At 34.8% G+C, this 144,179-nt stretch overlaps 5 protein-coding genes and 2 long non-coding RNA genes across 9 annotated transcripts in view; 3 read left to right on the forward strand and 4 right to left on the reverse strand.

Annotated features, from left to right (window-relative positions):
• The window catches only part of LOC128547395 (uncharacterized), a 6,198-nt gene extending 4,061 nt beyond the window's left edge, over window positions 1-2,137 (reverse strand). The window contains exon 1 of the long non-coding RNA XR_008366498.1: window positions 1,586-2,137. This is a non-coding gene — a long non-coding RNA (uncharacterized LOC128547395). The remainder of the gene's footprint in view (window positions 1-1,585) is intronic.
• LOC123533869 (sulfotransferase 1B1-like) overlaps window positions 1-4,941 on the forward strand; it is a 35,846-nt gene extending 30,905 nt beyond the window's left edge. For all 3 annotated transcript variants that reach the window (XM_045315811.2, XM_053520119.1, XM_045315812.2), the window contains one exon: window positions 3,365-4,941. In XM_045315811.2, coding sequence (XP_045171746.1) covers window positions 3,365-3,495 — 131 coding nt within the window. In that variant the 3' untranslated portion in view covers window positions 3,496-4,941. The remainder of the gene's footprint in view (window positions 1-3,364) is intronic.
• An 8,481-nt stretch (window positions 4,942-13,422) lies between these two features.
• Window positions 13,423-25,395, reverse strand: LOC128546070 (uncharacterized). Its single transcript, XR_008366499.1, has 4 exons — window positions 25,371-25,395; window positions 23,166-23,324; window positions 17,959-18,123; window positions 13,423-17,141 (listed from the first exon to the last, which is right to left on the reverse strand). It is a non-coding gene; the product is annotated as an uncharacterized LOC128546070 (long non-coding RNA).
• A 78-nt stretch (window positions 25,396-25,473) lies between these two features.
• Window positions 25,474-60,636, reverse strand: LOC123533855 (WD repeat-containing protein wdr-5.1-like; the record flags this gene model as incomplete). The annotated part of the gene is made up of 8 exons (XM_053520122.1): window positions 60,331-60,636; window positions 57,595-57,679; window positions 39,260-39,410; window positions 38,127-38,322; window positions 37,338-37,352; window positions 30,696-30,804; window positions 29,688-29,719; window positions 25,474-25,486 (listed from the first exon to the last, which is right to left on the reverse strand). Coding segments are annotated over exons 1-8 (780 nt in total), but the record flags the coding sequence as incomplete, so codon positions are not given.
• A 324-nt stretch (window positions 60,637-60,960) lies between these two features.
• On the forward strand, window positions 60,961-90,107 carry LOC123533854 (3-oxoacyl-[acyl-carrier-protein] synthase, mitochondrial-like). Its single transcript, XM_045315791.2, has 4 exons — window positions 60,961-64,354; window positions 69,402-69,602; window positions 84,999-85,156; window positions 87,494-90,107. Exons 1-4 carry the CDS (start codon window positions 64,132-64,134, stop codon window positions 88,289-88,291), a joined length of 1,380 nt encoding a protein of 459 aa, XP_045171726.2. The 5' UTR covers window positions 60,961-64,131; the 3' UTR covers window positions 88,292-90,107.
• Window positions 90,108-103,786: 13,679 nt separating this feature from the next.
• On the reverse strand, window positions 103,787-110,049 carry LOC123534800 (uncharacterized). Its single transcript, XM_053520123.1, has 6 exons — window positions 109,778-110,049; window positions 108,863-108,994; window positions 107,986-108,293; window positions 107,479-107,623; window positions 105,574-105,748; window positions 103,787-104,794 (listed from the first exon to the last, which is right to left on the reverse strand). The coding sequence occupies exons 3-6, from the start codon at window positions 108,257-108,259 to the stop codon at window positions 104,333-104,335; spliced, it is 1,056 nt and encodes a 351-aa protein (XP_053376098.1). The 5' UTR covers window positions 108,260-108,293; window positions 108,863-108,994; window positions 109,778-110,049; the 3' UTR covers window positions 103,787-104,332.
• Window positions 110,050-116,352: 6,303 nt separating this feature from the next.
• Window positions 116,353-133,959, forward strand: LOC123534663 (sulfotransferase 1B1-like). Its single transcript, XM_053520124.1, has 7 exons — window positions 116,353-116,371; window positions 122,532-122,756; window positions 124,949-125,118; window positions 126,155-126,305; window positions 127,835-127,938; window positions 132,167-132,359; window positions 133,284-133,959. The coding sequence occupies exons 2-7, from the start codon at window positions 122,564-122,566 to the stop codon at window positions 133,394-133,396; spliced, it is 924 nt and encodes a 307-aa protein (XP_053376099.1). The 5' UTR covers window positions 116,353-116,371; window positions 122,532-122,563; the 3' UTR covers window positions 133,397-133,959.
• Window positions 133,960-144,179: the final 10,220 nt, after the last annotated feature.

Here is a 144,179-nt window from a genome sequence, read left to right on the forward strand (position 1 = left end):
ACTCCACCCACAAAAGTATTATTTCATTACCCCACCCACCTAAAAATTATGAACATTTTTTTCTTACAAAACAAATTTCACAATGTTATTATCAGTTTTTTAACCAATTTTCTTATTCACATGCAGAATAATGCTCCTTTAAGGTTGCATGCCTCTATGTCAAATACTTTTTGAGATACGTGCTACACAAACTTTCACGTGCCATTTACGTACATATTTGACCACGTCAAGGGACAAAAATCTGTTTTTACTGAGTGAAACCTCAAATAAAAGCACTGGTGCACAACTTCGCATGCTGAATTTAATTCTTGTATGGTTTCATGACTTTTGGCGCATATACTTTTGAGGTAGATGCGACACAAATGTTTAGACCCTTTATGTACAATTTGACTGTCAAGCGCCATAACTCTGGTCTTACTACGTGACATGCGGGATGGGGCACAAAAAGTATAACCACATTTTTAGGAAGTCACATTTGAACATTTGAGATAGATCTACGTTCAGATTTTCTGGAATTTTATTTGACTTGGAGTCGGCTGCATAATTACTGGACGAAATAGTTTACTTTCAAATTGACTGTCCACAATGTATTCGATTCGAGCACTTCTTGCGACTACTCCTCCAATAAAACACCATCACTTTTAAAGGTAAAATATGGATGCACGACCTATATTGTTAGTACATACGATATTTTTGCGCGAGTGCGCTGCATATCCGACAATTATGCACTTTCGGCGGCGAATCCTGAACTTTATAGTGGTTATCGCTTGCTGCGCAATTGAGATGCGCACAAAATATTGTGATTAACTTCTTTAAATTGTTCACATCTGTGACAGTTTAAACTGTTCACATCTGTGACAGTTTAAACAATGTACAATATATTGTAATATTGGGCTATTCCAGAAAATATCCACCCCCCTCCCTGTGGAAGCAGTTCTTTTGGTACAACCTGAGAGGAGGGGAGGTGGGGCGGGGGTATTTGGAGGGATCCTATTGGGAGGAAGGGGAGGGGGTATTTGAGGTAACTGGGGTGTGGAAGGGGGAGGGGGGATATTTTCTGAAATAACCCGAGAGGAGGGGAGTGGGGGTGGGGGTATTTGGAGGGATCCTATTGGGAGGAAGGGGAGGGGGGTATTTTCAGGTAACCTGGGTGTGGAAGGGGGAGAGGGGGGTAAAATGTCTCCAGGAGGGGAGGGGGGGGGGGGTAATTTTCTCCGAAAAAACTGCTACCACAGTGGGGTTGGATATTTTCTGGAATAGCCCATTCCTGTTCATCAGTTCATTTACCTCTTTACAAATTCTAGATAGAAAGTTTCATACAGAATGTAGGCCTACTTAACATAGTAGATGCCCGACTGTCTTGGCTACAAGTATATTCTGCCATCATGAAAACATACAAATACACAGGAATGATATTAAAAGTAGATCTATTTGACAGCAGACAGTCGAATCGAAATGTCAACACTGCTATTTTTCGCTGCAAAGTTGTATCTTCGATAAGTCAACAGGTCAACAAACGAAGCGGTCTGTCCATTTTGTTTTGCCTCCAATTACGAATAAATTTATAATGAAAATTAACACTTACCATAACAATTATTAATCCGCCACGCACTTTAAATATCCGCGTATATTCAGAGCAATAACTGCATGTATTCTCTGACCCAGTTTTAGACATGTATCCACCGATAATGGCGTGTTGATTTCAAAGGGAAACAATTCGCTAATTCACTCATTAGGTTTGTGATATTTGACTAAATGTTGAAACGTTTAAACTTAAAAATCTTCGTCCGATATTATTGATTTTAACACTAGCTCTAATGGCTGTTGCTTGAAAAACAAATTAATGAAAACAAATATCTAATTAAGTGACGTCAACTTCAACGTCATTTTACCGAAATCGAGGCTTGTGTAATTTCGGATAAAAATGTGTCTCTGAGACGGACGTTTTTTTCGTTTTTGGATATGGCTGCATTGCTCACCAGCGATGATTTTTGCACTTTTTGTTGGTTTTTCATGTACGAAGTAGTGGTTAAAATATTAAGACTGGTAAAGGATGCCGCCAAGGCGAAAATCATAAATAAAGTCTCAAATTTCATGGAAAATTCACATTTTTTTGGAAAGTGGGGCATGTTTGGAGTAATATATAAACACAACAACACATTATTTTTCAAAGTTTATTACTTATATAGGAAGCATTGTGTTTACTTGTTACGAACAGCATATGTATCAATGTAGAATAAGTAATGTATAATATGGCTAAATTCGGTGCCATTTACGTACATTAGTGAACCAAGCCCTTTGTATATTGTATTTTACTCAAATATTTCATTAAGTATAATAATAACTTAAGGTAGCTGCAAATTTTCGATGAAATTTAAGAACAGAACAAAACAGAACAGAACAAGAGTTTGTAGAGTATGTATCTTTTGTCACAATGGCGTGTAAGCGTATGTATAACTGGAATGGTCTTTCAAAACTCTAAACAAATAAATCAAAACTAAACACATTGCTTGCGACTACATAAAGACTTACTAGGTAAATAATAAAATAATAAAATGTCTTGCTCATCATAAAATCAAAATTTATGACCTTCTTAAAAAGTATTGACTTAAACAAAAGTAATTTGTTGCAGTTTTATGACATTTTTATATTTGATATCAATTAGTTAGACTGTTCTGGAATAGGGTGATACCTTTGGACTTTGCTGGATAAGACAGATCAGCTACATTTCTTGTATATCTTTATTATTGTTTGTTGGAGCTACGATGTGTTTTATTTGAGACATTAAAGATCAAAATATGTACATACCAACTCGATTTCATTGAACGTCAATTATAAAAACTGCTCAATGTACTATAATATATTCTTTGATACGATTTTTCCAAATATTTTCGGAGATTTATGTAAATGTTTATATACACTAATGTGCATGAAAGTGTCCAAACATTATCTTTGTAAAAGAAAAGTTCCAACGTCGTATTTTATCTTTTTATCTAAAGGAAGATCATTCAATATAAATGTATACAAGTAAATATTACATCCAAGCAAAATAAAAGCAAACACCCTCAACTACAAGCGTATTTTGAATGAGCGAAATTCTTTCACACAATAAAATGATCCAAATGAACGAGAAATTGAAGAAATACAGGACCACCTTTAACGCTCATAAACAATATTATTTAAATCTTTGAAATAAAGAAAATAAAATAAAAAAGAATAAAGCGTGAAATAGTTAATACCAAAACAAATATATTTGTGAAGCATATAACAACTGTTTACATTGATGTCATCAGTTGTTTTCGCAGCATGAGTTTAAACCATGAATAAATACTAACCAGAAACAATAATGTAATTATAATTACAGGCCAAGTTGGAGACTGGAAGAATTGGTTTAGCGACGAACAGAATGCAATGTTTGATGAAATGTGGGAAAAGGAAATGAAGGATTCGACTATGTTTGATTTCATATATACTGACCCACGGCCAAGCCAATGACGTTCATTCTGTTCATTAATTTGACTTGCATATCGGTGGTTTAAAGTGGATGGTGACAATGACAAAAGAGAATATTGACGGATTTGTGTGTGTTTGCGTTTATTTACCCTCGCCACCGGGTATTCCCATATAGGCGAGCATAACTCACATAATTATATACTAATATATTTTATTTTTCTCTCTATTTGTTTCCATCATACTGTCATGTGCCTAAGATGTGTGCCATAATTCTCAATCTAAATGCCAGTCAGTAGGCTGGAAGTAGATTGAGAATAAGGTGGGAAAATGTCCCACACGAAAATTAAAACTAAGAATTTTGTGTGCTCATGTTTTGATACGCTATATTATTATATACTTAAGCTTTATACGGCAAAAATCTGTGAATTCCCCATTTCACTTCATATTTGTTAAAAAACTTCATATTTAAAACTAGAATATTATAATCGTGAACTTCTTAAACTAGTATCTGAATAAATAATTTGTACTACAGATCAAGTGAACATATAAGATAGTGGCTGTACTCAGATAACTACAGAGCACTTTCTATTTTCTCACATTTGGAGAAACTATACAAAATATTTTTAACCCATTAGTCCTCAGAAATATCTGGGTTTCCTACTATGTGGCAAGACAAACTTTGAGAATAAATATCAGTATGTCTGAAGTATGTCTGACACTTGTAGGGACACGACTTAACGTATGCTCCATATTTTATGTCAGGTCCCTAAATCGGCAGTAAACTGTTAAAACCTTAAATATCTAGGTAATTTCTTATTTGTATTGTATGTACAGGAATAGTAATATGTACAAATATGGAGACTTATTAACACAGTAGAAAACCAGTGACTTTAACCCCTTTCCCCAAAAATAAATTTTGTTCACAGGATTTATAAAACAAAACCTCACATGTGGTCTATAAATATTAAAATTTACATTTAAAATATAAACACTTCCGTTTCACGGCTACCTAATAAGGCCGCTATTAAAATATCAAAACTTTAAAATATATCTTTATACAGTATTTACAGTAAAATTTAGACCACATGATATTGGCTATATTAAAACAATACTTGGCTTTCGCTTTTGCGTCAGACAGAATCAGTGTATCGTTGCTGACTAAATAATTTTCTCAAAGATAGTAATTATTTGTATTCTAACGTATAATATATGTTTTACTTATTTTTATTATCAAATCTAACTTTCACAACGATTCTATTGTATAATTATTAACTATAGATATAATATCCTACGTAACATGAGTTACATGTATATACTAAGAAAAAAATTGACGTAAATTTGAGTCATTACATTAAAACAAATTACGGTAATATACTTTTTGAGGTGTATGTGTGTGTATTCATATATTGTCGTCTTTAATATTTCATCTTGATGTAATAATCCTCATATTAAATTGAATATACATATTCAGACGGTATACAAAATGTACTTACTCTTTCTCGTTTATTTGGGATTCGTTTTTAAGTTTGCCCGTATCTACTGTTTGGATAATGTCAGTTTTAGCTGTGGCAAAATCACTGACGGAATATTGTTTTATTTAAGTTTATGTTATCGTTGTCCGTAAATTTGTTTTGTCTTTGGTTTTGAAACATTTGGCTATAAATATACATGTTGTAGTTATGTGGCAAGGCTTGTTCATAGAATGAATGTCAAGATAAAGCTACCAACTGTAGCGTTATACGTACATCAAGAGGCAGATTTTCAAGAACAATCTCTGCAATCCTTGAAATGCACATGTAACCTTTAACCTGCTAGCCGCAAGTGGTTTTGCCTTTGCGACGTGCAGGCTGATCATGGTCTACACTGTTCGCTATTCAGTGAAATTTCAACGAATTTTCAGTGAACACCCCTTCGAATAATAACTGGTATTGTCCAAATTGAATGTTAGACCAGTCCGTTTTAGAAATTTAGCAGGGTAATGATTAATTAACATCTAGACGCAACTATTACTGAAACAGTGTTTCGTGCGTACATTTACTGGAAAAAGGAGCAAAGTAATATGCTTGTTTTATTATACAAATAAGTTGAATAATTTATTTCAATATTGTAAATTAACCTTTCAACAGATCGAGGAGCTCACGACAAATTTACCTTCGCATAGTCTATTAATTCTATAAAATGCGACAACTGTGAATTTTACATTGACAAATAACTTTGGAGAATTTCGTTTGAAAGGCAATGCCATATTTACAGTGGCACTTTATAATTGTCGAACTGTGGTTCCAAAATAGATATACCCATATTTTACTTTAGTATTTCACTCAGTTTCACGTTACAGACCCTTCACTATGGCATGTTTTGGAATAGAAAATGTTATTCCATCGTTGAATTGTTAACTTAGTATATTCAGTTGATTACACGCAACGCATTCTTTGTTCATATGTATACAGTTTCTGATGGTGAAACATCTGTAATCATAGAATTTCCTACCTGTGAAAGGTGGCTTGTTACTTTGAGAGTCTAAGATTAAACTCTCCGCCTTCCTTTGCTGTATTTGAAATCGATCACATGCATATTTGTCTATTTTGTGTTTATTTCGAACTGGAATGTCAATGCACGGAATCTTTTTTTTTCTTCAAATCCATAATTATCAAGCTGATCAAGTAATTCAAAACGATGTCTACAATTCCCATCATAGGTACACGACGAACAGGCTGAATAAAAGGAAACATAAAGGCAAATATTAAGTTAACGTTACATGTGCACTAGGTGTGGCAATACTATTCATCGTCACTTTCAACTTCCTTAAATTCATTTTGTGAAAGCACTATCTATTCACCCTTAGAATCTCTAACTAGAGATGACACCCCAGCTATGAACGTGAACAGTCATATACCTGATCAGATAAGATTCACGCCCAGTCCCAAATCTAAACCATACTAAGCAAAAGGTCAAGTCTCCCAGACCAATTTAATTTTCAAATATTTAGAGATGATAGGACAGAGGGCTAAGTTGGTGGTACCCTCTTAGCAATCTCTTGTCTCTTGCTAGCTCAGAACAGCCTCAGCTCATGTCAAACTGCAATTCTGTCTAGCCCAAACTGTCCCTCAAAGGTACTAGAGATGTATACATCTCTTCCTATTATAAACATAAGGAAGATGGTGAAACATATTTAAGTGCACTTTGGTCAGCCATCCAGAATATCCATAAAAACAGTTCAATACGGGTCCTTGGTGATTTTAATATGCCTGGTGTTGACTGGACATCAGAATCCATCTCTGAAAACTGTAGGTACCGTAACTTGTACACTTCCTGTCTTGAAAATATAGAAAATCTCAATCTTCAGCAAATGGTCACCCTCCTCACTGGAGGAAATAATATCTTGGACCTCTTTCTCACAAACATGCCCTCTCAAGTCCATAAAACCACAACTTTACCCCCATTAGGGTCTTCAGATCACGACATTATCTTTCATGAGATGGTCGAAGGTTAATAGAGGCGGCCCTATACAACAGGTCAGAGAAATGAAATATTACAAGAAAGCAAACTGTCCAGAATGGCCTCTAAAAAGACTTTGAAACGTTTTCAGAGCAGTTTCTTGCAGCAAATCATACAGATCCCAATACTGCCTGGTTATCATTTAAGGATGAGCTAAACCGTCTTAGCTCTATCCACGTTCCAACTAGATGCACTAAAGTCCGTCGTGATCTCCCATAGGTTACTCCTGCCATCATTAGGCAAATTAGGAAACGGGACCGTCTATTCTCCAAAATAAAATGGTCAAATTCCCACTCCCACTCCGAATACCTGGTCAAAGAATATAGACACTTAAAGGGGAAAATACAAAAATATATTAGGAATAGCTCCTGGCAGTATTTAGACACCATATTTTTTACTGCCAACCCCAAACCAGGCCAAAACAAAAAAGAATCACTCGTTTGTCAAATCAAATACGACAGAAAATTGTGGTGTTGCTCCTCTCAAAAGTGAAGGTCAAACATTTATAGATCCGATAGCAAAAGCCAATATACTCAATCGGCAATATGAGTCAGTTGTCTCTCGGCCTCAGCCCCTTAGCCTCGCCCAGTCATGCAAACAGCTGCTGACTCCTGCAAATCAGCCAGTCATGCCCAAGGGCAACATATCCCAAGACGGAGTGGAAAAACTCCTTAAAAGCCTAGGTCCAAGTAAAGCCTCTGGCCCAGATAAACCTAGGTAATTATAAAAAAGAATTGTACTTAGAAATAGCCTCTGTCCTTACCTACATATTCCAAATCTCCTTCAATACTGGTATTGTCCCCAATGACTGGAAGCATGCAGTCATTGCCCCTGCATATAAAAAGGTCCAAAGTGTAAACCCTCTAGTTATCGCCCCATACCCCTCACATGTATCGCCTCAAAGTTAATGGAACATATCCTGGTCTCCAACATCATGTCCTTCTATGATCAGTTTAACATTCTTAGCCCTTACCAACATGGTTTCAGGTCAAAGCACAGCTGTGAAACCCATCTAATAAGTTTCTCCCAAAAGGTCAGTGACAATTTAGAACTAGGTCAACAAACAGATATCATAGTCATGGATTTCAGCAAAGCTTTTGATAAGGTAGTCTAGATCATCACAAACTAGTCCATAAGTTACATGTCAACCCACAGGTCTCTTTTTGGGTCAACCCTTAGGAAAAACAACTGCTAAATTTAGCAGTGAAATAGTTTTTTTTCCAAATAAATGCCTTTTTTGCAAGTTTTTTTTTTCAAGAGTGAACATTTCATTAGCAGTTTTTTTAAAAAATGGTAAAAACTTGTTACAAAAAACTTTTGTCCACGCGGCAGTTTTTTTTTGTAGCAGTTTTTCTCCATTTAAAATAAATGGTCAACTTCAAAGCATTTTTGAGCAGTTCATAGCAGTTAATTTCTTGGACCAGTTTTTCTGGCTGTAGTTGTGATGAATAAAAAGCAGTTTTTTTTTACCAGTTTTTAGTTAAATGCTTACATAATAAAAGAACACACTTGAATTTCATGATTTGTGAATAAAATAGCTGCACCAGTTTTGGCGGCAAAATGATTGTATAGTTTGAAATTCTGGACCATGTGGAGCACAGATCTATGTGAATAGCATGGTATCAGCTGCAGTAAGTGCCTTTATATATTGCTTATAATGTATACACAAGGCATGTCAAAAGCAAAATGCGATATATATTTTTTTCAATTGATTTGATTCATGTAATTCTAAACAGATACTCTACTTATTTTTGTCATCAGTTTTCATGACTTTGAATTCTTGTACATGTAATTAGAGGTGCCCAGCTAATTCACTAGCTTGTTGAATCATCTGGCACTAAGTGCCAGGATGAGCTATTGTGATTGTTCATTGTCTGTCCACCTTTTCATCCATCAACTATATATTTTCTTAAAATAACATCTTCTGAAACTACAAGTTGATGAAAACTATCTGCAGACAGCTTGCAGCTCATTCACCGCAGACTGTTCGGCCTCGGGCCAATACGACTGCCCTCTGACACTATTAAATTAATTATTTATTAACATATATATTTGTGAATGATTGTAATAGTATTTTCAAAACAAGAGGGTCATTGACCCTAAAGCGCTCACCTGTGTACAAGGCTTCAAGTAGGTTTGTATAAGTTAGGTTTCTTCTATGTTAGCCTATATTATATACATGTCACACACACTTTTGAACGTAGGGTAATAATTTGAACAATTATGGTAGACATTACAAATCTGATATCACACGCCAAATATCAAGGCTCTAGCTATTACAGATTCAGAGAAGAAAAAAGACCACGCCCCCTAGCAGCCATGTTTTCTGACGAATCGGAATGATTTGAACAATCTTGGTAGAGGGTCACACAAGAACCATTTGTGTATAATTATTTTAAAATCGGGCTTGCAGTTTTAAACAAGAAGATTTCTAAAGTTTCCACTATATACATATAGTTAAAAGTGACCCATGCCTCTGGCGGCCATGTTTTTTGACAAATCCAAATAATTTGAATAATCTTGGAAGAGGGTCACACAAGGACCATTTGTGTAAAATTATTCTAAAATCGGGAAAGCGGTTTCACACAAGAAGATTTTTAAAGTTTCCACTATAAACATATAGGGAAAAGTGACCACACCCTCTGGTGGCCATGTTTTTTGATGAATCAAAATAATTTGAACTATCTTGGCAGACGGTCACACAAGAACCATTTGTGTAAAATTATTCTAAAATTGGGCTAGCAGTTTCATACAAGATTTTTAAAGTTCCCACTATTATACATACAGGGAAAAGTGACCATGCCCTCTGACGGCCATGTTTTTTGACGAATCAGTATAATGTATAATTTGAACAATCTTGGTAGAAGGTGACATAAGGACCATTTGTGTGAAATTATTTACAATAGCTAGTGTCTGTGTCAAAAATATTAAGTAATAAGAGAGGTAAAGATAAAGTGTATCAAAACACTAAAGAAGTATAATTCTAAGCAAAAAGGGGGCATAGTTCATTAAATATTAGTGCAAGAGTTATGCACCTTGTGTCATATGATGTGGGTCATGATGTGAAACTACTACTTAAAGTTTGAATCAATTGGTATCCCCCGCCAAAAGGGTCTGTGGTGAGGAACGGCAAATAAATATATCCAGCAAAAAGTTAAGAATGTTACAAAGAAGCAAATATTGAGGCTGATCACTACCAAATAGAATGTAAGCCTCCGCAGGTCTAGTCACAAGTAGTCCAAATATAAATAGTACTAATCTTTTTTCCTTTCCTAGTGCATTTTCTCGGCAGCAACGTGCTTACTTTTACCCTACCGCGTTTCAGTATGTATCACTTTGCATTCTAATGAAATTGGCATGTTCCTATCGCATGCTAGATAAAAATGGCGGCGTAAGAATTTAATGTCACGAAAAGAGAAATTGAAAGAAGCGAAAAGTAGTAAATTCAGCGGGTTGTATTTAACGAACTGTAGTTTTCTTATATAAAAGTTAACACCCCATTTTCTTTTTGTTTTTCTAAAGTAGCGATCTAGTTCTTTATGGGAATATAAGTCTCTGAAAATCTGATATGCTAGAAAATGTCGAAACACCGTTATGAAGTGAGTGAATTTTATACGAAATAAAGAACAGCTGGATTTAGTGGTGTTCAGCCTTGATGGAAAATTAAAAATGAAAAAAAAAGAAGGGGAGGGGGTGTGACCAAGGCAAGGTGGTGACCAGGTGTGGGTACACACTTCACATGTTTATAATAAATGTTCATGGAAAAGAATGAAAGAAGTTTAATGAAATTCTTCCAATTGGTTGGTTTGTTATGTACAAATCTGTGGATTTTTAAACAATTAAAGGGCAATAACTGTATGGAAAATTGACCAATAAAAAAAGAAAATGATGGGCATCATCAAAGTATGTTGGTTCATATTTATTTCAAGTTTCATGAAATTCTACAAACTTGTTACTGAGAAATGGCTGCAGACGTGTATTTTTCATTAAATCAAGTGCAATAACTCTAAGTGACATTGACCAATCAAAAAGATAATTTGACGGGCATCATTGCAGTATGTTGGCTCATGTTTATTTCAAGTTTGATGAAATTCTACATGCTAGTTACTGAAACATGGCTGCGGATGGACATTTTTGTGCATTTTTCATTAAATCAAGGGCAATAACTCTAAGGGAAATTGATCAATCGAAAAAAAAACAACTTGAAGGGCATCATCGCCGTATCTTGGTTCATATCTGTTTCAAGTTTGATGAAATTCTACCTACTAGTTACTGAGAAATGGCTGCAGACGGACATTTTTCATTAAATCAAGGGCAATAACTCTAAGGGAAATTGACCAATAAAAAAAAACCTGACGGGCATCATCGCAGTATGTTGGTTCATGTTTATTTCAAGTTTCATGAAATTCTACCAGCAGCCAATTGTATAAAAAATTTAACCACGCAGTAACCACTAAGTGCCAGTAACCAACATGGTAACATCGTGGTAAGCGATTGTATAAATGACGTCATTCGTGGTAACCACAATATAACCACGGTTAATTTTAACCCACCTACGGGAGCTTGGTAACCACAAAATAAACCACTCAAACATGGCCGCCGTACAATTCGACGTATTTACAGACAAAATTTGACGGAATTGACGGATGAAAAATTATTCAGGTGTTCAGCTGACAACATAGACAGACTGGCTGGACTTCTTGGACCGACGGACGCAACGGAACCAAGCTCTGACACTACGGCAACAGATTTTATCCGACGATGAATCATGACTGGATTTTATGCCGTTACAGGGCTCCCCGTCTGTAATTCACTAATCGGTTGTATTGACGAGACCCATGTTAAAATATTTTCGACCGTTTATCCGCATTGAGGCCGCATTTGTTAATAAAAAAACATCAACACAGTATCAATGTCCAGGTGAACTGTAACCACAAAGGCATGCAATTAACAACGGTATTGCACCAGTACACAACATATATATTGATTCAGTATGTGAAATAGAGTTCTAAGCAAACATCTTACTTGATAATCCACATTCAGCAATACAATTACAAAACACATTTGTAGACATTTCAAGAAGCATTTCATTTTACAGTCCTACTGTCACTACAAACACACATTACTCCGAATCCATATTTTAATTAAATGCACAGATTCTCTCTACTTAATGCAATTGTTTATACTGTTTCATAACCTTGAAATTGCTAAAACACAATATGTAAGTGTACACACGTGTATTGATGACATTATTATACTGATGACATCATAAAAGTACCTTGTTCAAGGAACTATATGGAAGGCCGGTTATGCGCGCAGTGCATTATTGGAAAATTTACCGCGATTAAATTGATATTTTACGTGGTTAGGTTACCGCGCTGTTAAACTGGTTTATACAAGAGAAAATAATCAGTGGTTACCTAACCACAATATATACCGTGGCTACAGTTTTACCGTGGTATATTTCAACCATTGTTTATACAACTGGCTGCAGGTAATTACTGAGAAATGTCTGCGGACAGACGGACTGACACCAAAACAATACCCCACTCTTGATTTCATCGGCGAGGGATAATAACTGAGATATAGTGAAAATTAACCTTAAATTCTTTGTAAAAGGGGGCATAATTAAAAAAGAATTGGTGCCAGAGTTATGCACCTTGCGTCATATGATGTGGGAGATAAGGTGGAACAACTATTTTAAGTTTGAATCAAATCCATTTAGTAATAACTGAGAGAGTGAAAGTGTATCAAACTTTAACCTGAAATTCTGAGTAAAAAGGGGGTTAATTCATGAAATATTGGCACAAGAGTTATGGCCCTTTTGTCATATAATGTGAGTGATGATGTTGAACAACTCTTTTAAGTCTGAATCAAATCCATTTAGTAATGACTGAGATACAGTGAAAGTGCATCAAAACTTTAACCTGAAATTCTAAGTCAAAAAAGGGTGGATAATTCATTAAATATTGGTGTGAGAGTTATGGCCCTTAAGCCATATGATTTGGGTAATGATGAGGAATAACTATTTTAAGTTTAAAGCAAATCCATCAAGTAATTACAGAGATAAGTACCAGAGATTCTAAAAGGTGTTTAATCATAAAAGTGACGTAAAGAAATGAAAATTTGAATGACATCTGTCCCAGTGTAGTAAAGGTTATGAAATTCTCGGTGTAGTATAGGGCAATGATAAAATTCTCAATGTGGTATAATGTAGCAGGGTAGATCATTCTTAACCCTTACCTTGCTAAATTTCTATAATGAACTTGTCCATCTTTCAATTTGGACAATACCACTAACTGTTTAAAGGGGTGCTTACCAAAAATATTCTGACTGAATAGCGAACAGTGCAGATCATGATCAGACTGCATGGGTGTGCAGGCTGATCATGATATACACTGGTCGCAAAGGCAGAATCAATCGTGTCCAGCATGATATGGGCTAGAGGGTAGATTTAAAACACATCAGATATTCAAACACAAGTTACATTTATTTCAATAGTAAGACAAACTTTAGTATTTAATGTTAAAAATCACTTGCATCAACAGTATGAAAATCTTGCAGCACTTTCTTCAAAGTATTAAAAAAAATAAAGCAATATTGGACGGAATGAATGAATGAGTTGGGTTTTACAATATTGGACAGATGTTCATAACTTATTCAATAACATACTAAACATACAGATATTTCCTAACTAGAACATTATAAGTAATTCAAGAAACAATTATGAACAAAAAATGTAAGTTTTCAATTTTCAAAGCTAGGACTTACTACCAAAGCATAAATTAAGGATTAAAAAAATTAAACAATGGTACTGAATAAAACAGAAGTAAAATAAATATCAAACATAAATGTACAGCTATAATTTTACAATATTTGCAAAACATAGTAAACGTTTGCTTAACAAGCTAAAAGCTCAAAGATTAAAGCTCGTTTTGTCTTTACAAAATATCCCTGCATTTAATATCTTTTTAATTACCTCTCAGTTTGAACAATATATCTTTGCTGCTTCACTTTGAGGCAGGAAATGAAATAACCTCAATAAGCTTATAAGTATTGACAAAAGTCTACAGGTGTTGTATTCTGTTTAACCCTTACCCTGCTGTATTTCTATAATGGACTGGTCCATCTTTCAGTTTGGACCATACCATTTATTATTCAAAGGGGTTTGCACTGAAAATTTACTGACTGAATAGCGAACAGTGCAGACCATGATCAGACTGCACGGATGTGCAGGCTGATCTTGGTCTGCACTGGTCGCAAAGGCAGAATCATCTGCCGCCAGCAGGCTAAGGGTTAAAGGAAAATGATAATTCTTATTTTTGACGTGCAATTCCTAGTTTTACCATAGTAATTCAGTTATTTAACAGCAGACATTTAATTCTAACAAGCACTTCCAGTACTGACCCGTTTTCTTCAAGAAACTATGAAACAAAAGTGGAGGACACTTCACTTTACTCATTGTAAAATTGTAATTGAAAACATTTACGTCACCCTACCCCGAGATCGTTACCACAAATCTAGGTTCATAGATTTCCGCTCTGCCTATTGGTCTAACTTTATTAAAAAAACTTATCTTCAACATGTGCCTACCAGTACTGCAAACTGTATGAAGCTGATATCATGTCACTTTTCACATCTTTTAAAAAATATGTTTAAACTCACACTGGTTTCTTATCAATACTTGGATGAAAGGAATAAGGACAAAAGAGAAAATCCACACATTCCATCCTCTCAGTAATTGTTACCTCTTTCACTTACAATCAGCACCAATACTTTTTTGATTTCTTTATAATACTGCATCCATTTTAAGAATCTAAGGGTGCTAATTCCATTCATAAACACAGTAATGTCATTCTTCTTATGCTTGTTTTAACAGACAATTTGTGCTCATGCCTGCATCAAAGGAAGTGTAGTATGTCTGATATGTACTGGATACCAGCTATTAAACAATTAAGGGATGTGAAAACTGAGTTAAAGAATGCAACTGAGGTGACCATTTCATGGCACTGTATTTATATTGCCAAACATGTTATGCAACCCTAACCCAAGTGACCTTGACTGTGACCTTGCAGGTACTAACCTGACTCTTGCAAGTAACACATCTCACTGGAATCTCTTTAACCGTTTCAAAATTGAAGCTGAGACATGAAATGTTTTGGACAAACAATACATCACAGGCAAACTAACTAACACACAGATGGACAATGCAGTTTCTTCAATTCTCCCTTCTGGGACATATAAATGGTATACAATCTAGAGTTATTTTCAGTTGTATGCTTTGAGCAATTAAAACACACATATTATATCACAACAAACATTTACAAGTCTGATAATAATGCTATGATATTAATACATCAGTGTATGTATAATTTCATTTTTCAAACAACAGTTTACAACAATTTAACAGCGAGTGACAAAATGCCCATAAAAATATAAAAATCTGTAATTGTTTTGCCAGATTCTACAAGAGTCTTTGCAATACAGTCTAACCCTTCCGTAAAGACCACCCTTGGGAAATGAAAAAGTGGTCTTTGTTGACAGGTGGTCTTTAAACACAGGTAAATTTACACTACTTATGGTTAAATAGGTAGAAAAAAATAAAGGCTTTTATAGCAGTGGTCTTTATACAGAGACGGTGTTTAGCAAAGGTTTGACTATATTTCAATCAGAGCAAAAAACAATACATGCAATATAATTATCATTAGTAATTACACTACATTCTGAATAACCATCACTGGTCTCCATGGTTATGAATGTATAAATAATTAACTTTTAGCAGAATTTTGAATTTTTTTTCAGATGATGGATTTGGCTTTTCTAATGGATCAGAGATTTATCATTTTCCAAAGACATACTATGAATTCCCATGTTTAATGATGTGAAAAAAAAACAAGAACAAACAAACAACATGGAAACTGTTGTAACTGAAGGTTCAGCATCTTGAATGAGACAGCCATCAATATACTTATCATTTGGTCTAACATCATAAAATCTGCCAATATTTCTATAACAACCTAACATTTACATCATATACTATTTACAGATTTCTTAACAATATCAACCAATATTACATATATATACATATTAATTTCTTGTACTGTAACAGTAATTCTTGAGACCTTAATATGCATCACCCGTCTGCTCTGATCCTAATTAATGCGCTTTGTAATTTGTTACTTTCAAATTGAAAATGTACAAATATATGTTTAAACTAATAATTCTTGAGCCATAAATTTATAGACCAAATAAACAGGAAACATGTCTTTATAATTCAAGTTGTACAAGTACATGTACTGTTAAACCTTTATTTCTGACACCTCTGTAAAACAGATATTTCTCAACAAAGGTACAAATGTATGTACAGTCAAACCTGTGTAAGCAGTCACCTCTATTAAGCAGCCATTTGCCTTGAGCAGTCACATTTGCCATTCCTATTTCTATACTTTCAAAGGAAATTAACCTGTATTGAGCAACAACATGTCTTAAAAGCCAACTTTTGTTCCTTCCCCTGACTGGCTGCTTAAGACAGGTCTGACTGTAGTTTTGGTCCAGTCAAATAAATTTTTCAGTAAATTAAACCTCTTTATCTTCATTGTGGTGTTTGCCCCAGAGCAACAACCTCTGTATATCAATCTTCCCTGCAGTGTTCGCTTTACAGAGGCTGCACTATATACTGCAGAAGCACATATGTTCGCTAGGTCAAAATTTTGTGAATTTAAAGTTTTGAGTATGTTCGCGAGGTTTGATATTCGCGAAATTGTAAAAATAGTATCCTACTTGAATCTGAATCATACTAATGGTGAACATTTATGTGAGGATTAATTTTCGCGAGATGTAGAGCCTCGCAAATATAGCAAAATTAAACCCTCCCGAAAATTTCTGCTTTTACAGTATTCAATCTTTAGAATCATTTACTATATGTATATAGTATTGTCTCGAGTCATTACTTGTTTTTGCGGCCTCTAATGTGCAGCCGTCTCAACCAATCAAATGAGCATGTTTCAGCCAGTAATTTAATATTAATGAAATAAACTTGTGTTTTAATGTCACAATATGCATAAATGAGCACACCTTAGTGTAAACATTACTACTTTAAATTAAACACTACAATGTAGAGTATATGAGTCAATGTCTGTTCTCTGGATGACAGTCCACATCGGGCTTCTGTTCAAGGTACCCTGAAAAGCCTTTAATTCAAAATATCATAATCAGTAAATGAAAAGAATCATAAAATTAACCCTTCTCTTGCTACAAAAACTGTCGTCTGCTGAAACTGTTGTATGCTTCATTTTTAAAATTTGATCAATTCACTTAATTTTTAGAGAAATTATTGACCGAGTGTCAAGCAGCTTGGATCCTGATCAGACACCGAGTTACTCGGTATCTGATCTGGATTCAATGTTGTTTACAAAATAGTGTTTTGCTGTGATTAACAAGGGAAGGGTTAATACATTCAATTCACTCTAAAAATAAAATGAATACAAACTGAAAAACAGAAATTTATTCACTTTTACAGTTTTAGGGACAAATGTAGATATATATGCACCAGTTTACTAAAGACATAGTTTGTAACAAGAGCGAGTTTGAATCAATATAAACACCATGAGGAGGTTATAAAATCATGTACAAGGGAACAATTTCATATAACCTGTTCAGTGTGTTAAAATCAATTAAAACATACTTCTGCTTTATATCATATCTATTACAATATGTTTTTTCATGTAAAATGTTAAATCAAATTAGACAGCAATATTTCTTTGTCAATATAAGGTTGTCATGACCTCATTTATAATGTGTATTACCAAAAATTAACATGATTTGTCACATCAGAGCTATTTAGAACTTCTAAAAATACTGTGTTATCATGGTTGTATGACCACTTTTAAAAGTCAATGCAAATGAAAAGGTTATTTATCATATTTGTTTAAAAAACATAATAAAATAGACTTAAGTTAAATCTTTTGAATAGAACAAGCTTTTAGACAAACTTTAACAGAAACTAACCCCTGAGTGAGATTTTTATCCAATATCCAATCAGCTGGCTTTCTTTTCCTCCTTGACTATATAGATGAAATTCTGACTACCTATGGCAACTTTAGGATGATTGCCTTTATGGTCATTGTCCAGGCAATATACACTTTGTTGAAGGTCCAGTAGCTGACTTGTAGTCTGAAAGAAAACAAGAGCTCTCCATAAGAAAGTATGCTCGTCTCTTCAACAGCTTCTGAGACAAAGAAGGGCTATAACTTAGCAAGACTTGCATATCTTAGTTATCTTATTACAATCTGTTACAAAATGGAAGTTATGACGACTTGCATGTAAAACTTCATTGGAAATAAGGACCATAATTTGAATTATTATATCTCACATAAATGTCCAGTGCAAATTTCCAATTAGTAGGGGTGACTATTGAGGACAATTTTGACTACTACAATACTATTGATATTGCTTAAAAACTATTGCGATACTATTCTATTGCAGGTTACTATTGCGATACTATTGCAATAGTTATCGGCCATCATATTTTATACAGTAAAGCTACCAACTGGCATTGTTACACAGTGTAAGAGACAGCACTGTTTATAATTGCTGTTAACTCACATTGAGATGTTTGTATAACTGAAACAGACAGAAATAATTCTAACATTAAATAATTCTTGCCTTCCTTGGCTTCGGAAAAATAAGTAAAACAATAAACCTATGCAAGGTATACTCAAACGAATCGGCCATTTTGTTGCGAATGTCAACATGTTTAGTAACCCAAAGCATCAAAAAAGACGAAAATTAACGGATCGGATTAAGGTGTACCAGCACTAAATGAAGGGCCCTACCGAACAGTTTGCTGTATAATACAAGTATATAGCCTTCTTTCTCCATGTCCATAGTATATTTTCTCATCTAAAATTAACAGGTTATTTAAATATATTTAATCAAAGTTTCTAAGAAACTAAATTTATTAATTATCTCCCAGACTGACTTCTCAGTCCTTTATGGTAGTTTAATTCCGTGAGGGTAATTATTGTAAGGGAGACGTAAACATTTTCCGAGGCGCAAATGAAAGCTGGCTCTGTTTCTTGGTTTATAAATTATAAATTATTTCTGTATTTACAAAAATTTCAAAACTATCGAAACTATCGATTGTTGAAGGAACTATCAGCGATTGTTATTGGATCGTGACTTTTCTATCGATGCATGCTATCGGGACACTTAGTATCGCAATGCATCGATAGTTCAATGTATCGTTACACCCCTACCCATTAGTTTAACATGAATAATATATCATATTCCCCAGTGATTTTATATCACATGCGCAAAATCGTTATTTTCAATTTCTGCGCAGGTGATATGATCCAAAATTTTATATCACATGCACAACAGCGTTATTTTGTTTTTCTGCACATGTGATATTATTTTTTCATATCATCCATTGAGAGATTGATACTTTTACATTGATTAAAAGAGTGAGTCGATAAATTTTCAGACGAGGTGCTTATATAATTATACTTTAGGATTAAATTACCCTTTTCTGCTGCTCTTGCATGTGCGAACACGGCCGAATTTTGTTTCTTATGCTACGTGCAACATATTTCAAAAACAATTTTTCATCAGATATTGAATCGAAACTACCATAAGTTTGGAAATGATCTAACTAAGAAAATGAGCGCTCACACTTATATGTTTCGTTTAGAAAAAAGAAAGTTATCGCCGTTTTTTTAATGCTACTGACTGACACAATGTTAAAATATTAGAATAAATGTAGTAGGTAAACGTCTCGATTAAATCTATCAAAAAAGTCTTACTACATGGCAAAGTCGCCACAAATTATAAGTGCTAACAAGTAAAGACTTTTTAATTCTGTCTTCTTTATTTGGTTAGTAATTACTCTTTAATATTAAATAAATTACTATGTTGATTTTCCAGTAAATGCTTTGACCCTTATAATCTTTCGGTATAATAAAATAAATATTGCTTTCCTGAGAGGGTGATATGAAAAATGTTCACCCCTCGAAATATGAATACAGACCTCGGCTGGCGCCTCGGTCAATATTCATATATCTCGCGGTGAACATTTTTCATATCACCCTCTCAGGAATGCAATATTTATATAATATCAGTTTCAACCAAGATTTCTCTAACTTGGCTATGCAAGTACACTTGTTGAGAGAAGGATGTCTTGCATGAAGTTTCAATCCCATACATGTAGTTTTTAATGAGATACAGCTCGATAGTTAGTTGAACACAAAATCTAAGCTGACAAATGGCCGTAATTTGTGTTATATTCAACCAAGATTTACCAAACTTGGTAACATCAGTAGGTATGATAACTAGCGAATCTTGTGTGAAGTTTCATTTCAATACATGCAATGGTTATTGATATATGAACTTGCAAAATTTTATCGAAGGTCTGATAATGCTGAATGCCTTGGTGAATAGTTCAGCTCTCACTGTTCTTTGAATACTCATTTTCTGATCCTGAATTTATTTTTTCTCTCTGAAGTTCGCAATAAAAACCATCTTTGCATTGTTAATAGAAGAAACAATCACTGCAGAAAGTTTCATTAAGGGTGGTCAGTCTAATTTTAGCAACATTTTATGTTATTTTCACTTTTCTTCTATTCCACTAGAGATCTTTTTAACAAACAAAAGACCCAGTACAAAAAGTTGGTTATCTATTTGAAATGTATATTTTATTCCATAAATAAATTCTGTAATTAAACATTTTAAATTTAATATTAAAGTATTTAAAAAGACTGACTGTTTCTTTTGATAAATTTCAATTAAGTGTTTAATTTCAATTTAATTTTTTGTTTTACATTTGCATTCAATACATAATTGGCTATTTCAACAATCTGAACCGAAAGGAACATAAAGAACAGTCTGTATCTTTGGAATGCAGATGTTTTCAATCTATCTTAAAGTTTGTTCTCCAATCGTTCACTAGCCCTTACCCTGCTAAATTTCTATAATGAACATGTCCATCTTACAATCTGGACAGTACCATTAATTGTTAAAAGGGGTGCTTGTCAAAAAGATACTGACTGAATGGTGAACAGTGAAGATCTTGATCAGACTGCACAGATGTGCAGGCTGATCATGATCTACACTGGTCGCAAAAGCAGAATCAATCATGTTCAGCATGACAAGGGCTAGGCTACAAATATTTATATGCTAAAATTTATGCTCTCTTAGTTGTGCAACTAGGATAGGACAATGTAATTTTAAACTAGTTCTGCACCTCTGATAAACCAAAAGTAATGCCAAAAAGTTGTTTATCTGGGTAATATACAATAAAGTCTCCACTCCGTATATGGAAACGATAATCATTGTATGAATTAATGGAAATCTGAGACTAAATTTATTGAAATGGCAAAGTTACTGTTCATATTATCATAAAATGAGATATACAAAATTTTGACAAAATCAGCTTGAAAAGTGCAGATTTTTCATTCATTGGAAAAAATTTCAAAAACTGGAAAATGGTCATACATATTTTATTTCACCATAGTTATTATAAGCCATGTGTCTACTTAAGACTGTGAGAAGTTTCATTAAAATCTACACAGTCAGTAAAAAAAAATCTATTTGTGAAAATGTGATCAAAATTGTGATTTTCCCGTATGCTCAATTTATGAAAACTTGTGTGAGGTAGAAATTTTTTAAATCAGTCTTGCTAAAAATCAAGAACACAACCCTTATTTTTTTATCTTTTGGATTCTAAAGTTTGAAATACAACTTTCTAAATGAAATATGTGTTTACAAGTAAATCCTGACTTCAATAAACGTTGAGCCCTGTGCATCCTTGCGTGACAAGCATACCTAAGTTCCTAAAACTGGTCAAGTCAAGGTCAAACTTGAGGTCAGGTGTCGAAAGATAGAGGAATGAACAGATTTGTACATCTTCCCTTAGTAATCATAGTCATTTTCTATATAGGGTTCTGATTTTCACTTTAATGAAAACGGTTAACAATTTGGTTTAAACCTAATGGTGGCTCCTTGTAAAGCAACCTAAGTCCAAAAGGAAGTCAAGGTCAAACTGAGGTCAGGTGATGTCTGAAGATGAGAATGGTCAGAGGTTAATCTGATTAGTATCAAGTCATTCTAGTAAGGGGTATTGATGCTAGACGAAACGGTCCCATTTTGTTAACCAAGAGATGGCCCATAAAAAGCAACCTAAGTCCAAAATGAGGTCAAGATCAAGGTCAAACTGAGGTCAGGTGATGTCTGAAGATGAGGAATGGTCACAGGTTATATCTGTATTAGTATCAAGTCATTCTAGTAAGGGGTATTGATGCTAGACGAAACGGTCCCATTTGGTTAACCAAGAGATGGCCCATAAAAAGCAACCTAAGTCCAAAATGAGGTCAAGATCAAGGTCAAACTGAGGTCAGGTGATGTCTGAAGATGAGGAATGGTCACAGGTTATATCTGCATTAGTATCAAGTCATTCTAGTAAACGGTCCCATTTGGTTAACCAAGAGATGGCCCATGTAAAGCAACCTAAGTCCAAAATGAGGTCAAGGTCAAGGTCAAACTGAGGTCAGGTGATGTCTGAAGATGAGGAATGGTCACAGGTTACATCTGCATTAGTATCAAGTCATTCTAGTAAGGCGTATTGATGCTAGATGAAACGGTCCCATTTGGTTAACCTCATATGAACAAACAAACGAATGGACAGATGGACGGACGGACAGACGAACGGACAGGACGATCACTATATGCCTCCCGCATCGGTAGATGCCGGGGGCATAAAAAATTGATCTAAATGTGCAGAACTACCTTAAAAATACCTCCAGTAAAAACCTAACATGTATTTAGCACTCAGTGAATGTAAGTGTAGATGATCATATTTCAATAGTGTTTTGAACAATTCCAAAACATGATCAAAATCTGAGTAAACATCTTTTAAATATACATTATGGAACTTTTTCTTTGGGCATAAATGTCATTAATAGTACAACTTTCCCATAGAAGCCTATTGTGAAAATTGACTGAAGGACCAATCTGTTTAAATCTGTCCTCCCTTCCTCCCAAAATCAAGAACACAAACTTATCATTTTTATTGGCTTAATGTTCTTCAGATACAATAATGCCTTGAAAAATATAGCTTAGTACAATTTACATTGTACAATGTAGAGCAATATTTGTGTTGATCATGCAGAAATACCTTAAATCTACATGTTTCATGAATCTATTTCTATATAGATACTTACATTTAAAGTTCCTCTATCTATAATTCTGGCCAGGTTGTGATTGTGTCCTCCACATATGATGCTTTCATTGCCTAGCCACTGGCAACAATAGACCATAGAGTTGTTTAATGGGTCTGGTGGCACATCTTTGATCTTCTGAGCCGAGTTAAAATCCCATATCTGAAAGATAAATAAACCTTTGAGGCATAAAACACCACCACAAATCTTGAGATGAAATATAATTATACAGCATTCCCACAGACTTTTTGAAAAGTTTAGTGTTACCTCCGTACCGAACAAGCAAATTCGATGAATTGGTATCCCCCGCCGAAAGGGTCTGTGGTGAGGAACGGCAAAAAATATATCCAGCAGAAAGTTAATAATGCTACAAAGAAGCAAATAATTTCGTTAGTCAAAATCAAATTAACAGAAAATGAATGTTTTTTTTGTGTGTGTTTGTGGGGTGGGGGGGAGGGGGGGGGGCAGAGGGGTGAGGGTACAAAACTTTACATGTTGATTATAAATATTGATGGAAAATTAAACAAGAGCTGTTGGAGGACAGCAACGCTCGACTATTCAACAACCTTGTCAATTGATTGAATACAAAAGTCGATAAAAGGGGCATAATTTTGTAAAAATGGGAAAAAGGGTTATGGAACCTTCACAGAGCTTATCAGCTCATAAAGTGAACAAGTACATGAAGTTTCAATCCTTTCCCATAAGTGGATACTGAAATACCAGTTTACATACAAAAACTTAACCAAAAACTGCTAAGTCGAAAAAGGGGCATAATTTTGAAAAAATTGCAAAGTAGAGTTATGGGACCTACACAGTGCATGTCAGATCATGACAGTGAACAAGTGTGTGAAGTTTCAATCCATTCCCATTAGTGGGTACTGAGATACCAGCTTACATACAAAACCTTACCAAGAATTTCTAAGTCGAAAAAGGGGCATAATTCTGACAAAAATGCAAAGTAGAGTAATGGGACCTACACAGGGCATGTCAAATCATGACAGTGAACAAGTGTGTGAAGTTTCAATCCATTCCCATTAGTGGGTACTGAGATACCAGCTTACATACAAAACCTTAACCAAGAATTTCTAAGTCGAAAAGGGGACATAATTTTGTAAAAACGCAAAATAGAGTTATGGAACCTGTCCAATGTAGGTCGGTTTATCACACAGTGAATAAGTGTGTGAAGTTTCAATCCATTCCCACAAGTGGTTACTGAGATACCAGTTTACATACAAAACCTTAACCAAGAATTTCTAAGTCGAAACGGGGTCATAATTTTGTAAAAATGCAAAATAGAGTTATGGAACCTGAGCAATGTAGGTCAGTTTATCACAGTGAATAAGTGTGTGAAGTTTCAATCCATTCCCACAAGTGGTTACTGAGATACCAGCTTACATACAAAACTTAACCAAATCAGCGAGGCAGCTGAGAGAACCTGTGCATGAGGCCAGTCCTTTAGTTCATCCTCCACAAGTTCTTGAATAACCATACAAGTTAACCAAACGGGGCGCGAGGCAGACGTACGTCGTTGCATGTGAGTCCTATTAGCATTACTATTCTTTGAATACCTATCCAAGTGTTACCCAAGGACTACATTAAGTATGTCTTTGATATAATTGTTCATAACAAGTACTACCTACCTGCAGTGTTACCTCCATGCACCACAAACCTGTAAGAATACAGTTATGTCTTGGATCTATGTTTATAACATGTACATCCTACCTGTAGTGTTACCTCTGTGCACCAAAAACCTGAGAGAATACAGTTGTTTTGAATCTATGTTTATAACATATAATATCTACCTGAAGTTTTACCTCCGTGCACCACAATCCTGTGAGAATACAGTTATTTTGGATCTATGTTTATAACATGTACTACCTACCAGTAGTGTTACCTCTGTGCACCACAAACCTGAGAGAATACAGTTGTTTTGGATCTATGTTTATAACATGTACTACCTACCAGTAGTGTTACCTCTGTGCACCACAAACCTGTGAGAATACAGTTATGTCTTGGATCTATGTTTATAACATGTACTACCTACCTGTAGTGTTACCTCTGTGCACCACAAACCTGTGAGAATACAGTTATGTCTTGGATCTATGTTAATAACATGTACTACCTACCTGTAGTGTTACCTCTGTGTGCCACAAACCTTTGGGAATACAGTTATGTCTTGGATCTATGTTTATAACATGTACTACCTACCTGTAGGGTTACCCCTGTGCACCAAACCTGTGAGAATACTGTTATGTCTTGGATCTATGTTTATATAGGATGGACGAATGTTCCGAATATATATTCGAATGGGGCCACTTATATGTCTGAAAAAAAAAACAACAACAAGTAATTAAGTATTGCATGCAATACAAATCCCTATATTCATTTTTATCAGGTACTAAGTTTCTCTATGCAGTTTAGCATAATGATCCGTCAATATGTACAAACAATATTGTACTATATATATATACAAATGTATGCACAACACTGGATTAAACTTCATTAAGAATCACAGCATGGCTGAGGCGCGAACATTGTACTGTATTATAAAAACAACAGTTTTTCGCTCAGCCTCGTTAACTGTTGTTGATGTTCAAACATCTCAATATAAAAAGATTAATTTCAATTTTGATAACATTCATTTGAATTGGGGAATATGTGGATAAAATCATATTAAGGGAAGTAATCTTGAAGATTTTTTTTTAATTTTTTAATTGGGTACATGATTAATGAGCTATATTAAAATTTTTTACTGATTGGACAGAAAAAATCAATGTTGATCTTGACCTCAGGTTGACCTTCACTGACTAGGTTGTGTAGCACTTGACACACTTCCACTATGGTGTAACCACTTGGTCAAGTAATTTAAATCCTAATTTTGAACAGAGTTATGGACAAAAGAAAAAAAATCTATTGACTTGACGATGACAGTGATCCATGCTTGAGGAGTTAGGACGGTGATAGCAAATATATGTCATAATGGAAAGATTTGTGCTAAGTAATATTAAATTTCTTCATGATGACAGAGGTAATACATACAGGAAAAAATCCTACGACTGTTGCCTCAATGTGACTTGACCTTTATTAAGGGTCTAGTGTGGCATGTAGATCCTCTGCCGATTAGGAATCGATATTTACTTGCCTCATTTAGTAGAAATGCATTTTGAGGACAAATACCTAAAGAAAACCTTCATTTCAAAAGTACAAAACATCGTGACCACAAAACTGAACTAGTTATTGTGTAGATATATGATAACACTCATTAACGCAACAACATGCTTGTTGGTTATAGCACTCATTAGCTATATTGCACTTGCTATTCCTTAACGAAAACATAGTATTTATTGCTTTAACATCTAATATATACATATTAAATTAGTCAAAAAGTGTAAACGCTGGGCACATGTTTGGAAAAAGCAAATAGAGTCTGGAACAATTGTGTGCACAGCAATCAAGTTGATATTCAATCCTTCCCATTAGTGTAACTGAATACAGCTTACATTAAACTAAACCCTATCGGGATCCGATGATGTGACAAGTGGCAATACTCACTCTTTTAATCCTAAATGTGTTAAAACAAACAAACTGATCTACTATGCTTAACAGACACAATGACGGCCATGAAGCCAATTGCAACATGTGGTATGCATTGGATCGTTCCATGCGTTCACTTCAAAGCCATCAATTAGAGGCGGTGCACAATGTCTGGATACAAGCAAGTCGCAAAACCCCTATGTTGTTTCTCATGCGCGGTTAAATTATACACCAAACATTAAGAGAATGCTGATTTTTACTGGACTGCATTTTGTATATTCAGTAAAAAAAATTGCATAAATTGCTGCAACAGAAACATTATGTTTACTATAATATCATACTAAGAGCTTTGAGGCAGACCTAGAAAACTTGTGAATTACTCCCCTAGATTTAACAAACTCAAAGTCTCAGCTATTTGATGATGAGGCGAATGATTGTAAATCGTTGTATTCTATTTTAGAATGATAAGACAAGAACCGGGTGGGCAGACGCAGCCCTCGTTTTTGTTAACATGTGTTTTTCTACGCTTAACTATTCTTAACACAATATATCAATAAGTTTTATTGTCATTGAAAGGATAACAAGCATTTATTGTAACTTAATTTGTTTGAAAATAGATCGATAATTATGAACCTTAACTATAGTGTTTTTCTAAAGTTGGAGCACGCTAGCGCATTAAAATCATATGTATTTAAAGTTTTTCGTTTTCAAAGTTATTCAATATAATATGAAAATTTTAAGCATTTCAAACTTTGAATTTTTAAATCCTAATGAATGAAAAAGTTATAAAATAAATTGATCCATACACAAACGTGTGAAAATATTTGTTGCCACCAGATAACAGGGTGGTTGATGCTGAGCAACGATCTCTCCTATAAAACTGATAAATTTATTGCTTACTAACAGAGTAAAATTTTTTGTCATCATGATTGTGATCCTGTAAACAATTGTTTGGTACATAAAAACCTATGAATTCGAAGTGAATGAAGACCGAGAAGGCAGTGAAAATGTAAAAGATACAGTCTAATGGAAAAAACATATTTGCAAAAGTCTGAAGGACCAATCCCTCCATAGCCAAGTTTCTAGCAAAACTAGCATTGATGCACAAATTCAAGCTAAGAAAACAACAAAGTTTGCACATTTCATGTAGTAACTCTTAGCATGTTAACCTAACTGGTGTCAGTGTGCTACTTGTAGCTAAATTTACATGTGCCTTACGAATTTTGCCAGCAATTCTGGAACGTAAGGATCATGTTTCTATATCCAACCATTTGGTTAGAATTATTTAAACCAATTCATAGCAAAAACGCTGCTTAGTCATTTTCAGGAGATATTTAAATGAGGCAAGTGCATATTAGAGAGATTTTATATGTGTGATGCAAACATGCTTTAACAAATGCGTTCCTTGGCAAAAATAATGTATTTTGATTCCATGACCCAAAGCAATGTATTATATGATCAACTGTGTGACATCCCATCATTCATATATATAATGACATTGAGGAATTATTATTTTTAGCCTTTAACATTATGCTTAATGCGTACACATTTTGTATAGCAAGAATATATAATTTTTAGTAAAACGTTATTAAACATATTGTTAGCAAATCAATGTGCTTTGATGTAAATTTGTAAAGTAATATGTGAGCTAAATATTGTAAACTGCAAAACAAAATTCTGTACATTAAGTCCCATATTGTGCCTTAAAATTGTAACATTTTCACCAACCAGCTGATGATTCTACCTGCCTATAAAACCAGACTTACATATGAGATGTCCTGCGATCATCCCAAACAAAACTATACAAACTCTGTTATGAAAACAGTACACAATTTAAATATGAAAAACAAAAATCTATCCATATCTGCTACAGTTAAGCCAATTTTGGTACAAGTTCATTTCGGGGAGGATATATAATAGTGACCTGCCACAGAGAAACTTTTACATTACAGTCGAAACTCGTATCTCGATTCAAGGACCAGCTTTTATTGCGACGATAACCGAAATTCGAGTTATGAGAAGGGAATATACGACGCAATGAGTACCATACGAACAGATTATGAAACAATGTTCCTAGCGTTATACGTGTCGGCAATTTACGCTACACGATTCCGTACGTTCGGTTTACAAAGTTTAGTTTTGAAGAATAAAAATGATACCAACCTCAAATGTTTTTGATCAAGTTTCTTTTGTAGTATTTCTTCCCAGGATGACAGCATCGATTGACATTTGAACAATGATGCTTGCCCCAAAAAAGTAATTTTATACAGTCTCTCGCGATTACCTCTTAACCTTATTAAATATCCCAACTAGTCAAACATAATCATTAGTTTAAATTAAAGCAATTTCACATGTCTCAAAAATATGTCTGCTGATTAAAGAACTCTAATGTACATCAGACAATTTCATTATGGCATGTCAACAAGGATGAGTCATCTCACTTTGATAATCGCCGCACCTTTGATATGTCGGCATCACGGCTTTCTGGTTAGGCAATAAACATAGACATGTGTTAAAAACCAACCACATTTACAATGACATGTGTGAAATTTTATCGCATATTTTTCTCACTTCGACTTACCGAGTTTACAATGCACTTGAATTTCATTGACGGGACTGAAAATCCCTTTCGACACATCCGGAGTCTCGGTAAGTCAAATTTTGACGTAACCAAAGTTGAATAACATATATAAAGAAGGAAATTTGACGGGACTTGAAAATTTCTTCGACTTAAGCGGAATTTCGAGGTAAGCGAGTTTGAGATACCGAGTTTCGACTATTGAAAAATAGTTAGGTTTCTTAAAAACTGATCTTGTACATTTTGGATATCAAAACTTCACTATTTGTTCATTTTATTTTTAACACAGTCTGTTTGGAAGTTATTCTCCCAAAGTCCAAAGGCAATATGCGAATTTTCACGCAGAAATTGTACCAGAAATGGATGACACTAACAGACAGGTAGGCTTTGACCAAAGAGCGGCCTGGACTTACCTTTGTGCATGTTTCATTCTGTCATCCCAGTACTGAAAATATATCTAACACATGATAATCATTCAATTCTACCAGAACATACAACTGTCCTATGTGAAGATCGGAGAGCCTGGATTGGTCAGTTTAGACAGTCTGTCTTTTATGCTGCATGCTGCTTTCTTAAATTATAGTCATACAGACTCTGATGACAATTTAACCAGTATAATGCAGATGGGGTATCTTTTTAGCCACTTTAAAACTTATCTCACAATTTCATAGATGGCAGCCATATTTGCATTTTTAAAAAATTCTTTATACCTGCATGATTATACTTTTGGCAATAATGCTGCTCCATATCCATGATTTTTTTTTGCTTTCGCAAGCTGCTTGGCTTGTGTATAAGTGGTTGTGAGAACAAAACTACTTGGAAAAATTACCAAGCTACAGTACGTTATTCACCTGCTTCATGAACTTTTATACACTGTGAAATCATTTATTGATTTAAGTTCATGAACATGAAGTTTTGTGCCGTTTTGCTTAAAACTGATATTTGGTAGGGATATGAATTCATGGATTTAAGCTCCTGAATTGACTATGTCAAATAGGAATTTTCTTGTTTGATGGGATTTAATTTCAATGTTTGATGTAACCACTAAATCCACAAAACTTTGTCCCACATGAATATTAATGATTTTAAAGTATTCACTCTCAAACTCATCTGTGCTGAAATTTAAACATAGTTTATCAGAGTCTCATTTTTGGATACACAAATTTACGTTATATATGTATACATTCTAAAATCAAAATTACAAGGGCCTTTTATATGTAAAACAGTACTGAATCCCCTAATCTGTTTTGTTGTGGAAATGCAAAACTGAGCCATCAAAAAACAGTGATCTTTTTTAGTTTATGGTCTATGTTTTGCTAATATTTGGGAGCACCAATGAAAAAAAGTTTCACAGAAAGTGAAATATGAACAAAAAATCAATGAATCTGGGACTCATAATTAAAGGTAGCTAAAGACTTCACCTGAACTGTGTCATCCCATCCACCAGATATAAATACATGTGGTATCGTAGGATGGTACATCAGGGCAAATACCCGACACTGGTGTCCGTCCATGATGTCTCGACCATCACTTTAAAATATAAATTTACTGCATATAAATACATGAATTTTAAAACAATGATAAACTAATAGTTAAGGTAAAAATTGTCTGAACGATATGAAAATTTGTTTGAAACTCTTTAAATTCATCTTAGTTGGCTTAAAAATGTCATCAAATTGTCAGTATTATTTGTTCATTTATTAATACGTATAACAGGATTTTTCTTCCTACTTTGATACAATTAACCTTTACCCTTCAAAATATCTAAAATGGACTGGTCCATCTTTCAATTTGGGCAGCAACACTTTTTACTTAAAAGGGTGTTCACTGAAAATTTACTGACTGAATAGCGAACGGACATACAAGTTGATCTTGGTCTGCACTGGTCGCAAGGGCAAAATCACTTGCCGCCAGCAGGCTAAAGGGTTAAGCAACAACCTAATTTCTAAAATAACAAATCAATCTAAATACATGGCAATGTTAATATTTTGTACTGCTGCTTATAGTGACCAAGAAACAGTGCTAAGGTATTTGAACTCTTTTGTACAAATATATGACATAATATTTGACATAAAGTAACATATAACAGAATGGTGTTCAAATCAAAATAAAACATTCCACATTTACAATGAAGCCCCTAAACATTAATATATTCCTTACTGACATTCTACTTTTTTATCAGGTTTTTGACATCATTTCAATTGATGGGGTCACATTAGAAAGAACATTCAATTTTACTCAGCCCAAAGAACAAAATGAAAAACAATGTGTCCCATTTATAAGTGTAAATGCATAAAAAGAAAATATGAATACTAACACAGAGGTAGTAATAAAACCCAATTTTGTTATGTCTATAAAAATGTATTATAATTTTATGCACCTATGTATAGAAACAGAATGCAAATATAAGAAATTACCAAGACAAAAACAGTGAAGAAGTGCTCAAAGACAATTAATAAAAGAGAAACATTTAACCATGTCAGCTGTGACAAAAAAAAGTTAGTATGACCAGTAAGACGCCTTATAACATGAAAAGTAATAAAAGAAAAATGTGCATTTCATACCACAATATTTGGTACAAACTATAAAAAATTGCCAATGTTAACACGAATCCAAAGACAGAGACAAAGCTGTAGCGAAGATAAGAAACTGTGCAGAAGACTGAAAATTAAGGCTGTCAATTGGTGATGTTCATTTCTAATCTGCATCGTATTAGTGTCCTAAATAATTATACTATTCCATAGATGTATCGTACTGATCGTCTAATTTTTTGTACCAGTTGTAACACACCCAGGAACATGTTTGTTTTGACAGCAGATATCAAAGGGACCTGCATCTATACCTGTCAATACCCATAATGCCACTAGTAATTCTTGACCGTGATCTCATAAATCCTGGAGCTTTATTGGCTATTCACTTATGCTTTACTAAGTCTGATCACCTATGCCTTTATGCTACATTTTTACTGAGGATACGGAAATACCCAATGATTCATAATTGGCGCTTTCCTGGGAAAACCCAAACCCTAAGCCAGAAACTTTTAATTTTCCATCAGAGAGTATGTGCACCCAAAATAGCATTTAAAATACCACTTAATTGGTTATGATTTGGTATTAGTCATGGCAACACTTTGAATAACAACACTATATTTTTTCTACAGTAAATATTACACATTATCATAAGACACTTTTGGTCACCAAGTTAGCGATATGAGGGGTAAATGGACCTTAGACATAGATGCGGCTATAATGTACTTTTAGAATCATGGAACTGGTTTGTTTCTTTAAAAATACAGTGGTGAAAGTATGGATACTGAGCTGATCAGTATGATGAGTAGCGAAATGAGTCAGGTTATCTTCAACATCAACTGCTGGCAACCTGACACTATAAGCGATAATTATATGATTCTACTTGATCATCGTTTCATGACTAGTGGGTGGGGGCAGGGAGTGGGTTTGGCATAGAGTTTGTTGATGTGCAAGCAGTGGGGAAAGATCTGACCCTAAAATAAACAGGGAACTTCCTCTAGTGGTACTAAGTCCATGTGTAAAGTTTAAAGCTGTAGCTTTACATTTTATGACTAAATAAAATACAGTCAAGAAACCATTTTCAGTTTTCCTTTTAATGTGACCTTGACCTTTGGCCTACTCACCCCAAAAACAATAGGGATCATCCTCAAGCGATGCTTAGTCAAGTCCCTGTGACCTCGGACAATAAAGCCACTGACCTCTTAAACAATAAAGGTACCTAGTCATTGTAATATGAAATAAGTCACTGCCTCAATCGGGAATCGGTCTGACTTCAACTTATCCCATAACATTTGAAGTGAACTGGGAAGGACATATTTTTTAATTTGATAGAAAATATCTCTTTCAGTATATTGCATGTTACCATAGAGGAATAGATCCCGATTTTTGTCGCATCGCGTAGGATCGATTCCCTATCAATTTGAAGGTAGATTTTGGAGGAAAAAAAAAAAACACGGCCCACATTTGTACTGATCGATGTGCAAGACGTTCCGGTTCAGACAAGTTATGTGGACGTTTATTAGGCACATGGAAAAAGCATATTCCAAAAAATCCTAAGTCAGACACTCTGTGCCGGAAGGTCACAATTTTTAATTCGATAGGATATATCTCATTCGGTATATCGCATGTTACTGTAGAGGAAAATCGGTAACATCAATTCCCTATTAAATTTGAAAGCCATTTTACACTTTATGACTTAGTATCCAGAAACCACTTTAGTCCTTGGGTCAATTTGACCATTACCTTTGATCTATTGGCCCCCAAAAATATACGGATCCTAAGTAACTCACTGTGTTGTTTAGTCATCCTATGAAGTTTGAACCTACTATACTTTCTGACTTAACAGTCCTGAGACGGAAAATGTTAACAGACCAACCAACGCCATTCCATAAACTTTTAGTTTAACCATTTTTTTCAAGACAGATGTATGAAAACATGATTGATATAGAGATGTCTAGGAATTTATCATCAAAAAAGACTTTGTATTACTCATAAAATTGACATTAATGATAGGCTGATCAAACTAAATGATGCAAACTATGAAAAAGCTTGTGCCAAGTTGATAGAAAATGGTGTATGGATCAAAACAATAAGCTGGCTACTATTTCAACTATTTTGATGCTGGATGTTGAAGGAAGACATATCGGAGGAAATAAAGATATCACTGGAGTGATTAATACCAAGATAATGCTGCTTTGCCATAACCAACAAAACAAGAGGGTCATGATGACCCTGAATCGCTCACCTGAGTAATATGAGCAACACGTTTCAAATGTCAAACTGATGTTAAGAAAGTCAGTAGGTCACATTCATAGTCAATGCAATTCAGTTTTATGATCAGTGTGCAAAACTGTACATGTCATCCAAATTTCAAGGCTTACCTTAAAAAACAAGAAAGTAGGTCAGCAGGTAAAGGCCACAGTCAAGTGACATCATAAGACTTAGGGTCATCAGGTAATTATTATTAAACAGTCTTGGAAATAGGATCAGATATTTTTTAAAGTATTTTTCCTATATAACTCATATGATAATTAAGTGACCCCGGGGCGGGGCCTCTTTTAACCCCAGGGGCATAATTTGAACAATTTTGGTAGAGTACTACTAGGTTATGCATCATACCAAATATCAAAAGCCTAGGTTGTGTGGTTTCAGACAAGAAGATTTTTAAAGTTTTTCCCTATATAAGTCTATATAAAACATGGGACCCCCAAGGTAGGGCCTCTTTTCACCCCAGGGGTACAATTTGAACAATTTTGGTTGAGGACCATAAGACAATGCTACAAACAAAATATCAAAGGCTTATGTCATGTGGTTTCAGACAAGAATATTTTTAAACTTTTTTTCCTATACAAGTCTATGTAAAACTTAGGACCCCCGGGCAGGGCCATATTTGACCCTAGGGGGATAATTTGAATAGTCTTGGTAGAGGACCGCTAGATGATGCTACATACCAAATATCAAAGCCCTAGGCCTTGTGGTTTTGTACAAGAAAATTTTCAAAGTTTTCCCTATATAAGTCTATATAAACTATGTGACCCCCGGGGTGGGGCCACATTTGACCCTAGGGGGATAATTTGAACAATTTTAGTAGTAGCACTAGATGATGCTATACACCAGATATCAAAGCCCTAACCCTGTGGTTTTGGACAAGAAGATTTTTAAAGTTTTTCCTTTCGGTTGCCATGGCAACCAGAGTTCTGCATGGAATTCAATTCTTTTAACAATTTTGAAGGGGGCCACCCAAGGATCATTCCTGTGAAGTTTGGTGTAATTCTGCCCAGTGGTTTTCAGGAAGAAGATTTTTTTAGAAATTGTTGATGAATGACGGACGACGCACTACGCACGACGGACATCAAGCGGTCACAATAGTTCACCTTGTCACTTCGTGACAGGTGAGCTAAAAACCAAAAAAAACCTGAACTTTTTGGGGACAGGGGTATAGGTAACCCATTCTCTGTCTGCCGCAGAAAGAAAATATATCACACACTCCTTCGCACTACTTCACTTTATGGTGATCATATGGAGAAAGTTTCATTGAAATCCCTTTTTGGACTACGGAAGAAGTTAAATTCAGAAAAACTGAAGAGTCCTCCACCCAACCCAGAAAAAATGTCATGTATATCTACATTTCATGGAGGAGGTGGAGCAAATGTTTTAAGTCAATGTTTTAAGACATAGAGAGAAAGTGTATCAAAACTTTAACCCGCAATTCTTAGAAAAAAGGGGGAATAATTAATAAGATATTGGTGTGACAATTATGTCACGTTTGTGTCATAAGATGTAGGTAATGAAGATGAACAAATATTTCAAGTCTGAAGTAAATCCATTGAGTAACAAGAGCTTGTCGAACATGAAATGCCCCCCTTGATGCATTCAGTAATTGCACAAGGAACAGAAATTATAAGCTCACTGTAAACAAAAGTTCTACTGTTCTGGTCTAATCTGACATTGAGGTCAAAGTTTGTTTCAGTACACAAAGCTAAGCATGTGGTCCAAATTTCAAGACTGTAGCTTGAGAAATGTGAAAGTAGGTCACTAGGTTAAAATCAAGGTCAAATTTTATTTCGGAACATGAAACTATGCATGTGGTCCAAATTTGAAGGCTGTGGCTACAGAAATGTGAAAGTAGGTCACTAGGTCAAGATCAAGGTCAACTCACATCAAGGTTCATCTTGCCACTTAAAACAATACATGTGATCCAAATTTAGGAGGTTGTAGACATGAAGATTCTAAGTTTTTCTCTATATAAGTCTATATGAACCATGTGACCCCCGAAGTGGGGCCATATTTGACCCTAGAGGGATAATTTGAACAAACTTGGTAGAGAACCACTAGATGATGCTACATTACAAATATCAAAGCCCTAGTCTTTGTGGTTTGGACAAGAAGATTTTCAAAGTTTTTCCCTATATAAGTCTATGTAAACCATGTGACCCCCAGGGCGGGGTCATATTTAACCCTAGGGGAATAATTTGGACAAACTTAGTAGAGGACCACTAGATAATATCATATACAAAATATCAAAGCCCTAGGATCTGTGGTTTTGGACAAGAAGTTTTTCAAAGTTTTTGCCTATATAAGTCTATATACACAATGTGACCCCCGGGGTGGGGCCATATTTGACCCCAGGGAAATAATCTGAACAATTTTGGTAGAGGACCACTAGATTTTGCTACATACCAAATATTAAAGCACTAGGCCGTGTTGTTTTGGACAAAAAGATCAGAAACCGTTTAACTGTTCCTGGCAAATGTGACCTTGACCTCAAAATCAATAGGGGTCATCTACTGGTCATGACCAACCTCACTATCAATTTTCTTGACAATACAACTAAGCGTTCTTGAGTTATTGCCTGGAAACCATTTTACTGTTCCTGGTCACTGTGACCTTGAACTTTGACACACTCTCAAAATAAATAGGGGTCATCTGCTGGTCATGATCAACCTCCCTATCAACAATCATGATCCTAGGCCCAAGCGTTCTTGAGTTATCATCCGGCAACCGTTTTACTGTTCAGGGTCAATGTGACCTTGACCTTTGACATACTGACCTCAAAATCAATAGGGGTCATCTGCTGGCCATGACCAACGTCCCTATCAACTTTCATGATTCTAGGCCCAAGCGTTCTTAAGTTATCCGGAAACCGTTTTACTAATCAGGGTCACTGTGACCTTGACCTTTGGCATACAGATCTCAAAATCAATAGGGGTCATCTGCTGGTGATGACCAACCTCCCTATCAACTTTCATGATTCTAGGCCCAAGCATTCTTGAGTTATAATCCGGAAACGGATTGGTCTACATACAGACCAACCGACTGACAGACAGACCGACCGACCGACATCTGCAAAACAATATACCCCTCCTTCTTCGAAGGGGGGCATAATAACAGAGACAGTATAAGTACATAAGAAATATTTAGCCAGGAATATGTATGCAGAGGTAGATGCAGGTTCAATACTGAGTAGGAAATCTCTCCATATATACTTTGCACAGGCAAGCTAGAAAAGAATGATGTAAACAAGACAATGCTAACCTTCTCTGACCTGGACTGTAGGACAGATAAATGGCAAAGCATAATATTATTATATAAATGATGTGATAAATAGATGAACCAAGTTTAGACAAAATTCAAAATGGGCAACATAGTAAATACTCTGATGTTTCCAGACAAGGACGGACATTTAAATTAAATGATAACAATAAGGCTTTCTATCAAACACAGGGCTCTAGTTTTCTTTGAAAAGGCTTTCTGTTGAACTGCACTTACATAACATAGTTGAATAATTACCCCAATCTATACTCCTGTATAAAACAGGTTTTCTAACTCTTTAGTCTACATTGTTCTTTGCCTTTCTTAATCAAATTCCCCAATTTACTCCACACAAAAATGTTTTCAAAGTCCCAGAGTTTCGCTACCGTCAGAAGCTCAATTTCTTTAAAGGTCCATTACTAAGGGAAAGTGAGTTGGCAATTTTTTTCATAGCCAGTGCATAGACTTCTGCAAGACACTAAATAATGAAGATTGGCAGGTCAAAATTTACAGAAGGTCTTTGGAACTCAAAGAAATGTATGTGTATTATGTTGAAATTTCAATGAATCGACAGGTCTTTTTAACTTTCTTCATACTTCATAGAAAAATAATTGTACATATACTGCGATTTATTTTGAATTTCTACATACCAACTTTCATTTTCCAATAAAATGAAATAGTTTCTGTGCTTTTTAAAAGCAATTAAAATGTTCACTTTCCTTAGTATTGGACCTTTAAATCCCCTACTTTCAAATACAGAAAACTAGCAGGGTTTATGTAACTACATTCTACCTAGGTTGTAGTGTTGATACTTTTTTCAGCGTCTCCATATCATAAAGGTGTATCCTTGGATCATCCCCTCCCATACAGAACAGCGAGTTCTCCGGGTTTATTGACAGTGTGAAGATCTGTGATTGCTCTGGCTCATTGATTGTATGTAAACATTTTCCTGTGGTATAATGCCAGACTTTGACCATTCCAGAGGCATCTGCAAAAGTTGAAAATATGAAACTATTTTTTTCTATAAATTATCATTATAGAAATAAAACTGAGAGAGAAATCTTCCTGCTCCATCAGACAGCAAAGTGTGTAAGCTAAAAATCTCTTTCAGAACATAGTATGTTTATGTTGTAATGTTTCACAATATACAGACTTAAAATAAAACATATCTTTTAAAATGAAGAATGGATAAAAAGTCTTCTCAATGTTTAGAAAGACTAGCTGTGCAACATCTGGTCCAGTCATGATAAATTTGTAATTTGGGTAAAGCAACTACTGTGGATATTATAAAACATATGCTTTGGTTAACTCCAAAACATTATACTGATATGGTCCAGAATTTGCAATGATTGATTTGCAGAGTAGAGACATTTTTTTTTTTTAATAATCGTTAATGTACTTAGTATGCAATTATACATATCAACTAATGTTAAGATTTGATCCACAGGCTTTAGGAAAGAGATTAAGACCAGTCTAAAAGTTTTTGGAACCTTGACTGGTTGATTTAGTGACCAAAGACAGAGCAGCATTCTCAAAACTCAAACTTTATAACCTTGGCCACAGGAAACATCCATAAGAGCTTTCACTGAAGGTGATTAATTGCACATTCTCTTGATGAGGTTAACAAATATGGTAGTTTTATGAAAACCCTTCCAGCACTTTAAAAGATATTAGAAGACATGAAAATAAAGCTATTTGAGTCTGATGCAAATTTTTATTTAATATGTAGATTAATGCCTATCTAAAGGAGACAGCTGGCCTGAATGAGGGACAGACGCCAGACTGCAATACTGTCAAGCTATATAACTTGTATCTGTCAGTGTAATAATTTAAAGCTACCTTAAATTAGAACCTTGCACTAAATAACTTTATCTCTATGAATCAGTCAGGAAAATGAACACCGCTTTATACTGTATATAACTTACATGAAGCAATAATAACCCTCTTATGTTCTGGCTTGTCCCCTGGCTCAAAGTGTTTAAATCTTATTTGTGTGGCTGGAAGTTTAGCATTTACTGTTTCATCATCTTGTAGACTGTGTATACAATGACAAGTCAGAGGTTCTGTTTCATAGACCTGAAAATATAAACCATGGCAAGTCAGTGATTATGTTATAGTCCTGAACTGAAAATGATGGCAAGGCAGGAGCTCTCACAGATCTGAAAAATTAATGTAAACAATAGCAAGTGTTTCATAGAGCTGAAAATGTAAACAATGACATTGGTCAGCAGTTCTGTTTCATAGCACTCATGAAAATGCAAACAATGGTAAGTTAGCTGGGAGCCCTGTTTCACAGACCTGAACAGGAGTGCCAAACTGTCACAATATCAGCCCATCACAGCAAATTACTTTAAATTTTAAAATACTCTACAAATTAAGCAGAACAGAATGATGACATTTTTTCAAACACCATTAAATTCCATAGCAACAGAAACTATCAACAATTATTCTTAAAAATGTTACAGTTTCAGTTCATGAACTACATTTTAGGAACAATTCTAGGACAATTGTTCCTAAAACAAAGTTCATGAACTGTTCTTGATATGTCCCCAAAAATGTTAAATTGGACAAATTTTCAAGAACAACAGTTCTAAAAAATGTTACAGTTTCCGTTCAAGAACAGTTTAAGAACTATATTTTAGGAACAAGTCTTGGACAATTGTTCCTATTAAAACAATGTTCTTGAACTGAAACTGTAACATTTTTAAGAACAGTTTGTTCTTGAAAATGTCTAATTTAACTTTTCTAAAAATGTACTTGAAATGTTCTTGCACACTTTAAGACTAGTTTTAGTACAGTTCTTGAACACCATTCAAGAAGAATGCTAGAAAATTTCGTAAAGTGTTCTTTTCCTTTTCACATAGGCACTGGTTTCCTATACAATACACATACCTCATATGATTACACGACATGCTATACACCAGGCACATTAAAGAACCAGACTGTCTATTCCCAAAGAGCTAGGCTATTTAGTTAGCTGGACAGGCCTGTATCTAAAAAATATTTCTCTCTATCTGTTCTGGGGGCTTTATCTCACTCAGTCCCTCTGGTCAGATTGCTCTGTGTCTGTACCAGTAGAGGATGAATTTCGCGCCCTGTGTGACTCCGTCTGCTATATGTAAAGCGCCTTTGAACGTGTTTATCATGAAAAGGGCGCTATATTAATCTGGTACAGTCGAACTTTATTAACTCAAACTCGACAGGACCAGCAAAATTTGTTCGAGTGATCGGTTATTTGAGCCACTGAACAAAATTCATTAAACAGGGATTTTTCCAGGACCTGATGACGAGTTCGAGAGAAGGATGGTGTATGAAATATCCAAGTTGGAGTTTGACTGTATAATTTAATAATAATAATGACATAAGTAAACAAGTGCATCAAATCAAGTGTAATGGGACATGAAGAATGCCACACCTTTAACATTGATACATAATTATTGTTCATAGAAACTGGACTGTAATTGCTGTAATACAAGGAGTTTCCTTAAAAGGAAAATTAATGCATTTTGGACTAAATATTTCATTTTAAGTGGGTAATTGTTGATCTCTTTAAACCTATCTCTAATATTAGCAATATTCAAACATTTGTTTACTAGCACCAAGTATACTAATTATATATCTAAACAATGAATTTAAACAATACTTGTCTTAAGTATATTATACTTAATCCTTTGTCTTCAGAGGGGGTATAATCTTATTTTGATAAGGATTAGATATAAGACCCAAATTTTCATATTAATGACAGAAATGATGCCAAATTTGAGAGCACTATTCGGACAGCTGTAATTGTAATAGTTTTAATTAACATGGCAAAGTATCAAAGTTGAATCAGTCTTAAAAAAATTTTGTAACAATATAATCTTTTGTTATTGTATTTTGCCAAGATTAAGATTGTACTTTTTTTATTTTTTATATTCTACGTAGGTAAATGAGTATATTTTGAAGTATTTTTATTATCATCATTATTATTATTATTGTCATTATTATTATAATACTGTTTTAAGAGAACTGGGTCAGTTGATCTTGTGATATCAATATTTCTGTCATCTGTATTATGATTTTTTCAATCTGTTTTTTTTCAAACTAATGTTTTATTTTATTGACATATCACACAGAAAAAAAAAATGTTCATAATTATAGTAACTGTAATATAGTTTGATAGTTTTTAAACCTTCAAAGTTTCATTATAAAAAAGAGCTCGACAATTCTTAACACAGTGTGTTAATTTTTCTACAATGACTTTCAGTTTTTCCTTTTGAAATAGTTTTCAGAAATGAATTTTCATTAATCCAATTGATTTTGTATAAAGAATAAAATGTGGGCAAGACACAGATTGTGGTTTTGGCCAAAATAGCTATTTTGTGAGTATTATGAATATTCATGGATTTTAGATTTTGAGATCTGACAATTTATTCATGAATTTGTAAGAATTTCATGAATTATCAAAAAAAATCATGAACTACAAGGAAAAGTTCACTAACTTAAATTCATGAACTCTCAAGTTCAAGAATATTACTTTCATTTCATGAACTTGTAAATGTAGTTCATGAACATTTCAGAAAATCCATTAAATAATTTAAGAAATTCATGAACTTGAAAATGAAATTCAGATAATGATTGAATTTGTGATTCAGGAACTACAGGATTATGCCCTGTAAAAATGTTCTAGAACTAGTATTAAGTTCTTGAACATTCAAGAACTTCTGAAGAACTTAAAGAACTGTTCTTGAACCAGCATAACAGTTCTTAGAATGTGGTTCTAAAACAACGATGGTTCTTGAACATTGGTTCAAAAACTGCAAAAGTTCAAGAGCTTATAGAACTTTATCAGTTCCTGAACAGTTACTGTTGGTCTAGACTAAGAACCAAAATTGTTCATGAACACAGGTTCATTAAAAGTACTAAAATTCAAAACCTTTTTCTAGTGAAGTACCAGTTCTTGAAGCCAACTGTGAGTTTCTGAACTGTTCATTCATTAAACATAAAACTTAGGTTTACCTTTTACAATATATGAATAAGTTCATGAACATTAAATTCATAATGTCACATGATCAGTTTCCATTATTTTGTTGCATGCTGGGAAATTTTTTGCACATGTGATTCAGCAAGTTTGTGCAGCAAATAAGAAGGAAATATTTATCATACTACAGTAATGGTTTAAAAGGAACATGAGTATACTGAATATCATATAATTATGTAATTATGGTGTTGTCATAAATCGTTCATTTTAAAAAATGTAAAATCCTTTTAAAATGTAAAGTTTTCACAACCCTGAAGCAAAGCTAGTATCTGAATTTCAATCTTGAGATTAAAGTAAATTATACATTGTTTAACTTAATGTTTTGTATTTTATACAGCAACTGTTTACTTCTTATTATGCTCCCAATCCCACTCTAGTTTACTGTTTTACTCAACATGTCATTTGCTGAGGATGGAAAATGTCAATGTCACGTACAGTGACTCAGCAGAGACTAAAAAAACAGTCTCTGCCGGCCACTAACTGAACAACACTTTGACCTACAGGAATTTTTCTTGTATCAAGCTCTACCGATATTGTTCAAAGAATTCCATTACATGCAGATCTCTCAGGTTTCATAGTGCTTCACACTCCTACCAGGTTACCTTGACTAGTTCATGAATTTGTTCATGAACCTTTTTCAAAGGGGAGTTCATCAATGTTCATGAACCCCAGTGGCCATTTGCTGTTCATGGGATTATTCATGAACCAAAGTTCATCATTTACAAACTTTGGTTCATGAAAAAATGATAAACTCGGTTCATGAACAGTTCATCAATTGTTCATGAACCAAAATTCATGGTGCGGCCATTTGCTGTTCATGGGATTGTTCATGAACTTTAGTTCTTGATTTATGAACTCCAGTTCAAGAATTATTCCATGAACTGGTCTCTATTTTTCGCAGGGGAGGGCTTGACAATTTCATTGAAAGCAACTCCTCCTACAGGACGAGCGCTGCCTTAGACTTTTCAGTTGTCCTTCTAAAATTTCTACTTCAACTTAGTACTTGTCCTGCAACTCACTAAAGAAAAAAGTTTTTAAAGACATTATCTACGGTACATACTGGAATCTTGTTCTGGAATATTGTTCATCCTGCAGGACCAGTACTGCAGCAAGTCCTAATTGCCCAGAGCCAAATTTCTATCGTATTTATGAGTGGATGAGTCTCAGAGTGGACTTGTCGAGCCACGAGTTAAACATACAGTAACTGTTGCTTATATAGTATCTGTAAATTTGGATATTTGTGTGGTACATATTACAACAACTAAAAAATTAAATCAACTGTGTTGAAAAAAGTATTTTCATCCACTTTCATAAAGTTTAAATTAAGGTAGTTCTGCACGTTTGATAAACCGGAAGTGATGGCGTAATGTCATTACCCGGAAAACGTAGAATAAAGCCTAGATTCGGCGTACGGAAATGAAAATAATTTTATGATTTAATCGAAACCTGTGAGTAAATTTATTACAATGACACTGTTGCTATATTTCTAAAGCCAAAATATGATCTTAAAACATATGACACGTTAAAAAAATCAAATGAATGGCTTAAAATTAGCAAGAAATGTCCTCTTCACTTTAATCATGGTCAAATATCTCAAAAACAGGCACACGGACCTATACATTTTATTTCACCAAATTATAAGCCATGTGTTCATTTACAACTGTGAGAAGTTTCATCAAAATCTACATTGTAGAAAAATTTCTATTCGCGAAAATGTTATGAAAGTTATGATTTTCCCATAGACTCCCATTATGAAATATTGCTCGAGGTCTAAATTTTTCAAATCTGTATAGCAAACAATCAAGCACACGACCCTATCTTTTTTATTTGTTAAATTTTCTAGGTATATTCTGAAATTTTGAAAAATCAGAGTTTAATCAAATTCTACATTGTAGAAAACTTTTCGACCCAAACGTGCAGAACTACCTTAACTAGAAATGTGTCACAGACACAGATACCCCCGCAACATGAGAAAGGTCACAGGCATGGTACTGCTCACAAACTAAAAGAAGGACCCTTGGCTCTATCTATTTACAAAAGAAAATATTGTAGGAAAACCAGAAAATTTAGTAATCTGTATATGTAGTGAAAACTGGCTAAGTTCAACCAAGGACTGTGACCTTGACCTTTGGGCTAGTGAAATGGTTTTGCGCATGACACATCGTCTATCCATGCTTATCATTTGTGTCCAATTATTTTGAAATCGGACCATGCATGTCAAAGTTATGGCCCGGACATGAACACCACCCTTTCCCGAACACACACACACACACAAACACATGGACAGGGTAACACTATGCACCCCCCCCCCCCCATTTTATGGCAGGGGCATAAAAATGATCAAAATTGACGAAGTTAAAAATCAATATAATCAACATGTAAATCTAATGTAATCTTTATTTAACATATCGGTTTGTATAATAATACAATATAATTATAACAATAAAAGTAAATTAATGTATCAAATTTCTGTAAACTGATTGAAAAATCAAATTCACATGTCAGTTTATGTTATAACTATATATTCCTAAAGAAATTCATGTCATCAGATTTTTTTTTTGTAAAAATGAAAACTGTCACAAACTGTTATGAGAAAAGCAATGAAAGTACATATAGCAGAAATAATATTAACTTATTTACATAAAAAAATGAACATTACACAATTATATGAGTAATCTGTTATTCTACACAAAATCAAAATAAAATAGGGTTAAATAATGCTGAAAAGCTCTTTTGAAATGAGGACCTTTTCTATGCATGGAACATCCCAACTGAAACAAGTATCCGACTAGTCCCACCATTGATTATTTTTCTGTATCCAATGTGAGCTGAATGCAGGGTTTTATACTTACTAATGAAACACTGCCGAAAACTAACAGGTATATAAGAACAAGAACAGTGCCATTTACTTGGTCACGCCCTGTACATTATGTATTATGGAATTTAAGTGTTACTTTGTGCTGAACTGTTTGACACCTTATGACAAAGAACTCATGTGTTCAAAAACTTTGTAAACTGGGTGATAATTTAGGTAAGAAAATTGCATATTTCTTGGAATTTTATTTATTAGAACCACCAAATTGACCTTTCTGGAAAATTAGCCCATATATATGTAACTCAGATCTTTTCAAAATAAAATGGGCAAGGCAATAACCAGTGTTTTGTAAGCAATTTAATTTTATAGTAAAACTGTGCTTTTTGTATATAATTTAGCCAGTCTTATATTGTGGTTATAATAGTTCTATCATGTGGCTAGTTCTATTATTTGGCTAGTCCTATATAATTTGGCCAGCCCTACAATGTGGCTAGTTCTTTAATATGGCTAGTTCTTTATTTTGGCTAGTCCTATAACAATTGTCTGGTTCTTCAGTTTGGCCAGTGCTAAATGTCCCAGGCTATAGTCCTATTGCTAGTTCTTTAATTTGGCTAGTTCTAATTAATTTGGCAATGTTATTCTCATGTCAATAATCTTAGGTCTCAAAACTGCAACAGGTTCAATAAAACAACCTTTTTACATCTAATGGGGTATGCCTGTAGAAAGAACATCAATTATATGTTCTGACATCAGCCCTTTAAATTCTAAATGAAAATAAAAATCTGGGGTATGATTAAAATAAATGTGGTTTAACGACTGATTATTAATTGAAAGTTACCAAATTATCTGTGCATCTTTACACAAAATTATAGTGCAACCTCTAGAATGAACACCACTTGGTTTACCGAGGATGCTGGTCTTAATTTATAATGATTCACCTCTAATAGGATAGAACAGTGAGGTAGTAATTCTTGAAGTCTATATATTGTCCAGACTGAAGTCATAATGTCCAGACTGAAGTCATAATGCCCAACCATTAAAACAATTGTTTGCCTTCCATGCCAGTACATGGGACTTATATACATTCAAAATTATATACAACATATCCAGAACCTGAATACATATACTTCCGAGATAAAGAAACACCTCATTGAAATTTGGCGTTATTTTTTTCCTAACGCTTTTAATTGTTGTGAAATGTAGTAAATCTACATGTACTCTGACCGACAAACACAGTGAACAAAAACTCGCGTGATTTCATTCAGCCATTTGTTCACTTCATGTACCTGGTCATGATTTCCTCGTGCAGTCCGTGCATGTAAACCATGTGGTTTGATTGAACGATTTTTGCACATGTACATGTGTAATACGACACACAACCATATTTTCAGCTATTCTCTGAAAACAACATTAGTTTTCGTAATGCCGAGGCTGAATTCTGAAGAGAGGGCTCAGGTTTTGGCTATGCTTGAATGTGGGCGAACGCAGGAACAAGTTGCTAGACGTTTTAACGTCTCTCGTTCGACAATTGTGCGTCTTATTCGACGTGTTAGAGACACGGGAACGTCTATCGATAGACCACATTCAGGTAGACCGCGTGTAACGTCAATACGACAGGATAATTATATACGTCAACGTCATTTACGTGACAGATTTGTGACGGCGCAATCTACGTCACGTATAGTTGTAGGTAACCGTGGACGTCCAATTAGTCGACATACAGTGAGAAATCGACTCAGAGAACGGGGAATTACTTGTCGTAGGCCCTACCGCGGTCTAATTCTAACGTCACGCCACCGTCACCAACGTCTTATTTGGGCCCGCAACCATCGCGGCCAGCGTTGGCAGAACGTAGTGTTCAGTGACGAATCGCGTTTCAACTTGTGGAACGCCGACGGACGTATCCCTGTCTATAGACGACGCCATGAACGCTACGCAAACAATTGCGTTTTGGAGCACAATCGTTACGGTGGAGGTGGAGTAATGGTGTGGGCAGCAATCAACCATAGGTTTAAGTCCCAACTCGTCGTTTGCCAAGGTAATCTCACAGCCAGGCGTTACATCGACCAGATATTACGTCATGTAGTTGTCCCTTTATTCCGTCAACGTCAAGGATTAGTCTATCAGCACGACAACGCGCGACCTCACGTTGCACGCGTCACCAGGAACTTTCTACAGGCTAGAAACATTAATGTTTTACCTTGGCCGGCGTGTTCACCGGACTGCAATCCGATTGAACACGCGTGGGATTATCTCAGACGGCGGTTACGCCAATGTCAACCCCAGCCAGCAAACGTCCAGGAACTGGAAGCAGCGCTGCACCAGGAGTGGGCTAGAATCCCACGGTATCTGTTACGCAACTGGTGCGGCTCTATGAGGCGTCGCCTTGCTGCTGTGGTTGCTAGCAGAGGTGGCCACACGCGCTACTGATTTTTCTAATGCAATTTCTCCGACCGGGCTATTAAAATTCAAGATTTAAGCTTAATGCGACAATGAAATGATTTCTTATTGACCATAAATTCTTGTAAAGCATCTAATTTGCGAATGGAATTGTTCTTTATCTCGTCAGTGTATAATACATGTACATTGATATGCCAATCCAACCTTTTTAATCATAGCCCAGTTCTAAGGCTTGATAAATTTGTTTTCAGAGATAATTTGTTTCAGTCAAAAGCATTAAGCCATGATTTTTTTTTGTCATTTTAACACTTGTTATTAAGAAGAACATTATATACTTAACGGTTAACCTATCAAAGTTATGAAACAGACAAAAAAAAAAACCCAACAAATTTAAAGAAATGACAAATGTAAAATTAATATGCAGAAAGATCTAAGTGATTGTGGTTAAACAAAATAGACAAGTTGAAAAAAAAGTTCAAAGAAGTGACAAATTCAAAATGAAAACAAAACAAAACAAAACAAAAAGAATGCTAACTAAAATGTACCAGGATTTTGATTATTTTCATTTCATTTAGGAAACTGGTAAATGACTGTCCTGGATGAATTTGTTTGCTAACATTATCCTACTTGGTACCAAGCATTATAAATTAGTATGTATAGCAGTTAAAAAGATAATCCTACTCTGAGATCAGTTGCACAGTTGTTTTTTTTTTTGCTCAGAACAATTATCTTATGGGGACATGAATTTGTAAGATAACAATTTTTAAGATAATTGGAATTGGATTCATATTTATTCCAATATTGGGATTTAATATTAAAAATTTATGCAGCTTTGACAGTAAAAAAAATAGTCTGGCCACATGAATGTTATGATTTCTCAAATATTTCTACTAACAAAATGCGGAATCATCATTCTACTAACAAAATGCAGAATCCTTATTCTACTAACAAAATGTGGAATCCAAATTCTACTAACAAAATGCGGAATTATTATTCTACTAACAAAATGCAGAATCCTTATTCTACTAACAAAATGTGGAATTATTATTCTACTAACAAAATGCGAAATCCTTATTCTACTAACAAAATGCAGAATCATTATTCTACTAACAAAATGCGGAATCATTATGTCATATATGTAAAACTAAACATATAAGTCATGGGCCTCAGTCTACCCCTGCAGGTTTTAAAGAAAAATTCCATTGATTACATCTACATTTAAGACTGTCATTGATGACTATAACCAAAGCCGTGGAATGGTTTCATACTAAGATCATAACATAAGCTAATGTTTATACAACTTTAAATATTTCAAGAATCTTAATTATCACATGAAAAGTGTTTTAACCCAAACTCTAAAATAAATTTAATTTGAAATCCCAAAACCAAAGACACATACTATCATTAATTTAAAATCAACAAGGTTAACAAAATGTGTAATCACTTCTGTGAGGTAGTTATGGTTCATGCCATAAGTTAATTTGCATACATTGTGCCAGGTCAATTATACACACAACAATATTATATAACATGCATAATTAATTCATAAAAGAAAGTAAGACAGGGTTTACTATGCTTACATGCCTTCAAAGTCTGCACTTAATTCAATTATTGAACATATTTTTAAAAACACTGTAAGATTAAACAGTACTGTAATGTTCACAGATACTGTTACGTTCCAAACTGAATAGCTTGTAATCTTGATGAGAAGTACCTGTATAAATTAAAGCTTAAACTGTTTTGAGGCACATATGAAACTAATCAGTTACTAATCATCACTATAATTATACATGATGACTTGTAATAAAATTAGTTCACAAAAATTGGAACCAAGTAGGCTACTGAATAAAAAACTTGCCCTCCAAGAAATGCAAGAAAGAGAAAAAGATCCAGGAGGGCAGCTAATTTTTTCCAAGTGATTTTTTCATATTCCTCAGTTCCTGTACTTCTGGTACTTTGTGATACAGTTTCTTGTTTATCTGAAGTGGAATCGTTGTCATCCCAAGTTGTAGACATTGTTACAGTACTAGGTGTGAGTTTATGAACGCGATCTGTAGCCTGGTTTAAGTGTTTACAAGGCCTGCAGGTAAAACATTTATATAATGCAGATACACAGCCTGGTATATGATCACTCTCCAATTTGTTGTGAATTCGGACTGTTATTACTGTCATCAAAGACACGCCAGCGCTAAAAAGCATCATTATGAATGTATAGTAGCTTAGGTATGATAACGGAGATGCTGAAGTTGGCAGGAATCCCATTATTGTGTTTAGAAGTACGACATAAGACAGAAAACAAGTTATTGAGAAGCCTACACGTTCACCAGATTCAACAGGTAACAAAAAGGCAAAAGAATTGACAGCGCCTAAGAGTATAACTGGAGATATCAAATTGATAACGTAGTAGAGTGGACGCCGCTTTAACTCAATTTTGAAATTAATGGTTGAACTGTTCCCAACAACGTTTGTTTCTGTTGAAGTCGATTCAATTTCCCACTCACCATTTTCCTCAAAGTAAAGAAATCCCCATTCGCTACTTTTTGCTGTTAACTTAACCTCTGAGTCATTATATCCCCAAACAGAAAATCTGAAAGTGCAGGACTGTCTATCAAACGGGTAGTACTGGACGTTGGGTGAGCATGCGACACGAGTTATAACCCAGGGTTGCCACTCACAATGTAACGTCATCAAATTCACTCGTACTTTCACGGAAGTGTCGTAACCAATTACTTCATAGCCTTTCAGCGAGTTTACCAAAATAACAGAAGGTGTCCATATTTTGTCATTTCTCAACATTTCAGTAATATCTGAACCGCTTGCTGTATAAGCATCTGGAACCCACTCCAAAGTTACGAATCCGCTAACCTCAATAAATCCATTTGTTTCATCAAAGTCATTGATTGAAACCACATTCCAGTCTACTGTGACATTTAATGACTGCGTTGAATCTGCAACTGGCCTTATAGTATCATGAGTATCGTACGAAAGAGAAAGAACAACATTTTCCACTTCAGTTTTCACAATGTCAAATGTTTCTGAATTAACAATCATTTTGTTAACAATGTTTGAGAAAAAAATCAACAACAAAATATATGCTAACTCCATTTTTCTTTTCATATAACACACTTAGCTTCTAAGCATCAATCTAAAACCATGAGTCTTTCATTTTTCATCCATTTGTTTTAACTGAAATAGTAACAACTAAGGTGAAGCGCTTGCGATGCACATTCCAACACAAATGCTCTAAAAAAAGTTTTTAAACTTCATCTTGAAATGGTCCATAGGGTTATTATTAATTCAACAATTTTAACCCATAATTAGTAAAGTCTACATGACAATGTCTTGATGTGAAAAAAAAAAATCAAACCATTAAAGTGTCAAGAGGTGTCAGTTAAACCTATTATAGACAGGTTAACTGATTAATTTTTTTAATAAGCAGCTTATTCATTATATTGTGATGAAATAAATGATGATATCATGTGATAGCAAGGGTTCTTCAAAGACCATCCTGATGATATTTGATCTGACTTATATGAAATAACGGTAATTTGATTCATCTTCGAATAGGGCATAGATTTTTTAAATGGAACTTTGACAAAAACATATCAAATTGATGGCTTTCTTTGTATAAGAATAAAAATGGTCACGGAATATATATACATTACGTACAGAAGTGTGTACATTGATATAATTTGTTTTGATCTATAGAACGTTAGCAAAGATTATAATTATGATGTTTATATAATGCAATTTTTTACTCCCATCCCCCATCAAGAGTGGCATACAATAACAGCAGTGTCCGTTTCAACATTTTGGATTTCATGTCAGGTTTGTAAGTTTGTCATTCATGGTTAGACTAAAAAAAGACTTCTGATGATCAGCATGGTATATTGTGATGTGTCACGTGCGAGAGCCATAACTCTACCCTCTTTAATGTTTGAGTAACCTTGATTTTTTTTGTACAAGACAGGACTCAATGACATATAAATAAAAACAAGGTATTTATTAGTGAAAATGCAGTGTACAAGGACTGGCATACTCTACCACACTCAGTTTTTCAGTTATCTGCCTTTATCATAAAGTCAGAGTCTCGACTTGAAATCAGTATCATTTTTCCAACAAATAAAGCTAAAAATATGGCAACACAGAAGTTTATCTTTGAAGTCCTCTATTACCAATCAGTAATGAAGTTATAAGATATTTTGATAACAAAACTTAAGATGTAATTTTGTACGCAGTGATCATGACTTTGACCAAATGACTAACATTGGTCATCAGATTGCAGGCAACCATCCTATGAAGACTGATAGCCTAAGTATTCAAATTTATTGAGTAGAATCCATTTTCAACCTAGAAGTTACTGTGACTTTGACTTTTGACCTATTAGATGATAGCAATAGGGGTCACCAACTGAGCACAGGCTATCATCCTATGTAGATAAAGTTTGATGACTCTAAGCCAGAAAGTCCTCAAGTTACAAAGTGAAAACCATTCTCAGACTTGAGCTCACTGTGTCCTATATCTTTGACTTACTAACCCTAAAGTCAACAGGGTCATCTTAGAATGTCTACAGACAATAATCCTATCAATTTTATTGACCATAGGCCAAAACGTTCTAAAGTTATTGAGCAGAAACTAGTCATTGGTATCATCTTTCAATTACTGACCCCCACAAACTATATATGATTTTGTTTACAGCACACTTACACAATACAGCCCAGACGAAATGATGACTATAGTTGACCATCATGTCAAGTTAGTAATTTTCATACTTATCAAGTTTTACAATGCACCAAAAACGCAGGACTGCATTTTGGCTCCAACTTAGGGTTTTTTCTAGTTATAGAATACTTTTCCTACATTTATAGACAGATTCAAAGGTAAACTTTCATAGTCTTACTATAATTTGTCGTCATCTTTGCAATTTTATGACAAATAAATGACACACTTGCAAAAATAGATATAGACTGCAATTGTCATGTATTTTCATGACCTTTTCAAATTCATATTATACAGTTTTTGATAGTCAATAATCATCATGGTCTACCATGGTCATGGAACTTGGTCAACCATGGTTAACTGTGGTCCACAACCATGGTTTTTACCATGGTCTGATACAATGTTTTATGACTGTCACAGTGGTGCCAATTACCACAGCCATGGTCAACCACTGTCCCATGACCTTGAACTACCATAGTAAACCATGAATTACCATGGTAATAAACCGTCAATTTTGACTGGATAGTTATATATACAACACCAAACAGGAATGAAAATTTTCTCATTTACATCGAAATGAAAACATGGGGTATAGAATCAAAACTGTTATACTTGCTGAGATCACAGAGATACAGCAAAACCAAGTGTTCAGACCCTAGGGTAAGGGAATGGTTCCAATTGTTTTCATACATAAGAAAAGTCATCCAAGAACCACATGAAACCTCCAAACTGTTGGGGTCAAACTAGTGGCCACTTAGCAATCATTCTATGAAATGTAACAATGGCAGGACATAAAGTTCTTTCATTATTTTTAAGTCTCAAGGTCTCTGTGTCATTGTCTTTTGATGTCAAAAGAGGGTCATCTACAGAATGTTTATATGGGCATAGAATCTTAGACAATAAATTCAATCAACTAGTTGGCAACATATTTCCCGGGGTGGTATTTCCCGCTGGTATTTCCCGCCCGAGAAATACCCCCCATTACAGCAAAAGTGGGAAATACTGGCTATTAAACTTGTAGAATAACACTATAATAAAATGATATTTATAGACAAATTGCTAATGGAAGCAATCTGGTCAGGATCCATGCTGTTCGCTTTCAAAGCCTATTGCAATTAGAGAAACCGTTAGTGAACAGCATCATGCATGGATCCTGACCAGACTGTGCGGATGCACAGGCTGGTCTGGATCCATGATGGTCGCAAATGCACTATGTTGGTTTTCTCATGGCACAGCTCAATTATTCCCTTTGCCTTTCTTTGGTGGAAGCCCGCCCGCTTAGCTCAGTAGGTAAGAGCGTTGGTCTACGGATCTCGGGGTCGCGAGTTCGATCCTCGGGCGGGGCGTATGTTCTCCGTGACTATTTGATAAACGACATTGTGTCTGAAATCATTAGTCCTCCACCTCTGATTAATCATGTGGGGAAGTTGGCAGTTACTTGCGGAGAACAGGTTTGTACTGGTTCAGAATCCAGGAATACTGGTTAGGTTAACTGCCCGCCGTTACATGACTGAAATACTGTTGAGAAACGGCGTTAAACCCAAAACAAACAAACAAATTTCTTTGGTGGATGGAGGATAAACTATGTCTTCAAGGTTAGCATCAAAATAGGGGTTATCAAGTAATTGGAGAAGAAATTTCTCGGACCTAATTACCAGACAGGATTACCAATTACTCTCATATTTATTATCTAAGCTGATATAAGGTCATTTAAGTTGAGAAATGTTTTTATTCCAAGCTTAATATTTGGCTTCTGGCCCACTTATGATAAACATAGCATAAATGGCTTTCTGTTACCAATGCACTTAACATTCCAATAACAATTTATCTTATTTGGGTTTATAAATTAAGCTATTAACGTAAACAATTCTTACATTATTTTTTTTAAGCAGTACACTGTTTCTTTAATTTGTTCTGATATTCAAGCAATGAAAACCTTTTAAAGTATTACAGAAAGACAGCACCTACACTATCATTACATAGTTTACTATCTAAAAATCTAAAAACCTACTTAATCCAGTCAGTGTCAGATCAATACAAAGGATTCAAAAAGTGTCCATTAATGGAAATTATTTTCATTAAAAAGTTACAACAATTACAAGCTGACAGTTTCAAAATGAAACTGGTGGCACTTTTGTATATTTTTACCAAATAAAGCATATAACCCACAAGACACAAGTTTATCTGTGAAGACATCTAACATCAATCAGCAATGAAATTTTTAGGAGATTTTGATAACGAAACTTAAGACGCCAATTATAATATTTCAATTGAGGCTATTTTTCACATTTCAAAGATTTAGAACATTTTATTGATTCGGATTCGACTTCTCTAAATCATTGATCTGTTCTACTAAAATGACATATTCTACTGTAAGAAATCAAGGAGATCTTTAAGAGAAATTGCTTGTTAAAGAGGTAATAAAATAGAAACTTCAGAAGTTCTGTATTTGTGAAAAGGTAATAAAGTAGAGAAATACTTAACGATTTCAATATAATTCAAATGTGAAAATATACAGCAAAAACTATATTATGAGCAGGTGCATACCCTATTATCAGAAGGGTCAAATTAAGAAGTGCTATTGTAACTTTAATGCAAAAAGTAATATTATTAATTTTAAATGCCATCTGCATTAAGATACTCACTTGTTCTGCATGTTTGGATCGAAAAATTTTCTACAATGTAGAATTTGATTGAACCCCGATTTTTCAAAACTTCAGAATATACTAAGAAAATTCAGCAAGTAAAAATGATAGGGTCGTGTGCTTGATTTTTTGCTAAACTGATTTGAAAAATTTGGACCTCACGCAGTTTTTCATAATGGGAGTCTATGGGAAAATCACAACTTCCATATCATTTTCGCGAATAGAATTTTTTCTACAATGTAGATTTTAATGAAACTTCCCACAGTCGTAAATAGATATATGGTCTATAATATGGTAAAATAAAATGTATAGGTCCGTGTGCTTACTTTTGAGCTATTTGACCAAACTTAAAGTGAACCGCACATTTCAAGATAAATCAAGACATTATTTTAAATTATTTCACTTCACAGATGTTTTAATATCTTATATTAACTTTAGAAAGATAGTAACAGTGCCACTGAAATAAATGTACTCATGGGTTGCCATTAATTCATAAAATGTTTTACGTTTCCGTACGCCGAATCCAGGCTTTATTCTGCGTTTTCCAGAGTAATGATGTTACGCCATCACTTCCGGTTGATCAAACGTGCATAACTACCTTAAAGTAAGGTCCAGAAACTTTTTTTAAAACAAATGCTAACAACCTTATCTTTTTTATCTTTGACATTAAATTTTGTTTTTTATTAGGTCTAAATGCGCAAAGATAAAAACTGACAAGATACCAAAAACATACAAGTATATAATTATATAGTTATTATATTGGAATCTAAACATCAGCTACCAAACTGAAATCTTGATCCAATCTAAAGTTCATCTAAATATGTCCATAAATCATCTCAAGTTAACCAACGGATTTGTTTACCAAACATTAAGAACTGCCACAACATGGATTTGTACTCAGCAGAATGTGTTAGAACCACACTTGACTATATTTTTGAAAGCTGTTGATAAAATTGTATGTCAAATCAAAGCACTTTTGGGTATGAAAAGATATTAAGATATTTACGACTGTCTCTGACCCTTTAATCCTTCTAAGACAAGAAGTAATTTGTTGAGGTCGTAAAATATGTATAAGTAGAAAAAAAACACCCAAAAAATGAACAATTATTTTTAAAGGTCTCATTCAGTTTAAGTAAAACAAGAGCTGTTGGAGGACAGCAACGCTCGACTATTCAACAGCCTTGTCAACTGAATGAATACAAAAGTCGAAAAAGGGGCATAAATTTGTAAAAATGCAAAACAGGGTTATGGAACCTGTACAGTGCTTATCAGCTCATGACAGCGGACAAGAGTGTGAAGTTTCAATCCATTCCCATTAGTGGGTACTGAGATACCAGCTTACAAATGTGTCTCCTTTTACCATAAATCACCATTCCTGTACTTGACAGACACTTTGTAAAATGGTATTTCTTTCAGCTTTTGTTGGGCTTTCACTGTTGGAGGAAGACCCAAGGTGCCTGGGTAGGCACTTGAGTAGAACCACTGACCTTCTGTAAATCAGCTGGACGGTTCTCTCACATGAAAAAGGTCTACATCACAAGCAAAGTTTCGAACCCAAAGTTAGTGATAATGAGGAACAACTAATTTGAAGCCAGTGACTATAACCACTCAGTCACGGAGGCCCTCAAAGTAATGGTAAACCACTGATTTTCAGCCTGTAACTGATATCAACTACACAAACAAGATTATACTATCTGTCAATAACCTTGTGAATAGCTTTTGCAATCTGTTTTTATTTGGCCAGTATAAAACATAATGTCCTTGGTACTCTGTGATACAATCATATCGTGGACAAATAAATGCTCTTGACTTTCAGACACTCAATTAACCTCAAGTCGTTTTCTGGTCATTTTAGATCTTATAAATACTTAAAATGAATCCCCTGTCCACAAAGACCTTGCTTGATTAAACAGTTTAAATTACTCTACTAATTTAACTATTGATTAAACCATTTGCCAACAACATGATAGGTATTTCCCCTAATAAAACACATCAATTTTTTCTAAAATTTAACATAAACTTAACTAAACTGGAGACAAGATGATAATGAAAATTATATGTATGCACGTATACCATAATGTGGAAACAAATGTTGAAAACAAGTCAATGCACTAGTATTCTTAATTCCATTTATAAATAGACATAATAAATTATTTCAAATCACTATCTACAACAAACTATACAGCGTTTTAAAACTTAAAATTTGATTTGGCAAAAAATTGATCTAGCAAAATTAAATGAAATGAATACAAGTAATGCATTTATGTGAAAGTCTTTACAAGACATACAGCTGGCATTTTCAGATTAATAGTGTAGACCTACAATCACATGTAGAGAGCGAGAATTTAATGTACTTGTAATTATACAGACAAAAATGTTTGAAACTACAGCCAACAAAGCATCACTGAATGTTTTCAGCTAGCCTTTCACTCTGAACCTTTACCCTGCTTAATTTCTAAAATGGACTTGTCTGTCATTTAATTTGGGCAGTACCATTCATTATTCAAAGGGGTGTTCACTGAACAGCAGCTATGTAGACCATGATCAGCCTGCATGGATGTGCAGACAGTGGTCCCAATGGCAGAATAACCTGCATTCAACAAAGCTTGATCATTACTAAATCTGTTGAGCTAGCTGTCTATTTATAATACTGGAACTTACCTTAATAGATCCATCTATCAGGCCAACAGCCAACAAAGACCCATCATCACTGAACCTGTTACACATCACAACTGTTGGACATTCCCTGTCAAAATATAACATTCATCATGACTATTTTGTAACCATCTACATTTAAGTTGTATATTTAAAAAAAAATGTAAAATTTAACTTTATAGGCCCAGCCCCTGCACATACTTTGTTTGTATGCTGGACAATGTTTATTTGAAGTTACAGTAAGATATATGCAAAGATATGACAGAAAAACAAAGGTTGCCGAAAAAGTTTAACCAAGAAAGGTCACGCTGACGCCGACGCGAGTAGAATAGCCCCCCATTCTCCGAATAGTGGAGCTAAAAAGCATCAAGTTGAACTGAAATTCTAAATAAATAGTGAATATAATTCATGAAATATTTGTGCAAGAGTTATTGATCTTGGGTCATATGATGAGGATGATTATCTAGATGAACTCATTTAAGTTTTAATCAAATTCACAAACTTGAACAAAAACATAGTGAAAGTGCACCACAATTATCTTGAAATTCTAAGTAAAAAGGGGGCATAATTCATGAAATATTGGTATCAGAGTTATGACCCTTTTATCATATGATTGGGAATGATGTGGATCAACTATTGTAAAACTGAATCAGATCCTTTTGGTAATAACAGAGATAGACAGAAAATGTATTAAAACTTTAACTGAAATTTTAAGTAAAAACGGGGAGAATTAAAAAGATATGGGTGCAAGAGTTATTGTCCTTGTGTCTTATGATGTGGGTGATGATTTGGTACAACTGTTTTAAGTTTGAATCAAATCTGTTTGGTAATAACAGAGATTGAGCGAAAGTGCATCAATTAAGTAAAAAGGGGTGTAACTCATAAAATACAGGTGTAAGGCGTAAACAAATTTTTGTTTGTTTCAGGTATCCCGACCTACCCTAAATTTTTGGCCCAACCCTAAATGTTTTTATGGCCTTGGAGAATTTTTTGTTTTCAACTTTAAAAAAAAAGTTGCACAACTCAATTTTTTATGCTTTAAACATGGTCAGTGATGTTAGAAATCAACTTACTGATGCTCTAAAGGCATATCCCTCTTACTTGTATTCATTTTTTGACACAAAAATAATTTCAGGAAGGTCTCACTTAAAAAAATCCCCCTCCGCAAAAAAAATTTTTCTACCTTAGTACCTACCCTTACATTTTTGAGCATGTTACAGGAAACAAAGATTTTCTTTAGTCCTAAGAGATATGACCATTGTGTCAAAAAATGTAGCTGATGGTGATGAACAATTATTTTAAGTTTGAATCAGATCCTTTCTGTAATAACAAAGATAAAATGAAAATGCATCAAAATTAACATAAAGTTCAAAGTAAAAAGGGGGCATAATACATGAAAAATTGGTGCTAGAGTTATGGACCTTGTGTCATATGATGTAGGTGATGATATATGGAACAACTATTTTAAGTCTGAATCAAATCCGTTTAGTAATAACTGAGACAAAGCGAATGTGCACCAAAACTTAAACCTGAGATTCCAAGTAAAATGAGGCCCAGGGATAATTCATGAAATATTATTGTGAGAGTTATGACCCTTGTGCCATATGATGTGGGTGATGATGAAAAATAACTATTTTAAGTTTGAAGCTAATCCATCAAGTAATAACAGAGATAAAAAGAAAGTGCATCAAAACTTTAATCAAGGTGCGGACATGGAGGGATGCTGACGCAGGGTCGAGTACTGGTAGGATAGCTCTCCATACTTTGTATAGTCAAGTTTAAAAATACAAAAAAAGCAAGAATCTTCGAAACATGGTTCTTTATGATTTTTTGCCATTCCCATAGAGGGAATAAAACAAGATGTCACTCCAAAATATTGCAAAAGGCAGTAGTACCGTAATCCTAGCCTCAGGTTCTAGGATTACGGAAGTTGCGTATTCCTAGACAACCTTATGAGGATAGGCTAGGATTACAGAAGTATTATTTCATGTTATCGATCCGCCATAGTGACTCCAGTTTCAAGGAAATCAACACCAGTATACATATGTTTTCTTTCCAAACCATACTAAATATATGTTTTTTGATTTCATAAGCACACTAAATAATCATATTTACTTGATATATATCTGGTTATCATGTTACAAATAAAATGTCAGGCCTGAACTGATGCAAACATGTCAAGTTGATGTGTGACAAATGTCTGCCATTAATATATTGTTTAAGATTATACTAACCCTAAATGGCGGACCGAAATCACAAAATATTATGACAGGCCTGAAAAATCGATATATGAATGTCCTAACATACATTTGATGCTTCTTAAATACTTCCGTAATCCTAGCCTATCCTCATAGGGTTGTCTAGGAATACGGAACTTCCGTAATCCTAGAGTCGGAGGCTAGGATTACGGTACCGTAATCATAGGCACTCCCATTGCAAAAAGTGCTTTCTTTTTATTCATAAAGATTTAAATCAATACAAATTTAGGAAAAAAAGATGACAATATCGTATTGGTTTTGTTAATTCCAAGATAACAAAAATCGAACTTATACAATGAGACCAGGTAAAATTTATAACAGTACTGTTGTCAATGTAAACTTCTTTTTTCATTTTCAATCTACCTGAAATTGACCAAAACGTTCTTTTCCCAATATTTTCGGCTATATCAGAGGTGCGTATTATACACAGGTGTTGGCTCATTCTAAAAACTCAAGCAACAAGCAAAAATAAACAAAAGCTTACACCGTTGCAAGAAGTTTCATATTGCCTTCAAGGTATGGTCCCTGGCGATGCCTTCCAGACTCAGATTCCTGAGAGAAATCTCCAGAGGAAGCCACTGAAGGCGTCATACTCGCACGATGTCCCATAATATCCATCCCACCCATGTTGGGTAAATTCTTTGTATGCTGTAAAACATACATTTTTTTTTAATTCATTTAAAGTAAATGCAACAGAGTTAAATAGTATTAACAGCAGAAATAACCTTCAACTTCAGAACTAAATGGACCGAACAAAATCAAGTCTCCTATGTAAATAAACCAGGAACGCAATGCTGGGTAGTAGGATTTCCGACTGGTTGAAAAAATAATTACATGTTATCATATATATTTTGAATTAAAAGAATATAAGTTTCATATTTTTGTCATAATTATATTTTCGAATAAAACATTATTCAAGTGAAAAATAATTTAAACAATTAATTTTACCGTTGCCAAATCCATTTACTGCTGAATGTAAATATGTCAGCGTCCATTTGATAAAAAATTGGACAAATTAATTCGCTTTCAATTTACAGCGAAAGCTCAGTTTGACAACATAAAAAGTGTACAGCAAAAGGCATTTACTTAAGGTAGGGTATATTGCTGTGTTATTCATTACTTGTGTAGTACATGTGCAGTTAGTGAAAATATATTGTACTAGATTCGTACTCGTGTTAATTCGTACTTTGTAAATTGATTTTTTTTCAGTTCATTATCTTAAAAGCAATGAATATTTATAAATGTTAGTGAAACATGAATAAAATGATTGCAGTATATTAGTATAATGAGAAAATGGTTGCAGTCTTGTACTGTGATACAGCTCATAATTGTAGATGTTAACCAATCCCTTTGAAAATAAATTCTTCCACCATTGGTGTGAAAGGAGAAAACCACAGCAGGCATTTTTTAAAAAGATAAATGGTAAAGGTAAGCATTATATGATGTGCATATAATCGACATACAATGTCACATTATGCAGGGATATAAATTAACACTCAGACCCTATTAGCCATCTGGGCTCCTTACAGGCAAATTCTAGGGGCCCAGCCTAAAAGTTAGGGGCCCAGCTATTATTAGCGGAAAGATATACTAACAGTGGTTTAGATCGACATACTTAATAAGTCTTGTAATTTGCTTCCTGCCAAAATACATCAATTTCTTAAATATAATTACAGAACACTCATCAAACTCACACTGTAAAGGAAAGTTGTAATCAACCAGTGCATGACGTTCTAAATATAGGGCACAGCCTTTCAAACACAGAGACACACTTAAAGTTTGAATGATTTTTGCAGCACTAGAGGGTTTGGGTTGTTTATGGGCATTTTGATAGAGGCTGCACGCTTATGGACATCTGAATTCTAGTATTTTGTTACATTGTCGAGTTACAGGACTCGCAACCCGTCACGAAATTATTAATTGTACAAAAAGTACAAACCATGTTGAGGTCGGTGTTCTATGCAGCCGCGGTCTGTTACCAGCCTATTTTTCATTAAAAGTCCTCATTGGCCTTCAGGTCTTTTAATAATCCTGATAATATTTCCTTTTGTCGCCGCGACCGGTTGTTCTAAGCTCTTTAACAACCTTCAATAAACCTCTACTTTCTAGTGCTGTATTTCTATGGGCGCAGCCATTATTAGTGACGGAGTAAATGATCCGCGTATTCCGATTGGTCGTAGTATATATCGGTAAATTTAATTGGTCGATTTAAGTGACGTAGTGCATATTAATAAGACAGTCTCGGGAAAACCCAGAATATTGACATTAGGAGAATCCAAAGCCATTCGCCGGCTGGGCGACTATTTTGGAAAATTGACTCGACCAGCTTCAAATCTGGTCGCACTGGGCGACTGGGCGAGTGTTAATTTATATCCCTGTTATGTGACGTACAAAGCCCTTGTGCAACAAACCAAGTATCCGGTAACAGTTTTTTCCTTTAAAAATTCTTATTTTACCTTCTGGTACAACCTGTTAAATATTTGGTGACAAGCAAGGGAGTTACCATTACCATTTTATATGTCTTTGGTATGATCCAACTACCCCTGAGCTCCCAAACTCAAAGTGAACACTATCAGAAAGCTATTGAGGCAGTTACAAGTCCAGCTAATATGATGTTTAAGATGCGCATTGTAATTTTAAGATGGTTATTTCCCCTCGTGTTTTAGAGGGATGGCAACTTTAAAATATCAGAATCATAAATTAAGTCATCCCAAAGGCTGAAGGAGTTAATCTATTTAGGCCGTATCCAAACATTGCATCTGAAGACTGTACTTTTGAAGAGAAAATGATTTTCAAAACACTGTCCAATGTCTCCAAATATTTCTCACAGTGGACAAAACCCAGATTGTGCACTGTCAGACAGTGAGAAGAGCAGATGCAGTGGTCTGGCAGTTACACTGTCTGGCTGCAAAACATTGTTAAAGGATTGTGATCTCCTGCTCCTCCAACTAAAAAATTACAGACATTGGAAGTTCCATGTATGGGTGCATTACACCTGGTACAGCTTCTGGAATTGGAGCATCCTGTATTATAATTAGGGCTGGATCAATATACCAGTATATCGATATGAATTGAATATTCATGTTTACACCAATACGCGTATCGGCTTTCTTAGTGTATTGATTTATTCAGTGATGCCCCTTTTAACACAAAATAAAATCAAACTTCTTCATTTTTTATCACTTTACAATAAAATATTCAGAGAAATTAAAAGAAAAGTACAATTTTGTAACCTCGGGCCGCCAGTATATACCAAAACAGTCATTGCGTAAACCACTTTTTGTTTTGACAAGCATGACGTCTCATGTAAACCAAGCACGTGATTTAAGGAAATCTCGCTTTTCACTGGCTTTTATTTTTATTCTCGCACTGACTGGAAATTACCACAGGTGGCAGTAACGTATGGGTCCATGAGCCATATGCACTTAAATTTATTACAATTATAATGTTTTCTTAGGAAAAAAATGACAAAAAGCCATTTTGAAAAAAAATTTGCACCTCTGACAATGAGCCTTGAGAAAGGTAAGTAAGAACAGTTTGACATGTGCATTGCTTCCAGGTCCGTATTTTTTTTTTTCAAAATAATATTTCCTTATCAATGATTGGCAGTCTTTTGAGCAAAAGAATAATCTTTCAGAAAAACCTTACTTCAAAGCTCAGTTCCAAAACGTGTTAACGCATCTCGAGCGAGCAATGGCGTACGAAACGGTAGTGTTTTCTCTGTCCGAATAAATCCCACACATTTTTCGCACCGAAGTCTCCCCCCTACGGTCATGTTACCCGAAATAAACAATTATTTTGGACCTGTCATGTTGTAGCTTTGAAGTTATAGGTCCCACTAGATGTTGTATTGATCCTTCTTTATTGGAATACATATCGTATCGATTTTTTCCATTCAATACACAGCCCTAATTATAATTATATAATTTTGCACTTTCCTCCCTCTGTAATTGCTAAAACAGTATTCTGGAGGAGTCTCCCATATAAGTTGATGGTGGTTGAACCCAGGTTCACATGGTTACATTTGACTAACTTTTATTGTAGCAAAAGAAGTTCTAAATGTATAGATCGCCAGAGGTCCCTCTACTTTGCAACTTCCACTTTTTACTTCATTAATTAATTAAAAAAAACCTGTGTATATTATTTCTAAACACCTACCTACTAATTTTGGGGACATTAACACTATATAAAGGAATAGTGTCTTTTTAGGTCTGAGAGATATTAACAGAATGTGTTTGCAAGAATAGAGTTATATATTTTCAGTGTAGTATGACTGAAATTTCTTATGAGTATTTACACTGTCACAATGTCTGAATTTGTTGTATTTGAGTTTTCAGTTTTAGGAGTCATGAAGAATGTGTTACGAAAATTTGGGACACATGCTGCTGTAGGAAGACGTGTTGTGGTAACTGGACTTGGTATGGTTACCTGCCTTGGAGTGGGGACAAAACATGTATGGGACAGACTCTTAAATGGTGACTGTGGTATTCAGAAGTTAACAGATAAAGGTGAGGCTTTCTTCTTTTTTTAAAAACTTGATAAAGTCAGTCATGCAGACTGGATCAAGTGTTTTTTTGACTAATCCTTTAGCAAGAGTATAACTCATTTCTAAATGCATGTTAGAATTAGTTTCAAGGATGAATACCCTGAAATCTAAAAAATTTGTCAGTCTTAAAAAATAAGTTATTAATTCACAGAAGTCAGATGGACTTGAAAACACAATGATTTTGAAAAATTAGCATTTATTTCTGAATTGTTAGTGCTGATATGAACTATCATGAGGTAGAAGAAAATCCAGTTGAACAATAGTTGTGGAATGACAATATTTATTTAACATTTAGTTTAAAATATACTGTAAATAAAATGTTAAACATAAAAAATTTGGTGGTGGTGAGGCGTTGGGGTGGGGGGCGAGCGATTTAGAGGACACATACGCCATATATTCTCTTATCAGAGTGTAAAAAAAAAAGAACAGGTTACTGTGTCATGTAACTAAAAACAGTAATATGTAAAAAAGCACAACAGGCAAGATCTGTTATGTAACAGTAGTCAGTTGTACAGGAAAACAAGGCAGTATCTACTTCACTGAATATAAATGGTCTCATTAATGGGTATAGATTTATTCTTTGATGCAAACTGTCATATTTTTAAGTTGTCACCAAAGTTTCAGAGATGAAAAATGCCTGATGAATTAGAAAAACTGAGCCCTAGCTTATTTTTTTAAATATAACTGCACTACACAAAGATATGTTAAGGTTTCCCACCAATGTACAGTCGCTAAGATTATGTTTTTGAAAATAAACTGTTATTCCTTCTTCTGGGAAAGCAGTTCTCAAAAGTTAACAAGGCTCAAAAGTAATCAGGGCGCAAAAAGCCATGCCCGAAATTAAGCCTCTGAAGTCTTTTTAAAAAATTTGAAATAAATGAAGGCTTATTTTCAGAATTTTAAAGTATGAGTTCATTAAATTTTGCAGAAAGTCTTTTAAAAACCAGTTTAAAAGTCAGTCAGATATTCTTGTTGAGTATCAGTCTAAAGCTAACAGACTTGAGATGCACAATATAGATTTTGTGAGTTTTGGTATAATTCTAAAATTACGTGCTTTGATTTATCTCTTTAAAACTTAGATATTTATATTGTCATAATTAGTTAACTACCTGTACACAGGAGAGTTCATTTAATAATTTAACCACCCTTCAGACTGATGTAAAGTGATCTTTTTACTGAATTGCTCTATATCAGTGAGACCTTTTTGCAAGAAACTGATTAATTGGTTCCCAGTTGTTTTGTCTTAATATTGAGGGCAGTCTTTATATTCAGGGTGGTCTAAATATCAGGTGGTCTTAATATTTTGGGTGGTCTTAATATCAGGTGGTCTTAATATTTTGGGTGGTCTTAATAGCAGAACTTGGTAACAGTGGATAGTATTTACCTGCCTACAAAATTGATATTATTGTCTTGCTTGAAAACTTCAGAGGATTTACAATGGCATGTAAATAATTGAGCCGTGCCATGGGAAAACCAACATAGTGGGTATGCGACCAGCATGGATCCAGACCAGCCTGCGCATCCGCGCAGTCTGGTCAGGCTCCATGCTGTTCGCTTTTAAAGCCTATTGGAATTGGAGAAACTGTTAGCGAACAGCATGGAGCCTGACCAGACTGCGCGGATGCGCAGGCTGGTCTGGATCCATGCTGGTCGCACACCCACTATGTTGGTTTTCCCATGGCACGGCTCAATTTATAACATAGGCTGTGGGGAAAATATACCTGTTTGAAAGTGAGAAATATTCTTGGATTTCAGAAGTGGCTTACTTGTTATACAAACACTTAAGGTTTAAATTATTAACAGCTTATAAATTTGTGTAAAGGGGTGTCATATATTTTAATCTTTTGTAAATATCAGATACAAAGGTCTATTTTTTTCTGTTTGTCTGTCTGTCAGCTATAAACAGTTTTAAAAGTTACTGGAATCCTCATAGATAATTTTTATGCCACCCTCTCGGTCAAACGGCAGCATGTACATGCGATCAGCTGTTTAGATGGAAAAGAAGCTATGACTAAGTAACCAGCAGATGATCCTTGTTGATTTTGAGGTCAGTAGGTCAAAGCTCAAGGTCACATTGACCCAGAACAGGTCTACAGTTTCCGGATGATAACTCAAGAATGCTTGGCCCTAGGAACATGAAAGTTGATAGGGAGGTTGGTAATGACCAGCAGATGACCTGTTGATTTTGAGATCAGTAGGTCAAAGGTCAAGGTCGCATTGTTAAACAATATCCGGACGATAACTTGAGAACGCTTGGACCTAGGATCACAAAACTTAGTAGGGAGGTTGATCATGACCATCAGTTGACCCCTATTGATTTTGAGGTCAGTAGGTCAAAGGTTAAGGTCACACTGTTTTTGCCAAATAACTAGAGCATGCTTAGGTATAAAATCACATTTGATACGGAGGTCACTTATGACTGGTAAATGACCCATAATTATCATGATTTGAGGTCAGTACCGTACGTCAAACTTCCAGTGCACAGTCAGTGACCAGATATAATTTCTGTTCCTTGTGCAGTTACTGAATGCATCAAGGGGAGAGGTGGGGGAGGCATTTCGTGTTCTATGAGCTCTTGTTAAAATTGTTTCATTTGTAGTATTGTTCATACATATTTAAGGTTAAGTGATTCATGGCGGTTGAAAACCCTAGGTACCCCTCCATGCATTATTTCAGGCATGAGAGAGCACCCGGGTGGAATCACTGACCTTCAGCAAGACACCTGTATAACTTCCTCCCATACACCAAGTGAGGTTTCAGATGCTCTACAGTGAGGGGCAAGTAACTGGACGTCAGAGACCAGTCTGCCACAGAGGCTTTTCCAGAAAAGCCGTCTGCTGTTTTTGCCACCCAAGAAATTTATCTGTTCTTTATAATCATACTTGTATAACGTCAACAAACACAATTCAGTGCATTTGTTTTAATTTTCTGTCTTTCTTTCTGTTTTAAAATTTTTGTTGTGTTATACAGAAGAAGCATAATTTATTGTCAGTTATTTTTAGTCTAGCTTTAAATATCTTAAAGTATTAAAAATTTAAAAAAAAACAAACTTATCATAAAATTATGTCAAAGGGATTTTTACCTTTTGAAATACTATCCGTTTTTTCATAATCTCACTTTAATTTGGAATCACAAAGCCCTGTAGTTAGTAAAATTGAACATACAGTTACTGTCAGCTTTAGCATTGGGGATTACCAAGAATGAAATACTAGGAAATAGCAGCTCTCTCACTGGTTAGTCAGAATTGATGATTCCGTGTTAGAATTATGATAAATTGTAGATTATGAAGTAAATATTGTCTTACAATAGTTTTGTATGGCAGCAATTTTTAACTTAAGAATTTGGAAGTATTGAGTATATTACTGGATCTTTTTTTTTAAAGGGGCACACTTTCAGATCTGTGTCATTTCTTCTGATTGCAGTTATTTTAAACTGGCCATTGATAAAAGATAAAAAAAAAAAGCAAGGGGAATGCTTATTTTTCTCCATTATTTCAAAGGTGTGTCAATAGATTACTTTCTTTTGCACATTATTTTTGGTAATTTATTAGGATATCTTGCAAATTCGTAAAAAAATGGTACTGGCAGCTTCCTCGCTTGGCGCTCAGCATTAAGGGGATAGTGCTAGGACTGGTCAGCCCGGTGTCAGTATAATGTGACTGGGTGGGGTATCATGCCACGTGTCTACGACGTGATATTCCAGTGAGGCAGCACTATAATGTTGGGCATTGTGCTCACTGCTACAAGTAGACATCGTCGTTTATATGACTGAAAAATTGTTGAAAAAGACGTTAAACCCGAACACACACACACATACATTTTGCAAATTCATATGTCAATAAGTTTGTACCACTGGTCACTTCCCATTCATTACCCACATTATATCAAATTTTGACAACAAAACAATCTTGCCCAAAGTGTGTGAATGAGACTCTTCAAAAGAATTAAATGTTTTTTTCTAATCAAAGTGTTTGGTAGTATAAAACCACCAGTATTAGATAGGTATGTTAACCAGCTGTGATGTACTTGGTACCCTTGAAAGTTGACACGATCTACATTTACTCCTCGGAGCTCTGATTGCTGTTATCGTTTTCTTGTATTACATGTGTACACATACAAACTACATTAAATTTCACCTTACTGCAAAAAGTAGTTAACTGCTTCTGTCTTTTAAAGCAGTTAACCAGTTTTTACGCTGAGTTGACAATTTGATTTAATCATTAGACAAAAAATCTGCATTATGCACCTTGAAGATACAGTGAATCATACTGCCTTGTTAGTGTTAAATTATGCATTAAAAGGTAAAGAAAATTTTTAAATTAGTGTTTGAAGAAGTAAACAGTGAGAAAAAAAGCCAGAGAAATTTGATATCAGAAGTTACAGTGAAAATTTAGTGCATTGTTGTATTGTGGAAAATGTCTAACTTTCCTCAAGAGTCAACATGGACACAAATGTGAGATCAAACTGTAGCAGGATTTCTCATAATATATAGTAACCTAGCTTTAATACATTTGTAAGATTAGCAAAGTCACGGAAGTTACACATACATGTCATCTTTGTACGTTTTATGCCAATCAATAAGGTGAAGAACAATGCTAAAGATAATGATAAGGATTTTAATTGTTTGCCCTTTATATGACCAAAATCATCTGACACCCATGACTGATCTGTTACTGTCCATCATGAGATGTAGGTAGTGGATCAGGAGTGTCAGATGCTGTTCGGCCAAACTTCTGTTATTTGGTCATTCTACAGTCAATATAATCAATGAATATGAATCCCTAAATTAAGCATACTGGTATGTCAAAATTGGTTGACATCGTTGAAAGCCTGCAATTTGTTTAGTTGACAAGGTTTAATGCCAGGCTTAGCAAATCAGTTTTATCACTTTAAAATTTGACCTGGAGAGTTATGGCCCTTAGAAAAGAAAGTGAACATTGCATGTTTATATTAAAAAAGATATTTTGTTACCTCATTAGTTTGAAGCATTATGTTGTATTATATCTACAGCATTTGACCAAATTCCTTGTAAAGTTGCTGGTGTTGTTCCAAGAGGAAATAATCCAGGGCAGCTAAATCTTGATGAGCACGTATCTCCAGCAGATCAAAGAGTGATGTCCCTTGCTAGTACATATGCCCTTGTAGCAGCTGATGAGGCATTTAATGATGCAAATTGGAGACCAAGCACTGTGGAAGAAAAACAACGCACTGGTTAGTACATTTAATTATTATATACCTTTTACACTATAAAAGTAACAGATTTACTTTAATATCACAAATAGCTACCCAAGTTGCTTAAAATTTAATGATACTAGCACAATCAGCTGCACATTTTTCAAAGAACTTTTTTTCGACATACTTCTGATATCTGGCCAAAACTTCCATAATGTTAATGTAATTCAGGAACATAAATAGTAAAAATGTCATTCAAGGCTTGGGTTATGATGTTTGGACATTACGCTACACTTAGATTCCAAATTGCTAAATTGCTCAGCCAATTTTGGTACAAAAACCACATCCTAGTCATATATTAACCTCTTAACTGTATTCATACATTTTTAGCTCAACTATTTGAAACTTTTCGTAAGGTAAAGCTTCTGTTGCCATTCTTTTGTGAAAATTATGCACCCTTTTTCGGGCATTTTTTCCCACCACCAACACCGGTGGAATTGGGAAAATGCTCTCTTAATTGGGAAAAGTTGCAAGTTACCAGAATCTATGTAAAGATGTTAAACTTTCTGGGTATGTTATATTTACAAATGTGGGATGGAGTTTTAATAATTTATCAAAAGTATGTTATAACTGTTGTATAAAGAACAAGGTAGCAAAACTATTTTAAAATAAGAAAACCCGTAAAACTTAAATATTTTTGAATTTTATGTTCAGAGTTGAGAAAAAAACTTACTGTTTTGCTTATGGACTCCCTCCTTATACTGGAGGTAGATTTATAAGGGAAAAAGCCCTGCTTTTTAGCATTGAATTTCAGTGGAAAATTTTTTTCATGTAAGCAAGTCATTGAAGGCAGTGGCTAGGATTTTGTTTCAGTCACTGATAATTCATCAAACTGGTGTAATTTTTTTTTCAAAATGCACAGAAGCTTGTCGAGAATTTGAATGTGTTTGAATAAAGGCTTTAAACTCCTTGAGAATTCAAAAATATTTTGGTAAACATTTGTTTTCTGCGAGTTATTTTGTGCCTCCCCCATTCCCCCCTCCCCACCCACCCCACACAAAAAAAACTGGGAAGGAAGAAGTTAGATACTTAGATTTGACTGTCTGTCTGTCTATTTGGATGTCTGTTTGTCTGTCTGAATTTGTTTCATACATGTCTCAAAAAGTATTTGACCTGTAACAGAAATATTATTCAGCATGTGATGTTTTGTAAGGGATTTCACACAGAAAAAACAGAGTTATGGCCTTTGACTAGTCAAAAATATGCTTAAGAGCCGGGTGCTAATGTCCAGAGGACACACATAAAGCTTTCATTCTTTAAATTATTGAAGATATATGAAATAGTGTATAAAAAGTAGCAATAAATATTTAAACCTGTAGGTCTTTTGGCACATTGAACACACAAATAATCTGATAACTTAAGCAAACATTAAAACATTTAGCATAGAATTGAAAACTCATTTGATTTCTGTCTACATATCAGAATGATTATTATCATGAGTAATTGTAATTTAATTGATGTTTATTTGAAAAGTAATGTTATTGTAATTTAGTAAAGTATAATTTCAATGTAATCACCCCAGGTCTTCTGCATTAGTGTTGTACTAGAATAGTTATGGTACATCAAAATATATAATATAAACTTTAAAAGAAAATTGAAAAGCATTGTTTGCATAAAAAAGTAGAATAACAGAGATATATTACATTCATAATTTCATTTTACAATCGCCTTTGATATTGATGTTAAATTTGAAGAATGATGAAAATTATCTTATCAATTGTAGTAAAATTAAAAAACTATAATGATGATAATTATGAATAATTGTAATGAAAACTATGAATATTCGTGACAGTAATTATGGGTAATAATTATTAATATGAATATTTGTGATAAAAGTTATGAATAATCATGATAATATTTATGAATAATCATGATAATAAGTATGAATAATTGTGATAATAATTATGAATAATGATGAATAATGATAATGATTATGAATATTCATAATATCAGTGATAATTAATAATGACTGCATAATTAAGGTAGAATTTGATGTTTTAATGTTCACTGCTGCAGTATTTATTGGTGATATAAACAACAGTGAAATACCCCTCACTCCAGGAGTGTGGGCTCACTGAAGCAATTCATGTGATCCCAAGATTTCTTTCTATGTTTGGATCACTTGAAACCCTGCATAATTTGAGAAATTTGCCCATCCCAAAGCCACCTGGAGCTTTGCTGTTTTTTCGTATATAGAGAAGTATCATTCTCAGAGACCAGAAATTTCTTGCACATCCCCGCTCTGGTTAAAGATATAGAGACTATGTAAGATCGCTAAATTAAATAAATTGTTTAAATATTTAGATGTTTCTCTGATGCATAAGATGATAAAAAAAAGTTATGATTTACCTTTACTTATAAGTCCCACAATTTTGTTTTATTCCACCAAAAAGTAGCTGGAGACCATATTGTGACCAAAAATTGGCTGGTTCCCAGAAAAATTTTGATAGGTACGACATTCTTAAAGAATTTATGTAAACTAAGATGTTGCCTATTTGAATTCATGGTGACCTTTTTATTGTGCATTTGTTTTATTTGTTTTATTTATTGTACTTTTGTACCATTGATTACACTGCTGTTGTAAATTAAGATGAAGTTCATTGTTTTGAATTAATTGGGACATTGTTTTAATGTAATCAATTAGAGAGCTGCACGCAATTTATCAGATGTTGAAATCTTGTGTCAAGTTGCAATGCATTATAAAGATGTAAATCAAGTGTTGTGGTACCTGACAGTACCATGGGCCATTGTGAAACTAGTGTAAACAATAGATGATCCCCACGGAGGATCTGTTTGTGGTATTATACCCTTAAAATTGTCATCTTAGATCCAGCATGCATACAGTAAGAGAATTATTTTATCTTCTGACTTAGCTATAGATCTTTGAGAATGGTGGTGTAGTGGTTCAGCTACACCACCAAGAATCATAGGGACCCAAACCTCACTGGAGTCACATTTATTTTATTGCAAACTTCTCCTGACACCAATACTGGCGGATTTCCAGTGAAGGGCATTCACTAGTGTTTGAAATTAGCTTAGATTTTTTATTACAGTCTAATAAAATAGTATAAACTAAAATAATATGATATTGTATTATATATAAGAAGTATTATACAAGTCATATACTATTCCAAAACCTAGAAAGTTTTGTGGCTGAGTACTTGTGCACTTGGAGCCTCAATCACCTCTGTGGGTTTGAGCCAAGTCATGCAAGGAAGCCATAAAATTTTGAAGGTTGTTGGTTCTACCCAGATGCCAGTCGTTGCCTGAAATAATGCCTGGATTAGGGCACCAGTGAAGTCTTGATCACCATTAAAGCATGAAAGTCATCATGGCTTTTTAGCTCACCTGTCACAAAGTGACAAGGTGAGCTTTTGTGATCGCGCGGTGTCCGTCGTCCGTCGTCCGTCCGTGCGTGCGTGCGTGCGTGCGTGCGTGCGTGCGTCCGTAAACTTTTGCTTGTGACCACTCTAGAGGTCACATTTTTCATGGGATCTTTATGAAAGTTGGTCAGAATGTTCAACTTGATGATATCTAGGTCAAGTTCGAAACTGGGTCACGTGCCGTCAAAAACTAGGTCAGTAGGTCTAAAAATAGAAAAACCTTGTGACCTCTCTAGAGGCCATATATTTCACAAGATCTTCATGAAAATTGGTCAGAACGTTCACCTTGATGATATCTAGGTCAAGTTCGAAACTGGGTCACGTGCCATCAAAAACTAGGTCAGTAGGTCAAATAATAGAAAAACCTTGTGACCTCTCTAAAGGCCATATTTTTCATGGGATCTGTATGAAAGTTGGTCTGAATGTTCATCTTGATGATATCTAGATCAAGTTCGAAACTGGGTCACGTGCGGTCAAAAACTAGGTCAGTAGGTCTAAAAATAGAAAAACCTTGTGACCTCTCTAGAGGCCATATATTTCATGAGATCTTCATGAAAATTGGTCAGAATGTTCACCTTGATGATATCTAGGTCAAGTTCGAAAGTGGGTCACGTGCCGTCAAAAACTAGGTCAGTAGGTCAAATAATAGAAAAACCTTGTGACCTCTCTAGAGGCCATATTTTTCATGGGATCTGTATGAAAGTTGGTCTGAATGTTCATCTTGATGATATCTAGGTCAAGTTCGAAAGTGGGTCACGTGCCGTCAAAAACTAGGTCAGTAGGTCAAATAATAGAAAAACCTTGTGACCTCTCTAAAGGCCATATTTTTCATGGGATCTGTATGAAAGTTGGTCTGAATGTTCATCTTGATGATATCTAGGTCAAGTTCGAAACTGGGTCACGTGCGGTCAAAAACTAGGTCAGTAGGTCTAAAAATAGAAAAGCCTTGTGACCTCTCTAGAGGCCATATATATCATGAGATCTTCATGAAAATTGGTCAGAATGTTCACCTTGATGATATCTAGGTCAAGTTTGAAAGTGGGTCACGTGCGGTCAAAAACTAGGTCAGTAGGTCAAATAATAGAAAAACCTTGTGACCTCTCTAAAGGCCATATTTTTCATGGGATCTGTATGAAAGTTGGTCTGAATGTTCATCTTGATGACATCTAGGTCAAGTTCGAAAGTGGGTCACGTGCCGTCAAAAACTAGGTCAGTAGGTCAAATAATAGAAAAACCTTGTGACCTCTCTAAAGGCCATATTTTTCATGGGATCTATATGAAAGTTGGTCTGAATGTTCATCTTGATGATATCTAGGCCAAGTTCGAAACAGGGTCATGTGCGGTCAAAAACTAGGTCAGTAGGTCTAAAAATAGAAAAACCTTGTGACCTCTCTAGAGGCCATACTTGTGAATGGATCTCCATAAAAATTGGTCAGAATGTTCATCTTGATGATATCTAAGTCAAGTTCGAAAGTGGGTCACGTGCCGTCAAAAAGTAGGTCAGTAGGTCAATTAATGAAAAAACGTTGTGACCTCTCTAGAGGCCATATTTTTCATGGGATCTGTATGAAAGTTGGTCTGAATGTTTATCTTGATGATATATAGGTCAAGTTTGAAACTGGGTCAACTGCGATCAAAAACTAGGTCAGTAGGTCTTGAAATAGAAAAACCTTGTGACCTCTCTAGAGGCCATACCCTTGAATGGATCTTCATGAAAATTGGTCAGAATGTTCACCTTGATGATATCTAGGTCAAGTTTGAAACTGGGTCAAGTGCCATTAAAAACTAGGTCAGTAGGTCAAATAATAAAAAAACCTTGTGACCTGTCTAGAGGCCATACCTTTCATGGGATCTGTATGAAAGTTGGTCTGAATGTTCATCTTGATGATATCTAGGTCAAGTTTGAAACTGGGTCAACTGCGGTCAAAAGTAGGTCAGTAGGTCTAAAATTAGAAAAATCTTTTGACCTCTCTAGAGGCCATATTTTTCAATGGATCTTCATGAAAATTGATCTGAATGTTCACCTTGATGATATCTAGGTCAGTTTCGAAACTGGGTCACGTGCGGTCAAAAACTAGGCCAGTAGGTATAAAAATAGAAAAACCTTGTGACCTCTCTAGAGGCCATATTTTTCATGAGATCTTCATGAAAATTAGTGATAATGTTCACCTTGATATCTAGGTAAAGTTCAAAACAGGGTCACATACCTTTGAAAACTAGGTCAATAGGTCAAATAATAGAAAAACCTTGTGACCTCTCTAGAGACCATATTTTTCAATGGATCTTCATGAAAATTGGTCAGAATTTTTATCTTGATAATATCTAGGTCAGGTTCAAAACTGGGTCACATGAGCTCAAAAACTAGGTCACTATGTCAAATAATAGAAAAAACGACGTCATACTCAAAACTGGGTCTTGTGGGAAGAGGTGAGCGATTCAGGACCATCATGGTCCTCTTGTTTAGAATTATGTCTGTGAAGATGTAAAACCAGTCACTTGTTATTTTCTCCTCACACTGTTAATAAGATAAAAAATCAGTTGTGTAACTTGATACTGTATAGGGCTTTGAATTCACTTGTTCTTTTTAGCTCATCTGATTTTTTGAAAAAAACATTATGAGTTATTGTCATCACTTGATCAGCGTCGGCGTTGACGTCATTGTCGGCATTGGCGTTGCCTGGTTAAGTTTTATATTTAGGTCACCTTTCTCCTAAACTGTTGAAGCTATTGCTTTAAAACTTGCAACACTTATTCACCATCAATAGCTTATTCTGTACAGCAAGAAACATAACTCCATCCTGCTTTTTGCAAGAATTATGGCCCCTTTTGGACTTAGAAAATATCAGATTTCTGGTTAAGTTTTGCGTTTATGTCAACTTTTCTCCATAACGGTCAGTGCTATTGCTTTAAAACTGGGAACAGTTATTTGCCATTAAAAGCTGACTGTGCACAGGAAGTACCGTAACTCTACATAATAACAATGCTTTTGCAAGAATTTTAGCCCCTTTTGGACTTAGAAAATCAGATTTCTTGGTTAAGTTTTGTGTTTAGGTCAGCTTTTCTCTTAAACTATCAAAGCTATTGCTTTAAACTTGCAACATTTGTTCACCATCAAAAGCTCACTCTGAACAGCAAGAAACGTAAATCCATCCTGCTTTTTGCAAGAATTATGGCCCCTTTTGGACTTAGAAAATATCATAAAAACACATGGGTAGGACAATATTTCTGTTATACAGAGACAAAAAAATTAGATGAGCGTCTGCACCCACAAGGCAGCTCTTGTTTTCACTATTTTTCCAAACTGAGCTGGTTTACGGTTCTTTAAATTCACGCATTTTCATAAAACGCAAAATGATATTTTTTGGGAAGTGTTTTTTTTTTCTATTATAATAGATACTTAATTGTTCATTTTTTAGTACATGTTTTGAAAAGTGCACCACCATAATCAGGTGATCATAAATAATTTGATTCAGCCTTTAGACTTAATAACAAATAAGGCTTTTAAACAGCATTTTTGCACAGAATTCCAAGCTTACTATGCCAGCAAAGTTTCAAAGGCGTTAACCTGGAATACGGACATACTTAGGTGAAATTAATATTGATCTAAGAATGTCAAACATGAAAGATCGCCACGCACAATGGATGACATATTCTTTCAATAAACTATCACAACAAACAGAGCTCCTAAAAAGATCCTTTGTATCGGCAGGTGAAATCGCACCCAACAAAAAACTGTTAATGTAAGGGCTTTTGTTCGGGCAGACGGCTATTCTATGTATCAATAAAAGCAATTATCAAGCATTTAGAGTAAATGCAGATGATCAAATAATGTGGACTTTTTATATTTATTTATAAATTATGTTTATTTACATGTAATTTAAATAAATTATTATAGGTTGAAATCATGATTTGATACAATTATTCAGTGACTGTTAGAATAAATTTATAAAGTGAATTGAGTTGTCATAGATTAAGTTAGGTGTAATGAACCTCCCTTGTTATGAAAGACAACAAACGTGTAAAACATACTGACTAGATTCAATTTAAAATCGCGGTTTTAGAATTTGCTGATATTCAAATCCACAAGAACTTATAGAACTTTACAAGTTCTTGAACATTACTGCTGGTCTAGAACAAAATTGTTCATGACCAGGTTCATTAAAAGTACTAAATTCCAAACCTTTTTCTAGTTCAGTACCATTCTTGAACCCAATTTGAGTTTCTGAAATGTTCATTCTTTACAAAAAAATTTAGGTTTATTACCTTTTACAATAATGAATAAGTTCTTTGAACATTAATTCATAATGTCACAATGATCAGTTTCCATTATTTAGTTGCATGCGGGAAATTTTTTTGCACAGTGATTCAGCAATTTTGAGAAGTTTGTGCAGAAATAAGAGGAAATATTTATCATATACAGTAATAATGGTTTAAAGGCCATTAGTATAATGAATATCAGATAAGTAATAATGTGTTGTCATTAATTGTTCATTATAAAAATATAGAATCTTTTTAAATGTCACAGTTTCATGACCTGAAGCAAAGCTAGTATCTGAATTTCAATCTGAGATTAATTAATTATACATTGTTTAACTTAATGTTTTGTATTTTATGCAGCAATTGTTTTACTTCTTATTATGCTCCCAATCCACTCTAGTTTACTGTTTTAACTCATGTCATTTGTTGAGGTGTAAATGTCATTTCACAGTGACTGAGACTAAAAAACAAACAGTCTCTGGCCACTAACTGAACATCACTTTGACCTATAGTTGACAGATTTCATAGGATGTGCCATTGGCTTAGATGGTCAGTCTGCTAAATAACAGTAATGTAGTTTCAAAAAAAATGTTGTTTGTAGCCCCTGCCAAGATCAGTTCATGAAATTTTCGTCAGGGTTCTTAAATTTGTTCTTGAATTTGTTCTTGAATTTATTCTTGAATAGTCAAAGGAAGGGACTCTATTATATTGAACTTCTGTAATCTTATCTAGAAGTTTTTGAACTGTTCAAGATCATTGCAGAATTAATACTTGAACTAGTTCTTGGACAGTTCAAGAACATTAAATTGCATTTTAGAACTAGGAGTTCAAGAATTTGTTCTAGGTTTAGTTCTAGAAAAAGTTCTAGAATGGCCATTTTATGTTCATGAACTATTCTAGAACTAGATTCAAGAACTGTTCAAGAACTATTTCTTGCATTCCTCGCAGGGGAGGGGAAATGCCCTTTAAAAAGATTTATCTTTAGTTTCTCAGCTTTCAGATATAAAGCATACTTTCTTTTGTTCTGGTTTGAAAAAGTAGAGAGACTGTTTTACAGAAATACAGTTCAAATAAATATGTAAAAAAAATATGTTGCCATGGAAACAAGATGCCTTCCAGTTTGATCTAATACAGCATTCTTTTTTTTGTTCTAGTATGAAAAAGTAGAGAGACTGTTTTACAGAAATACAGTTTAAATAAATACCTAAAAAGTTATGTTGCCGTGGAAACAAGATGCCTTCCAGTTTGACCAAATACAGAAATTGTTATAGTTTTCTCATTTCACAGTTTTAATATTAAATGATTTAGAAGACATAGCAGACAGTTGGTCAAAATAATATGGTATTGTTTATGTAGGGTGATGTTCAGGGTAGGTAGACTTTGTTTTTCTCCACAGAACATCAGAAATACCACGGTAACATACTAGGTGAAACTAACTTAATTTGTCTCTTTAAGTTTTCTATCTATTAAGTATGACATCACCTATGTTACCATGTTTTTTTACATGTAATATTAGATTGCATTCCACTTATGAACAGATTTTTTTTTTACATTTTTACTTCAGTGTGTCGGATAATTTATGATGCTAACTAAATGTAAGATATTTCAGGATCAACGAAATGTACTCTGAAAACTTTGTACTTACATTTCTTATAACTTATATCCGGATCATTTATTGTTTAACAAAGTATTTATAAAATACTGTCACTTTCAGTTTTGCATGATACAGTTTTATATCTTTGTCTGTGACTTTATGACAGTCAGCTCCAGATTTGTAGACAGTTTATAAGAGGACCAAGTGTTTCCCTAAGATCGCAATGCCATAGATAAATCTATAAAACAATACCCTTCATTTTGGTATTGTTTCTTTCACAGCTAATTTGATTGTTTGACAATACCACATAATCAGATAAGCTTTACAAATGCTGCTATTTAATTTATGAATTTTTGGGTCGTGGCATTTGAATAAACAGTGAAATTTGAGGTCACAATTGACAAAGTCAGTTGAGCAAATTGTGATATCTTTTTCCAGTAATGAAATTGTTTGCTTATTTAATCTATTGAAAGTCATTATTCATCCAAAATTGCACGATTTCACTTGATTTATATAGGAACATTAATTTTGTCATATGAAGAATTACCTACCTGATTTATGGACAAGATTTGCTTAAGTTAGATAGCCAATTATCTGTGCATTTGGAAACTTTTAATAGCCTTTGGAAGTAAACGTGACTTTTTATAGGTTTACTGGACCCCCCTTATGAAAATTTTCAGTATAATTGTCATATATAAATAATACCATTGCATTGTCAGTGTATGATCAGTTTGTAACCAGTTTAGTGTCAGTCTGTTGTCACTGGTATGCTATTATCAGTTATGGATAATTTAAACCAGTGCATTACCAGCTTAATACCAGACCTGACAACAGAATGGTAATGATCTGGCAACACAGTAGAAATAAGCTGTCAACAAACTTTTTATTCAAAGAAACAGATGAAACTTAACATTTTCAAGTAAAGCAACTGACATCGATCTGACAACAAATGTCCAGTAAGCTGACAATAGGTGTGTTTTGTTTTTTCCAGCCATTTTTTAGTGTAAAACCAGACTACTGTCAGATCTGGCAACACACTGGCTAGAAAACAACTGGACTGAAAATTTCTGGTACTAAACTCAGTATATGGCAACACACTGACAAGAAAGTATCACTAGCTCATTGAGTTATACTTATTTATTTCCTTTCCTAATAGGAAAATTCTCTTTATTTCCATTGTATTGTCATAGCATTGTCAGTGTATGGTAAGTTTGTTTCAAGTTTAGTGTCAGTATATTGGTTCTTTTACAGCGATTTTTTTCCTTATATAAGTGGTACCGAATATCGGACCTGTTCACAATTGCAAACGGTCATTCACAATTTTCAAATGGTGTGAAAATCTCTAAAAATAGTAAAGAAATGTAAAAGAAGCATTGAAAAACTTTAAAGAAATTTGTTATCGACTTTTGCGAGGAAAAGCGTCTGATTGATCAAGATTTGTTATATTCGTCACCCTACACTATCGACCCTTGCACATTAATTCACAGTGCGTTTTGGTACGAAATGTTAATTCATAGTGCATTTAAGTACAAATCGGTTACGAATCATTTAAATAGTGTTCTCATTTGTTTTGGAATAAATGTATGAATGTAAGTTTTAGATACCCATCTTTTTAAACCCATATATTCATATTCAATCATTAAACATTTTGATTCACAAAGAATAAAAAAAATCACAATTAAGGGGGGAAAATTCACAATTTTGAGAAAAACGATGCAAATTTTCACAATTTTTCTGCTACCAGACCCATTCACAATTTAGAAAAAATCACTGTTTTATAAATTTATCTTTAATATGAATATTAATGTGCAGTACAGCCTGAAACTTGAAACCTTCATTTGCTTGTGAGTCAATTTTGTTACAAATTAAGATTAATTTTGCAATATTTTGATTATGAATAACGTAACATTGAAATCAAAAGAACATCAAAATATTTGACCAAAATTATGGTAAATCAGCATGTTTACTTTGACAGGGTAGCGAAAATACATGACTTTTAAACTTTCTGTATCTGTTTAGCACAATTAAATAGTTGTTGGGGACAGATTTGGTATTACAATGAAAACAAGTAACTGTAAAATAATAAAAAAGTACCTTTAAAATGTGCCCATCAATGCTGGAAAACTTAACTGAAAATAATTTTTGAGGAAACAACAGCAATAATTATTACCTACTCAGTCATTTTTATTAACATGATTAAGTGTCTTGTAATATTCTTTTTGTTGTGAAAATTGCTAAGATGGATATATTGCCAGTGTATTGCCAGTGTGTAACCAGTATATTGTCAGTATCTGCTCTGAGAATATCCAATGTACTAGACAGACAAATTTTTTTACAAGATTCAAGTATAAGTTTTACACCATTCTGAAGGTCTCCAGGAATGGAAGTAGGATCTCATTGAATTTTAAAGATATCTCTTATAATAAGCTAAAAATATGTTTCTCCTTTATAACATTTTGACCTACAAAACATTTATATTTTTGCCCATAAAAGTTAACAATTTTTTTTACAGGTAAATGCTTCATGTAATCCTTATTAAAGGTTTCCTATCTGGAACATAAAATCAGCAAATAAAAAATATTGGCCAAAATATAAATCTTTTTCGTGTTCAAAATGGAAAATACCCTGTCAAAATTGTTTTAAAACAGTTGAAGATACATGTATTTTGAAAGTCTTAGAAGTTCTTATTTTTACTCTTGGAAATTTTCAGATTTTGATAGCTTTTGCTGTTATAGGAATATTGCCAGTGAATTGAAAAGATTTCGTACTTGGTCTGTCTGTAACTGTTTGATATAGTTGTACCTAATGCAAGTAAAGTTACAACCTCCTGTATCAAATATCCTTTATATATTTATTCAAATTGTCATAATGTCAAATTGACACACTGTATTTCCCCATAGAAATACCCCCCCCCCCCCCCCCAATAACAATTCAAACTCTCTTCTCCCCTTTTTTTTAGAAAACAGACTTTTTTACTGACTTTTAGTGTTACATTTGTATCAGTTGTTAAAATTCATTTATATTAGAAATTTGATTTAAAGCTATACTATGACTTGTTTTAGAATTTGCATCTCTTATTAAAAGTCCCAATTTGTAAAATGCAATGCCTCCTAGTGGGTGTGTTTATTTGGGAGTATACGTTAATTAAACTTTTGCCTTGAATGGGGAACAAACTCTTGTCCCATTGCATAACTATAACTCTTTGCCCACAGAGCTGACAGGGATTAACTGTTAGCTTTCTTAAACCAAAGGTTTTGAAAAAAACATAATATTATGATATATAATAGTGAATGTATCGATACAAAATTATTTCAGTAATATAATTGTTTTCTAAAATAACCAAAGTATTATTTTGAAGAAAATAAACGAAAGAAAATTTTAACATTAATATAATTAATATGGCAAAATCTGTAAATTTGATATATACTTACATTTTGTATAACTTCAAAATCTCATATAATATGTTACAATCATTCACTGTCTTTTTAGTGTTAGAGTAATACTGATATGGACCATTTCAAGCAAAGCAATAAGCATTATAATATGACCCTAATGAACCACACAATTTAAATTTCTGTAATATGTAATACAAATATGCAAACAACATGATCGTACTTTTATGTGAACTCTTAAGAATTAGCACAACATTCTTTAAGTTTTAAGGTGTTACATCATGCATTCATCAGAATGTACAGATGATCGTAGCTAGCTCTTAAGTCTGATTCTATAACTCGGGGCACAGGAATTTGTCATCAGGCTATCATCCTGCGATGATGATGATAATAAGTAATTCTGCACAGACAGACAGATTAACCCTTACCCTGCTAAATTTCTATACTGAACTTGTCTATCTTTCAGTTTGGACAGTACCATTAACTGTTAAAAGTGGGTGCTTATCAAAAAGTGCAGACCATGATCAGACTGCATGGATGTGTAGACTGATCTTGGTCTGCACTGGTCGCAAAGGCAGAATCACTTGCCGCCAGCAGGCTAAGGGTTAAACTTGCTTAAAAACTTAGAGCAAATCTCGCTATGTCTCATGATAACCATTTCATGGATTTTGTGGATATGACAAGCCACAGACAACAACTAACGAACAAACAAATTTCCCTCTAACTTATGATGCCCATGAAATATAGATAATTTCACAGTAATTGATTTCACCGGAAAATAGCCAGTAATAATAACCTGTTCTGTTTATAATGCTTTTATTACATCCTCTGATTGGACCTGACATCTTATTAATAACTTTAAATTTACAGAAGTTCTCATTCGGAATCCTTAGTTTCACTAAAAGGACCTGGTTTATTAGCAAAAAATACATTTAAGAGGACCCCATTTGGCAATACTTGCAAATTTAATACGTCAACATCCCAGCTCAGGGAACATACTTTGAGAAAGTCTTCTTTCCAGCTTTTGGAAGGTAAGCAGTTCTACCTAGGTGCCCACTCATTCCTAACATAATGTAAGACATGAATTGCTTAAGTTTAACTTAAAGGAACCCAAGAAAATGTAAAATATGTTACGAGCAGGGTCAGTCATCATGACTCATCATATGAGCCGTGCCATGAGAAAACCAACATAGTGGGTTTGCGACCAGCATGGATCCAGACCAGCCTGCGCATCCGCGCAGTCTGGTCAGGATCCATGCTGTTCGCTTTTAAAGCCTATTGGAATTGGAGAAACTATTAGTGAACAGCATGGATCCTGACCAGACTGCGCGGATGCGCAGGCTGGTCTGGATCCATGCTGGTCGCAAAGCCACTATGTTGGTTTTCTCATGGCACGGCTCAATTATAGACTTAAACCTTACCCTGCTAAATTTCTACAATGAACTTGTCCGTCTTTCAGTTTGGACAGTACCATTAGCTGTTAGAAGGGGTGATTACCAAAAATATATTGACTGAATAGGGAACAGTGCAGATCATGATCAGACTGCATGGATATGCGGGCAGATCATGATCTACACTGGTCGCAAGGCAGAATCAATTATGTCCAGCATGATAAGGGTTAATATACTGAACTGTGAGTGCACCACCTTAAGAAAATATGAAACATATTTAATGCTATTTCAAGTACCTTGTATTTTGTTGTTTGATTAGAAATTTTGTTTTAGTTTACATTATACAAACATGTCAAAAGAAAACTCTGGGGCCGTATCAATAGGTTCATGCTCTATCAATATTACATGTTTACACTACAATATACTTTCAAGTTTGTTTTAAAGTTTTATCTAATAGCCTTTATAAACAGTTCACTTTCTTTGTATAATTATTGTACTGTACATTTTTAAAGACAAAGAATATCTTTATTTCTTAACTTACTTCAATTTGACTTAAACTAATCCAAGATAGAAAATCAGATATTTTGAACCAACACTCATTTTTCTAAAATAAAGACATTGTTATTATTACTATTTTTTGTAATTATCAAATTAAAAATGATAAGAATTGCCATAAAAACCATGGCACTTTCAGAACTTAAGAACTAGATTGCTGTGTTCAATACAAGCTGAAGACTAAGATGCATGAAGCATGAGAAGTTTATAGATGATCTATTTTTATGTCATTCTGATCAGTTGCAGATTTTTCTCTCTTTGTCAGTCTACGCTTCTTTCAGTTTTGAAGTGTATTCGTCCTTACTATAAATAGTATTAAAAATAATATTGAAAATGATCTGTATGGTCACAGCTGATAGACTGATTATGGTACAATATGCTTAACTTGATATAATAATATGAAATTAGTGCAAGGTAACCTGTCAATAGATGAAATAGATTAGTGGTCAGTAGATGAAAGAAGCAATGAGGTTGAAAATTACTAGTTTGTGGAAAATATGAAAATTGAAATTACAGAGATGAGAATGAAGCTACATCCTAAAAATATATTAACCTCTTTTGTGTGCACTGCTTCTTGTAAATGTTCATCTCAATGAAAATCAAAGGAAAATGTTCTAGAGAAGAAGTGGATAACCTGTTCATTTTAAACTAAATAATTTTAAATAATTTTTTTGTGTATTAACTTCATAATTAGAATTTCATGAGTTTATGTCGCATTGGGATTAAGCCATTTTGCCATAAACCTTGAAATCTTTCAGTGCAAACATAGTGAAATGATACACACAAATTATTCCTTGTTGCAGGTGTGGCTATAGGTATGGGAATGGTTGGAATGCAGCATATTGCAAACGTTGGACAGATATTTAGAGAGAAGGGCTACCGGCATGTCAGTCCTTACTTCATTCCCATGGTACTGGTCAACATGGCTGCTGGACATGTCAGTCTGCGATACGGATTACAGGTATTGTTTCACAGGCTTACTTCTCAGCCTTCGGTATGGACTACAGGCATTGTTTCACAGGTTTATTTCTCAGTGTTCAGTATGGACTACAGGTACTGTTTCACAGGCTTACTTCTCAGTCTTCTATATTGACTACAGGCATTGTTTCACAGGTTTATTTCTCAGCATTCAGTATGGACTACAGGTACTGTTTCACAGGCTTACTTCTCAGCCTTCTATATAGACTACAGGCATTGTTTCACAGGTTTATTTCTCAGCATTCAGTATGGACTATAGGTACTGTTTCACAGGCTTACTTCTCAGCCTTCAGTATGGACTACAGGCATTGTTTCACAGGTTTATTTCTCAGCATTCAGTATGGACTACAGGTACTGTTTCACAGGCTTACTTCTCAGCCTTCTGTATGGACTACATGCTTTGTTTCACAGGTTTATTTCTCAGCGTTCAGTATGGACTACAGGTATTGTTTCACAGGCTTACTTCTCAGCCTTTGGTATGGACTACAGGCATTGTTTCACTGGTTTATTTCTCAGCATTCAGTATGGACTACAGGTACTGTTTCACAGGTTTACTTGTCAGCCTTCGGTAAGGACTACAGGTACTGTTTCACAGGTTTACTCGTTAGCCGTCGGTACGGACTACAGGTATTGTTTCACTGGTTTACTCGTTAGCATTCGGTACGGACTACAGGTACTGTTTCACAGGCTTACTTCTCAGCCTTCTGTATGGACTACAGGCATTGTTTCACAGGTTTATTCGTCAGCCTTCCGTATGGACTACAGGTATTGTTTCACTGGTTTACTTGGCAGCCTTCCATATGAACTACAGGTATTTATTCACAGGTTTACCTGTCTAAGTCTTTGATATGAACTACAGGCATTGTTTCACAGGTTTACTTGTCAGTCTTCAATATGAACTACAGGTATTGTTTCACAGGGTAACCTGTCAACCTTTAATGTTGTTTCACAGGTGTACTTTTCAGCCTTTGATATGGACTTGAGAATGTATGGTGAAAAAAAAGGGTCCATACCTGCAGGAACAGGTCACAGTTAAGTTTTTTGTTGAGGTAAGAAAAACTTGCGTCTCGACTGAAACTTTTAAACGATTGACTATAAGTTTAAGGGTTTCATATACAAATATTATGCATGCTGAGAAGATAATTTGCACAGAAGAATCAGGTCTGTACCTTTGAGTTTAGTGTCACAGGGAAAGGTAATAAATTAAAGTTAAGTGTGTCTCAGCTCTAACTCTTTTTGATTCAACTCCAGGAAATCAAAGGAAACTTCACATAAATGTTAAGCATGATGCAAAAGTAAAATCTGTATCTCAAAGGCCAAGGTCACAGGTAAAGGGCCTGGTTATGTTTATTAGCGTCTTTGCTATAACTTTTAAATTATTCAGCTCAAGGGGATCCATCAAAATTTTACATAAATGTTAAAAATGGTGAAAAAGAGTCATGTTATATATATGCATGGGTACTAGGACTAATGTTGATGTAACTTGGGCTCAGCAATAACTCTAGAAATAATTCAGAGAATTTCAATGAAACATTTCGTAGCTATAAGCTTGATGAGAAGGTGTGTCACACCTTAGAGTTGGTCAATACCTTCAAGGTCATGATCACAGTTATTGAGCAAGGGTGCTAGAGTAAGGGACAGGGACTTATATAGCTTTGAAGAATGTGTTATATAAAGTAGTTTTTGTTACCCATATTAAACACCTTGGCCTTACTTTGCTTTTATTAGCTCGACTATGTGTGATTTTTTTCAAAAAAGTAGAGCTTTTGTTGTCATCCTTTCATTGACGCTGACCTCCGTATCATAAAAGTTTTGCATGTATGCAGGTTTCTCTAAAATTACTAGACCTAATGCTTACAAACATTACACATTTATTAGGCATTATGAGATGACCTAAAAGTACAAGTTACATAACTCCAGCTTTAATTTTGTCAAATTCTGTGGACTTCCTTTTTAACATAGAATTTCAAGTAAAAAATTTACTTGTATGCAGGTTTCTTAAAAACCACTATGTCAAATGCTTTCAAACCAAACTTCACACATGTATTTTACATCATGAGATGACCTAACAGAACAAGTAAAATAACTTTGGCATTGATTTTGTCAATATTATGCCCCTCTTTAACTTGGAATTTCAGTTTAAAGTTTTGTATGCAAGCAAGTTTCTGTAAAACTATTATGCCAAATACTTTCAAACACTGAAAGTGTTTATTGATCTTAATCCATAGAATGTCCTTCATGTAACCTTGATGACCATCTTGCCAATGTAGATTACCTGTGTGCCACAATATTGTGTATCTTAAAGTTTATGTTGTTTCAGGGACCAAACCATGCAGTTTCTACAGCATGCACCACAGGACTACACGCTATAGGTGATGCAGCAAGATTCATACAGTATGGTGATGCAGACGTAATGGTAGCCGGCGGAACGGAGGCTAGTATCGACCCTCTCAGTATTGCTGGATTTGCTCGTATGAGGGCCTTAAGTACCAAATATAACAGTACACCTGAACTTGCTTCAAGACCTTTTGATAAAGACAGGGATGGTTTTGTTATGTCTGAAGGAGCAGGAGTAATGATTCTTGAGGAACTATATCATGCGAAAAACAGGGGTGCAAACATTTATGCAGAAATTCTGGGTTATGGATTATCGGCTGATGCACACCACATAACTGCACCTAGTGAAGATGGCACTGGGGCATATAATTGTATGAAAAATGCTTTGAAACATGCAGATTTGGAACCGGAAAGTGTTGGGTATGTTAATGCTCATGCAACATCAACGCCTCTTGGAGACAAAGCTGAAAGTGGTGCAATATTTAAACTTTTTGGAAGACATTGTGATAAATTGCTTATTTCTTCAACTAAAGGTGCTACTGGACATTTACTTGGAGCAGCTGGCAGTTTGGAAGCCATGTTAACTGTTCTAGCTTGTCAATCAGGGAAAGTTCCGCCCACAGTGAATCTTAACCAGTCAGATACTGGGTTTGATTTAAACTATGTATTTAAGAAATTTTCTAATTGGCCAGATAAGAAAAGAATAGGATTAAGTAATTCATTTGGATTTGGTGGTACAAACGCTAGTATTTGTTTTAGTAATTCTGTTGGAGATTTGTGATGATACTATGTTTACTTTACTTTAAGTTTGAGTATTTTGTATGAAATATTTATTGCATAATCAACATTACACAACAGTCTTATTAGCCAGTCATGTTTGAATTCAAGCATGGTAATGTAAATTATCTCTTAATGCTTGGGCAGTCTGTGATACCATTTGATTTCAAGGGCATAAACTTTTGTGGTTATGGCAAAGATGACTATTTTATAGGGACTGAACCTGTAGATTTCAAATTCAAACGATACATTAATTAGGATTTTTGTTTGTTCACTGGGATTAAATTTCAGGGATTGACACAACCTAACAACCTAAATTCCATGAAAATTAATCCATTCTGAATATGAACGATTTCACCATGTTCACAGTACATGTTGATGCCAATGCTGTTACATAAGATTAATCAACAGTGATGTTCTGATTAATCATGGTCAACAAAATCATGAATAAAAGGTTCATGACATGATCATTGGCACTTCATTGTTGACAAATTTTGGTGCCGTAATAGTGTATGCCGTGGAAGAAAGCTAAATCTAGTGTCATATAACTGGTTGGTTTGGAAGCTGGTCATTTACTTTGTTCCTGAATTGTTCCTGAACATCATGCTTAAAATTGGCAAATAATTTTTTTTCATTGGTCTAAGCAATAGTTTTGGTCAGAGTTCCGCTCTTTTGATATACAGTCGAATATTGTTACCTCGATATCGGTTAGCTTGATACTCTGGTTAGCACGATGTGTTTTAGTCAGTCCCGATTTTTCTCTATATTTTAATGTTATTATTTATCATTACCTTGATATGATTAGAATGATATTTTGTTTAGCTCGATGAGATTTTTCAGTCCCTTCAACTTACCTGTACTGTTTTTACACCTGGTTTCGTCGATATCACAGCTTGTCAAAAAATATCCATGTTTTTTGTAAGGTGTGGAAATCAACCTATTGTTGTCCGACGATGTATTAATTATAGTTAGGATAGTTTGTGTGTTTATTTTGTTTGTTAATTAATCTTAAATCCAATTTAAATGTCAGCAAGTTTGCATTTAATTCCCAGTTATTAGTCTTTTAAAACTGTGTGCAAGCGGGCAAGCTGTTTTTCCAATGTAACAATTAATTTGGACGAACTGTTTTCTGTCTGACGGGGTAAAAATCTGCCATTTAGGATTGAGTAACAATATAGGTATTTAACTGGAAAATTGTTGTTATCGAAGCACAGTCAAAATAACAACTCAACAAGGAACATTATACCGCTGCATTCAGACTTGTTTAGGGAAGGATCCGGTAACCAACCCGGGGGGATACCTAGCAGCTCTACCCACCATGTTGTCAGTGGGGTAGGACCTGGTAACCAACCGAATTTAGATGTTTTATTTGTCAATAAAATTAAGATCGTATTTTTGTTTTATATTATTTCTTTCCCCTTCAAAACCTACTGAAAGCAGCATGAGATGTAATGACAATATAGACCTCCTACACAGACATAAAATGTAGTCTCAGATAGTCGATATCGTTACGTCGAACTTCGGATACGTCGATGCAATTTTTGCAGTCCCTTGAATATCGAGGTAACGGTATTTGACTGTATTTGAATTTCATCATGATTAATCTGTGATCAGGCAGGTTTTGTATTGATTGATTTACATATGTATGTGGAAATTTGTAATGATTTTAAACATACTATGCAGTTCAGTAGACATAACCTCATTTTAGCATTAATTAGACACCTGTCTCGGTATGCTGCCAGTCTTAGTTGCAATTGTATTTTGAGGTGTGTTCAGTATGTTATGTTATTGAAATTGAATTAAATTTGTTAATATTTATATATTTTCTTTATAAGCTTTAGTTGTCCTCCCACTAAACATACAAAACAAATCTCATTTTAAACAGACTTTTCAAGTGTCGACATCCTCGCCACCTCAGTCAGATTGTAGACTTTGAGCTTGAAATGAAAGGTGATAACAAACATTGCAACACATTATAGTATATAAGTATACATGAAGTATTGGAATGATAATATTCTATTCTACATTTCTGATTATATATCTTATCTGTAATTATTTTTTGAATCTGCATATCAAATTTCAGATAAATAGCTTTATACTGTCTGTACCAAATCTAGTCTAGTTTTACACATCTTCAATATTTTTGATTTGGGAGGTTTGTGTGTCATCTCTCCATAATATTTGGAAGGAACTTAGCTTTGTGTTTGTCCATCTTTCTGTCTGAAATTGTGCTGTGCATTATATCTCAAATAGTATTACCTTGAGTTCTGAATCATTTTCGGATTGATATTCAGCATAAGAATTGCACCTGTTTTTAGCTCACCTGTCACATAGTGACAAGGTGAGCTTTTGTGATCACGCAGCGTACGTCGTCCGTCCGTGCGTGCGTAAACTTTTGCTTGTGACCACTCTAGAGGTCACATTTTTTGTGGGATCTTTATGAAAGTTGGTCAGAATGTTCATCTTGATGATATCTAGGTCAGGTTCGAAACTGGGTCATGTGCCTTCAAAAACTAGGTCAGTAGGTCTAAAAATAGAAAAACCTTGTGACCTCTCTAGAGGCTATATATTTCACAAGATCTTCATGGAAATTAGTCAGAATGTTCACCTTGATGATATCTAGGTCAAGTTCGAAAGTGGGTCAAGTGCCATCAAAAACTAGGTCAGTAGGTCTAAAAATAGAAAAACCTTGTGACCTCTCTAGAGGCCATATTTTTCATGGGATCTGTATGAAAGTTGGTCTAAATGTTCATCTTGATGATATCTAGGTCAAGTTCGAAACTGGGTCACGTGTGGTCAAAAACTAGGTCAGTAGGTCTAAAAATAGAAAAACCTTGTGACCTCTCTAGAGGCCATATATTTCATGAGATCTTCATGAAAACTGGTCAGAATGTTCACTTTGATGATATCTAGGTCAAGTTCGAAAGTGGATCACGTGCCGTCAAAAACTAGGTCAGTAGGTCAAATAATAGAAAAACCTTGTGACCTCTCAAGAGGCCATATTTTTCATGGGATCTGTATGAAAGTTGGTCTGAATGTTCATCTTGATGATATCTAGGTCAAGTTCGAAAGTGGGTCACGTGCCATCAAAAACTAGTCAGTAGGTCAAATAATAGAAAAACTTTGTGACCTCTCTCAAGGCCATATTTTTCATTGGATCTTTATGAAAGTTGGTCTGAATGTTCATCTTGATGATATCTAGATCAAGCTTGAAACAGGGTCATGTGCGGTCAAAAACTAGGTCAGTAGGTCTAAAAATAGAAAAACCTTGTGACCTCTCTAGAGGCCATACTTGTGAATGGATCTCCATAAAAATTGGTCAGAATGTTCATCTTGATGATATCTAGGTCAAGTTCGAAAGTTGGTCACGTGCCTTCAAAAAGTAGGTCAGTAGGTCAAATAATGAAAAAACGTTGTGACCTCTCTAGAGGCCATATTTTTCATGGGATCTGTATGCAAGTTGGTCTGAATGTTTATCTTGATGATATATAGGTCAGGTTTGAAACTGGGTCAACTGCGATCAAAAACTAGGTCAGTAGGTCTTAAAATAGAAAAACCTTGTGACCTCCCTAGAGGCCATACCCTTGAATGGATCTTCATGAAAATTGGTCAGAATGTTCACCTTGATGATATCTAGGTCAAGTTTGAAACTGGGTCATGTGCCTTAAAAAAACTAGGTCAGTAGGTCAGATAATAAAAAAACCTTGTGACCTCTCTAGAGGCCATACTTTTCATGGGATCTGTATGAAAGTTGGTCTGAATGTTCATCTTGATGATATCTAGGTCAAGTTTGAAACTGGGTCAACTGCGGTCAAAAACTAGGTCAGTAGGTCTAAAATTATTAAAATCTTTTGACCTCTCTAGAGGCCATATTTTTCAATGGATCTTCATGAAAATTGATTTGAATGTTCACCTTGATGATATCTAGGTCATTTTCAAAACTGGGTCACGTGCGGTCAAAAACTAGGCCAGTAGGTTTAAAAATAGAAAAACCTTGTAACCTCTCTAGAGGCCATATTTTTCATGAGATCTTCATGAAAATTAGTGAGAATGTTCACCTTGATGATACTTAGGTAAAGTTCAAAACAGGGTCACGTACCTTCGAAAACTAGGTCAATAGGTCAAATAATAGAAAAACCTTGTGACCTCTCTAGTTCAATTAATCGTCATGAATTTTGGACAGGATGATTGCCTTGATGAAATCTAGGTCATGTTCGAATATGGGTCATCTGGGGTCAAAAAGTAGGTCACTAGGTCAGATCAAAGGAAAACCTTGTGTATGCCGTAGAGGCTGTATTTTTCAATTAATCTTCATGAATTTTGGTCAGAATGATTGCCTTGATGGAATCTAGGTCGAGTTTGAATATGGGTCATTTGGGGTCAAAAAGTAGGTCACTAGGTCAGATCAAAGAAAAAGCTTGTATATGTGATAGAAGCTGTATTTTTCAACTAATCTTCATGAATTTTGGTCTGAATGATATCCTTGATCAAATCTAGGCCGATTTGGAAAAAGGGTCATCTAGGGTCAAAAATAAGGTCACTAGGTCAAATGAAAGAAAAACCTTTTGTATGCGATAGAGGCTGTACTTTTCATTTGATCTTATCCCAGATAACCTATATTTGAACTTGACCTATATTTCATCAATGCAATTATTCTGACCAAATTTCATGTGGGGTCAAATACGAGATCACTAGGTCAAATCACAGAAAATACTCACTCATACTCAAGAATTTAGCTCCAATTTTAATGATAATTGGTCAGAATATTTATTTCCATGAAATCACTAGGTCAAACATGTTTACACTATTATTTTGTGTTATAGTGTGTTTCTCAGGTGAGCGACCTAGGGCCATCTTGGCCCTCTTGTTTTTTTAGCTCACCTGTCAAAAAGTGACAAGGTGAGCTTTTGTGATCGCGCAGCGTGCATGCGTGCGTGTGTAAACTTTTGCTTGTGACCACTCTAGAGGTCACATTTTTCATGGGGTCTTTATGAAAATAGGTCAGAATGTTCACCTTGATGATATCTAGGTCAAGTTCGAAACTTGGTCACATATGGTCAAAAACTAGGTCAGTAAGTCTAAAAATAGAAAAACCTTGTGACCTCTCTGGAGGTCATATTTTCAAAACATCTTCATGAAAATTGGTCAGAATGTTCACCTTGATGATATCTAGGTCAAGTTCGAAACTGGGTCACGTGCCTTTAAAAACTAGGTCAGTAGGCCAAATAATAGAAAAACGTTGTGACCTCTCTAGAGGCCATATTTTTCATGGGATCTTTATGAAAGTTGGTCTGAATGTTCATCTTGATAATATCTAGGTCAAGTTCGAAACTGGGTCATGTGCGGTCAAAAACTAGGTCAGTAGGTCTAAAAATAGAAAAACCTTGTGACCTCTCTAGAGGCCATACTTGTGAATGGATCTTCATAAAAATTGGTCAGAATGTTCACCTTGATAATATCTAGGTCAGGTTCGAAAGCGGGTCAAGTGCCGTCAATTACTAGGTCAGTAGGCCAAATGATATAAAAACCTTGTGACCTCTCTACAGGCCATATTTTTCGGCGACGCCGTCTAAATTCGTTTTCGTTACCTATACCACGTGACTTCAGATTGCAAATCAAACTACTTGATAACGCATTATGGATAATTTATCAAAATGGAGTATTTATGCAACACTCTGTCTGATTGGACGAGAGTGTCAATTCCTTTCACTCTGTTGATTGTGCTATGCTGAGTGAAATGTAGACAAAGCGTTTATCCTAAACGACGCTGTTCAGAACAGTTTTAAAGCTAACTTTGGCTCAGTATATTTAGCAAGAATATTGATATATCTCAAAATGATAAGTAAGTTTAATAAATATGATAAAACCTGTTCAAATACCAACATATATCAAATTAAAGAAAGAGCTGAATACGGTCTGCGTATCACATGAATAAGGGTGTGATAAGAGTCTTTCCTGTAGAGAAGTGCTTTTTAAAAGATATTCCTTGTTACAGTTGTCGTCTGTATATGAAAAGGTTTCTTGCTTTTGTGACTTATTCAGATTGCATATTAAAATGAGTACTTGTTTGCTTTGATATATTTGTTATAAATTATTTAACTGATTTATTATATATGAATATTTTTCTTTAGTATGGTATGCAAATATTGAACTCAGTTGAAATCTGTTTTATTATATATATGCTATATAATAACTGAATCTCATTACTCTGAAGTGAAGGTACGCTGCATACAGTTTACCTATGTGATATGACTACGGCCACACTTTGCTTATGAAACAGAAATATTCAAATAATTACAATTGTATGTTTTGCTTGATCTTCACTTTTTTATAGGTGTGACGTCATTGTCCAAAGATTCATAAATAGCGAATATGCATTTGTTAAAGCGAGATCAGTTGACCTATTTTAGAAATAAATAAAAAATAATAAATAAAAAAAAAATCCTTTAATTTATTTTTTCTCATGTATTCTAATCAAACTTGATTTGTAGCATCTTTATTAGGCCCGCAGCCAACTTTGTTCAGCTGAGACATTTAATCCCTTTTAGGGGCTGCTAGAGCTAAAACTAGGAATGCCTTTATACAACGTCTCATGAACAGCTTGGTTGATCTTTGTCATACTTGGTCTGGAGCATCATTATAAGGTCCTCTTCCAAATTTATTTATATAGGAACTTGGGCCCTATTAGGGACCACTATAGCTAAAAGTAGATATGCCTTTCTTCGCATTAACCACTAAAATGTAATGGATTTTTATCAAACTCGATGTGTAACAATATCGTAAGGTCTCCTGCTATTTTGTTACAAATGGGGATAGGGACCAATTTAGCTAAAAATATAAATCTTCTCATGAACCGCTTCATGAATCTTCATCAAACTACTGCTGTAATTATTCATCTAAGGATAAACGAAACAAAATTGCAATCCTACGAAACCTTTGCGAAAAATTAAAAGAGAAACATTTAAATTGTTAAAGTGCGGTGTTTAGTTTTGCAATTTGAAAAATGTTAGATGAAAGATAAATAAATGTTAGATGAATAATTCATAAACTTCTTTTCTTATTACAATTCGCCGACCATCATTTTTAAAGATATTTCTTGTTTATTATTATTATTATGTACCTGGTACCAGATTTATATAGCGCCCTTTTCATGATGAATTTCACATTCAAAGGCGCTTTACTTAGTTCAAATGCAGCCACACAGGGCGCATAATTCATCCTCTACTAGTACAGACACAGAGCGATCTGACCAGAGGGACAGAGTGAGACAAAGCCCCCACGACAGAGAGATCAGAAATCAGATTGTCTGGCTAACTTAGCCTAGCTCTTTGCGAATAGACAGCCTGGTTCTTTAACGTGCCCAGTGTTTATGGGATCTGTATGAAAGTTGGTCTGACTGTTCATCTTGACGATATCTAGGTCAAGTTCGAAACTGGGTCAACTGCGGTCAAAAACTAGGTCAGTAGGTCTAAAAATAGAAAAACCTTGTGACCTCTTTAGAGGCCATACTTATGAATGGATCTTCATGAAAAATGTTCAGAATGTTTACCTTGATGATATCTAGGTCAAGTTGGAAACTGGGTCACGTGCCATCAATAACTAGGTCAGTAGGTCAAATAATAAAAAAACCTTGTGAACTCTCTAGAGGCCATATTTTTCATGGGATCTGTATGAAAGTTTGTCTGAATGTTCATCTTGATGATATCTAGGTCAAGTTCGAAACTGGGTCAACTGTGGTCAAAAACTAGGTCAGTAGGTCTAAAAATAGAAAAACATTGTGACTTCTATAGAGGCCATACTTTCAAATGGATCTTCAGGAAAATTGGTCAGAATGTTCACCTTGATGATATCTAGGTCAAGATCGAAACTGGGTCACGTGCCATCAATAACTAGGTCAGTAGGTCAAATAATAAAAAAAAATTGTGACCTCTCTAGAGGCCATATTTTTCATGGGATCTGTATGAAAGTTGGTCTGAATCTTCATCTTGATGATATCTAGGTCAGTTTTGAAACTGGGTCAACTGTGGTTAAAAACTAGGTCAGTAGGTCTAAAAATAGAAAAACCTTGTGACCTCTCTAGAGGCCATATTTTTCATGGGATCTGTATGAAAGTTGGTCTGAATCTTCATCTTGATGATATCTAGGTCAGTTTTGAAACTGGGTCAACTGTGGTCAAAAACTAGGTCAGTAGGTCTAAAAATAGAAAAACCTTGTGACCTCTCTAGAGACCATACTTTTGAATGGATCTTTATGAAAATTGGTGAGAATGTTCACCTTGATGATATCTAGATCAAATTCGAAACTGGGTCACATGCCTTCAATAACTAGGTCAGTAGGTCAAATAATAAAAAACGTTGTGACCTCTTTAGAGGCCATATTTTTCAATGGATCTTCATGAAAATTGGTCAGAATTTTTATCTTGATGATATCTAGGTCAGGTTCAAAACTGGGTCACATGAGCTGAAAAACTAGGTCACTATGTCAAATAATAGAAAAAACGACCTCATACTTGGTTCAAAACTGGGTCATGTGAGGACAGGTGAGCGATTCAGGACCATCATGGTCCTCTTGTTTATTTTAGCAAGACCATAGTTATGGCCCTTGGTTAAACAAAAGTATGTATAAAAGGCTAAAAGTTTGTGTCACATACACGTCAGAATGTATTCAATTTCTTTTATCTTGTGTTTCTTGAATATGTTTTGAAGTATCAAAATCTGTACATCTAATTTTCTTTTATTTCTTATGGTTGTGTAACTATCCTACTAAGGTTTCCCATTCTGCATTTCTCCAGAATACATTTCCATATCCTTTTGTTAAACATGGCCAGATATTTCACATTTAAAGTACGAGTTTTGGAGAATCATGTTCTTATAGTAAAAACGATCCATAATGTAGGTTGGAATCACAAGAAGGGAGATTAGTGTTGCGTACAGTTAGAATAATAAAACAAAGATTACTTCCCATTATGCCAACTGATTTAATGCAAGGCTCTAGCAACTGACATTGCAAGTGCATAGTTATTAATGAATTATTAAGCAACTTAATACTTGTATATGTTTAGGTTGTTTCAGGATCAAGCATTTTAGTTGTTCAAATTGTCTTGTGCAGCATCCATCTTAGTTCACATTTCACATAAACATGTTTTACTCTAAAGCTACTGGTCAGCATTACACTAAACTTGGTCTGTAGCATCCTGGCATAGTCTCCACAAACTTGTTCAAATGGATCTGCTTGACCAAACCCCTTTTAGGGCCCATTGGGGCTAAAAATAGGATAAGCTTTAAACAACTTCCCATGAACTGCTTGATGGATCTTCATCAAATTTGGCCTGTAAGATCATTGTAAGATGCTCACTAAAATATGTTTCAAATGAGGGGGAGAAGAATTTGCCCCTTTATGGGGCCACTAGAGCTAGAAATAAGATTTTTTAAAACTTCTTCTCATCAACAGTTTGACTGATCTTCATCTTTAGCATGGTTATAAGGTCCTCTTTAAAAGAAATTAAAATGGGGGCACTTGGCCCCTTTTAGGGACTGCTAGAGCTAAAAATAGAAATGCTTTTTAACAACTTTTCATGGGCCTGTATCATTATTATATTTATTATTGGAAATATCTTTAGACCATGCAGAAAGTATGTACTTTGGTATAAGAAAAAGGTTGAAGGCACTATTTAAAGAAAATCAGGCACTGCTATTTTCTAACATCATTACTGGAATTTCACACTGAACATGATATTTATATAGAAACAATTTTGGGGAAATGCTGTTGCATTTTCTAAACTTTTAAAAGTGAAATTTTCAAATGGCTAGAAATAGTTTTAGTTGAGTAAGATTAGAATTCGAAAATCTAATAAATTTAATGTACAAACAGTATTAATATGACCATTTTTCTCTTTACTTGATAATCCAAGTTCTATGGACAAAAAGCTTTGCTATATGTACTATACAAGTATGGTAAAGGCTCATTGGGAATAATGAACTTCCATCTGACAGATGCACTTGGAACAGTAGTGTCTTAATTTTGTCTTTACATAGTGTCTACAAAATTTGTCTTGTAGCAATGTTCCCCTGCCTATCAAATTTTCAATGTCTTATCGAAGAGATCGCATAATGTAAGGATAAAGAAGTTATATGAAGATATAGTATCATAGAATGACATTATCTCCATTTATTTATTTGGAAAGGACTGACCAATACAAACCATTGTATAACATAAAAACACAAATAATAGCGTGAAAGGTATTTTTATTCATTTACTTAACTGAAAAGGAAAACCAATTATCATCATGGACTAGCTAGAAACACATTACCCTTATCATGCTGGACGTGATTGATACTGCCTTTGAGACCAGTGCAGATCATGATCAGACTGCACGGATGTGAAGTCTGATCATGACCTGCACTGTTAGCCATTCACTCAGTATCTTTTTGGTATTCACCCCTATTAACAGTTAATGGTACTTTCCAATTTGAAAGATGGACAAGTTCATTATAGAAATTTAGCAGGGTAAAGGTTAGAGTATACAACAACAGTACTGAATTGCATTTCATATGATAATAAAAATGATATGTAATTACAAGCGCGTTAGCCTATGTTTCAAGAATGCTTGCACCTTTAACTTGACAGACTATAAGATTCTTTCACTGGTTGTAGGTGCAGATGGGAATTTCCGGTCTCGAGGGTAACTGTTTAGGCGGTTACTCGGCTGGAGCCTCGTAACCGCGTAAACAGTTACCCGAGAGCCAGATATTCCCATCTGCACCTGCAACCAGTGATAGAATCTTTTTCTTGCATACCATATTAAACAAAGAAGAGTAAAAAATAAATTCAGACAAATGATTTTCTTACAGCACTTTTTTCTTATAGTAGCATATTAACAAAGCGCGGGAACTTTACGACCGTAAACGTAACGTTTTTTGAATCGAGAAATATGTTATAACTTTAAAGGAACAAGGAGGAACTATCAAAGTATTTAATTTTTATCCCGTTTTACGAAAAACATTATTTTTACTACACACATCTGTACATATGTAGTTCGTTTTACGTCATTTACAGCACAGCACGAGAGTCATTTTACACCCTGGGGTGTTAAAGATGGAATTTTCCAGCACCGGTGAAATCACCAGAAATCCCCGTTTGGTATGCAAGAAAAGATAATATAGAGCTAAAGAATTACCTCTCTGAATATGTGTGTCAAAGCCATCCTCAGTATATTTCAATGCTATGAACTGTGATATAAAGATTGGAGCAGTATAACCTGAATGCAGGATAGATTTGAACATGGCCTTGCTTTACAGTGTCAATAACGTATTTGTATACAACCTCAATGGCTTATCTTGTTATTAGGATGAATTAACATATATTCGCATGAATGCTGATATATAGGCTTAGGCATGTTAGGAGTGCTTATAACCATGTAAGACATGTCATTGCTGTTTAATGAGTTTTTAAATACCTTACTAAACACAGGAGCCTGTGTGGCCAAATGGCTATAGTCATTGACTTTGAATCCTTGCCCCTCAATGGTTTGGGTTTTAAACCCTGCTTGTGTAGGATTTATCATGTGAGGAAGCTGTCCATTTGGCTCGTGGAAGGTGTTTGGTTCTACTCAGTTGCCTGACAATGCCTGTAGAGGCCAAAGGGGTCCGACACGTGTGGATCACCTTAATATGGCATAATAAATAGTCCTAAGGCACTGGGGGCAAAAACATTGGTCAATAGATATATAACTGTGACCAGGGAAATTGCTCTCTATGGGCCCTTCAACTACCTCACTCAACAAAAAAACCCAAATTTTTAACACGCTTCATTGCATCCATTGTTTCTCTCTGTGAATTTCAGGGCTATGCATTGCCACTCATGAAAACACATAACTTTAATCCATGCCTTAAACGATGTTCATTTTGTCAAGCTTTGTATGTCACAATAACGAATAAATTTCGATCCATTTACACGCGTTCGTACACACGGAATGCATCAGTAAAATGACTCTTGAACGCAAATTGTCGGTAAAAAATTGCTACAGTCCGATAAACAAACATATTTACTAATACTCACCACTAATGTTATATTTATTTTTCACTTAACACAGACGAAAATCAGTTCCAAGTAAATTTTAAAAATATTTCCCCCACCATCCTCCATCTTTACTGGTGAGTGCCATTTGACAGAATGGGTGATGTAACAAGTGATTTTAAAGCGCTTAGCCAGTCAAATCATTTGTTACATCACCGGTTCTGTCAATAGCACGCGACATGGAAAATGGAGTATGTTGGCGAAAATGTTTTGAAATTTACTTGGAACTGATTTTTGTCTATGTTAAGTGAAACAGAAACATTTCAACAGTGGTGAGTGTTAGTAAAATATGTTTGTTTATCGATCTGTAGCAATTACTCGCCGATAATTTGAATTTAAGAGTCATTTTATTGATGCATTCCGTGTGTACGAATGCGTGTAAATGGATCGAAATTTATTCGTTATTGTGACATACAAAGCTTGACAAAATGAACATCGTTTAAGGCATGGATTAAAGTTGTGTGTTTTCATGAGAGGCAATGCATAGCGCTGTAATTCACAGAGAGAAACAATGGATGCAACGAAGCCTGTTAAAATTTTTGGGGGCTTTGTAGAGTGAGGTGGTTGAAAGGCCCATAGAGAGCAATTTCCCTGGTCACAGTTATATATCTATTGACCAATGTTTTTGCCCCCAGTGCCTTAGGACTATTTATTATGCCATATTAAGGTGACCCACACGTGTCGGACCCCTTTGGTAGAGCAAGTGACACAGTTATCGACAGTCTACAGTTATCGACAGTTCTGTTGATCTTAATTGATTTTTAAGTAAAAATAACGTCATGGAAACCCAATAAAATCAAAATGTACCAGAAAAATATTTTATGTGTTCGTTTCATCGGTTTTGGAAAGCTGTTCGCCATATTTTTGACAAAGGGGTCCGACACGTGTGGGTCACCTTAATATGGCATAATAAATAGTCCTAAGGCACTGGGGGCAAAAACATTGGTCAATAGATATATAACTGTGACCAGGGAAATTGCTCTCTATGGGCCTTTCAACCACCTCACTCTACAAAGCCCCCAAAAATTTTAACACGCTTCGTTGCATCCATTGTTTCTCTCTGTGAATTACAGCGCTATGCATTGCCTCTCATGAAAACACACAACTTTAATCCATGCCTTAAACGATGTTCATTTTGTCAAGCTTTGTATGTCACAATAACGAATAAATTTCGATCCATTTACACGCGTTCGTACACACGGAATGCATCAGTAAAATGACTCTTAAATTCAAATTATCTGCGAGTAATTGCTACAGATCGATAAACAATCATATTTTACTAACACTCACCACTGTTGAAATGTTTCTGTTTCACTTAACATAGACAAAAATCAGTTCCAAGTAGATTTCAAAACATTTTCGCCAACATACTCCATTTTCCATGTCGCGTGCTATTGACAGAACCGGTGATGTAACAAATGATTTGATTGGCTAAGCGCTTTAAAATCACTTGTTACATCACCCATTCTGTCAAATGGCACGCGCCAGTAAAGATGGAGGATGGTGGGGGAAATATTTTTAAAATTTACTTGGAACTGATTTTCGTCTGTGTTAAGTGAAAAATAAATATAACATTAGTGGTGAGTGTTAGTAAATATGTTTGTTTATCAGATTGTAGCAATTTTTTACCGACAATTTGCGTTCAAGAGTCATTTTACTGATGCATTCCGTGTGTACGAACGCGTGTAAATGGATCGAAATTTATTCGTTACTGTGACATACAAAGCTTGACAAAATGAACATCGTTTAAGGCATGGATTAAAGTTGTGTGTTTTCATGAGTGGCAGTGCATAGCCCTGAAATTCACAGAGAGAAACAATGGATGCAACGAAGCGTGTTAAAAATTTGGGGTTTTTTGTTGAGTGAGGTAGTTGAAGGGCCCATAGAGAGCAATTTCACTGGTCGCAGTTATATATCTATTGACCAATGTTTTTGCCCCCAGTGCCTTAGGACTATTTATTATGCCATATTAAGGTGATCCACACGTGTCGGACCCCTTTGATTTTTGACTGACCAGAGACAATTTCGTCAGGCACTGTTTGTTGTCATTTCTAAAAATAGAAGTGCCTACGTAACGCGGTAAGAGTACCGGTGTCCTAAATCTGGCTTCTGGAAAATTTCGCTGTAGTTTTGGCGGGTTATTTATGTTAATTTGCTCCTATGACGTATTTTTGTAGGTTGCATACCACTAAATATTACATGCATCTATTGTAGGTGTCAAATTGGGGGGTGTCGATAACTATCTCCGAATTTCAGTGATGTCTACAGTTATCGACACGGTCCCTAATAATATTTAAAAATGTTACAAAATGAATATTTGAGTCATCAAACCTCTTTTCTTATTTAAATTTAGTATAGCAAAATGGTTTATATATAGCATTTAGATGATTACAAACCATTTTTCCCTGAGTTTAATTGTTATCTGAACATAACATGAGGTTTAAATATTCTCCCTCAAAACTGAGGTTGCCATCAACATACTGAGGGATGGCTTCGCTGTTTTTGCTTTGGCCAAGATGTATGCTGTGCCCTGCACAACTTTACATGTAAAATGAAAATGGCAGGCCGGGTACCAGAAGAGCCAAAATGACCTGGACTACCATCATTCTTGACACAACGGAGGAAAATCTGCTGTTCCGTTACGCAGACTTAATGGTGAACATTGGTACAAAGACAAATACATCTATATGAATAAAATCTATGTTTCCTTTTACCAGTTTCCAAGGAAATGAATATGTCATAATTGGTAATTTTCAAATCCAAGATGCGCGACCGTATTCACATATGGTAAAACACCATATAGACCTTACACTGATATTATTTCTGTGTAGTACTCTCGGCGATCCAATAAAATTTATTTTAGTGTCATTAATTGAATCAGTTAAACAATTAGTGGCAAATTAATTTGCATATGTTGATGTCGTAACCATGTGATTTGAAGGAGAGGCTAGCTAGCGTGTCGTCTGCACATTTTTAAAAAAAGTAAACAGTTTTACGTGAATAAGTTGAACTTTGCTATATTTATTTATAAAATACTGCATAAAATATCCAGAAAATTAAATGTCATATATAGCTGTCGATAACTGTATCCAGATGTCGATAACTATGTCAGCAAGGGAGATCGATTTTTTGATCGTCATAACGTGGACATATCACAGTAACCGGGAAATACCTTTCCAAAGGGCCAATCAAAAACCGTTTTACATAGTAGGATAGATATTACAACAAGTAAACAAAGAATGTAATTTGTGTATTTATATTTAGATTAAACTGTCGATAACTGTGTCACTTGCTCTAGAGGCACTTTGGGTCTTTCTTATGCCTTAAAAGCAGGAAGTTGCCACAACTTTGTACCATGTTATTGTGTAGGTGCGATGTTAAAAACAAACAAAACAAAAGCTCCCTTAACATAATAACTCGATCGTTTAAATAAACCAAATTTAATGTATAAAATATAGCTGTTAACAGAATAACACTGAGTAAAATGACGTGAGAAATGACGTAACACTTCCACAGGCACCCTCTTCAGGTTATCGGCATGGGTTATTTGATTCTGTCCAAATTTAAAGCAGTTTTGTTACTATGTTGTAGTAAGATATATAATAATAAGAAAACCAAACGTATACTGCACATAATAGAGCAGATCAATATAAATATATATTTACATGTATTTGCTATTGGTAAATATGATAATATCTGACATGATTATTCTGAGTTTTAGTTACTTCCTCTTTGAAGATAAAGTTTAGATATAATTATGCCAGGTAATTGATTGAGCCATATCAAGTGAATGCATATCTGCTCAGGTGATAAGTAAATCTTATACCATGCAGTCATGTTTGAAATAAAATCATACTCGGAGATAATGCTTGCATATCAAAAGTAGATCTAACACCTATGTAAGCAATGAAAGTTAATTCAGCATGTTCAGTAGTACTTTATCAAACATCAAGAACCAAAAGTCAGCTGTTTATAGACTTATCAAAAACAAAAGAAAACAAGTGAAGACTCCCACAGATGCAGCCCCGAGTGCCCATAGGAGTCCTTGACCTTTCGATTGTGAAATATAGGCCATTGCCAGTATGATACCTCTGATAAATAAGATACCGCTAATGAACTCTAGGAACAAATCAGAGATGGCCCATGGATATGTGTATCCCCATACATTTGAGTCAGTCTTACGAACGAAGAGATAAAGGAACAGAAGTGTCCCAACCACTAACAGTGTGGAAACATGCACTAGTATTATTGCATGTGCGGGTGTGAATCCTCTCAGTGTAACTCTCAATGAATCTATCATATGTAGTAGCCCTTGTCTAAGCCCGTTTGTAAATCCCTCGGCATTGACATAGTAGATGAAGGTGTCTTGTAGGTCTGTCACTACATCTTTTGTTAGGTAGTAGGATGCTTTCAGGCCTGCTGACACATGCACCTATATAGCATTGATAAATTGTTTGTAATTTATTATTTTATCAAGTGTAGGTAGATCTAGAATGTATTGAAAGTTGCAAAAATTACAGAATAAAATGCCTCTCAATAAATTTATACATTGCATGATAAATCTTCATTAAAGGAAGAACCTTATTTTTGTGATAATTCATACATACCAGATTTTCTTTCTTAAAGGGAAAGGCAACATTGTTCTCGTGTTAATTCTATCTGCCAGGATTTCTTAAATCATTCGAAGAAGTGAAAAAAATTTCAAAATCGGATTAAAAATGAAAAAGTTACGAGCATTTAAATATTTGATAAAAAAGGCGGCCATTTTGTTTCCATGGCAACAAAAAAAACAAAATGGCGGCTTTATTAAATTTCTAGATGCATATTTGAACTGTATATACTGATTTCTGTAAAACAACTTCTCTACTTTTTCCAGCTACACTGAGAGAAATTACCATGTTTTACATCTTATTCTCAAGAAAGTTAGAAAAAGTAATCTATTAAAACGTTATTTGCTCAATAAATAATTCAGCAGTGTGTAAATGACGTCAAAAACGCATTAAAATGGCTGCCTCCATGATAAGCCATTTTCTTAAATTTCAAACTGCCATATCTTTTTCAATAGTGGTGCGATTTTAAAAATTCAGCGTTATGAAATGCTTGAGGATGGCTTTCATTTAAAATTAACTTATTATCAAGCTTTCCTTGCCCTTTAACATCAGTAATTAAAGGTGTAATTGAAAATGTAATCCTAAATAAAAGTAATATTACCTTGTTGAATTCCCTACAGTACAGAATGATGACGTCATTATAGCACGACCCAAGGGACCATATCAGGCGTAAGTTGTCTGCAAAATTTCTCATAATTTCTTCCTGTTCTGTGTTTGACGGATACCTTAGCTCTAGATCTAAGTATGGCTCTAGCCTACCGCATTCATTGCTACATCTAAAAAGAATGATGTAACTTTAGCAAACTAGAATAAATTGCGCCTGAATGGTATGATGACAGAGCGTTACTCGTCTTTTCATTGATTCTGTTTATAGCGTTTACATTTTTAGCTCGACTATTCGAACTTTTGGACTTATCCATATGCCGGCCTAGGCGTCGGTGTCGGCGTCCCGATTTGAGTAAGTTTTTGTATGTAAGCTGGTATCTCGGTAACCACTTGTGTCAATGGATTGAAACTTCACACACTTATTCACTGTGAAGATCTTAAACTGATTTAGATTGCAAAGGTTCCCTTTTTCGACTTGTATCTTTTGCAGATGACAAAGTTGTTGAATGATCGAGCGTTGCTGTTCTCCGACAGCTCTTGTTTATTGGAGTCACACATGTCTGTCCGTTGGTCCGTCCACCATGTCAGTCAACTGTGGGAAGGTTAACATTAAACTAGAATCAATTATTAATATCATCATGACAACGTGTATGGTGCACCAGCCAGGTTACAAGGTCCAAGGTCAAGGTCATACTTGGAGTCAAAGGTCAAATGGCTTAACTTCGTGTCCGTTCTATATTGTCCAAAGCGCTTGGAAGATTTTCATGAAAAACTAACATCAACTGTTATCCTCACTAAGACTCACCCAGGTCACGAGGTCCAAGGCCAATGCTACACTTCTAGGTCCATGGTTAAATAGCTCATCTTACTGTCTGCCCCATGTCATCTTAAATGCTGGGAAAACCTAGCATCATTTGTTAACCTGACCATGATGACATACATATCGCACAACCTAGGTAACTAGGTCCAAGGTCATTGACATAGATTTAGATCAAAGGTCAAACAGTTTTACTTTTTGACCGCTCCGCTTGGATGATTTTCATTAAACTGTTAGCCTCACCAAGACACATTCAGATGCACAACCTAGATCATTTAGGTCCAAAGCTAAGGTCACACTTTGTGGTCAAAGGTCAAATAGCGTAACTTTTTGTCTGAATCATATCGTCTCGGAAAATTTTAATTAAACTAACATCGATTGTTGACCTCACCAAAACGACGCGAAGAAGGCATAACCAATCTTACTAGACCGACGGCCAAGTTCACTTTGGACATCAGAGATCAAATAACTTAACTCTGTGACCGCTCGATATCGTCTAAGCTGCTTGGAATATATTCATAAAACCAACATCAATTAATTTGTTAACCTTACCAAAACGACATGAATGGAATATAACGTGGTCACAAGGTCCAAGGTCAAGGTCACATTTGGACTTCAAAGATAAAATATTTGACTTTCTGTCCACTCCATATAGTTTAAACCGCTTGGATAATTTTCATGAAACTAGCAACAGCTGTTAACTCAATCAAAACGTCGTGCAGGGTGCACAACCAAGGTCACTAGATTCAGTTCCAAAGTCAAACTTAAAATCCAACGGTCATTATCTCCAACCTATTACTTTTTCTGTATTGAAGCGGCGTCTCCTGGGGATAGACTGGATAGAGATCATAAAAATCGTCTTTATTTGGCACATGGTTCATAAGCTCAGTACCAAGACGAACATAGATCAGGATATATCATTCATATCTGTCGTATAAATGAATTAAAATAAGTATGTCTAGACATGACATAAGGTAAGCTACACAAGAACAAGCAGATTTATAAATGAAAAAAGAAGACGTTAGTTTATTTAAGTATAAGATAATAATTTTTCAATTGCTTTATGAAAATAACAGGATTTACAAATCTGGGCTCTGGAGGTCGGGTATAAGTATCTTGTCAATGACTGCAACCGCCACGATAAAACTCTCCGATTCACCATTGGTATTCACACACAGCGTAGATGTTTTCCTTTGTAGCTCTCTAAGTTGTCCATCTAGGAACATACCTGCTCGTATAAAGTAAGTTCACAATAATCTTTTCTAAAACGGATAGTTGTCATAAGAATAACAGGAAATATACACATTTTATATGGACAAAATCAATGGTTAATACTATGTTGCGTAGATTGAAATTGCCGATAAACAGGTTCTGAAGGAAAAATAAACAAAAGCGTATACTTTAAAGTGGAGCACCATATCGATAATACCGATATGATGCTCTTTTTAAGGTAAACGTAGTTGTAATATATGGCCTATTTGTTTGAAATTTTATACACCTTAAAAAGCGAACCACACAAATGTTAAACAACATCACCGTTGCAGCAAAGTGCTCTTATAATAAATTGTGAAATTATTAAGTACCACATACCTGTGTTATCTGAGTCTATCAGCTTGTCTGGATCACACAAGAAGTGTCTTCCATTAATTTTGGGCCGTCCACATAATTTATGATCAACTAGAGGGTTGGGAAAACTGCACTGTGTCCACAACCGTTCGTGGGTGTACGGCACATGTATGTAACTGTATCCCTCAAAGTGATACGACAATCCCTGGCACAGAGGGTATCCGAATGAGTTGTTGACAGCGGCGTCGCCTTTTACGCTTGAGTATAACGTGCATAGGAGGTACCCGAGCAAAATCATATTCCAGTACCTATGATATTTACAGACAGTTATTCTGAAAGTATAAAGTACGCAATAAAGCTCATGTTCCATTATATTGGCATCTCACAGAAACAAAGTTTATTCATTTTCGGTAGAGTTCTATCATGTATGTCAAACTCTATATGAGCCGCACCGTGAGAAAACCAACATAGTGCATTAGCGTCCAGCATGGATCCAGACCAGCCTCCGCATCCGCGCAGTCTGGTCAGAATCCATGCTGTATGCTAACGTTTCTCTAATTGCAATAGGCTTTGAAAGCGAACAGCATGGATCCTGACCAGACTGCGCGGACGCAAAGACACTATGATGGTTCTCCCATGGTGCGGCTCATATTTCACATGCAGAAAAGAGAACAGAAAAGTTAGGTTTACGTAATACATATCAGAAATTAAATAAAAATATGAATACAGTATTTTAGCAAAGTTATATTTTGTTACTACTTGTAGTATATTTTCATGCAGAAAATATTCTAACGATATCACGTTTCAGTTTCTATAAAACCAACATTCTGAAACCATGATTCAGGTATATATTAATACAGTGTATACTGTATAATAATTTGCAGTTTATCAAAATTCTTACTGTGAACAGTTCCAGTATTTCCACTGAAAAATACGAAACAAATACGTCTTAAATCCTCAACAATGTCATTGTCATATTACAACGATTTCCAAAACAAAATGCTCTTTATGAACATCTTGAGTGGCGCTGAAACTTGAAAACAAAACATCTTTTAACATCACAAAGACGAGATATGAATAATGAAAAGAAAACGAATAATCAAAGAAGCTAATGTTTGAAAAGTGACATGTAAAGATCCTGTGGTCGTGTTTGTCATTAATATTTCAATCAAAGAAATAATCTAATAGGTCGAATCCTAGGCAGACAGTATTTTATGGTATTTTAAACTTTACAATTAGAACTCATATTTTCTAACTGTAACTTTCACCCGCAAAGGATGGACCAACATGATTTATATAAAAAAATATTTCTACTATGAAAACATGTTAGACAAAAAAGACAAAAAAAATTTGAAACAGAACATCGCTGAGCGTAGACAATATTTCTGAAATATTTTATAACTTTCCACATCACATACATGGGTATATGAATATATGTAACATTTTATAATTATGTTCTTACATGTCCATGTACAGATGGTAAATACGCCCCTTAAATAGGTTCCTCAGTGCTTTTATTAAACATTCATCGTTCTTGCAGGTATAATGATTACATTATTGTATCCATTAATAATTCACTTTAAATTTGTTACATGTATGATAAAATAAACGTAATCATAATAAAAACAACAAATGAACATATATCGTCATGAGTGACCTGTAGGAATAAAATATTTCATATTTTTCTGGTATTTTAAACTGTAAAGAAGTAGTATTAACGATCAGTTTAAAATCTTTAAATTATATTATTTTACAATAATAATAATTAATAATGCAATACCATATTAAGAATAAATTGATCGATTTAGATATTTACTAGTAATCTCCCAAGCTCATGCGTCAAAAATACAGGAAAGTCCGTTTAATATATAACTGTATACATGCACAAGTATAAAGGAGAAGAAAATCCAATTAACAGCCACCTCCTGTACGTTTTTTTTATGATTCTGTGTCACAAAATACACAATAAACATAAAATATAATAAAATGATTTGTGATTTTTGAGGAATTAACCTAAATCTCGTTTAATATATATACAAGAACAAACACTTGATGTTAAAGTCCCATTTTAACTTTAAGCTATCGATACATTGCATACCAATAATGTGAAGGCATTTATATCCCTATGTAAACTAATTTTATTGGATGCCATAAATGGGAAGGAGTCTCTAATTATATTAGGTTTACACTCTGTAGAAACATCGACAGCGATAGCATCATTCATATAGAATGTTGACAGCATTATCTGCATGGAGTGGGCACCTTGAACGCTACACAGAATAAAAACCTTGACGTCGTTCTCACCTTATCATCTGGAAATCTCGGAATAGAATTAAGACCTTAACAGCTTTCTTACCATATCATCTGCGACATAGAGTAGAAACATTGAGAGCGTTCTCACCTCATCATTGGAAATCTCATCAAAGAGTTAAGACCTTAATAGCGCTCTCACCTTATCATCTGGAAATCTCGGAATAGAATTAAGACCTTAACAGTTTTCTTACCATATCATCTGCGACATACAGTAGAAACATTGACAGCGCTCTCACCTCATCATTGGAAATCTCGTCATAGAATTAAGACCTTAACAGCGCCCTCACTTTACCATCTGGAAATCTTGGAATTTAACAGCGTTCTTACCATATCATCTGGAAATCGCGATATAGAATAGAAACATTGACGTCGTTCTCACCGAAATATCGGGATAGAATTAAGACCTTAACAGCGTTCTTACCATATCTGGAAATCTCGTCATAGAGTTAAGACCTTAACAGCGCCCTCACCTTATCATCTGGAAATCTTGGAATTTAACAGCGTTCTTACCATATCATCTGGAAATCGCGATATAGAATAGAAACATTGACGTCGTTCTCACCGTACCATCGGGAAATCTCGGGATAGAATTAAGACCTTAACAGCGTTCTTACCATATCTGGAAATCTCGTCATAGAGTTAAGACCTTAACAGCGCCCTCACCTTATCATCTGGAAATCTTGGAATTTAACAGCGTTCTTACCATATCATCTGGAAATCGCGATATAGAATAGAAACATTGACGTCGTTCTCACCGTACCATCGGGAAATCTCGGGATAGAATTAAGACCTTAACAGCGTTCTTACCATATCTGGAAATCTCGGCGTAGAATAAAAACATTGACAGCGAGTGTTCTCACATTATCATCTGGAAATCTCGGCATGGAATAAAAGCATTGATATCGTTTTTATCTTATTATCTGGTAATCTCGGCAAAGAATAAAGACCTTGACATCGTTTTCACATTTTCAACTGGAAATCTACATGATCTATAGAACAGAAAAAGTTACAGTGTTCTCACCGTATCAACTGGAAATCTTGGCGTGGAATAAAACGACTGACAGTGTTCTCACTTTACCATCTGGAAATATCGACACAGAAACAGAACCAAACCGTTCTAGACAAAATCCTATCTTATATAGACTCCTCAAAAATTATCAATTTGACATAAATTTAAATTTGTCATTGATATGGAGAATGGAAAATCTCGACAAGGGATCATTCCCTACATTGACAGCAGAGTTGTCCTTGACATGAGGTTGAAACCCGAGACGGGTAGCTGGCAAACGTGTTTATTGTGTCAAATGTGTAAGCATATTTACTGGACATCGGCGAGTTGTGAAAAATGGAAAATCTCGCTGTCACACTATCTGGCATGGGAAAACGTTTTGTGAATTTTAGATACGTAACATTTCAAAGCATTAAAATCTCTGTACGTTAAACCCAACAAAAAATAAAAATAAAATCTCTGTAAAAGAAATGTATTCTACTTAAGATGCATTTTATAATGCCGACAAACGTATTTTATAATTCCGACAAACGTATTTATAATTCCGACAAACGTATTACCTTTAAGACTTTAAACTGTGTTCACGTTCACAGCAGTACGAAGGACACAAAGAAGTATAAATCGATAGTTAGAGATAAAAGTTAATCAGTTGTAAGGAAGATTAAGATTTGTATATGCCATTTTCTTAAAACGTTACATTAAATAGCTAAAATGAAATCTTTTCTTCTTTTCAAAGGGTTAATTTAAGCATTCGTTGATAGCACTGACAATGTCCAAAACGCATAAACAGTGTTACTTCCCCTTATCGGTACTGTGACAGTATTATCTCTGCCCGATCGTGAGCGTGACCCGACATGTTCTTAAACAAGTTTTTAAAGTCAAAAAGTTAAGTAAATTGACATCTATGCAATATCCAAAGAGTATAATCCAAACAGACTATCACAATCAAGAAACAACTGTGAAAATCTTAACGTGCGGCACCCAGCAGACAATATAGCCAATGGAGCATGGCTGTTTTTGGCAACAGAAGTTGCTGTACTGTAATAGTGAGTATACCATCTTCTGTCTGGTCTTTACAACAGTGTCATTCCGGGTGTCTCGCGCTGATGGTACCACCGAAGTGTTCACTTGTCTTTTTTCTTCTATTTTAAATTAATCTGATAATTGATTCATTCGTAAGTACATTTTTTTTCATGCTGTTACTGATAAATGCTGTCACAAGTTAAATTGATTATTGACATTTCTGAATACTTTATAGCATGAACATATTTGCTTGTGTGTCTTTTTAATGAGGGTTGTCCAAAGCATGCTCCGATTGATCTTACGTTAACTAGCACATAGTTTTTAAGTCACGGGAAAAAATCAACGTTCTCAGCATTAAATACGTGGTATTTGCCAATTACAGAACGCTATACGGACTTTACCGCTGTTATGCTGCTTTATGGAACAAAAACATTATATTGACTGATGAGATATTCGGCTGTTGTTTTTTTCTTACCGGCCGAAAACATTACTGGACTACTTTCCCTTTATCAGTAGAGCAAACTATACGTCAGTTTGAAACTACATGTTCTTCTCATTGTCTCATACGGAAGAAGTGGCAGACTCGATGATAGGCATTTCGTAAAGCACACTGAACTGGTTTGTTCAGCATCCTTGTATGAATATCTCGATGGTTGCGCTTAACCCATTTTAGAGGCCGCCAGAGATAAAAATAGAAAAACTATACACTATAGATAAACTTGGTCTGTGGCATCCTTGGGTGGGCCTTTCTCATTTAAAAAAAAATGTTTCCGCTTGATTGCAGGGAGGGGCATCAATGGCTAAAACACATATAAATGTTTAAACAATTTCTTCTCACAGACCACGTGATGAATCTCCGCCGGATCTGATCTATAGTTCCCTTTGGTTAGACCTCTCTCAAGTTTTCTTTCAAATATTTACGTCTTATTGGACCGGTACAGTAAGAAATAAAAACAACTTTATTGAATTACTTAATAGATGCTCACCAAACTTTGTCAAAAGCAAGACCAAATGGTCATCCATTTTGACCTTTTGTAGCGTTCCTATTGATAAATAGGAAAAAGTCATGTTTCTAACACAAATACCTTTTGAAATATAGAGATGGTACCTACCCAACTAAATCAAAGGGGGACAACTCTGAATTGACCAATAAACTGAAGCCAACATTAAATATTGATCAAAAGTGAAAGAAAAATCAGATAGGTCCTTTTACAAACAACTTATCAGGCAGACAAAATATGACCTACATTTGTTTAAATCCTTTTGTATTCAATTATACAATATGCACGCTTTTCTCATGACTTACACCGACAGTTATTTTGTAAGTTGTAGTGAGGCCCTGATCGAAAGTTTAGTAATGCATGATGATTATATAGAATAATGCATACATTCCTTTGAAGAAAATTAACGACATTAAGAAACGTTATTAAGTTTGGATCTTTTAGCCAAAGTTATTTATTTATTGTTCTCAATAGTGATACATTGGTTTACACAACATTTATTAAAAATTTTAAAATGTATTATATCCAACAATGAGAAATAACAAAAAAAGTTAAATTGGTAACACAAAAATTCATTGTTGTCAAATATAATTACAATGTTTTTAAGGTAGGGGTTTTTGTAATTACTACATTTTAAGGTAGTTTGATAGGTAATGACTCTATGTAATGTATTTTAAGCAATTCTCATTTTAAACATTCTCTGGAGGGAACTAGCACGATCATTTGTTTTCCCTTTGAAACACAAATTAAATGCGGGAAAAAGCATATGGGATTACTCTATTTGATGATTTCCGTTACAGGTCAACTCCCCTAAACAAACTAAAAGGTGTTTTATTTATTGTCGAAAACAAAGTATCGGATAATTTCAGTTTTCAGCATTAATTTAAAACTTATACTGTTTACACAACTTGTAAAAAGGTTTTTGTTGGGGCCTCTCATTTACAAATATATAAAACATTATCACCCAAATTTGGGGTGAATTAAATGAGTGGAAAATATTGATGGTAAAATGTGTAGGGGTTTGTTTACAAATATAAAATCTTTAATAACTTCTTTAAGGTACATTTTTGGTATGGTTTTTGTAAGCTTATAATAAAAAGCATGACAATTTCTCTTTCACTCAGATTTTTTTCAAGCGTTTTAGACTCTTGGCTAGTTTTGGAATTTGACTTTATTAAAAGACAAAAGGAAGTTCAGTATAGGCTCTTTCAAAATGTTTAAGGTAGAGTTAACTTACATTATATTATTGAATTTATTTAGCTGTGGGAGCTTTTGATATAGACTATAATTGGGGAAGTCCTAAATCTTTGTAAAACCGGTCAATACAAGAGTTGTCCATTTTGCTTCAGATTTTTTGAGAAGTCATTTTTAGATATCAAATATTTCTGTTTTTGACATGGAGAAGAGGAAAACCATAAATATATCTAGAAAATTGGTGCACTTAGCTATCATTTCACTCTGAAAAAACCTGTTAAGATGAATTTGAATTTTTAGGTACCATCTCTATGAAATATGACCAAGGAAAGTTTTTGAGTTTCCGCGATTACTAGCTTCAGCAGCAGTTTCCTTGGTTTAACGACACATTGCTAAATTACTACGACCTCATTTAAAACCTCATTTTACTATCGTATAGGTGAAAAATGTATGTTGGTTAAATCAAAATCCTTACAGAGGGCTCGTACATACGATAGCTTCGTCAGTTAATATTTGTAATTGTATAATTGACAGGTTTAATTCCACAGGCCATGCACAAGTGCTCTCGTTTTGGTATAAACAACCACTCTTCAAAATTATCAGGTACGGTAGAAACAATAATATTCAGAGGCAACACAAAAACAATATGTTTCTTAAATAAAAAAAAAGAAGTAAATTGTTACTGTTTGAAGTGCCAGTTTGACTTATAGTTTGATTATATCATCTCTGAGTACATTTCGTCTTATTTGTTTCTCTTCAGTACTAATCAATGCCCAGTGCCTCTTGTTACTTTGTTTGGCATTCTGAAATGAAGGGTGCATTCAGTTTTATATGTATTTACTTCATTATTCCTATCCCATTTTATACTTTTAAATTTATTCCTTTGACTATAATTTACAATGTATAAACATTTTTTAAAAAAATACACAGTAAATAATAGATCTTTCCTAAATTGTACTGGATGGAATTTCGACTTGTTTTATTAGCATCAGTGTCTCAGTTGCACAATGGACCGCGTTAAGAGACAATTCATATATCCTGTTACATATTCCTGCTTTAAAGACGTTACATGTCAGTAAACACGCATACTTAACAGCTTCCATCATCTGAGATAATGATTTGCCGAAATATTGTTCATAAATGAGTATCAAAGTTTTGCAGTTTTTAGGTATTTGTGCGGAATATTAGAAAACGGTTGTTGGCGACTGATTTTATTGGAAATTAAAGATAGGCAGATGCAATGACTATTTTCAAATAAATTGGGCCGTTTTATTTGTAATACGTACATATTTTTTCTTTTTTGTTGATAAGTGGTATTTATATATATGTACTAACAACTGTGATTAAATTATCCATATTTCAATAGAAAATAGTGTAATCGTAAATGAACAAAACTGAGGTTTCTATGGAACTGAAACACGGCCTTTATACCAAACTTTAAAATTCAAAGACTTTGACATATGCCTATTTAAGGGCACAATTTCAGCTTTAAAATGGTCCATCAGAATAATAATTGAAACACACATGAATTTTCCTTATGAAAGTCAGATGAGGATATTTAAGCAGTAAATTAGTATATTTAAATAAATGAGAATAAAACAAATGAATTACTTACTTTAAAAATAAAATGTTTTGAAACAAAAGATTCTGCTATATTTCGAACTAGATTGTCTACAAAATATACAATTCCAATGTGGTAAATATTAATCTGGCCAAACTCCCCTTTATCAAAATCCTTTGCCAATATAAGCTTTATTATGTAAAACTGAGGTACACCCACCCAAAGCGGAGTTTGGATTTACACACAGTCTGGGTTACTCCCCTTTGATATTAATACGCCATTTGTTCATCGATATACATAAAATACTTTGTAAGTACAGTGACTGTCGCGAAAGCATAACATAAAAACTACTTCCTTTAAAGTTTAAGGTTCGTGTAAAAGTGTTTGGAGACCACCCCTCAGGTGAATTTTGATTTTGGAAATTTATTCTTCGAAGACCGTTTCTGTTTATTATAAATGCACTGAATTGTTAAGAGGAAGTATGGAATACATTATACAAAGGTAAGCTTCTTTGACAATAAGTAGGAGTATTTTGTCATTTTGACAGCTCTACTTTCACTTTCGTTTTGCAATTTTGGCAACTTTTTGACATGTAGAGGGATTGTAGCAATTTTAACACTGGGAGTACCTGGAGAAATATGTTAGGCCCCAATAAGTACAGACCTAATGTCAAAATATTTTGAAAAAGAAGTTTGATTTTTTTTTACAAAACAGAATGTGGACACAGAAAAAGTACATGTTTATAAGAGAAATATTATTGTACCGAACAAAAACAACCTCTCTTGAATGACACGTTTTACTCTTTCTAAAACAGTTTGGTTATACAATGTATGAAAACAAACGCCTATGAGGTCTCAAAACATGAAACAAAAATTCACTCGAGGGTCAGTCTCAAACACTTTACATGAACCTTAATAAAGGATGTTTTTGTTTCTATACACTGATATTGGTTATCAAATCGGGTTATTTTTATCTGATAACACAGGAAAATACAGAACATACCTGCATGTAGTATATAGGTTAACTCACTTTGCATATTGATTGTTTAATACGGTAAGACTTCTATATTGTTCAAAGTTTAAAGTAGATCTAGATTCCGTCATATAGATCTATACAGTAGACTGTAGATGAAAGAATTTTAAGAAATCATATTTTGTTTCTTTTTCTTTAAATTATAAACATATTTGTCGTAAGTGAGTAATATCAGGTTTACAGTTAGTAAAACTAATTTGAGTGAGTAATATCAGGTTTAAAGTTAGTAAAACTAATTTGACGCGATCCTATGAAATATTGGGATAATATTTCCATATGGGCAATCGTCCGAAATTGTGTCGTTCATATCTCAGAGTCGTCAAACCTCACCGGATGGTCATTCATCATGCTGAGTTGTGCACTAGATGTTTTAATAGGGATTTTACACGGCCAGACCATTGTCAGTGTTACTGTCAGTTACTTATAATCAAAATATGCATAAACGGCCATTTTAAGTTTGTGTCAACATGACCCAGGGTAATGAAACATATTCGTAGTATCATTCAGCACGTGAAGCTGCATCTTTAGTTTTGTTTGGGATTTCTGTCGTCAGACCAGAATTATGGCCTTTGTTTTAGTAAAACATTTGCATAACGGCATACAAGTTTGTATCACATGTAAGTCATAAAACATTAGAGGATTGTTTACATGCTATACATGTGAAGTTGTGCCCTTGACTCGGTTGAAAATAAACATAAAGTGCTCAAAAGCTCGTGTTGCAAATATTTGACCTGTAGTGATGAAACTATGTCGGGCTATAATTCAACATGTGAATTTGTGTACCTGAGTTTTGTTTTGGATTCAGTCTGTAAAACCAGAGTTATGTCCCATGACTCAGTCAGAAATACGCATTAATAAGGGCATAAAGTGTCCTATGGACACACACTTTGCCAAATCAGCAGCAGGGTGGTATGATAGTCCTATATTTTGGTACAAAATTGCGGTGCTTTCATTTTTTTGGTTTTAAGCAACGACTTTTACGTACAAAAATGTCAACATGCTACGGAGAAAGGAGGGGGGAGTACGTGGAAAAAATACTATTTTAAGACTTTAAGTTGATTTATTTATGTTATCACGGGAGCTTAAGTAACTTCTAACTTCCACTTGCATAAAAACGAAATGAAAAGCTTCAGCAGTTTTCGCTAAAGAAATCGTTACAGTTTGAGTACTGCTGTACAAATGACGCAAAAGTAATCGGTTTATTGCAATTCTTTTACAGATTCGTGATGTTTTGAGCACAATTTCGTACAGATTATTTAATTTTATCCGTAGAAACAGTAAAGAAAAGAACCAAATTTTTTAAAATCAATTTATACTCTTAAAAACACGATTTCATCAAAATATAAAGCACCTATACTTTACGTATAACACTGAACTGAGGCACCTCCGTTATTTTCCAAAATTTTAATGTAATATTGTAGGGATAATACACGTTTTTTTTGTGTATTAACGTCTGCAGAAGCCCGCGGGATTGTTTGTGACCGAGACCGAAGGTCGAGGTCAAAACATATCCAAGGGCCCTTCTGCAGGCGTTAATACAAAAAAACAAAACTGTTTTTGTCGCTATTCTTGCAAAAAAAATATATTTCACGACGATTTATGTATTGTTTTCATATGTGATGACTTGACGATTCCGGTACATTTTTTATTTACCATTCCAGTTGTTCTTGGAAACGGTAAACATGTTTTAAATATCCGTATCCAGGGCCTAGAAAAAACAACACTATCAAGAGCACATCCTGAAGGTTTTTAAGCGATTTTTTTCAACTCTCTTTATTACAAACATAAAATTCCCAAATAATTGTTCATATCATTTCACAATTTGGGGGACTCGATCACATTTCAAGAATAAAACTTTACATTCGAGTTAAATTGAGTACGGACACGCAGTTGGAGTACGGATGAGTACGAAAGTAGTGTCAAGTTTCCAAGGTTTATAAATTCTTCGAGAAATTAGATAAAACATTTCGACTGGTACTTACCAAAATCATAAATATGATACCTAAAAACAAAGAATCGCACAGGTAAACACGCCCTTTCTTTAACATTCCGGTTGCTACAAAATCTGAATTGACGCAGAGTTCTAAAAGGGGGAGTAAACAAGGGGAGAGAAACGAGAAAGAACAATGCTGGGAGCAGGGATTTGGCGTTAGTTACTGATCAGTAAACAATTCTATGGTTTAGATTGCATCTTAAATGCTTCAAGAAGAGGTTTTTTTGAAAGAAAAAAGACGCAGATACAGATGTCAGTCTGCGCAGAAAATTTAAAATACGTCCTGGGAAAGCATTTCGGAAATAAAAATTGGGTATTAACAGCACGTGAATTGCCTTGTTTGCACACGATTTTTCTCCCGTTAATACATGGGCGGATCCAGTGAAAAAGTAGTTTTTATGCAAGAATTAGCAAATATGTTTTGTTTTTTTCAGTGCCAAGACTGGTAAGCGGCGTTCATCGCTACTTTGGTCTATACGCCAAAACGAAGATCATTGACAGACCTTGTAGATGTGGTAACTTAGAAAAACGCAGTTACGCTCTTTCCCCTTTTACCCCTGCTCATCACACTATTTACAGGTTAGATTATGTATGAAACAAAATATAGTCCGTGCCCTTTAGAATGCTAGTAAATGATTTGTTTAATAGACAATTTGTGTTGAAAGAAACTAATTGTGCCGAGGGTACCAGTATTCTTAAACCTTGTGAAAATGGTCGTTTCAAAGTTACGTAAAAAATCTTGACATTAACCTGTTGCAGAGGTGAATGTGGTGTAAGGAAGGACACTGCGTGGCGATTGCGCGATTTACGCTGTGGAAGGCGAAGGGCAACAATTTAATTTTAAATTAAATGTCACGTAACAGGATTACGCAAACTTTTTCTGTAAATTTGATGGGTTTCAGGGCGAGGCAGTCATGGGTTTTTCCGTAAAATGTACCACATACGCTGGGTGTTCAAACGGATATTCGGTCGGGAAATGTATCTTGTATTTCTTGTATTATTATTAGCTTCATACACTTATGAACCCAGTATACATAACAAACAGACTGTGTCACCAAAGGACGGGGTTTGAAAAAATAAAACCTGTTTTTTCTATTTGAGAAGTTTACATTTGTAATGGCAGTGGCTAGGATCACGGTACCGATTTTGCGATAACGAAGTTCCGTATCTCCAGATAAACCATGAGGACAGGCTTTGGATTACGGAAGTATTTATGAGACATGAAATGTATACGTTAAATATATACATTTATGTTGTTAGCTTACTTATTTTTCTTAAAAATAGCGAGTTACATGTCTGCCGTTGAATTCTTCATTATCTGTTCGCCATTTTTGATTAAACCATTGCATGGAGGAAATATCGTTGTCATTTCAAATGATTAAGCTCAAAACATGGTAAATAAAACGCCTTTTTTGTCATTGCCTTTTTCATTTAAAGGAATTTTTTATTAACTTTAAGCATTTTTTTAAACGTAAATTTCATGCTCATAAACACTTCTGACTCTTAGCTACCTCAACATTTTGTATATATAGGTTTACACTGCCTTATGAAACAACTGTGTAATAGCAAAGCTTGTATGTAGATCGGGGAAAACATTTTTTTGCCCAAAAAGGAATATTAAGTTAATCAATGTGTCATGAAATTTGTATAATATATTACTAATACAACTGAAATACAACATTGTATATTTATTCTCGATTGCGGAACAAGATAGTAAATTGAGAGAGTGTGTGTGTGTTCGGGTTTTTTAAAGTCTTTTCAACACTTTTTCAGTTATATAAACGACGGGTCTACTTGTAGCAGTGAGCACAGTGCCCCAAATTATAGTGTTGCCTCACTGGAATATCACGCCGTAGACACGTGGCTAATCCCCATCCAGTCACAATTTTACTGGGTCCGGGGTGACCAGTCTTGAACTATCCCTTAATGCTGGCACAAGGAGGAAGCTGCTTGTACATTTTATGTCTTTGGTATGACGCGGCCGGGAATCGAACCCAAGACCTCCCGCACTCGAAGCGGACGCTCTACCACTTGGCTACCAGGGCGGTTTAAAATTGACAGAGAGGGAGAGAGGGAGAGAGGAAGAGAGAGATCGCTTTTAATCTATATTTTCTCAGATACACCCAATGAACACACATTTCAAAGTTTGCGTCTCCTTTGACCTAGCGTCCGCCCTTTAGAGCGAGAGATCGAAGTTCGAAATCCCGTCAGGTCGCCTGACCTACAAGGATAGGGTTCGGGAGGTAATGCGCACAGAGAAAATGTGTTTTCATAGTCCAAAATTTTACTTGCCCCTTCAAAAGTCGACCCTTAATAAAACAAAGTCTTATTACAAAACATAAAAAAATGGCACGCGCATGTATTGACAAATAGGCCTATATGTCGAAAAGGTAAAGGAAAGGGTTTTTCCAGCCAAAGAAACAGTCGCCCCTCCCCAAATACCTCCCAAAATTAATGGTTCCTAAGCTCTGGGACGAAAATATTTGTGGCAAATATAGGTGCCTTTATACAAAAAATATAGTTGAAATTTCTAAAAACTAATTTTTCAAGATTTTTGCATTTGCGAGAAGCTATTTCCGCTATTTTATGGGATAAACAGCATTCTAATATAAATACCATATAATTAAACATCCGAACAATACCAAAATACCAGTATTTTAAATGCATTTTCAACACACATGTTACCTTCCTTAACTATGACATGAAACTGAAAACCATTTTTTTTCATACACTGGATACAAGTTTTGGGAAAATACTGTGTCGATTATTTTTACATCTTCGATTTGTTCCGTTAAAACCATCCACGATATGAAATAAAAACGAATCTAAGAATAAAGGGATGATAAATTTAAGTCACTACACTTCCCACTTATCTTGTTTATCCGGGGGCTAATAGGAAAAGTTAGGTGCTTGTACGCACCAGTGAGTTGAAGACGCGACTTTCATACCAACAATATAGGATTGATCATACACCGTGAGCAGTGACATATAAACCCACTTAGCTGGCTTGGGTATGCCACCATATTTCCATCTTCAATGGACTTATATAAAGCAAACACTTATCATGGTATATTATAGTTTGAAGCCAAAAATCTATTGCAAACACATCACGGAGAGGAAAAAGTAATTTAAAATTGAGAATACTGTGCAGACTTTTTTCAATGCAACATCGCTGTGTAGAATAAAATGCGTAATTTAAGGTTGTTGCTCTTGGTTATTTAGTATGAAATGTTCTTGAGGGAATAAAATGTATCTTAGCCTCATCAAGAAACTGAAGCAGATACAATAATTTTGCTTTGAGGCGAGGAATTGTTTTGTTAATGAGATATTAACTATAAAGGGGTTGCGTTTACAAATGTTGGATTGTTATTAAATAATTTACATTGTATATAAACGACTGATTTGATTGTTAAATAAATAGATTTGTATCAATTATACTTCTAGTGACGATTAAACAGCTTCTTCCTGAAAACAAAATGTCAAGACAAAAATTTACTGATGCCCCAGGTGGGGATACCGTACTTTACGATGTGGTGGATGAGAGCAATGGCTACAGACAAGGCACGTTTTTTACCGAAACAATCGAGAAGCATCTCGAAATATTTAATAACCTTCCCAACATTAAATGCAGAGAGGACGACATCCTTTTAACTTCATATCCGAAAACAGGTATACTTACTTTTTGTGATTGATCGATTGAAAGATTAATTGCTTTAGATGTGTGAAAAGTGTTATTTTTGATGTCAGTCAGTGATCTACCACCGTTTTAGTATTGCTAACCAGTTTATTGTTTGTATGTCGGTGTTTTCTGTCTTTGGTCATTTATAACAGAACATTCTCACCAGTGGAAGCAACTCGCAGCATCGGCCTTTTCATAACTTATAGCGCGGTACTCAGTTTCAGTATTCGTAAACGCTGACCTTGTTATAATTTAAGCACACATGGGGACTTTTCTACTGAACATACTAAGAAGGAAGACTGCTTTTGTTTAAAAAAATGAATGCCACCAATAACATTCTTTTCTGAAGCAACAGATAAAATGTTATCGTCTTACCATTTTCGTACGTTACTGCATATATTCACTTAAGGTATGGCCCACCTAATGGTGAAAATTTCAGATGTTCAAAACAATGTTACAGCAATATAATGTATCTAGTGAGAGACTTGTATGCAAAATTTAAACAACTTTTACCGCGCCGTGTTTTTTTTTATAAATTTTGTATAATTCATGATATTTCCTAAAGCTCGAGTAGAGACAGATTTCAAAGTGATGGCCACTATCCAAAACGTTTGCAGTGAATTCATTATACCATCAATTTTGATAAAAGAAACTATTGGTAAACAATTATAAAACACAAAATAAAACTGTGAAAATCATTTTTTCTAGTATGCCTCAAGTAAAGGATTTAGTGAGACAAAATTCTAACTCCAACATTGACAAATTAAGGTCGAGTCCTATTGGACTGTTTTAAATTTTGCTTACTTCATTCAAAAATAACCTTCGGGCAGAAGTAAAACCTACCTAAATTTCTTCCACAATATGTAATCTAAAGACTAAAGGCAAAATAGAGAACTTTTACCGCATGTAACTCAGTATTTTTAAGGATGTCTAACGCTGCTCCCTTCTGTTTCAGATGTAAATTCACTCTGAACAGCAAGAAGTCACTTATCATATGAAAAGTTTTCACTTTTGTACAATTAATCAATAATAAGTCTTGAAAATAGTAAAAACTTACTAGAAAAAAAGAAAAATAAGGGGAAAAAATTTGGTCCCAATGGAGTTTGAACCTATGCCCCCTGAAAAATTTATGTCAACGTAGGTTTATTGTATAAATTGAATACTCTTCAAAAGGAGATACACTATTACACGGATCATACCTTAAGTATACCGACACATACTCAGCCTTTCTCCCCTACGTCCTAGCCCAGATTACATTTCCTAACCTGATTTCAATTTGATGCGTGTGTGGTTGGGGTTGGTGGTGCTCAGTGGGGGACTCATGGACGTTATGGAGTCGTTATGGTCGCTGACTTTGTGTCACTTGCCTCATAACGATCTCGCTTGTTTGTAGAATTCTTCACATGTGAGGAAGGTGACTGGCTGACGGTACCCACGTGCCCGAACATGTTTGAAACAATGCTAGAAGGGGCACTTATAATCTTCCTCCAGCCTCAGAAATTGGAAAAGTCGCCATATTACCTATGCTATGTCAGTGTGACGCTATATCCAATAACAACAAAAAAAATTCATTCAGTTCGAAAGTTAAAAACGTAATTTCTTAATCTTCCTCTCTTACCACGTGTACATGTGTTCCTTACTGGTTATTAGTGTCTCAAATACGCAATCCTGCCTACTCCTTTTTCTCCTCCCCATTTCACTCCTCTAGAAAATTTTATTTTAGACATCCTTCCCACTCATTCTTCTTGAATTTCTCGAGATAACCCCTTCTGTTGTTACCAATATTTCGTTTTACTCACCATACCATTATTTCCCCTCCTTAAGTTAAAAATATGTTATCATGCTTTCCTCTTTAGCTTTTTATCCCCGTTCTGCATTCCGCACCCTCTCTCTCCGTCACACCGCCCAAGATAAAACTAACTTTAGATTTATCATTCCTACAGCGTCCACTGTTTTCTGTCATTTTCACTTTTCTGTTGTTGGCACATATTTTTCAGTAGTCGAAGACCTGTCTTGTTTTGCTTAAATAATTTTGACTTCGTTTATGTTTGGAAATTATAAAAGGCACAACTGTCGGTAAGTTAAACATTAAGAAATAATTTGTTAATGTGTTCTATTAATTCAGTTTGTGCATCCTTTACTTTGACTGAAAGCTTATTTAGAAATTTCATTTTATTTTTAGGTACAAACTGGCTATGGGAAATGTTGGTAATGGTTATAGCAAAATCGAGCAAAGTAACCGGTGATACCAAACATTTAGGGATGATAGAGGGTGTGCCAGCAGAGTTAACAGAAGGCATGCAATCCCCGAGACTCCTTAACACGCACCTAAAGATAAAATATTTTCCAAAGGTGTGTGATTTAACTTAACACTACATTTCCGAAATAAATAAGAATTATATTTTGAAAAAAAAAACCAACTGAATATAATTATAGTATCATATCTGAAATTCAAATTCGTAAAAAATATTTCCAAGTATACTCGCTAAGTTTGATTAAGTTTTACGTTCATCTTTGCATAGTTACTAGTATATGCAAGGGTCAACATTGTAAATGTTATATTTTAACAACTACGCAGATAATCGAAGGGATATATCTTTCTCGTCTTTATGGAAGATTTATAATTTGTATGAATACCATCTTATCTCACATAGGTTACTTTATCATACTGTCATATTCATCAATTGCCAGCTAAAATTCACTGGATATATCATGCATTTTGGCATAGACGTGGAGGGGTCTCTGTGGCCAAGCGGTTTAGATCACTGGCTTAGAATGACTTGCCCCTTACCGCTGTTGGTCCCCCGTTTAGCTCAGTATGGAAGAGCGCAGATCTACGAATCAGGAGGCTTTGAGTTCGATCCCAAGGCGAGGCATGTGTTCTCCGTAACGATTTTATAAAATACATTGTGTCTGAACTATTTCTGTTCTCCACTTCTGAATCAAGTGGAGAAGTTTGCAGTTACTTGCGGAGAATAGGTTAGTACTTCTACAGAATCCTGGAGCACTGTTTAGGTTAACTACCCGTCTTTACATAACTAAAGTACTGTTGAGAAACGGCGCTAAACCCAAAGGAAACAAACATATGACCGATTTTGATTGGAACCTCGTACTGGGCGCGGAATACTGAATGTAAGGAAGTCATCCAGCTGGCGTATGTCGATGGTTTTACTCGGGTGCCCGCTTACGCCTGAAGCAATGCACAGGGAGTCACCAGGAACTTCCTTCACCATTAGAACCAAAATTATGCAGGTAATAGTAAAAAAAAAACCCTACTGATGACGCCGTTCCCTTGTGGCCATAAATCCGTGGTATGGGTTGGGCGTGAACGTGTGTACGTTTTGATGGTCGATAGATTATAGAATATATATTATGTTATTTTTAACAGGGGGTATTTGAAAAGAAGATTAAAGCAGTACTGTTGGTTCGCAATCCCAAAGATGTCGCCGTATCGTTTTACAATCACACATATGGCTTAAAACCCTATGAGTATGATGGGAAATTTGAAAACTACGTTCAGATGTTCATGAGGGGTGAAAGTAAGTGGTTTTTTTTTACCTTTTGTATAAATATCAGTTTACTGTGCAATCATTTTATTTGATTGGCACAGAATCTCGTGGTTTGAGACAAAACGGTTATTTCGTGGAGATGAGAATTCTTGAATTTCAACTTCTGATCATAGAATGATTGGGAATTTGGCTTGTTCGTTGGGATTTAATTTCTTGTGTTGATTCACTCACGAAAATAAGTCCCCCCACAAATAGTAATCATTTTACAGTAATTATGTCTTCCACATGTGGTGGGGGAGCATATTGATTTAGTGCTGTCTGTCTGTCTGTCTGTCTGTTTGTCAAAAGTGTGTCCACTTAACTCCTCCGACACTGCTGGACGGATTTACAACAAACCTAAGAAGAGTGATCATTACCAAACTTAGTTATACATGACGTCAGCATTTTCCGGTTCAGTGATTTTCAGCGTAGTTATTGACTTTGATTCATCAAATTTTATAATCTCTTATATTATGGGACAGATTTTCACCGATCCTTACAGGAGTGATCATTGACAAGCGTCATTATGCATAATTTCAGCAATTGCTCCATTTAATAATTTTCATTGGAGTTATGGCCCTTGATTTGTTGTATTTTGCCTTGTCCACTGCGATACCACCAGGAGGAATAACATCAAACTTCACAAAAGTGATCATTGCCAAGCCTAGATTTGCATATCTTGGGCAAGTTCCTGTTCGATCTTTTGCAGCGGAGTTATGGCCCTTGATTCTTTAAATTCGTGATGTCTTAGCCACTTATATGATAGGACTGATTTCCACCAAACCTTATAGGAGTGATCAGTGCCAATTGTTATTATGCATATCATCTGCATGTTCCGGTTCAGTGATTTTCAGGGGAGTTATGGCCCTTTATTTGTCAAATTTTATGATATTTAAGCAACTTCTCTTACACCTGTGGACAGATTTCGACCAAACAGGAGTTATAAGTGCCAAACCTATAGTTATACATGTCATCGGTATGTTCGGGTTTAGTGTTTATCAGCAGAGTTATGACTCTTGATTTTTCTTGTTTACAGTTTTTACGCTACTTGCTGTATAAAGTTAAGCAACTGCCATGTCTGTTTGTGTATATCGTTGGATTGTTATGACTCAGTGATTTTCCCTGGTGTTTTGGCCCCTAATTTTGTGGCATTCTACAATTTCTGCGCGGCAAGACGTATACGTTTTTCTTGAAAAAACAATCTCTAGATTTTAATATGCTATAATAATGTTTGCAAAAGTCGTACCGCATCAGAAAAGTTATTTGTTAAGTTTAGGTATTTTAATTCAGCCTGACTAATGTTCTTACCTTGTAATATTCAGGCTTCAGAGAAGACCTGATGTGCTTATCATGGCAGTACGGGCATCTAGTTGAAATCACTGACTTCCCGTAAATCAGTTAGAATGCTTACTCCTGTGACAGATTTTCGACTGTAACATCCTTAACCACTCGGCTACTGTGCTCATCTGCATAACCTATATCAGTGTGTACCCTAACTTTCATATATTTTCTATCTGTAGCTGATTACGGCTCATATCCAGAGTATTTGAGAGAATGGCAGACGTTCATCCGTGAAAATCCAGACTTTCCAGTACTTGTCCTGTATTACGAAGATCTCAAACGGGTAAAACATAAGCCATCGATTAATAAATAATTCCCATTTTAGATATTTTAATCATTTCCCTGTTCATGCATCAAGGGAATAGTTGTGTTGATATGCAGAAATTGTTTGAATAATTCCAGTAAGGTGTGGCGGGTTTTTGAAGCACATGTCGTATACTCAATTTACGTAAGAATTAAATCAGAGAAAGTAGTGGGTAATATGGCAGTAATGTGTTCAAAATGTACGAAAGACCCGTGGTGACATTTCAACTTCATTATTTCACGATTTCTGCTTCATGATTTCACGATTTCCACTTCATGAATTCACGATTTCTGCTTCCTGATTTCACGATTTCCACTTCATGAATTCACGATTTCACGATTTCTTGATTTCACGATTTCTTGATTTCACGATTTCCACTTCATGAATTCACGATTTCTGCTTCCTGATTTCACGATTTCCACTTCATGAATTCACCATTTCACGATTTTCACTTCATGAATTACGAATTCACGATTTCATGAATTCACGATTTCACGAAAAAACTTCACGATTTCTTGATTTCATGATTTCACGATTTCCACTTCAGGAATTCACGATTTCTGCATCCTGAATTCACGATTTCACGATTTCTGCTTCCTGAATTTACGAATTCACGATTTCACGAAAAAAAAACCCCACGATTTCTTGATTTCACGATTTCCACTTCATGAATTCACGATTTCACGATTTCTGCTTCCTTAATTCACGATTTCCACTTCACGAATTCACGATTTTATGAATTCACGATTTCACGAAAAAAAACTTCACGATTTCTAGATTTCATGATTTCACGATTTCTTGATTACACGATTTCTTGATTTCACGATTTCCACTTCTTGAATTCACGATTTCACAATTAAACTTCGCGAATTCATGATTTCTTGATTTCACTCGTTCTATTTGGCCTGTTCATTCCGTTACTCTCCATTCGATGAAGTGTAAACATAATGAATGGTCTGGGTTAAAGAGGATGAGTTTATACTCCTGCATCCGTCTGTGTGGAGGTTGGGGAGGGATATTGGTGCCTGTACCAACACAGTATTGGGTACTTTCAACACTAAAACATGTACGAACAAAATAAGATGCCCAAGTACCTTTACTGTTTTAGGCAATTCCAAAATATATATAAGTATGTTTATCATGCCCACGCCATGTATGGCGACGGAGCATTAAGCCTTGCAGTTGTCCGTCCGTCAGTCCGCTATTTTGGAATCCGTCTTTCCGTCTATAGACACATAGGTCTGTTCATTTAAAAGAGAATGCTTGCATGGATTGAATTTATATTTTGTATGTATATCCTTTCCACGCCTGTAACGTCTAAGCCGCTTTTTTACATTTTAAACGGCCATACTCTTGTTCAATTCAGTTTGCATACCATTTACACAGCAGGTGGCAATAGCTTACATGTGAATAAGATGCATCGCTTTTCATTTAATAGCACAAAGATGAGGAGCTTACTAAAACCGAAAAAAGAGACTGGAACAGTTTCACATTTTAAGCAATAATGCATTCTAAAAGTATTGTTTGTAAGTCTATTTCCTCATCAGTTGAGGCATTTTTCACTTTCAGTACCTAAACCTGGTTGTACAATTATATAACACGCCATCTTACATGTAGCGAATATCACCCGCGGTTTTCTACGTCATACATCAGTCATGTGACTAATAAAATCGCGAAAAGTTGAAATTGTACTATAATTATGAAATCGTGAAATCGAGAAATCGTGAATTCTTGAAGTAGAAATCGTGAAATCAAGAAATCGTGAATTCGTGAAGTTTAATGGTGAAGTTGTGAAATTCATGAAGTGGAAATTGTGAATTCGTGAATTCGTGAAGTGGAAATCACGAATTCGTGAAATCGTGAATTCATGAAGTGGAAATCGTGAATTCAGGAAGCAGAAATCATGAAATCGTGAATTCATGAAGTGGAAATCAAGAAATCGTGAAATCATGAAATCGTGAAATCAAGAAATCGTGAAGTTTTTTCGTGAAATCGTGAATTCATGAAATCGTGAAATCGTGATTTCATGAAGTGGAAATCGTGAAATCAGGAAGCAGAAATCGTGAATTCACGAATTCATGAAGTGGAAATCGTGAAATCAGAAATCGTGAAAAAATGAAATGTCACCACAGGTCTTTCGTAAAAATGACACTAGTAATGTAGACTTTTGTGATCACCTGTATTTAAACCAATCCCCACCTCTTCTTAAAATCATGGATATGGGCAAGTTTTCCTTATGTTAGGCACGTGCCATAGTAGTAGTTTGTAGTATACTTTAATATAATTTGACCATGTTTTCATATAAATTATTCCTTAGGGTGCAACACTCTGCTATGCAAAGTGTCTAACAATGAATGAGTTTTAGGAGAAAAGCAGGTCAGAGAAACAGTAAACCCTCTGTCTCGTTCAAATCTGCCTTCAAATACAATTTTCTAACACGATTTACGGATCAAAGTGTAGCCAACTATTCACAGCTTCTATTTTTAGCTACACGATTGTACATATACATTGATTTCTTTGAGAATTAACTTACAGTAATTAAAACATTAGTATAAATACACTTCGAACAAAGGTATCTCAGATATTAAAAAAGAATGATCGGGACTATAATTTAAAACGCCACCTCATTCCACCCAGTATAATCTCACATGATCACAATTGGTGGGGGTTATAGGAATGGTCTCCGTCCGTCTGTCCGTCCGTAACATTTCGTGTCCGCTCTGTATCTCCTAAACCCCTTGAAGGATTTTCATGAAACTTGGGTCAAATTATCACCTTATCAAAACAATCTGCAGAACCCATGAGTCAGTCATGTCGGCTCAAGGTAAAGGTCACAACCCAAGGTCAAAGGTTTGAGCCTTCCATTTTGTGTCCGCTCTGTATCTCTTAAACCCCTTGGAGAATAATCATGAAACTTGGGTCAAATGATCACCTCATCAAGACGATGTGCAGAACCCATGAATCGGCCATGTGGGCTCAAGGTCAAAGGTTTGAACCTTCCATTTCGTGTCTGCTCTGGATCTCCTAAATCCCTTGAAGGATAATCATGAATCTTGGGTCAAATGATAACCTCATCAACACGATGTGCAGAACTTATGAGTCAGCCATGTTGGCTCAAGGTCAAGGTCACAACTTGAGGTCAAAATTTTGTGTCCGCTCTCTATCTCCTAAACCCATTGAAGGATAAGCATGAAACTTGGGTCAAAAAATCACCTTGTCAAGACGATGTGCAGAACTTATGAGTCAGCCATGTCGGCTCAAGGTCAAGGTCACAACTCTTGGTTAAATGTTTGAGCCTTCCAATTTTTGGTCCACTCTGTACCTCCTAAACCCCTTGAAAGAATTTCAAGAAACTTGGGTCAAATAATCGCCTCATCAAGACGATGAGCAGAACTTACGAGTCAGCCATGCTGGCTTAATGTCAACGTCACAACTCCGGGTCAAATGTTTGAGCCTTCCATTTTGTGTCCGCTCTGTATCTCCTAAACCCCTTTAAGGATTTTCATGAAACTTTGGTCAATTAATCACCTCATCAAGACAATATGCAGAACTCATGAGTCAGCCATATAGGCTCAAGGTCAAGGTCACAACTCAAGGTCAAAGGTTTGAGCCTTCCATTTTATGTCTTCTCTGTATCTCCTAAACCCATTGAAAGATTTTAATATGACTTGGCTGTAATATTTCCCTTATCAAGACAATGTACAAAACTCACCCCTGCCAGCTTAAGGTCAAGGTCACAACTCGATTGTTTAATGGTTTCTACCCTATACCCTTTCACTATCCATAACAATGGCGGGGGATATATCTGTCTTTCAGACTGCCTTGTTTATCATTAGAGCGGTTTAACGAACGTTTGTAAATAAGTGCAGTGCGTTTGATTTTTTAGTTTCTACTTTCTTAATACAGACGGTCCACTGTTAATTTTCGATTGACAAACTTATAAATTATGTTGTAACAGGTGGCAGTTATATCCTTTATTACCAGACTGCGTATATTGATAAAGCGAGTCTTTCACCTTTCATTCATTTGCGTCTCTTCTTATGTACATTGGGATAACAAACTGCACTTCGACTACAACAATAAATTTTCAAATTGCTAATATTTTATTTATTACCGGTTTGCTAAACTTATGATTGTCGCAATGATTGTAAAGTGTAGTTAAGTTGTATGCTTTTTATGACGACGATAAAACATGTTTTTTTCCCAGGATTGTCTCTGTGAAATGAAGAAGGTGTGTACATTTCTTGAGATTGATGCTAACGAGGATCTGCTAAAGCAGATTGTTGACAACTGTAACATAGACAAACTACGACAAAGCAAGACGGACAGTATGCCAGAGGAAATGAAGCAACATTTTCTGACAAACATACTGAAGAAAGATTTTTCTATTTACAGGAAAGGTATTTTGAACCAATAGTGTAACAACTTTCAATGTTAATCGATTCGGGTTTAAGCAGTTAGCTGTATAAAGAAATATTTGTTGTAATATAGATTTAGGATATATATATAGGATTAATGTCAAAGTTTACTACTTTGATTTGTTGTTTGCCTAATACATTTGTTTGTGTATATAGTCCCAGTTAGAATCTGCATTAAAACTTACGTAACATTGAAGAAAACAAAACACGCAGTGTCTGTAAGATAAGAAAGAATTAGAGTTTGTGACAGATGCATGACTGAAGATGAATTATCAATGAACAATAAAATAGTACACATTTTCCGAACTGTGCGATTCAGGTGAACAATGCGGGATTGAAATGGGCCAGTATATTTTCCCTTTCATGATCATAGTTCTCAAAGTGTATAGCGATGGGGTATAACATGTACTATAGCCTTTTCTTTCTGGTCTGGTATCGGTAACAAAACCCGCTGCACAACAAACACGGAACACACAAATTGCGGTAGAACAACACAGAACAATAAATACTAGTATTACATTACAAGGAATTCACAAAAGGAACAAAAAATCACAACACAACACAACACATAAAAACGAACCAAAATATTGGCGACACCACTTTGGAACGGTCTGTAGAAAGAAGCTACAGCTAAGGGGTTTAAATCTATTTAACGGGTGCCCAATATTACTCTTGTCACCCGCACCGGTAATCAATAACTAGCAGCATTTCAAGCTAAATGACAACTTCATAGATATACATGTTTATGAGTAGTGTAAGGGAAGGTCGAAACGTTAAAGGCAAACCTCGAAAAATAAGTACATCTAACATATGAAGATCTGTTGACATAGCTACACATACAGTACATTTATACAGTGGAATTTGTGTTGAGATCATACAGCTAAAAATTAAATAACCACTTTTCAGGTCAAGTTGGTGACTGGAAAAACTGGTTTACCGTGGCCCAGAATGAAATGTTTGAGGACTGGTGGAATAAAGAAACACAGACCCTTGATATGTTCTCATTCAAGTATACATGATCACCTCCGCGTACATCATAGGAACAAGTAGCTCAGCTCAAAGTTATAGACATTTGCTACGAAACGCATATATTTCTGTTACGTATAATCTCTCAGATTGTTGACCAAACTAATAATACATACATTTACATTCAATTATAACCCACCAGATAGACATAACGAGGGTTGAGCGCAATACTGCCATAACTCCTTCTTTATTTAGTAGAACTTACGGCAGTATTGCGCTCAACCTTCGAATTACAATCGACAGGTTTGATGGGACACTGGATGTTTTAGTTTTAATAAACGCATGTCTCCGCAAATTGAAAATTTGCTACTAATGGTAAGCCGTCACTAGTGGGGAAACACTTTCCTCTTTACATATAAAACAGGTAAACAAAAACTGAAAAATATGTGTTCCATATTTGCACTTCGATGGTACTCTTGCAATCTTGGATACTATTTGCGAGACGTTGGTTCCGTCATTGCATAACATTTATTATCAGTCGTGTCCATTGAAACGAAGCATCAAAATATCAACTGTAATGGTAATGTTAGCACAATAAATATATGCAGATAGAAAAGTGTTAAATGCTTTCTGATATTACCTTCAACATATGGTTTTACACACAAAAAGTCTAGTAGTTAATAAACCTATATTAACCCTTATCATGCTGGGCACGATTCATTCTGCCTTGCGACAGGTGTAGATCATGATCAGCATGCACATCAAGATCTGCACTGTTCGCGATTCAGTCAGTATCATTTTGGTAAGCACCCTTTTTAACAGTTAATGGTACTGCCCAAATCGAAAATGGACGAGTTCATTATAGAAATTTAGCATGATAAAGCGTTAAACACTCGCTTTGATATGTACATCTCGTAGATCTCCGTTAGATTCGTTCACACGCCTATATAACAGACGTGAAACGCTAGCTTAATATTTAATTAGAAACGCATTTAACAGTGTTACAGCCAGTGCGTGGACAAATATAACGACTTTTTTATGTAACAACAGTTGCAAGCAATGTTTATAGCCTTCCCAGCTGTTATCAGCTGTCCGTACAACGTAATGAATTATGCATGCCATTTTGCAAACGATCCGGTTTAACGCAACAACTGCCGTTTCAAGCAATCCAGCTAGTCAGCCATTCCGAAGGTCAGGAAAAATGTCTGGGGAAACGCTCTTTCCATTAAAAGCATTGCCATTGACAGCAACGGTACAGCAAATGACTAGCATTGCAAAATCATTCTAAAACAGCATATATCGGGAACAGCTGAATTCTCAAAGAAACGGTAAATATCTACAAAAGCCCCAACTAAGGGACCCTGATTTGAGAAGAACAAAGGCAAAGATAATCAAAGTGAATGTCTGTAATTGAATTTTATATTCTTCTAAAAGTTCTGACTTTTTGTAGCATCATTTTGAACATCAACACTTTTTAGCTCACCTGTCGCGAAGTGACAAGGTGAGCTATTGTGACCGCTTGATGTCCGTCGTCTGTCGTGCGTAGTACGTCGTCCGTCAACAATTTCTAAAAAAATCTTCTTCTTGAAAACCACTGGGCAGAATTATACCAAACTTCACAGGAATGATCCTTAGGTGGCCCCCTTTCAAAATTGTTCAAAGAATTGAATTCCATGCAGAACTCTGGTTGCCATGGCAACCGAAAGGAAAAACTTTAAAAATCTTCTTGTCCAAAACCACAGGGCCTAGGGCTTTGATATCTGGTGTGTAGCATCATCTAGTGGTCCTCTACCAAAATTGTTCAAATTATCCCCCTAGGGTTAAATGTGGCCCCGCCCCGTGGGTCACATGGTTTATATAGACTTATAACGGGAAAACTTTGAAAATCTTCTTGTACAAAATCACATGGCCTAGGGCTTTGATATTTAGTATGTAGCATCATCTAGTGGTCCTCTACCAAGATTGTTCAAATTATCCCCCTAGGGTCAAATATGGCCCCGCCCCGGGGGTCACATGGTTTATATAGACTTATATAGGGAAAACTTTGAAAATCTTCTTGTACAAAACCACATGGCCTAGGGCTTTGATATTTGGTATGTAGCATCATCTAGTGGTCCTCTACCAAGATTGTTCAAATTATCCCCCTAGGGTCAAATATGGCCCCGCCCCGGGGGTCCCAAGTTTTACATAGACTTACATAGGGAAAAAAGTTTAAAAATCTTCTTGTCTGAAACCACAACACTTAGACCTTTGATATTTGGTTTGTAGCGTTGATTATGGTCCTCAACCAAAGTTGTTCAAATTGTATCCCTTGGGTGAAAAGAGGCCCTGCCCTGGGGGTCCCAAGTTTTATATAGAAAAAGCTTTAAAAATCTTCTTGTCTGAAACCATACGACCTAGGCTTTTGATATTTGGAATGATGCATTGTCTAGTAGTCCTCTACCAAAATTATTCAAATTATGCTCCTGGGGTTAAAAGAGGCCCCGCCCTGGGGTCACTTAGTTAATATGTGAGTTATATAGGAAAAATACTTAAAAATCATCTGATCCTATTTCCAGGACTGTTTAATTATAATTACCTGATGACCCCAAGTAATATGATGTCACTTGACTGTGACCTTGACCTACTGACCTACTTTCTTGTTGTTTAAGATACAGCCTTGAAATTTTGATGACATACACAGTTTTGCACACAAATCGTAAAACTGAATCTCATTGACCATGAATGTGACCTACTGACTTTCTTAATATTTTATCATCAGTTTGACATTTGAAACATGTAGCTCATATTACTCAGGTGAGCGATCCAGGGTCATTTTGACCCTCTTGTATATATAAGAACCTACAGAAGTTTTCCATTGTAAGCCTGTACCAACAATTGCAAAAATACACTGCATATTAGCACAAAACTCGTATGACCGATGCATTTCGTTGCATCAACACTGACGTTGCATTTTACTATTCAACATATTCCGTTTGAAGTTATCTAAATTGTAACTTGTCACACCAATTTCCTGATATCTTACCGTCATTGTCCGAGAAGTTGAGAAGTATAATATTTGATTCTCATGATTTAAGCCATTTTTCAAATAAGATCTCGATGTAATAAAGTGACTTGTTTTAATCAAAAGTAGAACATAGGCACTAATTTGGAAATACCTAATTTCTCACAATTCATCCAAAGTTAAACAATATTCATTTTGTGCTTACGAGTTCAAACAGCCAACAGAAATATTTCAATTATGGACTTTAGTTGTGCATGAGTCTCGCTATCGCATATCTTGTGACTAAACATAATGTTATAAGTGGACATTGGGTCTTTATGTTTATCTGTTGCAAACCGGGCGGACAAGTTTATGGGTCGACCTCGGACAGTTAGTCACTTGAAGTCACTTCATATGATAGTATTATGTTATCGTATTATTCAACAATGAAATATTGGTCACGATATAAGGTAAATTATACACGTCATATGAAACAGATTAAACTATCATCAAACTCGGCTAACCAGTATAAGAAAATCAGGGCCAATACGGGATTCAAGCATTTTGATTGGTTGGGCCAACATGGGCAAGTTACTTCCATTTTCTTTTACATAAAAATATACAGTTATAATAGCTTCCATATGTCTGGCAAAATGTAAGATTTAATTTTACAGCTTTTGTAATAACCATGTGTGACTCGGCACACGTACGATCTTTATTGTGTATCCATTTCCTGGCATGTAAATCGCTATTGTAATTGCACACTATCCAAACTATCAAAATGGCTGGTTAAAGTCGGTGTCCTTTCAATAATCCGAATTATGCCAAATGTTCTATATTTTCCGAGAAAAAATGTCAGAAATTCTATCAGCTCTACTACTGAAGCTAAATAATAATATTGATTTCATATTGGCCTAGTTATTTGTAAAGCGGCCATATTGGCGCTCGGCTTTCAGCCTTGTGCTAATAAGACATCCCTCAGGCAAATAACACGGTCAATATGAAATCACTTGGTTATTAACATTATATTTCGTTCAGCGGCGATGGAAATAGGTCCGCAATGTCTGGCGTTTTCAGGGACTACACTGGACAGTATTACACTAGTTTTCTGTAACATTCACAGTAGAGGGAAAAGGTTACATAAAAAGCAATTTCCTCTACATTCACATCATACACGCAATTTCAAAACCTCTGAGACATTTGTATATCTCTCGTTGCAGCCCGATTTTCATGTACCGTCTTTCTTATAGGTACCATGCAGTTCAAGATAGATTCGAACAAAATATGATTTTGGAGCGGGAGGTGCGAGAGTTACAAACGGGACCTTTGCCCCGTGGTTAAAAGATTTCGATGGAAGTCCTACAACTTAAAATAAATACAAGACGAATCTAGAGCTGCTCTTTTCTGGCTTGTTTTCTGAGGCCCTCAGTGGTGTTTTTTTCTTGTTGCCCTACATCAAATACATGCGTATTCGGTCCTTAGGTTTTGTTATGCCTTATATTGCGACTTATGTTACCATTACATGAGGATGACGGAAACCTAGGTTTTTATGAAACTGATGATTAATGACAGAATCAACATTCTGCGAGTAATTAACATTCTACCTATTAAATGTGGCTCATCAGATTTTGATCAAGTAATGTATTTGATCGAAAGTTTAACAAAATTTAATAATCATTTACGCTATTTGTGTATACATGTTCGATTTTCGTTGCAAGTATAAGATTTATTGTATTACATTTGTCAAAGTTAAACATTCACATATATATATAATATATATATATACAAAAATGTATTATGTAGCCAAAATGCTTAAGAAATGCAACTTTGTAAACATAATATTACCTCCCTTTATCTATCATGGTTGCACAACCAGGCTAGGCTGGAAATCTAGCTTCACACTATTTTAAAACACAATTTGAGCCGTGCCATGAGAAAACCAACATAGTGGGTTTTCGGCCAGCATGGATCCAGACCAGCCTGCGCATCCGCGCAGTCTGGTCAGGATCCATGCTGTTCGCTAACAGTTTCTCTAATTCCAATAGGCTTTGAAAGCGAACAGCATGGATCCTGACCAGATTGCACGGATGCGCAGGCTGGTCTGGATCCATGCTGGTCGCAAACCAACTGTGTTGGTTTTCTCATGGCACGGCTCATTTGGCCAAGATTTTTGAAATATCTCAATATCCATCAAATTCAAATGTAAAACTAGAAATTATATTGAAATCAAATGAAATAGTCCACGTTTTGAATACTTCCATATTAAAACTTTAGGGAGAAATAAAAATAATACATAAAAAATAATAAACCATACATTTCATATAGGAATCTAACTCGACGTAAATGGTCTTTCTGTTTGTTGAATAAATTTCAAACAGAATACACTAAAAATGAAAATTGCAATAAAAGTTGCTTTTAAAAAATGTGATTCACCACCTTTAAAGGGTTTGTTTTTCCTACGTTACACTAACATTTTCAAACTGTGTGTATGTGAAGATATTTCAATAGCTGTGATCTTCAAAATATCTACAGAAATACAATCTATACATACAGTTGTGGCAACTACATATGACAATGGCATAATGAATAACAGCTAAGAAGCACCTGTCGCTACATGTAATAGTCTCAAGAAAGATTTTATTTGCGATAATCACATAATAGTATTGTAGCGCATTCAATAGTTTACGTACATAAATATTATATAAAAAGGTTTTAAAAGAGATACATATTTGTATTAATATTATCTGATTGGAATGTGATACAAATTCTACCTGTTACATTCGATATTCAACTAATGTTTTGTTTGTACGTTTATAAGATTTAAAACTGGTTCTATTCGAAATATAAAGCAGAAATATTTTGACTGATAGAACAGAAATACCATATTTGTTACTAAAATGTGATAAACTAATAGTAAATGGACTGACTGATTACGGTGTTGCGAAAATCTTGGACATACTTGTCATTATTTATTGCAAATGGAAAAAAGTGATTCAATATAACAATTTTAAAATGTCCCGAGATTGTACGGAAGTATTACGGCACTATGGGTAATAGCGATTCTAGTCCTAGAAGAACGGAGGATACGGCACAGTTGTTTGACGCTGATGCTGCCTCTGAGGAAGTTTCGCAATGTGAAAACTGCAAATGTGATTCAGAGCAAGTGTTTTCCTGTAAACAATGTCAAAAAACTTTATGCTCAGCATGTTGCAAACTACATTCAGACATCCAACATGCTGAAGCAAAACAACAACCTACTAAAGAAAAGGAGAAACACATAGAAGTGGAAAAAGAGAATCGATTTTATCATTCCATCCTATACGTAAAAGAAGTGGATTTACTACCGATGAATTCGAGCAAAGCGTTTAAGAAGAAGGTTCGTTGTGGAACTATTTCACAAAACGGAGATATTGCATTTTTCTCTCAGTTATTTTATGAAGACAAATTCTGCAGTAACTGTTGCTGCAAAAATACGTTTAAGTGGAAATTATGCTATATGCATGGTAAGCCATTATATATCACAAAGAGGCAACACATTGCTGAAGAATCCCACATCTTTCCTGGAGATATGTGTTACGTAGTTACGTAGAAACCAAACGGGAGCTTTATCTGACATTACCATGTAAACAAATGGTTTACACACGACCGGTTGGAAAATACTTCTATGAAGCATTTCGTACTCCTCTTGGTAGATGCTTTGGAATAACAGAATTTAATGGTGGACTTGCATTGTCCATCGAAATTCCGACAAACTTCATGATTGCAAAGTGGCAGATTCAATTTGTTGATTTCAATGGAAAAGTCACACGTCGGATACAACATGATTCCGAAGGAGGAGCATTGTTTAAAGAGCCGCTGTTTTTAACGTCAAACAAAGACAGAACTATTTTGTTTGTTTCCGATCATGGGAAACATACAGTGTTGGCGTTTGAAACTAGCGGACGTTTAATATTTGAATACCATGGTATCGCCTTGGTTGCTCCGCTAGGTATTGCAGCAGACATGTACAATAACATTTACGTCGCTTGTCGCAAGACAGTACTCCAGATAGAAGCCGGCGGCCTTGGGTTTAAAAAGTTGCTTGATGGCAAAGACAAGATTGTAAGTGTGTGCATGGACCAAGATACTAACACTTTGTTTGCGATATCAGAATTGGGACAAGTGTCTTCTTTTGAGTTTGAGTACACAGGCCAAAAGAGATAAGAATTAAAAGTATTGGATAAACGATGACTGTCTAATATCTTTCAAAATCGAAATCTTAAGAAGTTCGTATAAGCAATTAAATCAAATGTAGTCTGTCAATATCTGAAGAAAATGGGATCTCTGATGGCATTCTTTGTTAATGTTCGGTTATTAGTATGAAAGTGGCCCTTCGGACCAAACATTAAATTTGAAAAGGGTAGTTGCCTTCAAGGGTATTCATAACAGTATAATGAAGTCAAAAGTCAAATGAGTGCATTCACAAATGATCTCATTCTCGCATACCAGAGGTTTACCATGGTTTCTGATGGATAAGAATAGAAATAAACTTTTGCATTCCTTTTGTTTTCATTTAACCCTCTTAATTGGTTCACCTTTAAGTATTTTATAAGTAGAATTGATAAAAATATCAAGAAAAATATATCTATGTTTATTGACTAGACTTACAAAAAACCTGTTGTGATCAAGTTATCTGTAATAATGTTAATTTCTTTCTTCTTACTGACATTGATAATTCCACAGAAAATCGTTTTCTTTTGTGGTACAGATATTTGTTTTGAAGGACTCTAACGATTGATGTCAGTCTCCTTATTGACGTATTTATTACAGTCTGCCTATTTATCTGGAAAAAAGTGACCTCCGATGACAATATGTTAATGCTTTACATCTATGCTAATCTTTATGCAGTCAAACTTTCTCGAGAGACCACGTTTATTAAGAAACCACCTGCATTAAGAGATCACCTTTTCAGTTCCCATTTGTGTTAGTAAATAACAAATTGACCGGTTATGTTAAGAGACCACTTTTGTCCTTCCCTTGGTTGTCTGTTAATGCAATTTGTACTATATCTCTGTATCTGGGTCAACTGCAGAAAATTATTTGGTACTGTCGTATCTAAGGGTAATTTCAAGGTCATCTCAGGGTCACAGAAAGATCAAAAGTTTAAACTAAAATTACTTATTACGTATTAATGATAGCAAAAAAGATGCGTGTATTTATATGAAAATTATAAATGACACTGCAAATGCATTTATTATATTTCAGGCAGCAATAAAATTTGAATGATGATTTATTATACATTTACTGTACAAGCAAGCAAGCAAGCAAACAAACAACGTATTTGAATAAAAGAAAGATAACAATAAATATCTTATCTATTCGTTACTACATCATATGTTTTTTTTTCATGTTCCTTATTATAGAAATGACGATATTATGTTCTAACATTTGTTATGTAAACATCAATGGAACGCCTCAATATACCATGCGAAAGAAACCAATATATCGCTTTTCATGAAAATCGACCCAATTTTTATAACGAAAATTGTTACAGGACCCATACTTTTTACAAACATTTTATAATGAAAGAAATAAACACTTTGTACGAAAATACATCTTCCTATATAAGTAACATTTACTTATACATTATGCATCTCCAGTATCCAAAATGATTTCAATACTTGAGACAAAGTATTCTATAATATTATATAATTTTGTCCACGCGGTTATGGTTTAACAGGATCATTTTAGAGGAAAACTGAAAGGCTGGTCACATGATATGTGTACACAGTATGTGTACTAAATGAAACAGAACAGACCTGTAGGGTTTCAACTAGTGAAAATATACACCTTTTCTTTGATTTGCTTCGAATCTCCTTTATGATGTTTATATTTACATGTATTGGTGTGAAAATAGGTGTAAATCTACAATATTAAGGTGAGATGCTTAAAGGTCAACCGGTCATTTCGTTATTTGATACCATCTGATTAAAATACAAAAACACACTAGCAGGCATGTTGGAATTGCTCGTTACCATCATTTTGCATGAAAGTAGCACATAAACTTTAAAGACATCCTAGTTTATTGGAACTATCAGCAATATCTGTGAATATGACAGAACGTGCGTAAAACAACATCATTTAGTGCATATAAGCGCGTGCAATCATTTCTGTATTACCACAAAACCTGTCCCATCATGATCAACTTGTACAGCTTTCATTTCCTCCAGGAATATATTTGTAACAAATGCGTGCGCTGCTATACATTATAGCATTGTAAAATGTCATATTTTGTCAGTAGATATTGATGGAATGGAGTATAGTTAAACGATAATATATAAAATTCGTTTCAGCTTACTAATGATATCTCAGAGAGAAAAAGAAATTTGTTCTGTTAGCAGAATGGTAATACATCTTTTTCAGTTATGTAACTTAGTGGTGCACGAAGGCTATTGTGACGGTTATGAAACTAGCTACATGACTTTGACTTTGTTATATAACTGTTCGAAATGATGTGAAAGACACGTGTTTTGATGCTATAAGATGATATACAAATACGTATCTCTATAAACTTATAGAGGAACAAACCTGCTATAACTGAATGCGCTACGAATGTCAAAAATATCATTTACAAGGTTTTTTGGAGGTTACCCAATTTATTCGCATGCTCGATATGTTTTACTGTAAATTTATAAAATATAAGTTTTGGATCACTTAAAGGTGGCCAATCGGATTCTGATTATTAACTTTTTATTCGAAAAGTTTAGCAATAAATTTATTCGTGCACATGGATCTACAAATAGCACTAATATGTACTTTAGTTTCGATGCAAGGATATTGTCGAAATAAGTTAGACAGGATTGAGAAGGATTTACAACAATATTAGCGCTTGGATATAATAGTTATCTTGAACTGAGCGCCAACTATTGTCTCCATGACACTACATAGAATAGGAAAAGCAGAAATGTCTGATTGTTTCATAAACATTTACAGGTCTAAACAATCCCCTCTGGTAATGCATAACTTTGGAGTTAAGATTAGGAAACATTAAAAATATGAAAAGGCGATGCACCACAAAACTAAATGTTTTATTCCTTTTGCAAAACTATTGACGTAAAATTGCATTGAAAAATTAAAATCCATCAGGAAGTTCTTACTTTTTTCTGTAAGTCTTTTATACTAAAGGTATAATTTTTCTGACAACAACATCAAGTTGTAAAAATGTATAGAAAATAGTTTCATCTGGTTTTGATAAGATATCCTCAGGAGTACTACCTTATAAACAAAGTATGCCAGTTTCTGAATATTATGAATATAGAAATTGCATACAATTCCCCGTAGACAACATCAAGTATAGACTTACAAGGTCTGTTGAGATCAAGTAATCTGTAATAATGTTAATTTCTTTCTTCATTCTGACAGATATTTTCTCAGAAAGCCGTTTTTTCTCTAGTCTGAGATAAGAGGAATTTATGGTAAAATTATTTGTTTTGAAGACTCTAATGACGTATGCCAGTCTACATCAAGTATCTAACATGATAAACTTGATGATTTACGGCATTTCTGAAATTTATAAATTGCAGTGAAACATTTCATAGGCTTATTTTTATCAATCACTTGCAGCTTCCTTAAACATATGTCTTCTAGATGTATGAGGTAGCTATGAAATAATTTCGAATCTGTTAAATATTTGATTAAGTGACAATTATATAAATTTAATGGCATACAGGCGTTTGAGAGTACAAGTTCTGTGTTTACAACGGTAGCCAAACGCATCGGACGAAAAAAGATTAGACGTATTCTTTGGTTTCAGTGTTGTTATATTTTCTGGTTCTTTGGGAACATGGAGTCCATCCAACATGTGTGTAATAGAG

This window comes from Mercenaria mercenaria, chromosome 12 (genome assembly GCF_021730395.1).
Source record: "Mercenaria mercenaria strain notata chromosome 12, MADL_Memer_1, whole genome shotgun sequence".
In the NCBI taxonomy this organism is placed as follows: Eukaryota; Metazoa; Mollusca; class Bivalvia; order Venerida; family Veneridae; genus Mercenaria; species Mercenaria mercenaria.

Bases quoted from the DNA above. Each gene is read 5' to 3' on its own strand.
- LOC123533854 (XM_045315791.2), top strand. From the start codon at position 64,132: ATGAGTATTTACACTGTCACAATGTCTGAATTTGTTGTATTTGAGTTT. The intron at 69,603-84,998 runs GTTAGTACATTT...TCCTTGTTGCAG, and splicing joins GGAAGAAAAACAACGCACTG to GTGTGGCTATAGGTATGGGA. The intron at 85,157-87,493 runs GTATTGTTTCAC...ATGTTGTTTCAG, and splicing joins GTCTGCGATACGGATTACAG to GGACCAAACCATGCAGTTTC.
- LOC123534800 (XM_053520123.1), bottom strand. From the start codon at position 108,259: ATGATTTTGCTCGGGTACCTCCTATGCACGTTATACTCAAGCGTAAAA. The intron at 107,624-107,985 runs GTATGTGGTACT...TTATACGAGCAG, and splicing joins GATAGACTCAGATAACACAG to GTATGTTCCTAGATGGACAA. The intron at 105,749-107,478 runs GTAAATCCTGTT...CATTCTTTTTAG, and splicing joins GACCTCCAGAGCCCAGATTT to ATGTAGCAATGAATGCGGTA.
- LOC123534663 (XM_053520124.1), top strand. From the start codon at position 122,564: ATGTCAAGACAAAAATTTACTGATGCCCCAGGTGGGGATACCGTACTT. The intron at 122,757-124,948 runs GTATACTTACTT...TTTTATTTTTAG, and splicing joins AACTTCATATCCGAAAACAG to GTACAAACTGGCTATGGGAA. The intron at 132,360-133,283 runs GTATTTTGAACC...ACCACTTTTCAG, and splicing joins TTTTTCTATTTACAGGAAAG to GTCAAGTTGGTGACTGGAAA.